Below are 144,179 nucleotides of genomic sequence, written 5' to 3'. Positions count from 1 at the left end.
AAGTGCTTTACTAATTATTTAATGTAACGTTAAAAATAAATACTTAATGCATCTTGATGCTTGTTTTTAAGACATTTTTAATCAGAAAATTATTTTTTATTAGTGTCATGGACATAAATGTCGATCAAATGTAAGTTATAATTTACATTTTGTATTGGTATCTCTTTATGGAACTGCAATATAGAGTTTAAGGTTTTCAAAATAAGTACTCAATCCACTATCCACATTTAATCACAATTAAAATGAAACGTCAAAAAGCGAAAACTGGAACTAGTATAGCTTTAAGTGTAAGACAATTTCTTACTGTCTGCCCGAGTAACAAGCCCCTATTATTATCTGTTTGCAATGAGCTATACTTTTAAGCAGTTGGTGGTTTAGTCGAATACTCACATGATAATAATTAATGAATATCTGATATTGGAGTAATTTATTCTGTTTGTTAACTTCGTTTTTTATTAAGGAAAGAGTTTTCATATAAAACAAGGATACCTTATTAATTTATTTGAAAGTTAATAATAATTCAGTATCATTATTAACAGTGCACCGGGGAGCAATGCCACGCCATGGTAAGGAGAGTATCAATAATTCATCTTAAGTACAGAAGTATAATAAAACCGAGAAAAAAATTATACCGAAGTCCATAAAGAAGCCTTACCTTTTTATTACCTACACCGTTACTACCTTAATATAACGCAAGAGCATCTTGTGTTTATTGAATTATTCCTTCATACGTAATTGAGTAAATGTGTATTATATGCCCTAGTAATGATGAACGTAGAAATATTCATCGCATTGGTAAAACAACGAAAAATGAAGGTTATATTAAGGAATTTATAATAACTAATACGAAATGTACCTGTAACTTATTTTATTGAGTTTCAATATTACGAATGATCTGAATAACAGTAAAATAATGTCATATTTTATTTTATTCTTATATTAGTGTTCTGGAACTGCATGCATAACAGAGGTTAGCTGTGATATGTAATGATTTAAAATTAATGCTCTTTTCAGTAATTTTATTACCTATATGTCCACTTTTATATACTGCTTACTAATATTGTATATGCAGAAAGTGTTTGTATTTCTTTCTATATAAGCATGATATGATTTTTGATGTGTGTAAGAGGCTAGCACATGCTCCTTTGACCGTGGTAAAACATCTCGTCCCAAAACCCATGAGAAATCCCAACGCGAACGAAGTCGCGGAAGAAAAGCTGGAAATAACCTAATAAAATCTGTTTCAACTTTCAACGTCATTCATAAGAGACTTTTTTACTGTGAAATGATGAAAATAAAATATTTATTACTGGCACACAGTATGACTTCATAACTAATGAATGGAGTGTTATAATTGTAAAAGTTTAATGTAGTGTTTTAAATATTACAGTGTCACGCAAAGAAGTGTATTTCGTCGGTAAGTATGAAAACATTTAAAACTCATTTAAAAGTGTTAATTAATTTTTTATAAATAAAATAGCTGTAATGTATATATGTGTTGAAGTTTATTAAATAAAGAGATATCTTGGGAATATCGTCGTGTTGCCACATGACATTAACATTGGTTGATATAATGATGTACTTAAAATATTACTGACCAAGGAATGAACAGTACTTTAAAGAATAACCCTTCGGGTTATTCAGGCCATAGCCTAATGAACTTATTTGTGCCATCCTTAATCAAACTAGGATATCTACTATATAAAAATGAGTCGGGTTTTCCTTCCTGACGCTATAACTCCAGATAGCACGAACTAATTTCCACGGTTTTGCATTCGTTGGAAAGGTCTCGGGCTCCGTGAGGTTTATAGCAAAGAAAATTCAGGAAAAATTTTAACAGAAAAGCGGGAAAAACGAAGCCATCTGGTGGCGAAACGGAGTTCGCCGCGTTTGCTAGTTAGGTATAAAATGTTATCCTACACAGTAAACATTAATAAGTATTGAACTTTTATATACCTTAACAAATTCAAATTCAAGCTTATACTTTGTATATTTGCAATCGTATTTAATTCTTTTTTTTTTCTTTATTTTAGTGTAGTGGAAAGTCTTGTGAATCGTTTGTGAGTAGAAAGTCATAAATAGCTTTTGCCAGCTCGCGATATTTTTCAAATAGCTATGTGTACTCTTATAAGGCCTTTTTTTAAATACAACTTTTATGCCACTAAATTACGGATTGTTTTTTTATGAACTGTTTAGCATTAAACGTATTTAAGCCAAACATTATGTAGGAAACAGTTCTTTAGTTTTCCAACAGATGGCGTGAGGACAAAAAAGTTGTATCTAATTGTGATTTATTCCACAATATGTATTTTTATTATGTTTATGACAGTATATTATTTTTGTTTTAAACAGTACACGAGAATGTAATTTTTAACTAATTCAGTTTTTCTGTAGTGTACAGATAAAAACTGCATATTCAATGCAAATTTATATATTGAAAACAAGCTTGATTAATAAATATTTCATGAACATATTCCAAGTTTTAAATTAAATTTTTATCGTTAAGCTAAATTCATATAATTTGCAGTGCAAGGGTCGCCGTTGTCAAATATATATGAGTGAGACATAGCCCGTAAAACCTGCACCCAGGGGAACCTCTACAAGTAAACCTGCTATAATGCGATATTGAATAAAATTCATGTTTCAAATTATTGTGAATTTTAATTGATCTCTTTAAATATAATTCTCTTTTAATTATTAGATTTCGTTTAATTTAAATATTCATTATTTAATTTTCTTTAGATTGATCTCAGAATTCTACATTTAAAAAAATAAGTCAAAACTGAAAATAGCTTCATACCATGGGACTAGACAACTGGCAAATATACAATTTCCACTTTCCCTTGTTGCATAAAATATATTAACACAACCTATATCATCACAATATATATAATTGCGGGCATCTAACCCACATCCTCTAAAACGAACCGGCTCAACGCTTCGTAAAATAGTCCAACTGACTTAAGTCCAACAAAGGCCCGCTCTTTTCCTCACCCTTGCCAGTCCATTCCTGCTTTCCAGTCGTTTATCCTTTCCTTATCCTTTTCCCCTTTAAAGTGGGGAGCGGAACCGCTCCTGAACATTTGCACTACCTCTGCGAATGCTCATGGGCGATGGTGATCGCTTACCATCAGGTGAACCACCAGCTCAGATACCCGCTTATGGCGTAAAAAAATGAATGTGAAATAATAAAACCTTTCAATTCAATGAAACTTTAATTTCCATTATAAATACAAACTTAAGATGAACACTCAGAGGCATTAAAGACAGAGCATTAAAGAGATTTACGGAAAGCCTCGGGAGCTTAGAAAGAGAAAGAAGATCGTAGTACGCCGACTGTGTCTCTTTCTCTCCAAAACTCAGATAAACGTTGAATCGTTTACGCTAACTCCTTAACATATTTAGAGCGAGATAAATAGATTAGGTTAGCTAGCTTCTCTTTCTTTCTAGCCGATCTTACTACCATTATGTATAATATGCTTGATAATGAACACAATATGAGTTTTACAAGTGTGAGGAAACTTTTCAATGCAACTCCTAAACGATTTTACCGTTAATTAAGTATATCATATAGGTGAATATAATATGTATGTATATTCCGTTATTACACTTAAGTGACCGATTTTGATGAACTGTAGCAGCCTACAAATAACTCCAAGATGGAGACAGAAAGCTAATCTATTATTTATGATATCATTTTAAATTCCTATTTGTTGGTATATTATAGCACGAATAATACGACATTTATTTATCGTAATGACGAAAATTATTTTCCGTAGAGACCTTACTTTGTAATTGTTCACTGCAGTTACCGCACTTACATGCGCGTAGTTTTCGTTCGCGTGAATTTTTTTTTGGTAAAAATATATTTTTGGTTCGATTCCACTTGACATAATGATTACTGCTTTTTATAATATAATACAGCTTATTTTACTCTGCGACGCTTGAGGTTCATAACGATAATATGTTTGTACTTTGTGAGTTTATTTGTTAAAAACTAAGAGAAAAACAAATCCTTAATGTAGATAATCTCATTACCGAGTATTTTATTATTAAGTAAAATATTATCAAGTTAAAATCCCTATAAAGAGTGTGCCAAAGAAATATACATACATACACAAAAAAACCTTACCCTCCTTATAGCGAAGTCGGATAACCAATGAGGAATTGCATTCTTTTTTACATGAATGATTATGTGTTACATAGCCACACTAACCTTATGTGACAAACTTACATACATTATTTCTTAGTCTTTTATTATTTACAAGTAAAACTATTATATGCGAAAAAGTGGATATTTTTAATTCCACAGTCAAACGCAAATTGCAATTAGTGATTATCGAAAGATTGTGTTTGGTGTAACTTTTAGTTCGCTAAGAGTCGCGCGTCGCTTCATGTGCTTAGTTTGAATAAGGAATTGCATTATTTTTTATTTTATTTCAACCAAAGGTTTGTGGTAACTGAACATTATATATTTTATTCCTAAATAGTAAATAAATATAAGATTCGTTGTTTCAACAAAAAAAAGAACAAATAAATGTATATTAATACATATTCCTGCAATTTTAATCATCTCTTTCAATCTTATCTCATGTATTTTCCTATTCCATAAGAGCAGGAGGGCCAACATGGACGACACGACATATCTCGCGCAAGAGAGAGAAGAGACAAGAGACATCGCGACGTTGCCGCACCGGTTTAGTTCATTAAATTCTTGACATTTATGACATCACAGCTAAAATTAAAATCATTAAACAAATTATAAATAAAAAAATATAAGTTGATAAATATAAAATTTCCTACACATAATGTATTGATTGATCATTGTAATTTAAACCGAAATATATTTTCTTTTTGTACAGATTCAGATGAAAAGCTTTCTCTTAAAATTGTATTATTTAAATTTCTATATAATTTTATAGAATTTATGCGGTTTAAATATTCTAAAGTGGTTGTAAAATCATTATAGTCATCAATTGCTCATTTTTATTCTTATTTATCCGTTAAAAACAATGATTACTCTTTAGTCGACATCGACAAGATATATTTTGCCCAAAATCATCAAAACTAGAAATAATATTGCCGCCATGTTAGGTTTTATAGGCAAAAAGATGTCGACTGTTTGTAAACGTCATAGATGTCTAGTTCTGAAGAGAGACGTGGAGGAGTAACCACCGCATGTTGGGGACGGTAGAGACATACACACAAGCGATCAAAGCGCGACAAAACGGCTCGCGGGAATTATGTGGTGGCGCGCATGTTGGGCCGGCAGGTGTGGTAGACCTTTTGTTATTATTACTTATAAACTGTTATTTAACGTCTGGTTGGGCGTCGTCAACCTTTTGCGAAATCGAGTTTTTATTCAGGTGTCGTCAACCTTATAAGCCGTGTTTACAATCCATTATTACATTTACATACAGGCGTCCACAAACAGTTGGCAAGTCGTATGTACAGTGAGGCGTCGTCAACCCCCTCGCTCCCAATCAGTTCTGTTGCGCGACGTTCTGCACGGTGTATGTGACCGGCAAGGGCGCGGTGCCCTCCGCGTAGTGGCCGTGCGCGCGCCGGTGGTTGTGGAGCGCTGTACCCTGGAACATTTAACAAATTTGTCAAATTTCGTATCAAGTTACCAATATTTTTAATTTCAGACGAGATTACGAGAGAACGGGTGCCGTTTCAGACTGAGTTCAAATAACTCCTCTTTGCGTACAGGCACCAGCCTCTGTCCAAGTGTGAAGGTACTTGTGAAATATGCATTGGTGGAGTATGCGTTACATTAATATAAGAACAAGGACGTGATACAACACGTGAGTAGAGTTTTCGATAGAAGTGTAGACATTCATCTGATGACATAGTTCACCATAGAATGTCTATGTCTTGTAATACTAGAGTAATTAATGTCTCTCCGACTACTTCTCAACTCCTTACACCTTCACAACATGACCAGTAGAGTTGACATGCACCTCATCGTGTACTTGGCCCACGTGTCTCGCATGTCCAATGGGGCATGTATATAACGTGTATTGTTGTGTGTGTGGTGGTGTGTGTGGTGGTGGTGTGTGGTGGTGCGTGTGGTGGTGTGTGTGGTGGTGTGTGTGGTGGTGTGTTGGCACACCTGTATGAACCGCTCGCCGCACAGCTCGCACACGTACGGCTTGTCGCCGGTGTGGCGGCGCACGTGCAGCGTCAGGTCGTTGCTCTGCGAGAAAGCCTTCTCGCAGTACACGCACTTGTACGGCTTCACGCCCGTGTGCACGCGCATGTGCCGCGACAGCTTGTTGCTGCGCGAGAAGCCTGCAATACAATACACAGCGCGCGTTGTCCTTCACTGCCTGCCATTGCCATTTAAGGTAAATCCTACTAGAGATTAAACAGAGCAGATAAAAAAGTCCCCTTTAGCATTTGTACGTAAATATAGCACAACAACGGCATGACGGGGGTTTGGCACGAATTGGACCAGCTGGCGACGGGAAGGTACCAGACCCCCACAAAAACCGGCTCGTTATGTGATAGTAGCTTGCTACTGTTTCGTACGCTGAGTGAAGAAGCTGAAGGCGTTTCCTTTTCCTCACTCTTCTCAGACCATTCCTTCTTTCCAGTCGTCAATCCTTTCCTTATCCGTTACGATATAAAGTACTACATATAAGGCACTACCTCTACGAATGTTCATGGGCGGTGATCGCTTACCATCAGACGAACCACCCAACGACTCAGTTGCCCACATATAGCATAAAGAAATGATCAAATAAGGACTGTACATTCACTTCTTAGTTTAAACGAAATGCTATAAAAGTTTACACTATAAACTCACCTTTTCCGCAAACTCCACATACACAAGGTTTTTCACCAGTGTGCGACCGCCTGTGACACTGCAAATCGGAAGATCGAGGGAATCCTGAAAATATAAATACAATGTAAATGACACGTTTATCTTAAGAAAATCTAGCATTTTCTCACCCAATTTTAGTTCTTTCCTTCTACACCAAGGGTTAGGCGTAGAGACCTAGCGGAGAGACCGCCCATTGCTTATTTTTTAAAAGTATTGTTTGTCTAATTTTTCCTTTTTACCACAATAAAGATTTTTCATTCATTCATCTATGCTCAACGCAAACGTAAAACCACAATAACTGATACTCAATTCAATGTGCACTTTGCTTTAACCGTAAGCACAACGAATGATTCCGAATAAAATATAATAAATACCCAAAACCCTCCCGAAATCCTGCCGAGATCCTGCCGAGATCCTGCCGAAATCCTGTGGAGATCGCGGTTGCAACTCACCCTTCCCGCAGAAGTCGCACTTGTAGGGCTTCTCGCCGGTGTGCCGGCGCATGTGCACGATCAGGTTGGACGAGTTGGAGAACCCGCGGCCGCAGTACAGGCACAGGCACGCGCTCGTGCTGCCGCCGCCCGCCTCGTGCACGCGCATGTGCGTGCTGGCACACGCATGCGCAGGCGCATTCATTATCTCATTACCCTTCTCGTCATTGACAATATAATAATACTTGGAATTGTTATTGTGAGTATTCACCGTTGTCATTATTATGCTAATAACCATAATTGTATTTAGATACATAATCATAGACGTATAATATGTAATCCTAATTGTACGAAACCTAAGGCTGGCTACAGTGAAAAACTTATGACGTTTTTGTACTTCATTGCAAGTACATCAATAGGTAATAAAAACAATTATATTTTCGCTATATATAGAACTAGCTGAGTTTACTCTATACAATACTAGTGCAGATGTGTCATGTACACAAGCATGCACCATATAAAGTTAAAAAATAATAAATTTCTTCACTGTGTGTCAGTACATACCGCAGGTTACTCCGCCGGTGGAATTTCTTCTTACACGTGTCACATTCGAACACTTTGTCCGTCGGCTTGTGGACATTCACGTGCCTCGCTAGTAAGTCTTTTCTGAAAAATTATTATTTATACGAATTAACGCAAAGTATAATGAATGGAAGTAAGTGAAGCGACGTGGTTTTGTGAGTCAACCGGTACTTTATTGTACACGCACACGATTCTAGCTTTGATAGCCATTAATTAAAAAATTTTCAGCCACAGAGTAAGCATTAAGCACAGATTAGCAATATACTATCTAATATTATAACGCGAATGTAGAGTTTGTTTGAGCTCGTTAATCTCAGGAAATGCTGGTCCGATTTGAAAAATTACTTCAGTGTTAGATAAGTTATATGGGCTATATATTGAGGAAAGCTATAGGCTATATATGTGCCACGGGCAAAGCCGTTTTATATTCTCAAACTGCAAATCGTATATAATAATATATGGTTTTCTACCAACAATAAGTAATTTGCTTACACTCAGTGTGTGTATGTGCATAAGTATCTCGTAACGATATAAATACTTAGTCGTGTGTAACGACACACGTTGTACATAATATTTTAGCGTGACACTGAAGACTAATGTTTGTGTATACGTGTGCGTGCTTGTGTTTTCGTGTACGGTATATGTTTATTGAATGTGTGTGTGTGTGCGTCACTAAAGTCTTATACGTCTGCACACCTATGTGCGTGCTTGTGTTTGCGTGCGTAGTACATGCTCGTTGAGTGTGCGTGCGCGTGTGTGTGTGTGTGTGGTGTGTCCGCTCACCTGCAGAACCTGGTGGCGCAGGTCTCGCAGCGGTAGGTGCGCGGGCGCTCGCCGAAGCGCACGCTGACGGTCTGGCCGCGGTGCGTGCGCAGTATGTGCTTGTTGAGCGACACCTCGTGCGCGAACCGCGCGCCGCACGTCTCGCACGAGAACGTGCGCTCGCGCTGCTTGCACGACGCGCGGTGACGCGCCGCCGACTTGAGCGACGCGAACACCTGTGCGCGACACATACACTTGCTATCTGCTTTAACTTCTCAAATAATGAATACCGTAGCAACTAAAGCTTGGACACATCAACACCGATAACATTGAGAATGTCAGTTCTTGGTGGATTCGTTATTAGTCGAAATTTGTGTTAATTTCATTAATACAAACGCCATACACATTGATCATTAAACGAAAAAGAATACTAGCATAGTGAAATCATTTTTATAATAATTTTATTGTCTACTAGCGGTCCGACCCGGCTTCGCCCGTGGTACATTTATAGCCTTATAGCCTTCCCCAATAAGTGGTCTATCTAACACTGAAAGAATTTTTCAAATCGGACCAGCAGTTCCTGAGATTAGATCGTTCAAACAAACAAACTCTTCAGCTTAATAACATTAGTATAGATATACATGAGCAGCACAGCAACCACCGGCACACGGATCGTACAACACACACACAACACACACACAACACACACACGCACACGCGCGCACACCTTGTAGCAGAGCTGGCAGCGCGGCGACAGCTCCGGGTGCTCGTCGTCCTTGTGCCGCGCGAGCTGCTCCTGCCCGGCGCACACGCAGCCGCAACACTCGCACGTGCATATGTCCGACACGCAGTCCTGAAATTATTTTCACAAATTTTTGAATACAGATTTCTTTCTTCTCAAATTAATTGGAAGGTTTTATTTTTTACAGTATTAAGAATACTTCCCCTCCAGGTTTAATAAAAAATTGCACTCTGTATATATTGATGAAACTATTGATATTATGAAAAGATTGTAATTTTTTAGTCTAGGAAATCTTACTAAGATACGGACATTTCTCTTCATACTGAGCATTTAACTCACCGTTTCAGGGATTTGTGATATAATCTCCTGCAGCACCACTTCACCGCTGAGCGCGTTCCTGTTAACATCTGCGTCTTCTGCCGCACCCTGAGAACAGCATATACAGAACATTATATTTTATCTTTGTAATTACAACAACTTAAATGAATTGATAAATTATGTAACAACGAATTATAGGACTTTTATCTACAGTTATCAAATATAATACACAAGATTAGTATCACCTCTGTCTTCTCACTCTCCTTATTGCACTGGCAGTTGTGTTTCTCGAAGTCCTCTTGTTTCAGGTACATCTTCTTGCACATGAGGCAATTCACTAGTTTCAGGTCTGGAAACATTGCATCCAAGTTTATTTAAACACAATAATAAATTTAACGATGTAACTTTTTACAAATTACTTTGGTAACATACATTTTTGTTACTGTTAATGATGAAAATTAATGAATGAAATATAATAATTTGTCCTAATTTCTAGAATCATGCCTTTTCATGTTCTTATACTAACTTAGAAATAATCCATATTTAACAAGAATTATTAATATCCAAACAAAAACCCTCATAGGAGGCCTGTGTCCCAGCAGTGGGAATGTATATGGGCTGATGATGATGATGAAACAAAAACTTCGACTGCTTACTAATATTATTAGTAATAGCCTATTTAAGATATGCCGTTTGATATCCTTATCTTAGGAAAAGATAAGAAAAAGAAAACAAAAATTGGTCAGCAGTCGAAGTTAGCTATACAGGGTTTAATCATATAGCTTTTACTTTTTTCCCCTTTTAAAATGAGTTTCTATCATAAATACCTTTATGAGAGTCAACAATGTGTGCAGCGAGATCATCTTTGGAGCGGAAGTGTTGAGTGCAAAAGTTGCAGTCAAACTTCATGTCCGTCACCCACTTCACATGGACTCCATTCTCTGATAGCTTATTTAGTATGGCCTGAAATTTCACAGTTTACGTTTCAAACTTTGAAATCTGCTTGGTAACAGGTATATAATAGGTGTTCTGCTTATAGGACACGTCAGTAAATAGCCACTATGAATGTATTAAAGAACTCAACTTATAGTAAAAATTTGCTTATCTTGCACTCTTTAGTGAAAAGAAAAATAAAAACTTGTTCCGGGGCAAAGCTTAGCTCTGCTGCCCCTGCTGTTAGAAAAATCAGATGTCTAACAGATTCAGATACAAAACTCAAAGTCAAACATTTATTTATTCAATTAGATTGATAGAAGCACTTTTGAATCATCACAACACAGATTTAACATTTACATCCTGTTCTGAAAACAGTTTCTAGAGAGAAGAGCAAGAAACTCTGTACTAGCATATGCTTCTTCTTAATTGTAACTTACTGTTGTCCCAAGCCTCTTAGGCCTGCCCCTCTTCTTAGGCCCCATGATATCGGCGTGGTGCTCCCACATGTGGCTGGTGAGACCCTCCGCATTGCCGTAACTCGTAGCACATAATGGACAGTATGTACCACTTGTGTCTCTTGGATCAACCGCTGAATCAGGCATTATAATGAATTAATGGTTTTTAAAATTTGAAATCACTTTCCACTACAGTACTTAAAATCTTTAATCTACTCAATTAAAGTTTTTTTTAATATTTAACTTTCAGTCCAACGGCTGTCCCTTTATATATATATATATATATATTATGTATATCACAACGGATTTTGATGGGGATTTTTAATAGACCAAGTGATTCAAAAGGAAGGCTTATATATGTATAATAACATCTATTTAACTACTCGGAAATTCACGCGTGCGTAGCTGCGGGTAAAAAGCTAGTAGCGATATATGAGCTTACTTCTCTCAATTGTATTAGGGAATTAAAATACATCTAATATTTTAAATGTGTGCTCACAACACAAGGAATCGTAATGTGGGAGCATGTGTTCTCAATATAATGTTGGGTTCTTTGATAATGTTGGGAATTTATTATTGTTATTTTGGAAATTTTAATACTTAATATACTAACCTAGAGAAGCTTTTTCTCGTACTGCTTGCTTTTTTTCATCTGGCCTTATTAATGATAAATCATCTTTTGAATTTATTTCTGCTTCATTTTTAACATCATCTGTAATAAAATTTGTCTTATTCATAAGCCTATCAAAGATTTCACTTTTAGCCATACTTCAGTAAAAGAGTTCTTTAAGTTTGTATAACTTTTGATAAAATTGTTCATACATAAACATTACTCATACATTCTGTAACTACAATTGTTTATGACGATCATGAATAATTTTGCGAGTTGATAACCATTTTAATGTCATAAAGTCACAAACTAAAAAATCACTTATTAAAATAAATAATAATATAAATAATCAGTTTTATTAAAGATTTATGCATTCAAAATCCTGTATAATCTAAAGAAAATTGAGTTTCGTAAGGTTTACATTAGAGTTATAGGAGCATGTAATATTTGTCACTAATATGATATCCTATTAATATTATAAATGTGAAAGTTTGTAAGTATGGATGTATGGATGTTTGTTACTCTTTCACGTAAAAACTACTGAACCAATTGCAATGAAATTTGGTATGTAGACAGCTGGATAACTGGAATAACATACAGGCAACTTTTTATTCCGATATTCCTACGGGATACGGACTTACCCGGGTGAAACCGCGGGGCACAGCTAGTATTTAGATAAAAATTTTATTTCAAGTGTGTACAAACATGCTTATGATTTCTTTATTATGGTATTATGAACAATGACTTATTGGCAGTGTCAAGTAAAAATCAATACTTCTGTAAATATATGTGAATACAAAAATAGTTTTTTTTATAGTCAGCGGATCAGTCGAGATATCACCATCTCTTCCTATATTGTTACTTGTGTATAAGGGATTAAGCCTCTATATCTTTATTATAACTTATAAAACATGATTTATTTTATAATGATTTTATGTTGAATAGTTATATATATTTTCAAGTCCTACAGCAAGCATTTTGATGTCCTATAAGTTTTCATGAATAGTCCAACTGTGAATGTCAGTCTCATAACATAGTCAATATTATAACTATTCAAATAGCAAGAACTATAGGAGTAAGAACGGAACTTACCAAAGGAATCAGAGCCATTTGCAAAATCTAAACCAAACTCAATATCCAAATAGTCATCCTGTTCCCCAATACTAAACTGTTCTGATTTAACACATTCATTGTTGATCTGGAATGGAAAAGCACCTTTAGTGCCCAATTATTGTAAATCAATTAGTCGTAATGATATTGTTGAAGAAATTTCTTACCGCTGCAGGCTCAATGGGTTCAAGTTTGCAATTTCTGTGTACTTTACGCAATTTAGCGTCAGATTGTATGGATTGTTGCCTGAAGTCATATGCGTTTGTAGCCCTGTCCTTACACACGAGACATACCGTCGAGGGCAGCCCATCTCCTGATTCTATCTACATTTGTGGGACATTAACTCAGTGAGGCAATACTATACATATTATTAACCGAAAAAAATTACATTTTCACAACATATTCAAGTAACAATCGCTTAAATAGCTATTAAAAATTGTGCATCACTTTCGCATTGCTCTGCTTGCAATTACAAAATAAGAATATATGTGGAAATACCTTAAGACCGGTCAATGTAGATATTATACTCTCTAATGTTACGGAGCCGGTGTAAATTTCATAAACAGATATCAACTCAATCTCCTTCGTAAGACAAGTTCGACATAGATCCTCCACTTTTACATTGTGTGTCATGATTTAAAAATTTATAAGTGCTCATTTACAATGTATGCACATACATTGACAAATTTAATTAAACTACTATTAAAAATTCAATCAATAATATCGACATTGCCCTCCGTCATGCGGTTTCTTTTCGGTGCTAGAAAATAAATATCGTAATATTTCTGATCAATCCACTTTTGACGTGAACGTCGACGGCTGACGCTCGTGGAATTTGACAGATAATAAACTAGCAGGATAGGACAGATAAATTATAATCACATGAGAAAAGGCTATAATAAACTGAAACATGAATGTAATAATATACATATCAACTTATTAATGTTTGTTCTTTGTCTCTAAATGGACAAAAACAAACCTGGCAGAATTAAATAATATTAAGTTTGCTATTTCTAGGGTAAAAAAATAATTATTTATCAGACGTCATTGAATTAACATTATATAGATTTTTTAAAATTAATGTTAAAAATAAGTAATCCATAGCTTTTCTTCAAAATATCTTTTGTAAATAAAGTACCTATCAATGTTTCTTATCTTAAAATGTTTTCGCACGATATTGAAAGAACTCAAATCTTGTGGCCCTAATATCAGATTAAAAATACAAACAAAAAGTTTGACTTTTTGAGTGACAAATGAGTTGAATGAATGCATGACACTCGTGAGCATATTATGAGCACACAGTACTTAAAAGTTTAGTCTTGAATGTTAGTCCGCTTGCTTTGCTTGTTGTGAATATCGTTGCCCTTGCGCGTGGTGTTTATTGGTGAGTCAATTACAAATAATAGTGCTGATAAAACGCAGTCCAACTTTGTGATAACGGTAGAGTTAATTTGAACACCAACAAGATGTAATATTTATGCTGAAAATTATTTAAAAAGAATTTTTTTTTGTAATAAGCTACAATAACTAAAATACTATATACCTATTAGTGAAATATATTTTAAGACATAAAAATATACGCTTATGTATGTCTACTGTAAATTATAGATAATTAAATAAGTGCTTGCAATTGTAGTAAAAGAGTGCAGACTCTTTTTGGCTAATGGCTAATGTTTTGCGAAGTTCTGTTTTTGTGTTAATTATAAAGTTAAGATCTAATACACTTTTACACCACTGTTTCTTGTATGTGTACCGTTAGAATGATAGTAATATTGAAGTTATTTACGTACAACAGCGAGAGCGCGGTGATATCATATCGCGATTTGCTGATGATGTTAAATCGTTCGTTATATTTTGATATAAGGTTTGATATATATATATATTTTATTTTGAATGTTTCATTGTAAGTACATACACATATTATATTAATATACACGATCTATTTGGCTAAAGTCAGAAATGCGAAATTTATTTAAAAACAATTGATAAGTTGACAAGGTAAGCACCAAAGTATTTAAATCTTTTGCGATAAATGCGAACTAATAGATATCCATTTGAAAATAACGCATAATTTCAAAATTTGACGATGTTTTATCGCTTAACTGTCGTTGGCGGAATCAAAATGGGGCATTGCATTTACTAACTATACTTTTCTAAAATTTTGTGTTTAAACGAATTTGTTTCACTTTAAAAAAATAACTTCTCAATTAAACCTTCGGTCGAATCGGCGGGGTGGGAGGCTACGGGGTTCATACCGTTACCCTCCAAATAATTTCTTATTAGAAGTGGTCTAAACATTAATAATTGATTTAACGCAACACGATGCACGAGCTTTAATTATCTACTTGAAATGATTTCAAATTAGTATTTTCTAGTGTTTGATTTTACGCGAGTATTATACATTTAGAAAGTAAAAACTTTTTAACGGATTTTTAACGCGATTTATTCATTATATTATTAACCCGACGTTTCGAACACTTTACAGTGTCTCCCCGTGACCACGCTCGCTCGAAACCGTTAAAAAGTTTTTTAATTTCTAAATGATTTCAAATTGTCAAAAAAACATCCATGTTATTTTAGGCACTTATTTTATAAATCCTACTTATAATATAAAGCTGAAGTATTTGTTTGTTAGAACGCTCTAATCTCATGAAGTATTGAACCGATATCAAAAAAATTTTTTCTCGTTAGATATGTTCGTGATCCCTCAGTGTTATTGCCTATTAATGAAGCACCGGTGAACCCGAATATAGTTTTATATTAAATAAACAGTACGTAATGTAAGATCTGAACTCGGGTATTTGATCACAATTAAACAATAATAAATCTAAAATACAATGTCTGAAACCGACAATCACCTGTATCATCCGCCCTCGCTATGTCTAAATTATTATTAGAAAGGTAGCAAAGGGACGTCAGTAAGTTTATTGCGTCACTAGCCAATTGATAAAAAAACCTTTTTATCTATTTAATTCGCATTTGGTAAATATATTCGCAAAGTCCATTTTTAAATGTTTCTATAAATATATTAGAATGTAAGAATGATTAATAAATAATTCAAACTTATGTTTACAGATGACCTTAATATAAATATAGTTGTTTGTTCACTTAAAAATACTAATCACATTATCATACCTAATATTAGATATCTTAGAACATATTGCATTGGTCAGTGTTGCATATACCTACCTAATATATAAAAAACGAAAGATTCGTTAATTTATCATAAGTAACGAGAGAGGTCCAAAAATTGATTTAATTTCATATGAAAAATCAGCGAACCTGCTCCGAGCGTCCTTGAAATAATGTTACATTGCCATTTAAGCCTACAAGCAAAAAAAAACTCTTTTTATACAGCTATTAATTGGCCGATAACCACAATGACTAAATTATTTACGAAATTCACCGGTGTCTGATATATTTATAATATAATGCGACTGAATGAAAGCAGTTTTTGATTTAAAAATAGTTTTCTTAAGATCGCATTATAAAACAAGTTAAACATTAAGTGGATTTTTTTCAACAAGTCAATTTTCCAAATTTAGCGTAAAATTTAAATGATCTTTGCCCAGACAAGTTTATGCATAAGTTTTGTGAACATTTTACCAAAATGAATACGAAGTAAGCCCTATAATAGAAATATACAATCAACCGATGGGGAGTCCCTTAACTTGCGCATTTCATTATCAGATCTAATGACAATCACAACGCTTCTAGATGAAAAGCCTTTAAAAAAAAGTCCGACATCTCGGAGACCTCGATAGAAAGATTATGTGACTAAGCCAATCCGTGAGTCTTTTGCCGAGACGCCCAACTTTTTCTATTGGAAAATTTATCGATTATGGTAGACTAGCTGCGCCCCGCAGTTTCACCCGCGTACCCGTATCCCGTACGAATATCGAGATAAAAAGTTGCTTATATATTATTCCAGTGGTCCACAGTTGTCCAGCTGTCTACGTACCAAATGTTATTGCAATCGGTGCAGTAGCTTTTGCGTGAAAGAGCAACAAACACACATACATCCTTACAAACTTTCGCATTTATAACATTAGTAGGATAAATAATAGAAATGTTTGAAATAAAAATGTCGATTTGGTGTTCGCATCAACCGTGGCTCAAACTCACTGTTTCTTTCGTTAAATGTCATGATAATCATAACTTGTTAATAATGAGGGTAGAATTTTCAATCCTCGGTTAAATTTATTTGTCGAATATCGACCGTATTTACACATTTAAAAAATGCGGTCTAATTATCCGTCTTGACATTTTACATGTGATATTTTATATTATTGTGTAATACTTTAGTGGACGGATAAATTTAACTTTTAACTAAAGATTGCAAAAAACGCTATGACAGTTTTATTTTGTTACTGTGACATAAAAATTAATTCCGACACATTTTTAACGTTGATAGCGGCCGTCCTGTAAAAGCAAAATTGTTTTAAATTTGGCGAGAATACATATTATTTCGTTACATTTCTCTAGAGAACGTTACACGCTAACAACGTATAGAAATAGTTATAACTTACTCTAATTATTATAAAAATAAGCGCTCCATTCATGGTCGTGCTGTAGAGTCCACAATCCAAATAAATTGAAGGCAACCTGATTTCGCATAAAGCAGTGCCTGTAGGTTCTGTACACCAAAAGAGTTTAGTAGTGCGGCGGTATCATTAGCCCTTATTTTTTCGGAGATGCACAAGAAGCAATGTCCACTGACAATGGTGACTGATACCGGATGATGATAACACATTATTTGTGGACTACAATCAATGATAAGGATGTCAGGAACATGTGGTACCATCAAGACATTTTGGGTTTTCTTTAAGATACCGAAAAATATTAAAGGAGATAATAGATTAGATTCATAATAATGATTAACGCGAAAAAACGATCATTTGTCGTACATCCGCACACCAAAGTCGTTTTTCTTGTCTCTTAGAACAAATAGAACATACGAACATCACTCATGTTTCTTTGGATTTTGAATTATTCTACATCCCCAGCCGAAACATCCACGCGACTATGAACGTGACCCATTAACATAGTATTTCTCGCTATTGATAAGTTTCAAATGTCGGCTTCATAAAGATTATTAAGAATTGACCCTGAGGCTATCGTAAACAAAGCAGCTTGTTAACCCTTTGCCCACAATAGCGTGTATGTGCATAGCGTTCCGAGATCGCAAAACAATTTAAACTGCTCATGTATTATATCATATCGCTAGTGAGTAGACTTCTGGAATTATTTTGGTAGATGGTAACACCTTACAGTCTCCCCGTGACCACGCTCGCTGTAAACTGTTCGAAACGTCGGGTTGATAATATAATGAATTATAATAAATCGCATTTAAAATCCGTTAAAAAGTTTTTAATTTCTAAATGTATAATACTCGCGTAAAATAAAACACAAGAAAATACTATAAATAATAAGATAAAATGTTGTATTGTTTCGCAATTTTTGGATATTTATTATGCAGTTATTTTTGCGTTGGATAGGGTATATGATAATTGCATTGAACGACCTTTACTAAACTTAAATCGTGATTCCAGATCTCCCTTGTTGTTGTAACTTGATTTGTAAGATAACCTGACTGTAGGCATGCATTCAGGCATAACGGTATAAATTCACAAGCCGTACCCTTGGGATACATATATAAACAGGTCTAACCTGAGATGTAGACCAGTCTGTCAGGAGATCTTTGCGAAAACGATACTTTTATGTTATTCCTATTAGACTTGACTGAATTAAATATTGGTTTTCTGAAAATCGACAATTTTTAAACTAACAATATAAAGTGGAGCGTGAAATCGAATTCCCAAATATACTGTATATGTTAGTTATATAATAAACATTTTGTATGTTTACTAAATCAGTATTGATATTATTTTAATACATCTTCACGTCTGACCGCAAACTTCCAGGTATGTTTATTCACTAAGTGCTTGCGGACTTTCTAGGCGGAAATTTTTTTGCAACACCCGAGACAGGTCTGACGACATTCTTTCGAATTCAGACGCGTTTACTGACGGACGTCTTAACTTATCGTCTAATTATTACGAAATACAATAAATATAGTGATCATTAATTATGTATGTTATAATTTTATTTCGATATGCACCATACATTATTCTAGAATTGTTGTATCAAAAAATATTAGTATCGAACTTAGAGCCTAGTCTACTGAAGTAGAAAAGTCATGTGAAATGTGAGCGTGATAGTGTACTTTACCACCTTCTGTATAGTTTCACTTATCACTTGAACTAAACGGTGAATGGCGACGAGCTGTAGTTCTGAGTAGTTTATATCCCGAATTTTAAACAAAAACATGAAAAGCATCATAACAACCCCCCTCCACTTTGTCTTTACTTTATATTATATTAATAGATGTCTTAGTATTTTGAGTGTTTTTATGATTATGGTAAAAAGCTCTTATTATAGTTTACATTATGTTTGAAGACATTAATCTAGTAGACATTGTTTTTGGATATAAATTCAGACCAACTAGCGCGGCTTACAGTAAAAGTAACCCTTTTTGTAATATATTTTATAGGGTAATTATGATTTTATAAATAACTTGCTAATCCTATCCGCTTAACTTGCTAATAATAAATCCGTGGAACCTATATAGCCTATGTCACTCAGTGAAGTTGCAGGTTATGGTGAAAGAATTTTGAAAATCGGTTTAGTAGTTTTTGAGTTTATTATCCATTACAAACAATCGTAAAAAAATACAAATTCTTCCTCTTTATGATATTAGTCTAGATACGCATATTCAAATAGAAGAAAAACATATGTTTCTTTTTCATAATGTGTTCATTAATTACATGTAATTTATCTATTTTTTGTTTGCTTCTGACCCGTGCAATAATTAAAATGACGGAAGAATTTTAAGAAATACTATTCATTATATACCTATATTTAAACACAAACCTATCACGAATGCGGAAGTTAGGCTTCTTGCATGTTATTTTGTTTTAAAAATAAATAGGTTTGCCGAACATGGTGTAATACCCGTCCAGTTCCAAAAATATCGAGTTATAGTAGTTCGTGTTTTCTTTTTTGTTAATTATTTCCTGAGTGTCTCGTCTTTTTTCTTTATGAATTACACTCACAAGGTATTCCATTAAATTGCCCATCGGTGTTTACCAGCGAATGCGTCAAACAACACATTAAACCTAGAGACATGAGCATGAGAACCTCGGATTTAAAATCGCAAAATTAATTAATATTTATATAGATGGACAGAAACACAGATTGATAATCTCATATTTTGCACCATGTGATCTGGGGTTGTGAAATACGCGACCACATGCAAACCTCCTTAGCCCGTACACCCACACACACACACGTATGGATATGTGATACGAGCCAACACGTGCTGGATAATGATAAAGTTAGACAACATAATGATGTTTCTATCTATGTATACATAGAAATCATCGTGTTACCGACACAAAAAAGCATAAAATCTGTTTTCTGTTCAAGAGCTACCTACTATGTCAGATACAGACACGTCAAACTTATGAGATCGTTTTTGTGTCGAGGGTTAAAGTATTTCATCTATTGAAAAGTACTCAAAAAAGTACGTAAATCTATACTAATATTATAAAGCTGAAGAGTTTGTTTCTTTATTTGTTTGAACGCACTAATCTCAGGAACTTCTTGTCCGATTTGAAAAATTCTTTCAGTGTTAGATAGGCCATTTATTGAAGAAGGCTATAGGCTATAAATATACCACGAGCGAAGCCGGGGCGAAGCGCTAATTATAGATATAGCTAGGCTATCGGTGGTCTGTCTAATATTTAATCGAATCGGGGTGAAAACTGGACCGTTTGCAAACCGCCCGTGCTTTGGCTTATATTAAGTAACTCATTACCAGTTACGATCCGTTATTCTCTAGGTACAAACTAATTTATTTAATGAATATCCTACGCTTGTATTGAAGCGAACATCCTCGTTATTTTCCGAACTAGCTAATTAATATCAATGATTATTTTTCGTAATCACTGGAGTGAAAAAAAACAAACGAAGTAGACTTATATATAAATTACGAGTAATATTTATTCCATAACATGTACCGTACATTCCGTAACATTACAAGTTTTTTAATATTATTTAAAAAAATTACATTAAGATTAGTTTGTCTCTTTCGGTTTATATGTAAAATCACCGATAACAACAGAACTTTACATGTTTGGATTATTTACTAACTAAGACAAAACCACGCTGAAAATCTTTAAATTCTTACATCAACCAACAACAAGGTGTTGATATTTAAGAAACAAAAATACTAAATAGTTTATTCATTTATCGTATCGATTAATACTATGTTTGATTACGGATCATCTGTTTGAATTGAAAACTTTATCAAAATCACATTTTTGTGTGACGCAGAGAAGCCAAGCGATCGCAAATAAATGTAACATACTAGAACATTCTATAACATAACAATGGAGCTGTTTTTATAACTCTACCATACATTTAACTCTCTTTACTTGTCGTATCTCTATGGTTTAATATCCAGCTATTTGCAAATTTTGATATCGATCGATATGATAGAGTACATAGTCATTGTTACTAAATAGCTTTCGGTGCTAATAACGCATTACGCAACAGGTTGTTTCACGCGGCGATGACTTGATTTATTGTTCAAAGGATTCATATTTCGTTCAAATACCCGTATTAAAACAAGGAGCAAAAGCTTTGTATCCCTCTTTTCGAAATTCTCGCAGAGGGAAATGTAATTTGGTATATTAATAGTTTGTGGAGAGAACGAGTGCAGAATGCTAATATTTTTTAAAGAAATGCATCAAAAGCATAACATACACACATATGCTTACCATGCATTATATTATGCTACACACATGCGTATATACTCTTTTTTATTCATGATCGAATTTCGATCACTGGGCGACCATAGAATCAAGACAGAAGGAGACTATAAAATACAGTATATAACTTATTAGAAGTTCATAATTATCGGAAAATCTTAAAGCCGTATAATCCCTGGAATCCTGAAATAAACAGGATTATCGGATGTTAAATGTGCGTTCTAAAGTTCATATAACAATCGTCACCACGTGACTGAGTATTAAGCATGCAGAGCCTAGTCAATTATATCATTAAATCTTGTTTATAAGTGTCAAAGCATATTGCATTTCCATTGTTCAGAGTATAGTGTTACGTGTTTTGAGATAAAGGGTCCGTACTCTGTGACGACGCTTACACGACATCTATAATCTGCACTTTTATAGTGATGAAAGTCTGAAGAGTTTGTTTGTTTGAACCCGTCAATTTTACGATTAGTTCGAATTGAAAATTATTTGTGTACCTCAGGGCACAATTAATTGTTCAAAATGGCATCTATTTCGATAACAACCGGGTAAATAACTTTCTAAAAGAAGTTTGCTTCGCATAAGGTGTAGTACATTACTTTCAATATAATTTTATCTCATTCCCTTCTTTTATAGATTTACTTACTCGGTTATATTGGCAACACTAATCTTTGTAAGAACTAAGAACCTTTGACTAAAAGACAAAAAAATTAACCTGTCATAGTCAGTGTATTTACCAACCTACGTACCTACCCCTACTCAGTGTTTATTTTACATTTTCTGTTTTTGTATATATGCTGTATATAGACAAAAATTTTAATAATTGTGTTTTACGTTAGAATACCATTTATTAAAACGGAACAAATTGTTACCGCGTTCTTTTAAAAGTAATAGGGCAGGCGTGCTTTTTATTCTGCTTTTGGGTGATATTCAAACATTTATATGAATAAGTACTTATGAATCTGGATTAGGCATTAATTAAGCTACTTGGCTATCCTAACAACGCATACATGTGATCCACCTACGCTGTGACCTTTCGAGACACCCACAGCAAAGCCGCGTATATTCAATAGTTGAAATATAACTGCGCAGTTAGGTTACCCGGATGACCTAGATAGAGCTAACGAAGGGATATGATCGATGTAGGGCTATCCAGGCTCCCGGGTGCAGGTGCAACGCGCATGTTCCTCTCCCCGCGGGGTGGGCCCCCACTCATTACAGATCCAGCTGTGTGTGTTACACGCATACATATTAACTTGCCGCGCCCACTTCATCCCCGGCCCGAGAATAATCTAGATTCTATTAAGGACCTGTCAGACAGTCATGGAATCATTAAATTGGAAATTTCTGATAGAAACTTTGAAGTACAAAAAATACAAAAATCTTTACTGTTACTCAAAAAAGTCAGAGCAAATAACAAACTGTGAACGTGACATTCACATTACTAAATAGATCACAATGGTTCAGGAACAGGAGATTGTATTTTTTTCATTGTTTGTTGAATACGCTGAACTTCTTAGGTAGTTAGTAGGCGCACGCGTGGCGTGTGCTCTAGGTCCAAAAGTGAAGAAACAAAATCGAACGTTCTGAAGAAGTAGTTTGGAAGTAGTTCTTCATGAATAATATTGCATATTATTTTCATACAAAAATGTAAATACTCCTTTATCGCTCGGTCCTGAATGAGGTCATAGAGCACCAATGACTGGACACCACGTTCACGATTGTATGGATTCAGATCTTGTAACCAATGGGTGGCTACGACGTCATCGATACAAAATATCCAGGTCAATAAATTTAGCGACAGCGGCCATTTTGCTTTTTATCAACTTTAATAAAAAATAAATCCAACTCCATATTACATTTTTACTTGCTTTCCGCGCTCGATCAAAGAAAAAGCCTGGTAGTTTTACCCAGATAGTCTCCCTTCCCGTAGGATTCCCGGCATAAACTAACCTACGAGTTTTCTCATATCTCCAACTGTATTTCTACTTATTTTCATCCAAACCGGTTCAGTAGTTTAGACGTGAAGAAGGGGACAGACAAACATACAATGTAAGCACACTGTTATCTAGAATTCAAGTGTTATACTCTTTATCAACTGTATGAGAAAAAAAAAATGTTTATCTATCATCCTTCCAGAAATCTTCACATTAGTACATAAAGACATCCAGGAAGACATACTTAATTTCCTGGCTGTGTTTCAATTAAAAACAAATGATGTTAATTATAAAGTGATGCAAACTATTCAGAAATAAATTAATAAAAAATATGAAATTATTTAATAATAAATTATATAATGACGTTGATATTCAAAGAATAAGCGGACAGATTGCGCCCCACTCCCGGCTTTTGGGATTTCAGGGGTCGTTGCAGACTAATTGATAAGCTCAACTCCATCCGGGATAGTTAGATCAGTGGGGTCTGAATGCGCTCTGATGAGATGTAACTAATCTAAACTTTGAATAGAATCTAGTGTCCGGCTTGGACATGCAATTAAGTTGGCTTGTGTTGAAATATGGTGCATGGAATTTTTAATACATAAAATTGTTAGACTTATTAGCTGGTTGTTGTTCATTGAAACTTGAACAAAATTGTGAATTTTAATGAGCAAGTTTTAATTATTAAATTAGTATAAATGGAATGAAGTTTTTTTTAACAATCAAAGGTTTCGTTTTTTATAATTAATCGAGCCTCCTTGGTTTTTATTTCTAACAAAATAAACCAAATTTCAGAATAGAAACTATTGCATATAGCGTAACAATAACATCCATCCCATCGAGGCGTCTCATGCTAACCGTGAAAACATCAGCATACGTTCCCACGACAATCGATGCGAAGTTTATGGGAGCCTGGGAACATAAGTGACAAATCCCATTTAACCCCCATTTCAGTGTCAATATCCGTTAGACTAATGGTCCATTTTACACGATCGGCTGCTGCCTATCGTTGACTGATTGCTTCAACGAGCCTGATTGATTTTAATGGGTCTGTTCGACTGCTATTTGAGATAAGTTGATTATCTTCACTGATGTGCTGTGTGATGCTATATTTTTCTGTTTTAATATCATCAAAAAAGTACATTCGTTGCGAACACCCGTTAAATAAAACGAATGTGCAGTGGAAATTTATTTTTATAAACAAAACATGAAAATATCTTATTAAATAATCGAAATAAAAACAAATGATTTTGTCATCTAGATGGTTTATCAAGAATAAGTTGTCTTTTATAAGCTATTAGTTGTGTTACAATAATATACGTTGGATGTTTGTTTGTATATACATTATTTTTATTTATATATGTGTTTGAGATTGTTAAGAAGTTTGTATTTGTAATTTTACTGCTTTTATTTGATTTAAGAGTTTAAATAGGCAAATACACTTATTGCACAATATTTACCACCGTTCATAGATAAAACACGCTGATTTAATGGATAATTATTTATGTCAAAATTCAAATCAACATATCCATTAGGCAAAAATATTTGAGACTTGACCTAGAACCAGTTTTACTGAACTTCTTTTTAAGCACATGTCGATTTGCATAATCAAATTATTGATTTTACCACACGAATACAATCAATTGTTACCGATACAACTTACACACATTTATCGAATATATCCTTGTGCAAGCCAATTACTGCCTCAATAACGCGGAAAGTTGTATTATATGAATACTAGCTGAGCCGGCGAACTTCGCAACGCCATAAAACATCATTTTTTCACAGATTTACCTTAATTTTTCTTTGAAACCGTCCCTGGTCTCTTACAAATACATGAATAACATAGTTGTCAACTTCAGCTTGGCCATTCGCGTCTGGTAGAGGTACGTGTACTTGACAATTATTGGACAGGGGAACGCTGAATTGCTTCTGTCGTTGAATCCATTTACTTTATTTTCGAAATACAGTTTCATATATGAGGCCATTGTGAGTGGAACTTCTTTTCATAATTAGCACCGCCGTTGCTTTACAGTGTATATCGGTGTAGGTTTTACACTGTAGGACTCCGACATCCCAACTTCAATATGGAAACGTTCAAATGATGCAATCACCATTTGAGAAATTGATATGACTCGATGTGGTAATATAATATTCTCGTTTCTATAATAATTTAGGATCTTAAATTATAAATGCAATTAATTCAAAGATTCCTCAGATCGATAATTTTTAAACTTTGAATAAATAGCACTGTATATTATTTGACCTTGATGCGCTTCGGGTGCATTAAAAGATGGTAGAAGATAAGCGAGACGGCCCCATTTGCGCTGCGTAGTAAACGCGCTTGGCAACCAAAAAACGTACGCATTGATTGAGCGAATGCAATGATAAGTGTTCCATATAATAATTTCTTCGTCCTTTCCCGAACTGAGCTTCGAGTATCCCGTGTGTCTAACCGTTTGAGTACTTTGAATGTTGTTGGACTTATTTATAAACACAATTGTAATCTGCCTACATTACTTTTTCTTGTCAGGTACAGCTACTTGGTTAGGGGTAAAAGTCTTATATTGTATACGCAATAATTTAGTATTGGCCATTTTAAAAGTTACCTCTACAGTCACTTGTTTCGGTCAGATATATCATCCTCTTAAATAGTAATGTTAATAATCATATAAGGAATGAACTCTATAAATGCCATAGTATTTTAAGATTGTTGCAGAATATTCAAAAAATTAGTTTTCAAACTGTAATTGCTTACGGTACGTCTGCGCGGACGCAGCGTGTCTATGCATATTTATTTAATGGTATCATTAAGATAGGTTTGAATCGGTCCGAAGCTCGAGAGCGCGCAGTGAAAGTCGCTGACCGCTTTCTCTGGTGCAAATATCCGTGCGGCTCACAAGTGAACCGTTGTTTATACTTTTATTTTGGTTTGTCTATGATTTTATGGGAAGTTCTTACGAGAACGAATGCTAGTGTCTCCGACGGTATAGTTTCAATAATCTAAATCGTGAATCAGGAGATCTTCGAACAGGCATCATTATTTGTCTTAAGAGTTTTTGTAAGAAAATTGAAAAAATACACACTAGAACATACAAGTAAGTAGATCCCGGATGAGGTGTTTAAAGCACACGGTCTTGTATAAGATGACGATAAAAATTCTTAACACTTAACAAGTAGGTATGTGCAATCGCAAATGGTATAGAATTAGCGAACATGCTTCGAGAGAATTATTAAGACGTAGGCACCTCTTAATAATACTTGATTGCAAGAAATTAACTTTATAGCCTGGCGTTTTCACAAGCAGCCGTAAATTTGGAAATGTGCCTATTGTATGTATTGATATATTACTACTATTAGATAGTAATACATTTGTAGTACGAGTTATTGAGTTATTAGGCACAATTCCAAATTTAGGGCTGCTATGATCAATATCGTGAAAACGCCATACAAAAATCCATGTCACCTCTATTCTATATGCAGCATTAAAATTCAATAGATGAACGATTAGCCACAATGCTTTAAGATGTCAAAGTTTAAAGCAAAGATTATCGGACTGCTTGTGCTGGCATCTTGCATGTATGTTTATTTGTTGTGCTTTAGTTCGAATAAATTTATGCGATCAGATAGCGTTATGTTGTAAATATTATCTTTGTATGTATATTATTGCTTGATAATATCGAACCCTGTAAGATATCGATCTATATTAGCTTTGAAAATTGTTGATAGGAAATGTTAATACGCTTACGCAATTATAAACAAATGTTTGATTATATATTAAATATTAATTCGATGATGCAATTTCAGTACGATTATTGAACCAATTCAAAAAAGGCATTCAGTCTTCACGGTATTTAAGATGAAATTTATCTTCACATTGCAGCTTAGAAGATAGAATTAGATTGCGAATTAGATTACGAATATGTCACATATTATAGAAATAAAAGTAATAGAATGCAAGTTCAACATCTATCGATTCCTATCACAAATAACAAGAAGGTTGTGGAAACTAGTGACGTAAATACGTAGCTATTGACAGCGGGTTTCTGAACAAAACTGTATATATATCTTCATGTGGGCTGTAAATGTCTGTAACTGACGTTCCTAGGAATATTCCAGTTTAAATGGACGATTTGAGTGTCAATCCAATAGACGGCCAGTGTTAGCGGATTTATCATTCTGTTCCGAACGATCGATAGGAAGTTGTATAAAATTGATCTTGTTGAATTTAAAATAACAGAGTTGAAAAGAGAGATATTTCTTCATTTATTTATTTATTTATTTATATTGCTTTTAACTCGGTGGTATTATATCCTGCTATATTTCTTGGAAAAGCATTAGTCGAGAAACTACTGTAGGCCTATTCACACCATCGCTTCGTAGCACAGTTCAGCTGCATACGCAATGGAATTATTTTCTCAGCAGATATTGAAACCATATTGTGTATTTGTTCTATATGATTTAAATGCTAGGGACTCGCTGATAAATCACTTTAAAGATAGCTTCAGGTATCCTTACCATCCAGCGCTACCTATATGAGGTACATTTAATAGAAATAAACAAACTAGACTAAATTTTAACGGCAGGCATCAGCTTTCGAATAAGACAAGAATCTTGAAAATCGGTCCACCCAGTCCAAAGTCTTAGGTTAACACATGAAAAAGAAGCAGTCGTTTATGTGTCACATACATAAAATATAATAGATATAAAATTTAAATGCCTGTTTTCTGGCAGTATTTAAGTAAAACATTCACTAATGGGTGGATCAAATATATAACTTTGCAATGTGAGGTTCGGGTTAAAAGGGCTAAATTTGAAAGTTTAAAAATGTGAAAAATGAAATTCAGAAAATATGCTTATTTTCTAAAATTAGACGATTCAAAACCGTTTCTAAAGGTTGTCTAGTTGAATGAATAAATGTTCTATTTTAAAGATAGCAACACACTAATGCTAATTCCCACAATGATTTCCGTAATTTCTCCATTTGTCTGGTGAGAGCGAGCGACGACTTCGTTCGGGAGATGAATGACACGTGTATCTGTAACGACACGTGCCGGTATGAGACTGCGAAACATCGTGCAGGAAGTGATACTTGTTTTCGTAGACACTTATAGATGCTTCCGCTCAGTCACTGAACTTAACAAGTGAGCAATCGCACTAATTGCGTGGACGTTTGTCCTCTCTTAATTGATGGTAATTATATGTCGTATCCAAAAAGGTTCCTTACTGTGAGGTTATTTTTTTTTTTATATGTCAGAGCGGGAAACTGAGTTGGTGGTTCCCCTGATGGTAAGTGATCATCACCGCACATGAACATTCGCAGAGACGTTTGTCAATGGGCTGCCCCCTTTTCAGAGGGTAAGTGATTGTCTAGGCCGACTGCGCTTTCTTATTCCTTTTGGAGTCCATTTCAAGGTTTGCCTGGGAATATTGTTTAGTTATTAGTATAAGTAAAAAGTGGACATTAATATAGTAGTCGCGATTTTATTAGTTATTCACATTTAACAATATTGAGATAAGCTTCACTGATAAAGAATTAATTTTATTATCCAATGCTAAGACTTACTCCCCTGGATTTCACTGTAGCCTTTAGTCTTATGACTTTAAATTATAAACGATACTAATACAATTAAATAAAAGGTGTATTTTTATTCGGTATTAACACAAATTACTTAGACCCTAAGTAACTAGTGCCTATCTATTGCTCTAAGTCTTACAGCAATAGATAGAGAAGTAGACATTTCAATGTTATAATTAATTATATTGTCAATACAAACAATAATTATTATTTTAATGAAGTATTTGTCGTAACTAAAAACGATGAAACGATGCCGTTAAAAATCTGAGACCGTAACAAGTTGATCAGCGTCAAGTGAAGTTGATTGCGAAAACAGATTTGACATTTATCTACCCGCAATAAATTTCTAGGCAAGGGCTATCACGTTCGCCTTTGCAAATAAATGTTTTAAACTCTAAGGACGTGTTCTCAAAGTAGTTGGGTATAGAAACGGAAGGCGCGGACTCGACTTTTCCCGTCAAAACTTTCTATGCAACGCGTCTACAGTGACAAAATAAAATAACCATGAAAACTGCTCGTTAACACTTGAGTGTTAGCCCTATTTAGCCAGCCAGCCAGCCCTAGTTAGATCATATTTTAAAATTAGTTTCGTAAAAGTCCATACTTTTACTGAAATATTTAAAAGAATAAGACGGTTATGGTTGTTTATCTTTAGGATATTGAATAAATGATCCCAACATACTCGTATATTGTTTTTTTATAACTTAAAAGCTTTTGTTTCTTCTTGATCTCTTGATAAAAACTCCCGATCGGTATAACTTTACAAATGAGCCTTAGAAGTAATTATCTAATACAGTACTTTAACATTTTTTCCTACAACGCTGCTTTCTCAATTCCCAAACGATTACTCAAAATAACATAGTATAACTAAGTAATAAATAAAATAATAACCACAAGATATAATACTATACTGTAACGAAGTGGCGACAACCCTATTTTCAGCCCCTGAGGTAAGGATTTCACATTTATTAACATTATGCAGTTTTGAGTTAATATAAATTGCTATCTTGATACAATTTACAACATTTTAGCATTTTATTAGCTTATAGAAGTTGTATTAAATGAAAGGATAAACAAAGACTGGTCATTTAATACGTATTTGGTAGGTGTTCAATACATATAATAGTAGAGTAAATTTATATATATTTACAAAATTTCTGCATGAGATTTATTATAAGACAAGTTTTAAGACAACTTTTGGCTAATCTAATGGATTTGTATTTACATAGCTTTTTAGTTAACATCGTGTTTTTATCTTTTTTATGGTTCCATTGGCACTTTCTTTCTAAGACTCCACTGTCTGTCTTTCCGTCAGTCTGTCACCTGGCTGTATCTCATGGATCGATATAGGCAGTTGACATTTTTATAGATGCTATTTCTGTTGCCATAGCGACAAAACAAATCAACAAATTTTAAAATTTGTTTTTACAATTACAATACCCAATATGGAAAGCATCATGCGCGAGCCCGACTCGCGCGTGACTGGTTCCTTTTTTGAAAATTTTAAAAATAAAGATATTGTACAAGCAATTCTTATGATTTAATGAAAATGTTATGTTTTATCGATGACTATAAAGTTTCCCTGCTTTGCCGGTGTTTTACTCAATAAAAAATGACTTTTGAACCATCTGAACAGACATTTTCAAACCGAAAAAACCGATTTTAAACGATAATCGCTTTTGCGTTATTAAATTACCAATATATAAAGAAATAAATTTATGTAAGTTAACATGAATATGGTCAATGGCACAAACTAGGATACATTAGTGAGGAGTAACTAATGCTATAAAATTTTATATTCTTTTGCGTCATTTATGGATATAATATGCAGTGGGAATAAAAAAAACATTTGAAAACGAATGTCCTTTGGTAACGTGACCCACTTTGCCGCGAATTTATGAGTCATTTGTATTCACTTATGATGCATACATTTATTTTAGAAAACAGTCAAAAATATTTCGAAATGTTATAGATATGCTTGATATTGAATTAATGAATCGCCTTGAAGTGTTAGCTTGTCTGACATGTTCTGATTTTTATGAATTATTTTATCTCGATACATAGAACCAGAATGTTTGTTGCATTTGGCAATAATTTTTTTTTTTCGCCAAGTGGGTAGAAGGAGTGCTTCATTTCACTGCTGTTATGAGAATATTTGTTTCGTTAAATTATAAGATTTCTCTAGAGCATTCTTACGGTGCAACGCAATACTAAGAAATCAAATTTTAGTTCGATATGTCTTGTTTCTATTTGTGGAGTTAGAATGTATATAATACACGTAAGTAAGTTTGATTATTTAAAAAATGACATTTGGTTAGTGTTGGAAAGAATCTTCCAATTGTGCGCTCATTTTTGGTTAAAAATCTTGTTTTGGAAATAATGGCGCAAATTAATATCTTATTTTTTTATAGCTTCAGCATGGCTTTCTGAAGCGATTTCAACTTTTTTTTGTATAGTATTTTTTCATTTTAAATGTGTAAAATATTCCTTTGTTTTGTGGGACACACCCACAGGGTAGTGGAGATGGAAAATTCCAAATCTAGGTGACCTATTTTAAAGCTGTATCTGGGAGATAATGAATTCAGCGTTAGCCCGCCCATATATCAAGCGATCGATCGGTTGCAACTGCGCCTGTTATTATTCAGTATTGAAATGTTAGGTAGGTTGGGTGGTGTCTATATTAAAACGGGGTGGCAGCATCCCTTCCTAGGGTCGAGCGGACAGGACTCATAGTTGGAGCGACATCGGGCCTAGGCAGACGTCTGCCTAGGTCCCCAAGCCCCACAATGGGGCGTTTATCTTGCTTTCACCGTAAAGTGAGGCGTAAACGTAAATTAAAACGGTTCTCGAAGGCGATCGAAGACATCATCAAGGTCTGTAACATTTTTACAATTTTTTTCTCTTGATTTGCGATCGAAAGTTCGGCTCGAGCTGGGCGGAGCGGTGCAGCGCGTGGGGCGATGCTTCTTCACTTTTCATTTTCTTATTTATATTTAATAGGATAGTGATATGATATTAAAGGAAATGTTTTATTCAATTTCGCGAGATTTTTTAGTTTTTTTTTTTTTGACTTAGCGTATTACTAAGAGGGAAGTTCTTTAAAATAGCACTACTTGGTCTGACGCCAGCGCATCCACGATCTGATTCGGCGAGCGGTTGGAGCAAAATTGAACCCGCGACCATTGCATCATTTTATATTTGTTAAAATCAATATGTTGTAAAGTATTATTATAGTTTTCATGCTATACAATTGCGCAATAATTGATGTTTGAAATTTAATTAACACCAATGACATATGTTTTTGCGAAAAAATTATGAGTGTGTTTTGTAAAGGTGTTTGCACAATGGTAGCGAATGCAATTGCAATGCGATTCTTTAATGCCGGCGAATTTTTTGTGATATTTTTTTTTTATTTCTATTAATAAATGACGCCGCCATTTTGTGGAGTTGTGAATCGATAACTCCCCCCACCCCTCCAGCTTCTATAAAATGGCCGCTTGGTGGGCGTTGTCATAAATATTTCTATTTATATTTCGCCTTCATTAACAAAAGGCTGCTACTGACTATTAACAATAAGTAGCACAGAAATAAAAAAGTATTACGTTAAATGAAGATAATATACCGATATTATGAACAATGAAATCAAGTGCCAACTTAATAATTATTTTTAATTTAATACTAAAAGAAATAAAATTTAATTTGTTATGAGAAATTACTAACTCATACAAAGAAATAATTATAATAGAATTGCAATGGCCGCCATTATTGGGTGTGGCCCGGCTCTCAGAGAGCCAGAGTTAAGCTCTAGAACAAAGAGCCCGGTACTTTTTTGTCTCAACAACCAACCCCCACTTGACATTTCCTTTAAAAAGCCGCACAAATAATAAATTAAACTCGCAATATGCACGGTCTTATTGCCAGTGCCATAAGTAACCGGTTTCGAATAGGTAATTTTTACCTTTTAGAAAGTTGCAAGAATCTAAGAGCAAAATATTAAATTTAAAAGAAAAGATTGTAAAATCTGACGGGTCGGTTATTGCTAAATTCATTTCCATTATTGAGTGCATATTCATTTTAATACGTTATTTATTCGATGGAAAGTTCTAGAACATTTTGTATTATAGTTATATTGTGACGTCCCACCACCCCGCGCCACCCCGCGCCGCATGCGCCGTTGCAAGGGCCCCGCCCCACCCGCTTCTGCGCAGCCATAGGGCGTTGTCACGTTGTTCCAGAACTGCATGGAATATTTCTGTCCTTTGTTATGTCATAAGCACATTATTGATTTTGTTATCAGAAGATTTTATAGATTATTTAACTGTGAGATTTGAATTGGGTCTCGGCATCCGGCACTCTGTCCTGAAATTTGTATTGGTTTTTTTAATATCTTCTAAATTTTTTTTATTTTAAATTTTGCATTAGGAACATATTTACACGGCTAATTATAATTTATTTGCTGTTTCTCGAAAATTAATTGGATTAATGAGCTTTTGCGTAGGCGTAGCCGGGGGGAGGGTTAGGGAGTTGAAACCCCCCACCCCTTCATCTCAAAATCGTTCGTAATAAGTAAAAATTTTTTTTCGTATCAACATTAGGTTTATTTTCTGTAATTTAGTTTTACCACAACCCCCCCTTGAAACTAAAATCTGATGACTCCTATTTCCAATTGATTATAATATTAACTTCTTTTCTGAATGCAAATTAATGTGTCTGTTTTATTTTCTACTTATCGTGTATAGACTTTTTAATTTTTCTTGCTTCACATATTTGCATCCCAACAAACAAAACTTAGTATAGTGGTGGTTAAATAACTTCATTGCACATTGTTTATAAATACTGCAGTCAACAATTTTCGCCTTCAATTTCTTCATTTTACTTCAAAGTTATGTCTACTCCGTTAGTCCTCACGGCCAATATATCGATTGCATATAAATATTAAATGCATAGGTAGTAGGTTAACTGCAACAAGGCTTTTTAAGTTTTAAACTGTCTGGCTTTCGATACCCGTTGGTCGGTCATGTGAATATAATTGCTCAATAGTTGCATGTAGTTTTTCTTTTTTTTTATGTCATAGCGGGCAGCTGAGCTGGTGGTTCGCCTGATGGTAAGCGATCACCACCGCCCATAAACATTCGCAAAGGTGTAAGTACCTCTGTGAATGCGCTGCCTGCTTTTATGGGGTAAGGGAAAAGGAAAGGATTAACGACTGGAAAGAAAGAATGGACTAGGACGGGTGAGGAAAAGGAAATGGGCCTCCGGCTCCCCCACTCACCGTACGAAACACAGTGGCATGCCACTATTTCACGCCGGTTTTCTGTGGGGGTGTGGTACTTCCCCGGTGCGAGCTGGCCCAATTCGTGCCGAAGCGTGCTCGACTCACACAATAAGTAGTTAAATAAAAGAAATGTCGAACTTATAAAAAAATAACATGCTACCAGCATGTTAGGTTAGGTTACCTGACTAATGAATCTTTAGCAATTAGAAATAAGACGCCGACTTACTACACACACTGTATATAAAATTTATTGAAAAAAATATCATATAGAATACCAGCACAGCAAAATCTGAAACGAAAGGGAAGTAGGGAGAGTAGGATATGTTGAGAATTGATTTCTTTTCAGCAACTGCCGCCCCCTTACCCTTTTTTTCATTTACTTTCGATAATTTCTCATAACTTGTGCCTTTATTATATAGGAGAAGACTGGCTTTTATTTTAATGAATTTTAAAACATAAGTTAAAAAAATTTATTATTTATTATAACGTACGCACCATGCAATAGAAAAATACTATGCACACTGGGCCATACACCACACAATCATGCTATTAGCTTTTAAATATTATAATATTTTATTTTCATAAAATGCAGAACGTCTCCTTTAAATATCTGACGAACTTACTTAAATGACAAGGCTGCAAATTATAAAGAACTTATCGTCACAGCTCTCAGATTTCCTCGTTAAAACTTCTCAGCGTATCTAACGAACACCGTTGACATGCGATCACAGGTGCGCCAGAGATCAAGAGCAAGTCCCTTTATGAAGTGTTAAGATTGCGGGCGGCTGACGCGCCAATTTGCGACGGTTAATCTGAATGGTTCTAATTGGATAATTGATTGACAATTTAATGCATATGAAATATTCTTGGTTGCGGTGTTATTTAAGCAATGTTTGGTGACTGGTTCTTGCGACTTTATATTGTTATAATGTGAGTGGAAGCTGTTGCTATTAGTTGGCAATAGAGTTGGGCCATCTGATGGTAAGCGCTACCGCAACCCATAAACATTAAGGATAAAGAAATGAATATGAAAGGGAAATTTGAATAAAATATGAATAATGGAATAAATAAAATAGAAAATTCCAAAAACCGATTTAAAATGAAATTCATTGATGAATAACGCGCTTTCGGAACCAGAATCAGTCTAATAATGACTGCAATTAGTGCAATAATTTTTGGGTCAATTTCTGCATATTTTAAACAAATTGACGAATAACGTGACATTAAAATAAGAAGTGGAATTTGTGAAATGATGCTTAATTAACAAATGCTATTAACATATGTTAATAGTTATAATAAAATTATATAGTTTCACTAAGAAATAATAAAATCAAAATAGAAAGTATATTTTAATATTTTAATAATTTTTTATCAATTTACATATTAGATAAAACAATAACTAAACTAGAACATTTTATTCGGAAAAAAATGGTTTAGTTTGACTATCCAAACATGTAACCAGGGAATATAACAAATATTCGCGAATATGTAATTAAATGAGAGGTCGTTGGATAGGTATTGAGGACGAAATGTAGTGCTGTATATAGGTTTTTGTTTCACCCATATTGTATCTATAACTATAGTTATTATTATTAACAATTAACTGTTGAACATTTGTTAATATTATCTGAAATATAAAATGATCCTGATACAGTGTTTATAGTTTCTATAAGTTTGATTTTTTGTAGACATTCTGTAGAGCTGAGAATATGATATAATATAATAGGTCGTAAACTATGCACTGAATACCATACTGCTAGATAATTAGGTGACGGTGGGAGAGTGTTTTTCGGTACATTCAGTATTAATGCATGATAGAGACTAGCTCCCAGTATGTCAGCGCCCTAACCTGACGCGTCTCCGCATAATGTACGAGCGAAAGCGATAACCTTAATTTTTACTACCTTTTTATGATATATTAACATTACTTACGTAGCAGTAACTATAGTACACGAGTAGCAGTAATAAAAGTAACTATATAATTATTTTCATACAAATAAAATAATGTAGAATTAGAAATAAATAAAAAATTATGATATGTAATATAAATTAGTAAAATTATAATATATATTATTAAAAATTATAAATTACAAATATATTGATGTAATTAAAAACCAGAATGGTGGAACAGACCATTTATTTATATGTTGGATTTTCTTGGATACGAGTGTCTTGGGTTAAAAATGAAAGTAGTAGAAAAAAATTACCTTACCCAGGTGGAGCCGGACGAGTTAAAATAACATATTTATAAAATATTTTTCAAAAGAGCTATTGCTATGCAATATGGTGCCCGAAACAAAGCGTTTTCCTTTTATTTATCTGCTCGAAGAATTTAAATAGAGACATGATTTCCGCTAGAAAACGTGAAAATTCTCTAACAAGAAAACTACCGGATGATACAATTTCTATCGCTTTTAAGTATTTAACATAATTAATATTTTGTCGAAATTAAAAACAAACATTGCGTCATAACATAAAAATAAAGAGTATTTAATAAATTAAGATATAAGTAGAAAAACACAGCAAATATGCAAATGTCTACACCTAATCTCTGCCCTCTACAAATGTCAAGGAAATATGCTATTGACAAAAAATTACTGTACCTCTTCTCATATCGAAAACTCTCATCTTGCCTTAACGAGATTTGTGGGAAATTTATATATCTATCACTAAAGCGTGGTTTTCTTTTTAACTGAGCACATTTTTTTCTCTTTGAATTGCGATCACTTTCAACAACATTCCAAAATGTACATTTTTATAGTTACATGTGCAACATTTATAAGTAAATTAATGAACTAAATACAAACAAGATTCAGTATCAGTATCGTATCTAAATCAATCAATATTACGTTGCAGAATATGATACCTGTAAAGCAGACCTGTGTGAACGTGGTGCACTTTCGGTTTATATGGCGGTTTATACGCACTTATCAACAAAAAACAATGCAAGTCTTAGCAATGTATATGTCGCTTAATAAAAAGCCTAGTCTCTTAATTAATCGGCCATATATTTAAGTAGTGCGCACCCCGCGCGTAGATCTTCATAACCTAATTCACTCAACAATCATTTAGCTTTATTAGTATTAGAACTTATTAATTACAAACAAACAAAAATATCTTTTCTCTTTCTATATCAGTGTGTATTTATTGACTATAAAATACATTTTATTCATTTTTCACGATTAAATTGAAGTATAAAAATTATTTGAATTGTAATAAACTCGATGACATTTTCAAGTAAAATTATTATAATGCAATAATTATACTCTTTGTTGTTTCTGCTTAAACTTCAATACACTAAATTGCATAAGTGCAACAGAGTTATGTCCGGGACCTTCCCCAGGATTATACTTTGGAAGCCCTACAACTAACGGTCTCTCATCCATTTACTATAATAGAATTTAGTTTAATCTATAATCCACACTATGAAAATTAGATTCTCATACGCATGTTTATATGTATTTGAGGTGCTTCCTTAGCAGTTTCTTTTCTCAAAATAACACGCTAACGTGTAATGCATTTATTGATTTTTTTTTACATTTCAGCCAATTTTAACTAACATAAAGCATTCGTCAAACGAAAGTTGTAAGTTAAATTATAATGCATAAGAACGTTTAATGCAGCTGTGACTGTTATGGGATAAATGTGGGGCTCGACATGGGATAGCATTCAATTATTATTAGTATCGAAATAAATGTATCAGCATAGGGTTCCTAGGTTGGGGTCAACCCCAAACGAGCTACATCCGGCCAATCCTGCTTTTAGCGGCTTGATGAGAGTACTGATTATATTTTTTATATTATGCTTATTTTATTAAAAAACTTCCGCTGGCGGCCTCACTGATGCGGTCAAGGGAAATTTCCAGGAGAAGATGTTTCAATATATAAAACTATAGCTGTTAAAAATAGCCTATAGCCCCCTTACTATCTTCAGACACATAAGCCATATCATATAATCGCTCATTTGTGTAAAAGACACAGACACAAACAAACACATTTTCGCGTTTATAATAATATCTAGTAAGGATTTGTATGCGAATTTTGGTTCGTTTTAAACTCTAATTTTATGGAAGCAGCGATCTTTATCATGATCGAGAGACATATTAATCTATGTATTTATGAATGAATGAATATAATCGATTCGATGTTTCCAGAGATGTGCGGCCTAGGCTTGGCCGCACTACGGTAGACAGACGCGGTTTTTGACCGCGTGATTTTGCGATTTAAGCTAACGAATGCAAGCGGCCCAATTGCGGTTTTATCCGCGACGGACTTTAAAAAAACACGGAATTTTACAAAAAAAAACACCATGAATTCGCACCGAAAATATATTTATATAAAACAGCATTGCCTGTGCATCTCAGCTAAACCTGTGCATCTCGGGTTTTGCTGTTTAACCGTTCACCGCTTGCGGGAACGAATGCAATGGGGCCTTAGCCTAACAATGAATGGATGTTGTGTTTTCAAAGAATAAATATTTAAATTTAGAAAAGGATAATAAGTACGTGTTGGTAGTTTAAGTAAGTTTTTCTCGTAGTTATCAAAGCACATATAAGCAGTGGTGGCTCAGTGGTGAGAACCTCGGACTTCAAAAATCTATATTTCGGGGTTCGAGACCGGACGAGCTGCAGGAAATAATTGATTTTTCAATTTATCTGCGCATGTAGATAACACCACCACTGCTTAAAACGGCGAAGGAAAACATCGTGAGGAAAGCGGCATGTCCAAGAATCAAATGTTCGACGATATGTGACATCTGCCAACCCGCACTTGGCCAGCGTGGTGGATTATGGCCTGAACCCTCATAGGAGGCCTGTGTCCCAACAGTGGGAACATATAAGGGCTGATGATGATGCTCATCAAAGCACATTTATCGCGCAAAATAACCTTTCCAAAGCTCTGATCCCAGGCAAATCTATAATATTCATTTCAATATATTCACGCCAAGTCAATATTTTTTCATGTGACCTTATTTTATAGGTTGTATTATTGCGAAAGTTGCGTACACCTATAATTAGTAAATATATAAAATTGATTTATGATAATGTCTTTAGTTTAAATGTGATATTTATTTGTTGTTGGTGTTCCATAAATTATATAAATAAACAAATAAGTGAATGTAAAAGTAGTTTTAGTACGGCTTCCGTTGCGCACCTAATTAATCAGTTCATATAAGTCGTAAATATATGCAGAATAAAATTTGAATATCTTATTACTAACTGTTTTACTCTGTAGTTTCAAATGATTTTAATTTGAGATTGTTATATTGTAAGATCGACCTATGTTAGAAGGAAGGAAAGGCACTGGTTCTTTTAAGACGACGGAACTTTCTCTTCCTACTTAATTCCCACCGTATGTGTATTCTTTTAAGATATTATAAGTTCATTGCATTTAGTTTAGATTTAGACTAAGACGTTTCGGTTTCTACATATTTAAATGTTTTAAGTATGTACATATAAAGAGAAATAATAACATGAAATTAAATGCTCAAAAATTGGTCGCATTTTTAATTTAGGTCTTTTTACGTTATAGTGCAATAAAAAAATTCGAAGGTTGACTGTTATTTTTTAAATAATATTGTCTTTTTTATTCTAAATGTTGCTGTTTTATAAAAAAGATTTAATAAAATAGCACATGACTTCTGAACATTGAGACACAATATTAATACATCTGAGCCATCGCGATATAAAATCATACAATAATTTATTGAGGGATCAGTGTGTTGAAGTTATATTTGTATTATATTTTTGTGTGCTTTTCGTTGTTTTAATACTCGCTTTGATGTCAACAGCGCCAAGCCATGGCGCTCCAGGAGGGGCCCCTGTCGCCGGCCCTCCCTCAGGCACCGCTTGCGCGCTCCGACTCGGCTGATTTCGATGATATTGTGAGTTGAGATTCTTTTTTTTCTTGCGGGCGATATCAAATTGTAATATATAACAGTACAGACACTAAATACATAATCAACAATATATTTTCATTCTTATGTAAGAATGAAAATATATTGTTGAATATCAATTACACACAAGGTTTCTCCTTATAAATGCTACAGGCGGGTGGGATTTTTTTTACTCATCATTATAATACATATACATAAAGCAGTATATGTTTCTTTTTATTTACATCAGATTTTATTTAAAATATGTTTTTTACAATCTGTTTAATTCAATAAAAACACTGATAAAAAATTTGTAATATATTTTAGACACTTACTATAAATTATTATTATGTTAATATAATTTATGCAACTTTTGTTTGTGCAGGAGGAATTTCAAGATGCATTGGAGCCAACGTAAGTTTATTTTTAAGTTACTATTTTATGAATTATAGTTAAAAACATAAATCGTTAATCAAAAGATTGAATTAAAGCGCCTGCGCATATGATACAGGATTGTTACAAATTATAATTTATCTTAATATAGTAATTAGCAGTGCGTATTCTATTGAATCAGCTAATATAATAATTATTCGAATTTATTTTTAACATAATCAGTATAATCCACATTTATTTTCGTAGGATGGACTTGAATAAGTCCCTAGAAGATTGCGAGCTCGCAATTGAAAAATTCTTCTCCAATAATGTGAAAGGTGCCGCGGACGTGATGAAACCATGGTGAGTAGATATGTATGTGCAGCGGTAGTTTATTTTCAAATAATGTGTGGGTGAATTTCTAAAAACTATGTTGCATGAAGTATTGAATTACTAGACACTCGTCCCGGCTCCGCCCGGTTTATCCCAGGGGAGCATTTAATCGAAATAAAAAGCATCCTATCACCCAAGTTAGCTCATACTAACCTGCCATTCGTCTTATTAGTTGCATGATGTAATAAAAATTAGAAAAGTTCTTGGCGGCCAAACTACAAGGGATATTTTGAAACCCATGAAGATACGGTATTCTATTTTATGTGTGCGGCTTACAAGGCAAATGGATGAATAATATTTATCACAATATTTTCATTATCACACTTCGATTGTTTGACTATACAAGCTCGAAAAGATTTTTTGGCTACATAAGCTCACTCAATCCTGTCGCTCTCACATAAAGGAATAACTGCCTTTTTAATGCATATACGTTCCTACAATATACAAAAAAAACGGCGTATCAGAAGGATACCTACGAGAACATTCATGGTCAATGTCCTGTCGCTACAGTAAACACAGTCTAAAGTCTCTCTTATAGGGATAAGTATCCCAGTCCCTTAAAGCTTGATCTCCCAGGTTTAACTCAGAAATACATCTTCACTGATATGTCACGACAGGAAAGAGAAGTCCCTCTACCATTGTCACGGCGCAGCCATCTTCGAGTTCATCCCGGCGATGCTGACGATGGACCCGCAGCAGATCCAGAAAGCGCTCGGCGCGGTCAAGGACACAATCTCACTGTGCAACCGCCTGCGCAAGTCCTACACCTTCGTGGAATCTCTGGGGAGCATCGTGAAGAAGGTAACTTCAAGGGATAAGGGTCACGAGTTTTAGACGTAATGAGAATTTTTAGGGAGAACATGGTTAATTGTGGCAAAAGAATCGGTAATAGATTTATTTTTGGGTGTTTAGTAATGTTTTCAATTTAAAAAGTTAACCATTAAAAGAGTTGACCACTCTATGGTGTCCGTTTTTCTGCCTGTTACTAAAAAATCTGTCCCTTTTTACATAAGAAGAAAAATTTTATAAAAGAAATACAATAAAGAAATTTTCATCGAACCAAATCGGATATTCCAAGCATTTCGAATTCCATTAGAAGACTACTCGTCTTTCAAAGACAAGCATCTTTATAGGAATTTGAGCGTAAACCTGATCGCAGCAAGTTATTTAAGGCAGTCTCGGTTTATGTCCAATCAAATTACATTCTTGCATCGATTTTGTTGCGATTATTCCACTTTTATGGCATCCTGAATTAATTTTGGATATAATAATAATACAATAAATTATTTTAAGTGCGTTAAATTTCTTTACAATTTGTTTGCTCTACGAGTAAATTTTAAATTAGTGCTATACGATGCATATCGGCTTTGGGATTAGCATAAGTCTTTTACAATTTCTTAGACGATTTACTCTTTAAAATAGTTTTTTTGACTGACAAATAATAATAAGAATCTCGTCTATACCAGCCAAACTTCGCCGCGTTCTCGGAGCTGGAGGCTCACGCGGAGCTGATAAACGCGGAGGCGCTGCTGGTGCACGCGTGCCTCGTCGCGCTCGAGGGGGAGGACCTCACTGGCCTCATCAAAGCCACCCTCAAAATCAAAAACAGTCACGACTCTTACAAGTAAGTAATGAATAACAGAACTCTCGATGTCCACGAACAGTTGAAGTCACGATTCAGTTTTTACTTCTAAATGACACCACCAGTTTATTATAGACATATTTTATTCTTATGTGGCTTCGAGAGCCATGTCTTCTCTATCGCCAGCCCATAATTTCTACAAGGGATGGCTCGCTAATAAGCGATTAACAAAAATTTCAGTGCTATAATTTATTTCAATATGGTACAGTAGATATTATAACAACCAATATGATAACAAATGAAATGTCCCAGGGACTGTGTCAAGATACTGGACAAAAAGTTGTGGGAGGATGAGACATCTCGTACGCACTTCGAGAGTGGAGTGCGCATGGGCGTGGCCACCTTCAACGTGATGATATCCCTGCTGCCGCCCAAGATCATCACCGTACTAGAGTTCGTGGGCTTCTCAGGGGATAAGGTTGGATTTAGTAATTTTTTTATATTGTAGCAGGCAATGGAGCTGGTGGTTCGCCGATCACCACCGCCCATGAATCGCCCGTTTTTAAGAGGATATAGATAAGGACTAGCGATTGAAAAGAGGAATGGTAAGGTAAAGGAAATGGGCTTCCGGCTCGCCCACTCCCCGAACGAAAAACAGTAGCATGCTTCCATTACTTACTTACGTACTTCCCCGGTGCGAGCTGACCCAGTTCGTGCCGAAGCGTGCTCGACTCTCACATACTCGAAAAGAAAATCTTTATAAAACCCAAACCTTAGCGTAACGAGACTCGCACTTGATATGTCTTCAATCACATATACATCATTTTGGAAGACATTTTTATTTCAGACCAAAGTAGAAATAAAAATATAAATTAGTACGAAAAGTTAAGCTACTTATAAAAAAACGAGGTATTATGTAAAGTGATTTTTTTCCTGTCATTTAATTTAAATCAAGTTTAAAAATATGAAAATGAATGGCGGTTCTCTATAAAATTCATCATTATCAGATCATCAGTAGATCTAAAAAATCTACGTTAGCTTTGAAACATAAAACCTAAAAATCTAGGTTCTCCTTAGAGTTATAAACTCTGCAGAAACTTGGTTGCAGTAATATGGCATCCCATAATATTCGAGGAGAAGTTTGTGAGGTCTCATAATGTAATTCAATATTAAAAAAGAAGAAAAGTGGAATTCGCTAAAGTAATATGTGTTTGCCGAAATAAGGGCCTGAAAGCAAATTAGCTTATGTTATTAGCTTATGTTATTAGCTTATGTTATTCTTATAGTATAGAAATAATTTCAACATTATAATACAATAGTTCTATCACAGCTTCTGGATATGTTCTGTTGAGCTTGTCTGACAGATAAAATTACAGATATGACATATTTCTGAAATCAATTGGATTATCAGTGATGTTAGTATATACACTTCTAATTGGTCTTTAAATGTTTGTCCAAAAAAAGAATCGAAAAGGCTGATCCATCCATGTAATACACGAATAATAAGATTTTGTAATTATACGTATTGTCTTTGTAGGTAACGTATACACTGGTAATCTTTTCTCAAATTATCCAAAAGGTCATTCAAAAATAACCCTCGGCTCATATATCTATATTATACCTTTAGCTCATAGTTTTGTTAAATAAGCATCATTCCCATTACCAGGAGTACGGTCTCACGGAGCTGCTGGTGGGCGCCAGGTCGCCGGGCCTCCGCTCCGTGCTGTGCTCCATGACCCTACTGGTGCATAACCTGGTCATTGGCCAGTTCGCAGCCATTCCGCCCAACTTTGAGCTCGCGGAGAAACTCATTAACGAAAACCTACAGGTTAGTTACAATATTCCTTTAGGAACAGAAGTAGAATGGTTAGCATGTGGTGTTTATAGGAAGATCAGGTCAAGTTGTTATCCTTTTCGACGACTCCGGCCGCACTCTTTCGAATTTTTTTGTAATTTTTTTATTGATTTATTAGGTGACTAAAAATAAAAATAAGAGGGCTATGTCAATTTGTATATTATTGTAGTGTAGATAGAAAGCAGAGGCTTGTTGTCACGCCCACAACACAGGTACCACAGGTAGCGACGCTCCCGAGTTCCGTGCGCTCCGTCTGTATTTGTTTTTTTATGTAAGAAATAGAAGAATTGAAATACTAGATATTAAATTTTTAAATATACAGAAAAAAAAACAAACGAGATTTTTATTTCTATAATGAATACCATTTTAGACATACCTTTAAGATCCTCATCAAAATTTAATTTGTCTGATTACGACATCTTGTTTCATCACGTGACATTAGCAGTGTTGCCACACGGCGACAATTTACCAAAAACCAACATCCAAATACGGAAAACTTTCCCCAGAAATACCCGGACAGTGCCTGGTTCCTCATGTTCAAGGGCAGAATGGAACTGCTCTTGGGGCAACCGGAAAAAGCTGTTTTAACTTACGAAAGGGCCTCAAGTACTAGCGGCCTTTGGCCCCAACTCGTCCACCTTGCTTATTGGGAAAGCATGTGGGCGCACGCGTAAGTACATTTACCTAGCTGGGTGGGGGGTTTATATGTCCCCCTTGAGGGTACAATATATTTTATATTATTATTGTCATCATTATGTTTTACGTTAAGCATCTTGTGTATGTTTGTCCCCACTGGGGAGAAAAAAGGTTACTTGGTAGATGTTTGAGTATTGTTATCATTTTAAATTTTATAACCACTTGCATGACGGTAATGTGTATGTCCCCGTATAAACTTTATGTTATGTACAAAAATTTTACAGTTATTGTCATAGAACATTTTCACATTTAGAACCACCTGTGTGATTCCATACCAACAGAGAAACATACGGACACACGTTCCCCTTCCGCCATGACACATCGCATGTCCCCCTTGTGGGGGAGAGTACATTACCATTGTTATAAATCATGTTTCACTCTAAATAGCGCCGTCCATAAATATGTCATTTTACCTCACATACACATTCGCATGAAACGAATACTGTCTCATTTACACTTATCATTAACACAATTAATACAAATAAAAGCAAAAAATGCAATGTGTGTAATATTTAAACATTTAAATTCAACATGGTAATTATAAAAACATAAAAAATGTTATCAGTTCTTTAACAAATCGTTATCACGACATGAATGCAAAAGCACAAAAAAGCTGTTAAATGCAAGATAAAAGAGATGTCAGTAACAGCATCCTTTACCGCGCTGGACAAATTGACAACTTGTTTACCATTAAATGTAAATAAATATCCAATCAAGGAACTGAATTCTGTACGAACAAATCATGTTTATTAAAAACATCCGCCCAAATACTAATAAAGTGCCAAATGTTACTTTTGTGTGAATATTGTCAATATTATTTTAACAATGGATACAAAAAAATCTATAAAAAAAGTACTAGTAAATTAAAAACACGAATTCATGGGTTTATACATACTACACAAATTAAATACACGTAATCATTATGAGAATAGTTTTGTTAAGTAATATTGATATTGTTAATATTTTCTTTCATCTCCCCAAACAGTAGCAATGTCCATAAAGTATAATATATACATTAATATTTCACGCTCGCGCGGTTTCGAACCCGCAACCTTCAGACGTAAGTTTTTTTAGTTCAAGCTCTTAGCTGCTCGGCCACCGTCGCGATGTTCCAAGTAAATACATTTTAATATTAAAACCAAAAAATTTACTATTTCTTAACCTCGTTTAATTAAAGATTGCTTCTAGCGAAAACCTTTAAAATTATAATCTACTATATAAAAATAAGTCGGGTTTTCCTTTCTGACGCTATAACTCCAGAACGCACGAACCGATTTCCACGGTTTTGCATTCGTTGGAAAGGTCTCGGGCGCCGTGAGGTTTATGGCAAAGAAAATTCAGGAAAAAATTCTGCAGAAAAGCGGGAAAGTCATTTTTCACATACAACCGCCTGGTGGCGAAACGGAGTTCGCCGGGTTTGCTAGTGAATTATAAATTATTATGTAACTGTAACCGTCAAACGACATTTGGCATGTAGGTAAGATCTGCCATGTTTTAAAAAGCAAAAAAAATTAATTACGTTTAAGTACTCGGCGATATGAATAAAGTATAAACACAAATATCACACAAAATTACAAGTCCTGTTTATCGACATGCCATGACTAATTGAAGGATTTAAATCGTAACTAACGCTCAGGCAACCGGCAACCACAACATTTAGCTTTATGAACATAACTATTTCACCAATTGTTCGTACAAAATATCCAATATCATTCATATCTGTATCATTGCCATGTTTGTATCAACATGTCTTCATACTCTTATATCATTATGAAAATCATTCGACTTAGTATACAATTTTCTGCATCATCATTTCACCTCATTGTGTACCTAATTATCTGGTTTTCTGAGATTCTGGTAATGTATGGGACAATTCTTTAGTCAAATGGAAAGACAAGAATTTTTTTTCTATACTATTCTCCAACTTGTAAATAAAAGCTATTGTGTTCATTTAATATTAGATACATACTTTTTATTTTGCATACAACTTTAGCGAAGATTACTTGATTACTAATTATTCTATCATATCGAGGCGATCCCTTCCCTTACCCTCCCTTACCCTTAGAAACGGGTAGCGCATTCGCCCATGAACATTGTGGTGGCGGTGGTGATCGTGTATTATCAGGCGAACCACCGGCTGAGTTGCCCGATTATGTTACTCTAATTTTTCTGTTAAATACATAATTCCTTAGTCCTCTGAATATAAATATGTTTCCTGTCAACACAGGATGATGGGCAACTGGAAACAGTCCTCGGAATTCGCGGCAAAGCTCTTAGAACAGAGCATGTGGTCCCGTACCGTATACGCGTACACTTGCATGGCGACTGCCCTGCACATTAACGAGCCCATCCCAGAGCAAAGCTGGGTTGATGGACTCATAGAGTGAGTATAAGTGAAAATTAATATTACGCACAAACACACGTGTAACATAGACATACGACCATGTAATGTATAGACATACTAAGAAGACATCAAGTCTTCGGGGGAGGCAACTGCCTCGTGCATTTTACTGATCGATTTATGAACAATAAGGTTATAATTGTCTTGTCATGTTAGTCCAGAACATTTTGTGTTGTCAGTTTCCACCAGGAATCGAACCTTAGCAGCACTCGGTTGTCAACCGCTATGCCAAAGAAGCGGTCATAAACTAATAAACGTAGCCGTTATTAATACATCTGCGAATACATGGTTATCCAAAATAACATATCGGGAGAAAGAATATTGGGAGTGGGTTAGTTAAATAGGTAGTTTAGCCTTTGAAATATCTACCATGGAAGCATGACATCCTTTTAAAACCGGTCCGTTGCGATTCTGTTCGAGCCTGGAAGTCAACGAGTAAAACTTGTAGGGTTTTATATTGATTTCTAATTCTAAATAGCAAGTATATTAATATGTTAATTAATAACTGTTGTAAGATAAGCAAACAAATGGGTTCTGTAAGAAGTCGATACGGCCTAACATTTAAAAAATGCAATGTTATATCTCTCATACTGCTCATTTTACAAAGGTTGATCACAATACACGTCGCATTAACGTCACCTGACCGTGCCTTCCCTATTACCCCTCAACATATTTTCCCAAAGTCTTATACTAATTTGACCGTAAATCTCAGGGCGGTTAACAACTACCGTCAACGTATCCTCGGACGTTCACTACCAATGGAGAAATTTGCACTGAAACGATGCGAAAGGTTCAAGGCGCGCGGCCGACTCGTTCTGCCAGCAGTTGAGCTTCTTTGCATCTGGAACATGTATCCATCGATTGCAAACAACAAGGATCTTGCTGACCAGATGCTGAAGGTGAGCGGGGGGTGAGATATATGGGGGGTAGTTGAGGGGGGAGGAGGTTCTCAGGGGAATATTAATTATGGTCAAACATTCAGATTTAATGTCGAATTATTATTCAAGCAACACATTAATTTCATAATGTTTTATTCTTTGGTACATTATTGATGCTGACATAACGAGCTGAAATAAAAAACACAATTGACAGTAAAAGGATTAATCTTGTTTAGCACATGATTTGCAGCTTTTCTTATTCTTCCATGCATATATATCTATCTATAGCTAAGTCACTGAGTTGCAAACAAGATAATGAAAATACTATCGTATTCGGTATTTAAAATAAGAAGTTCTTTTTATACAACAGTTCGATGTACATAAAAAATATGAAACTGGTTTCTAAGAAATCACTAATTGAGGCTTTTAGGCTGGTTCTCTCATCTCGAGAACATTTTATCATGTTTTTTACACATTTACTTGATGTAATTTGCATATTGAACACGATTAAACTGTATAAACTATTTAAAAATACCTGAATGCATGATAATAAAGATATAAATAAATTGTTTTATTTCTAAAATCACCTTAAAATATTAGCACCCGTAATTCTATATGAAGGTGATGAACGGCATAGTCCAACTGAATATAGCTTTTGAAAAACTTTGAGAAATAGAAAAAAAATCGATCATGAGCCGGGATTCGAACCTGCGCCTGTCGCCGTTCCGTGGCGACGCCTGACCGCAGCCACCATCACTTTAATATTGTCCCCACAACAGTACTCAATATCCAACCAACCCAATAACACCCAAATATGCCTCTCCCAGCAAATTGAAGAAATGTACGCCACAATAGAAGCCGGGCTAGAAGAACTAAAAGCCATAGAGGCGAACCTCAAAGAACTAGAAGAGACCAAGGATAAGAACATGCCGCGACCCTTCGACGCCGACGACCTGGCCCTCATCCGACACCTGCGGGGGTCCCTACTCTCCGCTATGAACTATCCGAGACTTGCGCTCAAATACTTAGAACTTATCTTAAGGTATATCAATGTGTAATTATCCCTATCTATATACATCCAAACTAATTCTGAACAGGGAGTTATACAGGTCTTAAATGGCCAAATGATATTAATTTTGTTTAATTATTATATTGTACTATCTATATGAACAAAGATGTTTTAAACGAGTAACTATTGAGTTTTTTGTCCACTCTTCTTGGTAGAAGCAAACTTAAAATCGGTAATATTTAAGAAAATGGTTATTCATAAACGCAAAACCTACCTACTACTACATTTTAATGCGGTTAAATCAGCCCATTCCCGTGGGAATTTTCTTTGAATACGCGAGCGGAGCCGCGAGCAGTAAACTAGTTTTATCTCAGTCAATTACATAAATAACTCTTTCGTAGATTTTCACGGAATCTCCTCTATTTCAGTTATTTAAATTCGAATTCTCCCGAACATCCTACAACAAGTACCTTACATTACCTACTTTATACAACAAGAAACCCTCCCACAGGCACAAGGAAGAAATTAAGGAGAACACGTTCCTGGTTCCGTACACGCTTGTAGAAGTGGCCATGTGCCACCACAAGCTCGGGGACCACCACCTCGCCATGAAGATACTCAACGACGCTAGGTGACCTCTTATAATAAAACTAACCATAAAATATTGGAATATCAAAATTCTCAGTGTTAATGAACGTAATCCTCGGAAATGTGGTAACCGATTTTATGATCTTTATATTTGTTACATTCAGTAGGTCTGAGGATAGAGCAGTACTGGTGTTTCCGGGTCCGCGAAGTATCTATAACCATACTGCGAGAATAAACGAGGGAAAATTTATGATATTTTAGTTCTTTGCTATGATGCAATTGAATTAAAATAATTTTTAAAGCTACAGCTTTGCCGAATGACATAGAACTTCCTTTTTGAAGACGTTTGATGACGCTTGTAAAAAGTAGTAAAATAGTAATATTCAATGGACTTTCTATTTTTTAAATGTACCAGCTCCCTAAAGAAGTATATTAGGAAAAACTAATTAGTATGATAACGATTGCAAACGTGAATTAAATTCTAACCAGTATCGAAATGTACTCAATTGTGTACACACGCATTGATCTTCCTTGAAAAATGGACGCAAAGGTATAGTATATGTAGGTTAATTACACAACCATTGGCACAAGAAAAGAAAGGAAAAAGATTATTAGTGTACACCATATACATATAAATAAAAAATGATATATCAAACTAACAGTAATAAAAGTTAAACAAGCAATTTTTTATCAAGAGTAAAATGTATGCAATTTAATCTAAATGGTTCCTGGCGCGATAACGACGTAATATAATTATGATAATTCATTTAAAATCACTCGTTCAATTAAATCATAAGATAAGGTCTTAATTTTGTGCCAATCTAATCACGCTTGTATTACTTTACAGGAAGAAATCGGGTTACTCCCTCGAGTCCCGGCTCCAATTCAGGATTCATTCAAAGATCGAGGCTATACGGAACTACCTCAAGGCCCCACCCCCGAGCGAGGCGACCTACGCCGGGCACCGCACCAGGCTAGACATGCCAGGTACCCTAGGCACCCAAGGAAACCTAGTCGTCACCACGCAACCCGTCAAAGCTCCAGAAGTCAACGGAAACAAGGACGATAAGAAAGCCAAGAAAGACAAAAAGGACAAGAAGGAAAAGAAAGAGAAAAAAGAAAAGAAGAAAGATAAATCGCCCAAGAAGGAGGAAAAGGTCGAGTCCCCTGTTCCGGGCACGTCCAAGGACTTTCCGGTGAAGAAGGACAGCATCATCACGGAGGACGGAGTGATTATCTCGCAGCCGAAGAAGGGAAAAGGAGTGCCCCTGAGCATGTTCCCGCCTAATAGGGGCGAATGACACAGGCCTTCCGGGAAGGGCTTAAAGTTCAACCGGATAACTGCACTGATATGGCGCTTCTTCATCTGCCCAGCCCTTCACCCGGCAATGGCGTTCCCGAACGTCGACACCATGAGATACTATGATATCTAAAGCGGATGCCACTAATTGGACAAAAACCGGATTTATTAACATGTATACGAGAAAACGACTCGTTCATAGACAACGAACTAATTTGGTCATTCCGGAAAAAACCCGGAATTGGCAACAATGGAAATTCACGATAATAATAAATTTCTTCGAGCTTTGACTTGATGAACTTTTTAAAATGATACGTGTTGAAACATTTTGTAAGATACGCTGAACGTTATTGCCAGTGACGAACTCCTGTCACTCTTGCCAATGTTATAATTAGATAGTTCAGTCTCCGCCGGCCCGCGTCCGCGTGTCTGTGAACTTTGGGGCAAGCGATGTTAAGTGTTGTGCCGAATTAATGTGTAGTTGTAGGAGTTTAATTATTGTAATAGTGTTATATATTAGAATATTCTTATTTAGTATTATACTAAATCCTCCTGACCAATCTATTGTTGAATTGAACTGAAATTTGTCCTGTGTAATTTTCAAACACCTCAGATGGTCAATGGAGTATTTTCTGAATAAAGAGGGCCTAATAAACTAATAATATAGGTATGCCATCTTGAACTTGCGTTAAAAATAACTCGTTGGCTTCTGCCCAACTCCTGTTTCTGTCAACATAGAGTTGTAAAGCGTTGGCGAACAAAAAAGCATGGAGTTGCAAGGAATTTATTGTTTTGTTTTATATATAAGGACTGGAGGGTATTTGACACCCGTACAGACCGAACGTATTTGCTAGTGGTATGAACTATATAATTATTCCTACGCATACATCGAATGTCATTATTTATTTCCTATAAGTGTATTAGTAAGTCACGAGAAATATTTTTTAAAAACAAAATTTAATGTTAGTGTGTTTTAACTGTTTGGAAATTTCAAATTTGAATGTTACAATAAAAATTTAAGTATTTTATTTATTGCAATGGATTTGGTGATTTAAGTAATGGTTAATGAGGCGCGAAGGTTGTGACTGTAGTTAGGTGTAGACTAGGCATAGGTCATAGGTTATACAAAAATGGTGACAGCCGTCCAGGCATATGCGCATATTATCGCGGCACCTGTACAGGTAAGGCATAGATAGGTATAAATAGGTGATAAGAATCGTAAAGACAACAGGTAGTTTTCAAAAGAGGGATGCCAAGCAGTTTTGTAAATAACAATTTTATAAATTTTTACAAATTTATAGCATTTTATATAGGCGATTTGAATTGTTACTTCATATTTGAAGATTTTTAGGTTCTTTTTATAGAAAATTAAGTCCAAATTAAATATAGTTCCTCCTAGCGGGTGGTAAATCAAAAGAGTGGCTTGTGATTAAGTTATAACAGATAATATAAAAGTTATGGTATTTCACCGTGTGCTCCAACGTCAATTACTTACGTCCGGTTTATATTTTCGATCGATCATTCATTACCATAATAATAAAGCTTTCAGTCTTCATAAAAGACAAATAACATCATTGTCCTGCAGTAATGGTAAATCGAACATACAAACCGTCGTTAATAATCACAGACCTTAATTAGATAACTTCTTATAAGGCGTGTTTCAAGTAGGCGCTAAGCTCTAACAACACTCCATTATGCAATCTCACCTCACCCGATGCAGACGTCACTGACACAACACGCTGTCCAGTTTAATATGTAGTATGTGAACTTAAGAACAATTTAGTCATACATATACACAGGCTACAGGCCGGCAACTGTTGAATATCTATAAATCAATAGTGTAATGGTGTTGACGCGTCTCAAACTCCATTATTTCAGACTTCGTCGAGTTAACAGGGATCTCGATTTCATGCGATCTTCATCAGAGCTCTCTTCATTTTCCTCCAGATTCACAACTTCTATTTGAATTATTTTACCATTAGTCCGTCACATAGTTGATTGAACTTTATGTAAGTTTACCTAGTTTGGATTTAGCGAAGTGCCGCTCTGAGATCGGCCCACGCGAAAGACAATAGCTATTACAAGCCTAATATCTTATGTTGGGCCCTATTCGCTTAGCGGCCAGTAGGGGTTCTTATCTTATTTTTAATTACTATTCTATGTTATGAGAAATAATTGTTAAACAATTGGTTTCTTTTTGTTGTTTAAATGCGTTGATATTATTTTGATATGCTTATCGTTACATACATTTAAATATCATTGTTCTTTACGAATAGTTGTTTCGAATAAATATTAATGTTACTAGTGCGTTGTCTCCGCGGCCTAACCGTGATGTATAAACATAACAACGTGTGTACATAATGATTTATCAGCTTCGGTTAATAAGCTTTGTATAATACTATCTGCAGTTCTGTCTCTTATAGATGAATATACTAATTTAAGCTCCTGCGGTCACCTTGTATGGACTTTATAATTTAACAACTGTTAGTAATTATTTTTGCGCAATCACTAATATTAATTAGCATTTAAATAACAGTTAATTAATGTAGCCTGTGCCATTGAAGGATAGAATTAAGAAAGAATGAGGTGGCCGATCGCGCCCCATCTCGCTTGTCCCTTGCACTTCGATTCTATCCTTTATTGAGACGGATAACCTAGTGTACTCATGTTATAAGGATAGTTGGGAAACACAAACATGTTGTGCTGTTTAGATTAAAAATGTATACGATTTTGATACGATATGGTGTCTATAGCCTATTGGAAATAAAGATATTGTCTCAAACACAAATAACACATAACATCGGGTGTTCTAGTGTACTTAATTGATGTAGACCTAGTTAGATTATTATCAATTAAAAGGATGTTGAAAATGCAGCGTTTTTTATTACCCTAAAAGAAACACGATGACGGTATATTCTAAATTTATAATTATAATCATTTAACCAATATTACAATTATAAATATTATTAAATAGTACAAAAAATACCAATATAGCAGCTTCCTTTCTCATGAGCAAAACATCCACACCCAGAGAAAGCCTTCTTTAGATATTTCTTACTTAATATTAGCTAGCTAATAGGGCTACTTAGGTACCTAGGCTGGGCTAATAGGCAGGCTCCTAGGAAACATTGAATATTGTATGCAGTTAATTCTTATCTAGAATGAAAACATCTGTATTCGCTGACACAAATATGAAATAGTAATCGAGCCAAACAGTTTTCACAGAATCGGAATTGTGGAACCTTACTAAGCAGTGAACCTATAACAGTTAACACAATACTAAATAGACTTGCATTGATTATTTAATGCCCATACATCACTCATTGTAAAGTATAATGGATGTATATCTTGTATATTACAATATAGAAGATAATTAGGCGGTAAACTTGTAGGTAAGCAACAGGTCGCTGCAACGACAAAACATGCCGCGATTAGCGACATGCCAAAATTTGCTCAATAAATACACAATCTTCAAATTAAACACATTATTGTTGGTAATTCTTTGAACAGAGAAACATGAACTATATGAACTGATAAAGTATTAGATGATGTAACTGATATAGCATTTGTTAATGTTACATAATGGGGATACAATTGATGTATTGGTCACTGCGTAGTAATGGTGTATGGTGTGTTGGTTTGGGAAATGCGATGTTAGCATAGAAATTAAAATTCGCAAATCTTTTTTATCATTTTTATTTTCTACTCTACTCGAACTCTTTTGCAGAGTACTCGCTAATCATGAACAAATACATTTAATTGGAAAACAACATCTAGAGCATCTGAATTGAAAACAATTGCCAATAAACATTTGCTAAGCGATAACTTGTGGGCACTGCACTGCTGCCGCTCTAGGCCCTGGCCCGCACGTTGCGCTTGAAGGGCTTGCCGCAGCGGGAGCACACCAGGTACGCGATCCTCCTCTGCTCCCGCACCTTCACCCTCACGCGAGTCTCGTTAATGCTGATCAGCACCTTCTTCAGGATGATCAGCTCGTTGTCGGCGAGCGACTCCACCAACCGAGTGTGGGACTTCTTCGGGTCCGGAGGGTCGATCGCGAAAAGGATCCTGATGTCTCGGATCTCCTCCTCGTTAAACTCGTACAAATTGGCGAAGAGATTTGCGTTGCGAGCCATTTCTGCGAAGTTCGGAGCCGCGGGTTTGATAACTGTTGCTCTTGTGCTGCGAAGACAACAAGTGCGTGTCCGAAGCAAGGATATCGATTTGGCAGATGAGTTGCCAGGTGCAAGGACGCTTGTAATTCCCCAAATTTTACAAATATTAAAATAAATTGCCCGAATGCACACTCGTTTTTTTTATTTTTGAAATAATTCGCAAAGGCTTATACACGTTTTAGCTAATTTATCATAACACGTAACTCGGTTAATAATTGATGCGGATGTTTTTGATACACCGAAACGCCAAAAATTACAATATATTGACGAAATGTGTGGAGAGCAGCAACCCTATGCCTTCGGGCCGGGTATCGACGATGCAACACTGCACTTGCGCCCTTCTGGGGCGCGGCGCCCTCCCGCCCGACCACTAGTTGCGCATTTCTGTATGCGTAATTTGTATGAGGGTGGCGTCTGAACCACGACCACTGATAGCTATGATTTGCAATCTTTCAATCTTAGTACACTTATTTAGTGACACATCTGTGATATAGATTCGATGGGAAGTAGATACGCCGATTGTGTATTATTATAAGAGTTCTTACTGACAATATCGTAAGAATTTTGTATAATGAGTACTTGACTAAACGTTAAAACTTGTATTTGGGGAATTAAAGGAACGTGTTCGGTAAATGTATTATTTTAAATATAACGAAGCTTTTAGGAACTACCGATACACACGAATGTACTATATATTTTAAGTTAGGTATCAAATGGACAACATTCCATCCATTTGAAATGTAATTACTTTTATATCTACTATATAAAAATAAGTCGGGTTTTCCTTCCTGACGCTATAACTCGAGAACGCACGAACCGATTTCCATGGTTTTGCATTCGTTGGAAAGGTCTCGGGCTCCGTGAGGTTTATAGCAAAGAAAATTCAGGAAAAATTTCAACAGAAAAGCGGGAAAATCATTTTTCACATACAGCCATCTGGTGGCGAAACGGAGTTCGCCGGGTTTGCTAGTTATTAAATAAAAAATGCAAATCTTTACGAAGTCTACCTAACTTTTAGATCTTTACTTTACTAAGTATACTAATTATTCGATCGAGCCCAGGAGGGTGGAGAAGTTATGCCTCCCTCGAATAAATCGCGACGTTCAACTTGTGTTACACTACAGTTTTTCCTGCATTGGTATAGAGTTATCTGATGTGGAGTTTTGTTCTTATTTATTATTATATTTTTGCAACAGCGCCATCTATATTTGATTTTATTTGATCCTGAGAGTAAAATATGGCTATCGTCACGTACAAAGTGTAAATCTGCTGTATTATCAAATTTATGTAATATTTTTTAAAAGCTACGTAAACTTATATTAATAAACCAATAATCAACCCCGGCTTCACCCGTGGTACGTTTTTTTTTCTTTCTGTAAAAACAATTCTTGTGCCTTAACAAAATCGTAACCGAAAAGGCCAAATTAGTGCAGCCGTTCTAGTTATATGATTAGCGTGTTAGTGAGAACAAATCGCGAGAACGGCTCGATTCCATTTGGCTTTTTATTTTTATTTATATAAATTCCAATCAATTTTACATTATCGTGCAACTTAGTCTTTTTAATTCTTTGTTACATTTCAGTTTTAAATATAGTTTGTACTAAGTATGCGGACACACCCCGTGTGTATACCTTTTATGAATTTATTTAACGAGATGAACAATTAAAAAATTTGTGATGGGAACAGTGGGAATCAAAACAAACAACATCTCAATACAATAATTTTAATATTTACAAATTAGACTTATCTATATAAACATGAACTCATATAATACAAAGTAGCTGCATTACAATGCGCTCGTTTTGTGCATAGGCATATAAATATAAAAAAATACAATCTATTATTAAATTAATAAAGACTTATACTAAATTATTAAATTAAACATTTTAGAATTCATTAGGTGCAACTGTTACAACATACGTCCAATGAATTCAACTATAGATGCACAATACACACACATACAAAAGAACCCTGTTTCAAATAATTATATTCAAGCTGATGATACAATAATTTCCCTAAAATTATAAATACTTGCGGTATAGCAAAAAAAAAAACGCAACAAAACATATTCGTAAAAGAGTTTCTGATGAGGCAATTGATATTTGTAGAATATGTAACCCTAGAATAAAATGAAATTGAAAATAAATTTTTTAAATATTAATTTATACAAAATATTTAAAATTTGAATAAGTTCTTATCCCTAAAAGTCCGAATACAATGAATCGAATCGAGCGCTGAGCAAACTTGCTTGCGACAGCAGGTATACTAACAGCTTATGGTAGTCTCTCACATCTGTCTGTACGCTTTTACAGCCAGTTTCATAGCTTCGGTATATGTTTTTGTTTAGCTTATCTATCAATTAATAATACCAAATTCATATAAAATGGATATCTACTTTCCTTTGTGACGTACATAAATTTATTTAGTTTTTGTGCTTGTATAAGAGCTCCTGACAATAAAAATAAAAAAAAAACATAAAAAACCTTTACGGTGAAGTGCTTAAAATTCACGCGTTTGACAGACGTTACAATTGAAAAAGAACGAATGCATTTTCCCTCTCCAAAATCCTTATCGTGAGGATATTATGTATATGTATTTCTAATATTAAACACATCAATAACTTATTATCTACCTTCCTACGTCAACTATTCTTGTAAATTTATAAAGTTTGAATTTACATTAATATTAAGTTTTGATTTAATATAAATAGCTAATATAAATATTGAAAATTAGTAAATTACTTAAAAAATATAAAATCATGATCACAGACAATTTATGACACAATCCAATACTTCTAACAAAATACATGAACACGACAATTATTTACAATTCTTGTCAATTTAACGTTGTTAACAATGTTTTTAATTATCTATGCTAATATTTAAACAATTTTATGAAAAGAATTGTCAAAATGTAAAAAAATAAATACTTTAACGAAAAAGTCAATTCTAAAATTAATTATCTATACACAGCACAATTCTAAAAAGTTAAATATAAGATTTGCTAACGAGACTGAGTCAAGTTCGATTTCAAATGCAATAATTAAATGTACGTGGCGTCTCCCTCGAATGTGGGGTTGGTGGTGCCTTTTAACTCGCTTATTTTCGTTATCTCTGGGGGAGGTCGTCTCTGTAAACAATTTGTAATGTAATATATATTTATTTTTGTATTATTTATGTGCATATAACACATGACAATTGTAAATACAACAAGCATCATACTGTCATTCTTTTTAGATTATTCTGTTATCGATGTTCAATTGAATAAACTTTAAAACAATTGAAGATATCGTTAACGAATGACCATTAAATGTAAATGTACTCATCGTTACGTGGTTTATTGTTAGATATGTCGTTACCTTAGAGCGGTACACTTTGTTCGCCAACTTGCTCAATCCCGCGAAGTGATTCTCGATATCATTCAGCTTTTTCCCCTCGGTCTCCGGCAGGATGAAGTAGAACACTACGCAGCCGCTGAGGCTGGAGAGATATAGTATTGTTTTAAACCTTATAGAAAATGTGAAAGGAGCATGTTTCAAGAGTTATTTATTTAGTGAAATTTTCTACAAGATAATATATCAGAGATTGGTATTTCAGTATCTGAGATATGCATATAATTTGCAAATAGTTTGTTCGACTATTTTCTTAATTATTTTATAATACTTTATTGTACAACATAGAAAGTGAAGTTTATAGAAAATAATGGCACAATGACATTTCGTACAAAAGGCGGCCTTCTTGCTAAACATCAATCTCTGCCAGACAACTGTATTATAGTATCTTACTTATAGAAAATACATTGTAGAAGGTTGACCAAAGTTCTAGTCATATATGCTATTTACACGCTATATAAACAAAACAAAACAATAAAATATTATAGCAAGCAAACACAAGTGCAGACTTTTCCTTTACTTTAACGGTCCACTGGGACCGATGCGACCGGAGAGATTATTACGCAGCAGTGATTTATCGTGCTTTCCGGGATTCCGTATCATTGCACTTTAATTATTAGTGATGTATCTATCGAATAGGGATGGTTCAAACGATTGAATTAATTATTTTTAACAATTCTAAATTTAGCTTTTATTCTTGCTTCTTTGCTATCTCTAAACTATATAATCTATACTATACATATAAATAATAAATACTATATTAAATCTCCAATATCCGCGAGAACATAGAATTTAACTATACTTACCAAATTATGTTATCATAATATTTTTTTTCTATCCGATCCGGGACGAAAATAAAAGGGGTAATGGTTTAGTCGCGAAAAAACCGCTAGCTTATACTCTATCATACTGCTTATAATTTAACGCATTATTGCAATGTAACTGTACACTAAACACAAAAACAATTGGCTAAGAGAATAGAACAGAGAAAGTAAAAAGGCCGCACCTCACAATACCATAAAGGCCGTACGTGCCCCAAATGGACAGAGTATCCACCATGCTGATGTACATCTTGTTGGTGAGGAAGCCGAAGATGTAGCCGACCGCGCTGGCCAGCCCCGCGCCGCCCGCCCTCGTGCGGGCGCTGAACACCTGCCAAACATTACCCATATACTAAACAATAAATACCATAAAGTAAGTAATTATTATTTTTTTCAAAAATTGCACCGACGTCCCTGGGAGGTACCTTTCCAAAACAGGACAATCCTATTAAACACAAAAGGTATTCCTCGATAGTTTGAAAACTCAAGAAGTCCTTACTTTCATTTTATATTATTTTATAGGATATTAAAAGAAAGTCAATAAATTATTTTCTGGTCACCAGTCCTTGATAAGAGTACAAAGAGTGAAATTAAAGCCGTTTAAACATAAATTCGTTCAAGTTTGAATTTAGTTCGTTTAAAATAGGTAAAAATCAAATCTATACGAATCGCTTACATAAAACATACAGGTGAAGAAATAAAACCGTGTTAATAACAAAGAATCTGTACAAGTAAGGACGCTATAATGTGTTTTGTGTGATTGGTTATTTCGTGCGTCAATTTCTATTCCACGTATCTCTGTTACGCAGCTATTGTTTTTTTTTTATTGGAATTTAATTGGTCTGGTAAAAAATACTATTATTCCGATCATTAAAGAAAAACAATGTGTAGATAGTAGATACTAATCTATCAGTTCATTTCCCTTCAACTCAAACTCTATTTTCATTCTATCATTTTTATTTAAAGTAAAAAAGCGTCATAATTTGTTTAAAATAATTCAAAATCAGTTTATAAATTAAATTATATACTTCTCCAATGAGGATCCAAGGCAGCAGTCTGATGCCGATGTGGGTAATCAGGGCTAACAGCATCAGAAGAGTTGTGGGAATCCATGCAGTCGGATTACTCTGCACAGAGAAAACATTTTAATTTCAATTTATTATTTATTTGCTACTCGTATCAGTGTAGGGCAGGAAGTTAAAAAAATACATAAATAACATAAAAGTCACATACTCGTGATATTTATATCAACGCCATCTGTGATTTTTTGTGCGTACTATAATAGTTACTTGTTTACAACAAACATGCTATGAAAGGCACTTACAATTTTCACATAAATGCACAAGGTGGCAGTAGTAGTGTGATATCTGGCAAACGCTTTTTTTTTAATTATGTTAGTTACAAATACATATAACAGACTTCGATCATTCAAACTACTCATCGCCTGATACACAATCCTATACAAAAAAGAAATTAAAATTCTCTTTTAATATGTTTATCTTAATTCTAGTGAAAAGTAGGAAACGTTAAGGCAAAACCGTCGACATACGGCGTTGTCAGTTTAAAAACGCTCGTAAGTCGTAATCGTATTATTCCAAGAATTCGGAATTAGATTTTTTTTCAAATAGATACAATCAAGAAACTCGAAACAAAGAATCAAGAAACAAAGAAGAACTTACCGAAGCCATAATGCCGCTGCTAGCTGTAGTAGTAAAGTTTACGATTTCTGGTACATCTTTATCGGCACTCTGAAAAAATATATATTAATGTCGGCTGTTTTAATAAATTTGGTAAAATACTATTTAGATACAGAATTAAATGAATGATGGTTTCTAATTATGGCTAATTATGGCTCTCTAATTATGTCATATAAACTATTTGCAAATTGTAATGAGAGCTTATAGAATGTATCTATAAATTAATAGATAATAATTAATGTTATTGGTGTAAAGTTGTGTTGTTGTTCCGTCTTAATGATAATTATAAATAAACAAATAACCACTTACCGTAATAATGTACGCGTCGTAGGATGCGACGAGCAGGCAGACGAGGCCGGCGCCGGCAGTGGACAGCAGCGTGAGCGGCCGCTTGCCGGTCCAGTGCACCAGCGAGACGGAGGCGCACGAGCCCGCGATCTGCAGCACGCCCAGGATCAGCGTCGCGTAGTACTTGTCGATCGGCGCCTCCAGCATTTGGAATATCGATACGGAGTACGTCTGGGGATTTTGTTGTGGTTTAAAGTTACCTTAGTCTCACATGACAATAAATCATTTTTGTTATTGGACGCGTTGTGATGCGCAACTATGTCCGTTGGTTGGTTTCACGTTGGATTTAAGATTATAGACATTTACGAAGTCGGTTTTGTTACGTATTTGTTATATATAAGTTCGTGTCACCGGGTTGTATAATACAATAAATAAATAGCATTCTAAATGCAACAATGCTTTTTGATGAAATCTTTAAGTGTGGTAGCTACTCATATTGAGATTCAACACAAGGAAGATTTTCTTCGGAATTTTTCGGAGCGAATTAAACAACGTTGGCAAATATAACATATCCATTATCCTGGTAACAAAATTCTACTTTTCATCCGGATGCAAATTCAAGATTCGTCTGGACCCACATAAATTACGTAGTCAAACTTTTTAGTTAACATAAAAAGCGGATATGTATTAAAAGTAAAAATTACCTGCAACGTGGTCATTCCGCTAAAGTGTCCCACGAAGAACGCGTAGGAGACCAAAAAGAAGGGCACCAGGAAACTCCTCTCGGTGTAGAGAGACATGCGCGCCAGCAGCGTCTCCTCGTCTCCTTCTGCCTCTGGAGGTTTATCCGAGGGTTAATATGGCTCATTCTCGATCTCTAATTCAAGAAGGCAACTCTTATCTCTATCCAAAAATCATAGATTAAAATCAATTCTTGAGTCATAACTCATAGGTGTTTCAACTAATACGATTTTCAGTCTACATTCAGTTTTATTATCATAGTACATGTTTTCATTACTTGGTCAAATAAACATAGTCAGCTTTTGTATTTATATTTTATGGAATTGTTTATAAAGTTTTTCAAATGGAATAACTGACGCAACATAATGATATCCATTAAAAAATCAAATTAGAAACGGCTAAAAGGACGTGGCGAAACGAAGAACTGACAATACCTTTCTTTTTCTTGTAAAGAGCCTCTATGTCCCTCAACTCAGCATCTACGTTGGCCGCGGCAGTCCAACCGCGGAGCCATTGCAAGCTCTGGAAGCAAAGTATGATATGTTATTGTATTACACCTTTGAGAAGAAGCAGTTCACTTTAATCAAGTCAAAAATATTAAATTAAAAGCTATGAATTAATAAATGAATTTGCGAGTGTAACTTATTGAAATTTTAATGATATAGATCGCAGAACTTTAATGTAATGTTTGTTAGAATTGATTATCTTCTCTCACCTGTCTCGCTTCGGAATATCGTTTCTTAGATACAAGCCAATGTGGAGACTCGGGCACGAAGCAAAGAGCGACTACTGCTAAAATCTGTCAAATTGTACACATTCAAAATATTTTATATTTACAGAACAATATACTTTCAGAAATTATATCTAAAAACACACCGTTATAGGTACCTATGTACTGCGTAATAAGTGTATCACAAGGGAGTTAGTAAGAAGTGCACGGCTAAAGCCATACACTTCTAACTACTAACAGACAACATATAAAAAGTTAAGGTTATTGACGTGTAGCCATGAGTGCACTTAAAAATTCTAAATCTAGCGCAACAAAAACAAAATTTGCTCAGTTCAATACAAAGAATCATGGACAAATGTGACATGCGTCTACCCAAACACGTGTTAAGCATCTGTCTGTGCAAGGTTCTTACCGTGAATACGATATTGACGAGGGCCACCGTCCGCCAGTACAGCAGCAGGCCGAAGAGGAACTGCGTGAACACGCCAATGATGATGCACATGGAGCTGGTGGCAGACAGCGCGCCGCGCAGGTGCGGCTGCGTGATCTCCGCTACATATGTCAGCACCTACACGGCATAGCCTTCACGTTATACATATTCGTAACATAATAATGTGATCAAAGGTGATTCACAATCAATTGCTAATACAGCAACATATCATAATGTATCCTCCCAATTGAATGAAATGTATTTACTGCGGAGAAAACCTCTACAGTGTGGTCAATAGCCCTATAACCTCATAACTATCTTCAGCTGCAAAACATTACGATTAAGTCGTTCCATGGCGTCATGAATGTAAAATAAACTAAAACAGCTTCGTAATTATGATATTTGTATAGTACTTAAGGATGAGGGCATGGTATTCTGATACATTTTAATTTGAGAACAATAGATGATGCATCATCACGATACTAGTTAGAAACAACCCACTGCTAATTGCTCGTTTATGTAGATGTCTTTATATCATTTTACCCAACGTTTCTGGGATGATTTTGCGTAGTCAAAAGCAGGCTATTGCATGTACCTAAGTAGATTTTATATGAAGTAGTCGAACATAATGAGGCTTCTGTACATCTCATCTAATATGTTAAAAGTGTGTTAATGTGTATTTTAAATTTATATTCAAATATATAATTTATGGTTAACTAGAGAGAGAAATAAGACATTCACGTAGATTGCGCAATCCGCTGGCTATTTAATGGCCACGTGACACAATGAGACCTGCCAAAGGTTGCGAGATACTAAATTTAGTATTAAATGCTGTGATGCTGATCGTTGCATAATGCTGTAGCGGATGTTACCTTTATCACGATGGCCTCGTTCAGCCATTTGTTTGTGTTTACTAAAATGTGCAAATTGCACAAGGTGATGCAGGGCCCAGATAAATTGTAGTTGTTAATAGCCCAACTGGACACAGGAATTTCATCAAAAAGAAGCACGAGGTCGCGTTCATATATTGTTTCACAAGAAACGGAATGTCACTTGAAGCGAGGCGGTTAAATTACTGTGCAATGATTCTTTAGCAGGCTCTGCTTCAACATTGTTGTAACAACATAACAAACTCGTTCAAAAACAAGCTTAGCAAAGCCGCTGCACTTATTTTTAACCCCCGACGCAAAATGACGTCGACGTATGTCTGTGAATATCTCAATGTGGCGTCGTAGCTCTCTAACGGATGGACCGATTTCGATGTGTTTTTTTTTCATTTCATGAACAATGAACATACGCAAAAGTTGAAGAAAAAAATGTCGTGTTAAGTATATTTCACAACTCCGTCAATGCGGGTATGTGATGAAAGCTTGAATAAATATATACATACACTATGTTAAATTGACAATTCAAGATGGCCGACAACACAAAATGGGGTCGGGAGCTATTTCAGCAGGGACTTTAGAGTTTTGATTCTTGTATGTTCTGAAGAAACGAAATTTAATTAATTTATTATTTACTAGCTGTGCCGTCCGTATCCCGTAGGAATATCGGAATAAAAAGTTGCCTATATGTTATTCCAGTTATCCAGCTGTCTACGTACCAAATTTCAAGGCAATTGGTTCAGTAGTTTTTACGTGAAAGAGTAACAAACATCCATACATCCATACAAACTTTCGCATTTATAATATTAATAGGATACTATTGCACTTGAAAAGTGGATTCTTTTATGAGAAATCCGTGCACGCTCATGTTTACAATAATTCTCCTGCTGAAGTATCTCCGGCAGAGATAGAATAGTGATAGAAACATACGGGCGCCTCCAGGAGACCACCCGCTAAGCCCGTCAAGATGAGCGCCGTGTACAAGTGCGAGGTGGTCTTGGAGAAGTGGAAGATCAGCCAGGCGATGAAGAAGGGCAGGTTGACCAGCTGCATCGCGCGCCTCCGCCCCAGCGGTGACGTCACTGATCCGGACAACGCACAGCCTATTGGCACCACTATGAGGTTTATGGAACCTGTAGAGGAAGACAATAGTATCAACCGACTTCAAAAACAGGAGAAGATACTCAATTCGACTGTATTTTTTAAGCTGGTGCCTTGATTTAAATTGGTAAAAAAAAAAGCTTTATTCTTAAAAATAAGTTATGACATTACAAGCTGACGAAAAGCTTATTTTAACCGGATTTCTAAATGTGTCCTTCGATACCTACATTTACGTTAAACCATGATATTATATAAGCATTGGGATAAAGATATGAGAAAATGAATTCTTTAACGTGCTGTGCACTACTAAAATACCTATATTACAAACATTATTTTTGCAATTATCAAAATATACCTATAGTAATGCATAATTTCAGAAATTATAGAGTATAGTAACTTACTTATCCATGATATTTCTGAATTTTGCAAGTGCAGTATCTCGCCTTCCATTGGATCCTTGACAGCCGGGATGAGAATGGTGGGGAAGCCCAGCGTCATTCCATATCCTGGTGATAAAATAAAACACATTTAAGTTACTTGAATACTTATTCGTAACATGACAAACACCGCGACCAACGCATTATATTTTAAATACTTAAACTAACAGTGATTATCTTATGTTAACAAGCCTATCTAGTAGAATATATATTTATTTGTAATCTTAATCATAATCACGCGTTGCGCTTGTGTCTGCTGCCTAATGAGACAGCGCCCTTCTTTTTGACAATAACACACAGAGCTGTGTTATATTATTATCATTGACACTAGGATAAGTAAGGAATTCCTTACTTATCCAAAATATATGAAGTATCTGCCACTTTCGAGGATATAATATATCATATTATTCTTCATACCGTCAATATGTTTACAGGTAAAAAAGTATATCCTTACTTCTAACTAATTTTTTTTGACGTGACAACGTCTTAAATTAGGTTGAGTCTCGGAGTCACTCATGAAAAAGTGTAACGCCCGGTAACGTTACGATGAGTCACCGAACTATGATCGGTCCGCCGCGCGCGCAGCACTAGAGAATTAGGCGCATTGAATCGGCGCGTGCTTGTGTCTCTGTCTCTGTCTTTCTCGAGCGTTCTTGGCGTTGGAAAAAAAGACGTTGTCACGTAAAATCTTCGCCCGTAAAACCGACTTTACAGGCAACCATATTTTTTGACATAATTTATTCTATTCGAATGTGTTCTAGTGTACCCATGAACATTCATTAATTTATGATGAAAAATATGTGATACGATTCAAAATATTTAAACAAGTATGTTTTTGTTTATTGTAATTATTATTTAATCTGTGGTCATTCGATTCACACAAAGTACTGCCTCGTATTATTATCTATTCTATAATAGTTGGACAAAAACATCCATTCATCCATTCATCCGCATGTCAACAACCTTCAGGGTCGCTTGTGATGAAATAGTATGAATCCAGCTTATTTCATTGTACTTGTAACTAATTGCTTCCAACACTTCTATGGGGGTACTCGTGGGGCATGCCACGGTCATTATTACAAAACAATGGTGGTTTTGACGTGTCAAATTTCGAACAAAGACACGAAATGCTTTATGTGTATAAATGTAAATTTATTTATTTGTACGATTTTTTAAAAATTGTGAATTTTCAAAAGTTAATTTCAATGTTGTACTTGATGGGGGAAATATAATTAATTACTCTTTTCACAATAACGTATATTAATCATGTCTGTCTGGCTGTCGGTACGTCTATCACTAACTGTATTAACCGTAATAGTTGGACTGTTGAAATTTTCAGAGATATTTTACTTGTTGCTATACAAATACAAATTTCTTGTGATTAAATCATTTGTGAATAAATTTAAAAGTGCATAGATGTGAAGCTATTGACCTGAAAGTTTTTATTTTGGAAATCTAAATAATATATGTTCGCAATTCTCAACTGAAACTTGAAATAATAATAATTCAAATTATATTATCATTTTGAACATTTATTTCGTAATAAATACCGTCTTTGTACATATAGGTTTGTTAATAAAGCGCGATATGTTGAGTTCATAAATTGAAAAATTACAGAATGGAGATAACAAATCGAGAAAAATAACAAAGAATTTATTCTCTATGTGTACAAAATTAAATGTTTTTGAAATTAATCCACATTAAACTGATTGATTTGTTTACTTTAACACAGAGGAAGTCGGTCAGGAAATAAATGTCAAGAGCGTTCGGAACCGGTCACTTTTGTAACATGTCTCCTTGCTATTTATACCACATTTAAAAAAAAGTGCAGATTCAAACTCAAACTGAAATATTTATTTATTTGATAAGACTTCTTATAGAAGCAGGTTTGAATCGTCATAACATAGTTAACATTTACCACCGGTTCGGAAAGCAGTTTCTACGGAGAAGATTCGCGTTCCATTTGTAATAAATTCATTGTGTCACCTTAGTCCTTACTAAGGAAATTGATTGTAATTTTTACATTGATAATTACTGGTCAAAGTTTTAATAGTCGTTAAAGTGAAATTAATCCAAATAATATACGTGTGGATTTTTACAAAAAAAAATAAACATAACAATTGAGCTGAGACAAAAGACAATACATAGGCCGTAAGAACTTTTAGTAATTTCACAATTTCCATGTACTCCATCGCAACATTGTAATAGTTTTATATTAAGTCAGTAGATAAGTTTACTGCTGTTAAGAATTTTACAAGATTCACACGTATTTATATCAAATAACCTACATTAATTGGACCATTTATATATTAGTAGGTAGGTAGTAACGTAAACAGACATACAAGTTCAGCTTCCTCGCCGGCCTGCCCTTCCGGTCGTTACTGAATAATTGATAGATTCCGGTTCTCAGCAATTATACCTAATGCCCGTGCCCTAAACAGTTTCTAGTTCTTTAAGTGGTCAGAGGCCGAGACATGTATAATTTATAAATTGCCACTTTCTGTTATAAATAAAGATATTTTGGCCTGGAATTTCAATTGTGTTGAGTAAGCCAATATGAAAATAAATAAAATCTTCATTTTACCAAAACATTATCTAAATTTATCTATTTTTCATTTTACAAACGTTTTCGTTGGAAAATATTCCCAAACAGTGTCCAGGAGTGTGACGCCTCTCGTGATTAATTATATAATTTTTATCGGCCTTTTTTGAATTGCTAACATCAAAATAAATCGATTCTACATATTAAAATCAATTGCAATTTGTTATGTAATACAGTGCTATAAAATATTGTGATTAATGAAAGAATGAAAAATACTTACTCTAGATACTGAAGGTTATTTAATTGTATAAAATATACTGTTCATAAGAAAAATAAAAGAAACCACTTTATAAGAAGGAAAAGGTACTTAACGAAAAATTAGGGATAAACACTGTAGAAGAGTTCCCTTGAAGGAAATCTTTGCAAGCACCCTGGTTGCAGCAGCCATGTCAAGATGGAGGTTATGGGAGCTCATTTATAGTTAAATCTATTTACCAATTTTCGTGTCTTTGCTGCTCACTGTTCAGAGAGTCCACTATCCACCTCCAGACTCTATTATCTGATCAGCCTATTACTACTAGATCATTGTATTTTTACTGAACTTACATAAGGAAGCAATTTATTGAATCGAAAACCGAGAAGTAGGTAAGTAATTGCTTAAAAGATTTTTTTATATTTGGTTACTTTTTCTCGATGTCCTTGAGATTCCATCATCAGATCCTGATTTCATCAAAATGGGATACCTCAGGTGTGTAGTTACCCTTTTGAACTAAAATCAATTTTTTTATCGGAAAACCCTTGCGAAAAAAAGATAAAATGTACTTAATGAATATTGTAAAAAAACGCACACACTTTAACAATAATTCAACGAAATTGTCTCACTTGCTCATAAACACAAGTACGTAAGGAAATTATTTAGTTCTGGCGGGAGGATCATAAGATAAAGTGATGAAATTCTAGTACTGTCAACGATCCTTGATAAGTATACAAAGTTTCAGTTATTAAATTTGTCATTAAAGTTTTTGCTTGTAAAATATGCAGGCAAAGCTAACAAAAGTGTGTTAAAAAAGTGTAAAGTGATTTTTTTCTTATAAGTAATAGACTGCATAAGAGAATGCAAAAGAGACATTTTATATGCTTTCAAACCGTAGGTTTCTAGAATTTGACAGAAACTTACAAGGTTTTTCAAGGACATGGTTATGTACTAAAGCACATTTCGGTCAATGCCTTTTCCTTTATAATGCTTTTTGTTTGGTACAGTTACGCACAATAGTTAATTTAATCACACTAATATAACTAATATAACAAATATGATAGCTTGTTTGTTTTGATATGTGTCCGTCAATCAACATACTGAACGAATTTTGCTGAAATTTGGTATACAGACTGGGTATGAGCTGACTTGGGTGGTAGGATACTTTTATTCCCGATTAAAAGCCCCCTTGGGATAATACAGGATTCTTGATATCCGGGCGGAGCCGGGACGAGCGACTAGTGAATAATATGTAAATGCAGTACCGTTAATTTTATGTTATTCTCTCATAAATAATTAGCTCGGTGAGCAAGGCTAAAGTAAACGATGTACAGTCGCGTACGAAGGGAGCGTACCCTTGAACCGGACACTTCACGTTCTCCTTCAAGCGTGTGCGTTCCGTTGGAACTGGTACACTCATCTTCAAAAGTTCATTGTTTAAATAAATAGAATTTGTCAAAGAATACTATTTTGGCAGACTAATTAGTAGCTCGTTCGTGAGATTAGGTCTAGTTTACCGAGCGTTTGTTTTGCCTCGGTCGTTTTCTTTCTATTCTAGATGACTCATTCGGATTTGGGTTGACTGATAAGGAATGAAGGATTCAAGGAGATATTTAAAAATAATTGGTGGCCTTTAAAAGTGACTTTGTGAGGTAATGTGAGGAGCCTTCCACCCTTCTCTACATAAATTACAAGTGTGCCAATGTTCACACTCCTCATTCAGCGCAATTTTCGTAAAAAGGGTTACCTATCTAAGGGGTACCTACCGACAAAGTTGTTGCTTCACGATTTAATATATGAACAACCGGCTTTTAGTATTTTTCAACATATGTCACCATATTAATGTATGCACCTTCTTTCAAATTTTCACTAAAAGTATAAAGAATAAATTAACGGGCCACAGTTGAGACATCGTAAGTCAGCCACCGGCCGTATGCCTCACCTAGGAATTGATTGTGTTAACGTTTTTATAAGATAGATTGAAGTGTTCTTCACCGTGTAATATTTTCTATAGGACAGTGTACCGAGATGCAATGTAATGATTGCACTATTAGCAGACATTCCGATTGCTCAAGGTACTGTCAACTTGGAACACGGAAATAAACAGTTTCCCGTTTTATCTAAGACATTAAGATCGAATTTCGCATATGACATTTTTTTTAAATCAACAATCCGCACATGCATTTATAATATCAAAGAAGAATATCTATCTATTTGTTTTTCCGATTTCAACTTTGGACGTTGTATTTGAGGCCAAGAGGATTTTTGAAATCAACCCTGAAATTACTGTGGTTAAGAAGGTCGAATCGCATGATAATATGCAGTGTATTTGTGAGAATCAGGGATGGTTCAACGTTCGTGCTGGTTCACTCTATACTGGAGGAAATTGGTGACGAAATTGATAATTGTAAGTAGATATGTAGTTTTGAAAAGCTTTTCATCACGACGTTACTGCGACGCTCATTGCTCTTGCGAAATGAGCATTGTTCCCGCCGCTACAAACCATGCGATAACAAGTAACAGCTTTACGCTTACAATATTTTAACAACGTGAACTCGTAGTATTTTAAATATTGTAGTAGTATGCATAATGTCCATACATAGTTTTACATTATTACAAAGTCAGTTTATCGATAAATCCGCACGACATAATAAGACGACAAAGTACGAGCGCGGTATATTTGGGTTTTCTATAGTATAGTTTATAAAATATATGGACGCTATTCTCTATACTTAAACGTCAAAACAAATAAACATGACGAAGTTTATATTGAGTATAACTGCACAATAGCCAAACACATGAATAAGAAACATGGAATATATGGAATATATGGATCTAGTAACCGACACATTTAAACATTATAATATTCAATCCATCCCATGGATTCTTAGTTCATTGAAAACCATGGTATTTTATGAAATAAAAAAACTGAGAAGTTTTTTATTCATGTAAGGGGATAGGAACAGGCATTTTTTTAAAACTACCACCCATTCGGAACATGGCATATATCGAGTAGAATTAGAAAAATACTTCATAGTTTGTGTTTTTAAACAGTTGTATTGTATTTTTAAAGATATGTATTGCATTTCATTCAAACATTACGAGCAGTTACAATGAATCAGAATTAAATTCATTGGCTGCTAAAAGGCTGCTAACAACTATCCTGATTTGGGCATAGTGCATTCCATGCACTTAAATCATCAAGATGTTCGTTTATTTTGTTAATAAGCTTTTTAATAAAAGTCAAGTTAACTAATTAAATGTTTTGAACACGACAATGTCGAGGAACAAGGATCAACGTATCATGACGAGGAATTTTGTTATTGTTATTGTTATTGTTGTATAAAAACGAATTTTATTGAGGCGAAAAGTTCGCATACTGATTTTATCTTTCCCACAAGTATCAGAGACATTTGCATCTCCTACAGTGGAATATAAAAGGCTGTTGTTGTATATAAATATAACTAGCTGTGACCCGCGGTTGAAACCGCGTAAGCGTGCTGCGTAACCGTATCCCGTAGGAATATCGGTATAAAAAGTGCCTATGTGTTATTTCAGTTGTCCAGCTATCTACGAAGCAAAATAGTATTATTATTCACCAATAGATGTCAGGAAAAAAAAACACGAATAAAACACGAATATGACATTATTTCAGTTGTCCACCTATCTACGAAGCAAAATAGTATTATTATTCACCAATAGATGTCAGGAAAAAAAAACACGAATAAAACACGAATATGAAATTTTCTAAAAAAAAATTCCTAGCTAGATCGATTTATCGCCCCCGAAACCCCCTGTATACTAAATTTCATGAAAATCGTTGGACCAGATTCCGAGATTCCAATTATATATATATATATACAAGAATTGCTCGTTTAAAGGTATAAGATATAACAACATATGTATTCTAATGCAGCTGTATGAATACCACCAGTCTAAAATGTCTATCTTTTTACTTCACGCCAAAACCACACAACCGGTTTGGATGTAATTTGATCGTTTGAGTGTCGAAAAAGTATGTTATCTCAAAAATCTCACGGGATCGGGATCAATGTGAGTAAAACCCGGGCCTGTATCATGTCCTTTTCCTTTCCCCGAGCGGAAAGCTGATGATATATATTTCCAAACTAACCGAAGCCTGGGCCATCGACTGACCAGACAAGGCATTAGGACAACTAACTTCACGTACTTAGTCCGACCGAGTCGTAGTTACTATATAATATGTAATAATTAATCATTATATGTTCCACACTTCACAAATTCCTTAAAGAAGTGAAATTTATAAGTGTGGCTTACTGACATATGATTCCATCTACCGCAACAATACAAGGTGCCGATAACAACGCAGGTAATGGATACCTCATAAAATCTAAAATATTTACATTTCAGTTCATTTCTAAATGCAACTGTAACAAATTGTAAAATCAAAGCGCTCTATTTTAATATCATAATAAAATTTATTAATTTATATGGAATTTAAAGCACTATCAGCATTGGCATGTACCGCGCTAGTACTCAAATGAATACAAATGTTTTAAAACTAAGTTGAATATAAGATTCATCTAGAATCACTATCCAAATATTCATCCGTTAAGTGAGGCCGGGAATACCACGACGCTGTTGACGCATTGTAATTCGAATAATTTATAATTTACTGTTAAAAATCATCTTACTATTATGTTTTGCAATGCTTCGCTAATTATAAATATACATAAAGATAATATATCGCCTATTCCTAGAACAATGGTTGGATTTCAAACATGGATATCTAATGTTGTAAAACAATTTACAGTGTACCGAGAATATTTATGAAAACTATCGTATCGAATAAAAATAACTTCAGAAATGTTTTTATACAGAAGTGAATTTTGCTTCTATTTTATCCTGATAAGAAAAATATCTTTGTCGTTTTTTCGAACATCGTCTAAACATGTTTTCAGTTTTTGTTAAGTAAATTTCATACTAAGTAGATATGTCCGCACCAAGGGTTGAAGGCTACCCAATGAGTTCTAGTCAACTCTTTGCAATTCATGAAAACTTAACTAAAACACTGTACAGGAAATCAGTTTTTGTTTCAATCGTATAATGATTCACAAAGCTTAAGATTGTTGGTCGTCTTTATGCTTGTAAAGATAACGTATGATGCGTTATAGACTGCGCATTAATTCCTTAGATACAGGGCAATAACATAATCTGTTTACATAATAAATATCAAAATATACCTTCAATAGTTTTGATTCGATTGCCATACGTAAAATTATTTTGTATTTACATAATATCTAAAAGATTGTTGGTTGACCACGTGGACTTTCACGGTCAATCTATTTGGCGCGACCACAAATGTATTAAGAGGCCGATTTTTGAATTTGCGTGTGTAATGTTTACCTAGATACATGCGCACACGTGAAATTCGAACTTACTAATATTATTCTACATTGCAAAAATATACAGTCAACTAACCAGTACTAACCAGTACCTAAAATACACAGTAAGTTTTGTTAGTACAGAAGAATAATTGATCCAATTGTTATTCTTCTATTTTTACGAAATTTTCTATCATGCTGGTAAGTATTAAGTACGTATTCATACCGAAGATACGTCGTGACATATATCGATTTAAGGTCAAAGCTTTATGCTTGATTATAATTCGTAACAGCAGGATTTACCACGAGTAAATAACGGGTGACCTTTAACCAGCGCTGATTGCATACAATCTTCTTTGTACGGCATGCTTCTATTTTCTTTCACTCAATATTTTCCATCTAATTCCTTATAAGGGTGTTCTAAGTTCGAAAATGATTGTTTTATTTATTGTAGGTGTATAAGATGTTACAATTCACATGGTATACAATAAAGTATAAAACTGAGGGATAAATTGTTAGCGGTCGCCCTAACCATCTTCGTTATCTAGTGAAACGTAGGTGAAAAGTAGGTGAGCGAACTTAGATATTAGAATAATGATCATTTACCTAGAAGCAGAAGGTTCTTAACACTGACAGCAAGCAGCTGCGGCAGCGCCGTTCGGAAGTCCTTCTTGTAGCTGTAGTGATACTTCTCATCTGGATCCATTGCCAGCACCATCTGAAAGTGGAGTCATCTTTTAATATACGCATACCAAAACAATTTTTGTCTTGACGTACTATAATCTATAAGTACAGAATGCAATGGAGTGCAATGCATAAATTTCAATCATATTTTACGACGCAATGTTCAGTGAAAGAATATTTCAATAAAATTTTAAGGTAAATAGTGGTAACCTTCCGTCGGTTCAGTGCTATTTAGCTTCCCGGCCGGTGGAGCTACAATTTAATTGACGTCACCTTGTTGGAAGTTATCTGCTTATAATTTATTACAACTTAGCGATAAACCGGCCTACTATAATTATAGGCCGGTTTTTCGGAAAGCAAGTAGTAGATTATGTTTACTATTTATAGAATGTCTCTCGTTAAAATTTCGAGACAAAACACAAACCCCAATTAAGAACTAAATAAAAAACGACTTGGTGAAGTACTTTAACCTTTTAATACTCGAAAATAAACAAAATTTATAACAAAATTGCCAAATCAGAAATGAAATCAGAACATGCATTATGTTATCAATCAGACTATCATATGACTACACTCCACTGGTATTCGAGATAAAAGAAGCCATTCCTATGTCTGACCATAATTTCTTTGTGCCAAAATTTATTATGTATATAGGTTCAGAGAAGAACAGGCAAGTAACAAATAATTAATTAAGTCAGATCCGATCATTTGAGTTTGAGTTTGAGTTATACGTAGAATACATCTTATTACCGATTACATAGGTGTTTTTGTTTTTTCTTTTCCTATGGATACCGCGACATTAATTATATGTTTTTGCAATTGCAGAGGTTGCGCCTTAACAAATTCGTTAACCGTTTTAAAGGTGCAAGGAAAGGGTTGAAAAGAGCAATAGAATGGGAAAGGTGAACGGTTGAATAAAGGATGACCGCATGAAACAAAGAATTTTATATTTTACGTCGATCGTCTGTGGGGTGTGGTACTTTCCCCACTGAACCATTTCTTTTCATGGCGGAGCGTGCTGGACTCCCCCAATTAGCAAGGAAAGTTTGTTTTATTTTCGTACGTAAATTGAATAGCCGCGAAAGAAGTTGGCAGAAGCACGTGCAGAAGATAACAAAACAGTTAGTAGACATTGCAGATAACTTGCAAGTGACGCTTGTGCTTGGCACGTATCTTAATCTACGAGGCTTACTTCGAGAGCTGTTTACGACAGGCGAGCGGCTACACGCGTCTGTCACGAGATAAAAGACAAATTTCAATTTATGTCATTGAGTGGTTGCAGTATCATTTAATTGGGATTGTGACCTTCTTACCAATATCATGTAAAATTCGAGTGATGACGACATTCATAAGGAGTGTATTAACTGTGTTCTTAGGATTTGTTTACACAAAGGATAAACGTCCGTCTGTTCATAAGTCTATGTGTCTATATATCTGATCATCTATCTGTCTATCCGTCAGTCATTAGGCTGTATTTCATGAATTGTTATAGTAAGTTGCTGAAATTTCGATCAATCTCTGGTATTTGGGTCGATTTTCTGAGACCAAATATAACGTCGAATTTAATAGAGCGTTCTCCAATAACCTGACATTAGAGCGGATAATCTTACATTATACTCGTAATTCTCGTAACTCATAAATATGTATTGAACAGAAAGATCAGAAATAAGTAGTTATGTATCTAACGAGAGCAAATTGTGATCTTGTGTCTTGATAGCAAAGAAATATAAAACAGTCTTACAGATACTCTCTCGTAAACAAAATAATAACATACAACATTGGACGCTTTTTATAAAGATTGAATAAAATCCAAAAAAATTATATATTTTATACAAAATTATAAATATATAGGTGATAAATTACGTATCAGTCACCGTATAATCTATCGAGTCCAATTTTTTTATTCATTGACGACATACCTTAAGTTTGGGTATTCTTATAAAGATTCCCAGGAGTAAATAAAATGTTACGATTTTATCTTTAATAAACATTTTCGCTAACTACGCGTTATGCAGTGTGTCTGCAAACTAAAGGAAATTGTAATTGTCTTAAAACAGCCTTCAGGAATAATTAAATGTACCTACTTGCTTATGAATTAATCAGCTGGAGAAATTAAATACGAAATTTCCAAGGACTAGGATTATACTTAATATCTTTAGCTTTTGAGATGTGTTTCTAAAACTTATAAAGAAACCTTTATTTTATTATATATAAATATATATAAATGCCAGTCAAATCGCACGTATTTTAGTTCGGTTGTAATTAAAACCCATTCAAATACAGGAAAGACGTTTCACGTTTAGTGTAGTAGCATCCTTATATTAATTCACAAAATATATTAAATACACAAAAAACAAAATATGTTTCCAAATGTTGCTAATAATACCCGTTCGCCTTCCGCAAAACCAGGTGACGATGTAGCATCCTGCACCGAATTACATTGGCCATTGATAAGCAAAGGTCTTCCGAGCACAGTTCATGGCCATCTAGATTCAGTATGTATCTGCTAATACGATGTTATATGTGTGTAGTTATCGCCTCATCAGCGCGGGGCCACGGACTCCTGCTGCTGTACCGACCCAGGGACATCAGTGACGCTTGTGTCTTTTCCAAACATTTGAGATACGATCTGTCGTTTGGGATGGGCATGTCCGATACTATCACTTTGGTAAGTATCCTCTGTTGGAAACTCTTATCGGGCATCTCTATAATGTGTGTGTTATAGAATATGATGTTATCAATTTCTTGCGAATTACGGCAAAGGTATAATTTGTTCTTCGGCATAATTTTTACTGTATCACATTAATATTATTGCGTACGTAAAGATTGTATGATTGTAATATAGCATTCAGTATGTATTTAGTTAGTTAGTGCATATTAATCTTAGAATTCCCATAAATAACTCAAGTGATATAATACAACATACATTTTCTGTTTACTCATAGTTGACTTATCATGATAAATTCGTAGGTATTTCGGACGCTGACAGAGATCGACTACGGCTGCACTATAGAAATAGTAACGGAATCGCCGAACGAGCACCTGCTGGTGGTGGTGCGCTATCCCACCAGCGTCAGCAGCAACTGCGAGATGAACCGGGACGCCTTCACCATGCTCAAGAAGTGGCGATGCATCCGCTTCTGTGACGTCACGGACGCTAACCACCAGACCCACTACTTCACCTTCCACGTCAAGGATCGACTGCGGTTCAGATTCGTCAGCAACAGTAGCATCAATGCTGATCTCAATGTCAGTAATATTTTTTTCTTGAAATGATATCAGCGTGCTAAAGTATTAACATTTGGCGATGAAAAAGTATTACTTGTTAAAAGGTTCATTAATCATGTCCAATATCCATTTAGGAATATTACTCTAAACCTTCTCTGAACAGAAATCTAATCTAATATATAAAATTCTCGTGTCACAGTTTTCGTTGCCATACTCCTCCGAAACGGCTTGACCTATTTTGATGAAATTTTTTGTGCTTATCCGGTATCTATGAGAATCGGCCAACATCTATTTTTCATACCCCTAAATGATAAGAGTAAGGCAGAACAGCGTTTGCCGGGTGCAGCTAGTATTATATAAAATCATAATATTGTTGGGAAAATTCTGTGAAACCTTTCCACTTCTTATAAAATTAACACAAAGCATAGATTTGTAAAAGGATATACTACCGAGTTGACCAAATGCAACGATCGACATGTTATTATTTATTGATATAAGATACCTACTGATAAATAAGACTTTACCGATTTGCACCACGTATGACAAGATTTTGAAATGAATCGAATTCTAATATCCAGGAAAATTATCGATGTAATTAACTACCTATCTATTACCCCAAACTCTAAACGTAATATTTTCCAATCTCTTCTAGTCCAGGATCCTCGTTTAACGAGTCTTCGTCACCTGGGTTTGCTAAATATAAACAGAATTATCACCTTAAGATTGACACAGAGCTGCAAATAGTCTCAGTCCATAATGAGTAATGAATTACAACATGTAAGCACCCATCATCCGCGTTGTTGAGAGACTCGATGTAGTTTTAATGACACATAATAATGTTATGATCAAATATAGTGTGTTTAGCCCCTACAGTGCATGCCTTCTTAGCTTTTATTATGTGCCCGTTCACAATTAATTCGGTGTTTATTCTTTGTCATTGTTTTTTTTTTTTTCGAAGTTGATTCAACCTTGATATTTAATAAAACAAAGTGGTTGTCGAGGATCTGTTAGGTAATTAAGGCATTATATTAAAAACGAATTTAAACTAATATATAATAATTGAAGATATTTACAACAAACGAAATGTTCAACGAAAATAGCAGGAGATGTCACTCGGGATTCTTGGCTTCGAGTTGCCAGTAGGCCATGAATATAAATTGCAATTATGTCAAATGCATATTGGAATACTCGCCAAGATAGGGGTTCTTTATCACGTCAAGCCAGGCGCATTCGGGTAAATTGGCTAGTCTACAATCCATGTGTTCAAGGCTCACTTCTACCAAGTGACGGTGACGTCAGCGCGGCTAAAGCCCCGCAGCGGGTGCCTACTTAAGAACGAAACCATCTGCACTGTTGGAGACGACGACTTCTGCTTCACCAGCGGCGTGGTGTGCGACGGGATAAAGAACTGCGGGGTGGATGACTGGTACCAACATTTTGTTGAATATGTGAACTTAAATCGTATAGTTTGTCCGCATCCCGCCTTATGAAGAGCATGTATTGTAAGTAGGCACGCTTGTCTGGAAAATACGTCTTCTTTCTGGATGTTATTTGGCAGAAACTTATTATGAAATTAGTTAGCAGCTATGCTCACTTATATATAAATTCCAAATATATATACATATTATTTGTATTAACGAATGTAGTCCGTTTTTTTTTTCAACAAAAAAACCTAATATTATGTAGTAGAAATGATATCGTATATGTGGAGTAAAGAAGAAAGCACGTGAGTGTCTCACAAACAAGTTACGCAACTCTTAGTTTGGTTAATTAACTTGTCGAAATTGATCGATTTTCACTAAAAATCGACTTGACGTCGCGATTATATAGTCATTACTCCAATTACTATGCTTTAACGTTTCTACATTGTTGCTATTACGATACTGTTCAGTTTGTAGCACTAACCAGCGGAGACATACTACGTATAAATCGGTGAAGAATAGGTTTTGCACCGAGTGTGTTATGGCTTGAAATTTGAATATTTCTTCTTTGTAACCTTCACTATGTTCACGGCGATGAGCTTAAATAAGTGTTTTTTAAATCATGAATTGAGATCTCCGATGGACTATTACAAATAATTTCAAATAGTTTATCAAATTTTTCTCACCAGTTTTGTGAACACAATATTAATTCTGAATATAGAATATTTTACGAGATTTATAGTAAAACTTTAATGTTATTAAGGATAGAAAACTCGACTTAGCTTTTTGTTGTCCTTTAAGGTCTCGTAATACGAGTACAGACAATTACCTTAGATTACGTCGTGTGTTGTGAACGGTGCGATTATTCAATCAATAAATGAAGCAACACCAACATCTCATGGCCAATGGCGGTTTCGTAAGACTCGCTTGAGGACGCGTGGTATGTTTTGTAGTTGTGCATCAATATCTTATCGGTGTAATGGGACGTTGGATAACACAAGAATATTATAAATTCATATGTTTTATTGATATCGCGTTGAATGATGTTTACACACAAACTATTGACGAGGTTTGGATTAAATTAGTGAGTTTGGATAATAAAAAGTAGCTACAGGCTATTTTTCTATCTGGGGAACTAATTTGTTAATGGCGGAATATAGCTACTTACTAGCTTTTTATTTCATGTTTTGATTTACGAATAAAAAGGAAACTTTAAAGCTTTCTAAAAGGTTTGTTTCGTAAATTAATGAATTCAAAGACGCTCGCTATTTATTTAAATAATATTTACGTTAATAATGATCTTTGTTTTACTAAACTGGTTCACACGTTATACACGTTTTAGGCACCTACTTAACTAATTAATTTTGCTTGTCTAAAGTTGTTTTATAAAAACAGAAACAATCATTCTCGAATATTCTAATGATGCTTTTACAACCATGTCGCAAAAACCAGACTTCCGGAGAACCTGTCACGATTTATACTTAAAATAAAATGCAGTTTATATTTTTACTTTAAACTAGGTTGATGTGAAGTCGATACACTTTTGTTATTTATTAATTACTAAATTATTACCTTCTATGTCCAATGGAAAAGCCACAGACATAACCTTATCAAATGAAATGGCATGTAAATTGGCTAAGAACCAGCTGTGTTTTGCAACACTCGAACTGTACTATACACTACACTGACAGTCGAACTGTAATTTATATTTGTATAGCGTCGAATAAAACATTGTTTATTATTTTATTATTGGTTTACGCCACATTTACTTCGAAATAAACTTTTAACGTCTTTCAAAGATTTCTTTGCAATGCATTTTTAAATGCGTTGTGTAGTAAGCATTTATTTGTCTGTGACGTATTTTTAAATGACTAATTAAATAAAAAGTTAAAAGTTTATTAAATTCTTTTCAATATAAAAACCAATTAAAGAAAATTATTAAACTGATTGAAAATGTGTACCGTATTAAATAGTATCATCTTGTAGGGCTGCAAAATGACAATATAAAAATCAATGAATTTCTAAGACTTAACAATAACGAAACCACAATAGTAAAACAAATGTTAAAGTGCACACGATAAAATCAACCTGTGACTAGCAAACTGTAAAATAACCAGTTAGATAACAACTTGTGATTACGTGTGTGTTTGTATTTGGGGAGATTTCTCATTGATGTTTCGCTAATCTTGGTGACATTTTTAAAGCTTTACTGCAAACGGCACGTCTGAATTCGGTGTAATTGCCCAGGTTCGACGAGCGCAAGTCGCAATGTTCGTTGCCAGTGGAGAGGTTGGGCTTCGCTCCGGTCGTGGCGGTCATGGCAGCCATCTTCTGCGCCCTGCTTGCGCTGGCCCACACTATCCAACGCTGCCTCCCACCCCTCGCGGACTCCTTCTTCATCTTCAACGCGAATGAGGATAACAGACTTTGTATAGACCCATTGCTGGTCCCCGGAGACACGGCTCCACCAGACATTCCCATAGCAAAACGGAATTCTATCATTCCGGTATGCTTTTGTTTATATACGCATGTGACAGTTTTCACCATTGATGACGTAGCAAGTTGTGAGGAAACTTTCCCACTTGTATAACAGCACGCAGTTCATTTATGTTAGACGAGTATTTTGTTTGTAGTTTCGTGGGAATGTTCATAAATCATAGATTTAATTAGATAATTGCCAGCACATTAGCTATGTCTATATCCGGCACGTATCGCTGTACCTACATAACAATAGCAAAAACGGTATGGAGATAATATTATGTAGGAGCAAAAAATAAATAGCTATTTCATAACTACTTGGCCACTTACAAATATCAACGTGGTGTAGCAGATTTTAAGCCAAACTTTTTATAAGCATTGCGAATAAACAGGTATTCTCGAGTTCGTCCTCTGAGGAGGAGAGAGGAAGCCGCTCGGAGTCTGGGCTGAATGTAACAGATGTGGAGATGCATCCCATCAGCATCAATAGTCAACAAGAGGAATTGTCATTCAATGAGGTTTGATTTATCTAAGACTATTCGAAATTTTGAGATATAGTTCAAACTGGCTAAATATGCACAGAATTACTTATAATTTTCGTTTATTAATTCTGGTAAAGTCAATGACGTAACCCTCTATCGAAAGTTATAAAATGTCCAACAACTTTTTTATTACTAAGATTGTAGAAACGGCTGTCGTGAGCTGCGGGGTCATAACAGTCTCTTCACACTTATTTAGCTTATTTTCACGAACTTAACGAAACGCACCACACATGCACATTGATGTATAATGTTAATGATATGAGACAGAACATTTATCTAGTGATTTTTGCGTTTCGACTTACTTCAGTACTTCGTAAGTTACTATTTCACATGTTTTCATTATTTTATTAGGATACGAAGGAACCAGAGTCTTCCACTCGCAAAAGCAATCTGAAGTCCCTAACTGATCGCCTGCAGGAAACCTTCAGGTCCTTTACCAGGAGACGGTCTAGCTTGCCTAAACCTAACATAGTATAGGTGTCTTACATTTTGAATACATATATTTGTTTTAATCTAAATTATATTCATATTTGGATGATTTATGTATTATTTGTAATAATTTAGCAAATCATTGACATACGCTGACAAATTTGCATAGCAGTAAAAATGGATTTTAGTCTTAGATTTGATTGGTCGTAGATATATAAAAATTTACAATGAATTTAAATTTATATGAAGTAATCAATTATGCCAAAAAATTGAAAATTATGGTTGCAAAACATTTAGCATAGACACTGATATTTAACAATAAAAGATAAATTTTAACAATACATAAATCCCTCCATCACTAGTAACGTAGCCCTTCATCTGGGTATATCGCCCTACTACTATAGGAACACCCTACAAACATGCTTCATTACAATGAGTTAGACGATGTTACCATTTTGGCATGTTCATTTTCCAATTCATATCTATTAATAGGTGCAGAATTAGTAAATAGAATTAGCACTATAATTACCTACTGTCTATATGATTTTGTAACCCGGAAGTTTCGCATGCCTCATATACAGGCGTAAGTGTATTAACACTAATAGCCTAAAGGCAATTATCCTCTTCATTATTTTTCTATTTACCGGACATCACAGCTTTAATTGTGCACCAACTCAACCACTTAGATTAACAACGTTTGTTATTTAATACTTCAAAAAGCAATTAACACGATTAGCTGATCAGTAAACACTAAACATGGTCAATTTTCCGCGCATTGCACTTTGCGATACAATTACTCGAGTTATACAAACAGGTAGGTATTAAGGAAAAAATGTTTTTTAAGTCTACCTAAAGTGAATGCTATCTGTAAGAGTAACTTTAACTTATGAGTACCTAAGTCAAACTCAAACATTGATTTATTTAACTAGACTTTTGAATTTAAAAGAGCAACTACAGAGTTTCTTGCCGTCTCTTCTCTGTAGAAACTGCCTACCGAACCGGTGGTAAATGTTATAACTGTGTAATATGATGACTCAAAAGTGCTTCTAAGAGAAGAGTTTGAGTTTGAGTTTGAATTGACAAAATATTTCCCGATCGTAAAGCAGTTTCTACAGAGAAGAGCTGGCAACAAAACTCTTTTGTTGCTCTCTTCAAATTATATGCTTATACCTAAACATTTTTTTATTTAAAATAACATTGATGCCAGAGAACAATCGTTATTATAAAAACGTGTATCTAAGAAATTTATTAATTACTTATGATTATTTACATATTTATGGACACATTTAAAAATAATCTTTATTGAAAAAAACAATCAACTTCAATTATATTTAATTCGTCTATCGTATGCGTATTCCTTGTAATTTAATGTATCTTTGCTAGTCCATCACAGGCTTTTAATAAAACTTCAAACTTGTTTTGAGCAACACGTAATATGACGAGGATTATATTTCAAACCCTGTTTCTGGGAATGCGAAAATACAATTAATTATTATTAATTATATGCCATTAATCAGAATACTTGTTTCAAGCTAAATAAACGTGAATGAATTTAGGAATTATACATTAAATGCTGGATGGTTGTATTATTATAATTACATTACAAAATAGGATCCTAAAGGTATAAAGAATTGACATTTTTGATATGATCCTTTTGTGCGACTGCTTGCACTGCGAACAACGTATTTTTTTTGTTTTAGGCGAGGAACAACGTGCCTCTCTCAACCCTCGCTCCTTTCTTAGCCATTAATTAGAGACTTCTAACCTCACCATAATAAGATTTGTTACTCAGTCATAATCAACATATAGGTACTCACAATGTTATAAGATATTCCTTATGAGTTTCCTAGAAATACCTTGGATGAGTTTAATATTATTCAAAAATATTCAAGTACTCCAGCGTGTTTTACTTGTTTACTTCTTAATAAACTGAATAATTACAAATTAACAGAAATGCAATTAAATATCGGCTTAGTGATTGTGTTTTTTATTATTAATTATAATTATACATTGATTTAATATTTATGATTTATATCATCAGGATCAGTTTGATGCATTCTAAATGTTATTACGTCCCGCAAACCGTCTTTTAGTTTAATCAAACCGAATTACCTCCAAATATCACACTCGAAACTTCCTATACATTGTAAACTTAAACAGTGCTGCAGCCAGATAAGCGTTATCAGCCAAAGAATGTTATTGACAAGAAATGCATACTTCAATCTTACCGATGCAACTCGTTAGATATGGTAATGTGATAGTAAAATGCATAATCTAAACCCAATAATAGATCCTTTACAAGCGTTGCATTACACGCCAATGCATTTAAATATAGACTTTACCGAACTATGTAATATAAACGGATACGGACACAAAGTGAACGGATTTACATTTACATGAAACATGAAGCTAGTTTATAATATATAATAACATCGTGTTGTCGATGTTTATTAAAACTCATACGCAATATAAGGTATATGATAACAGCATCCGTTTTTGGGAACGTCCATTAAAATGATCTCAGGTACCTCGAGATCCGGGAGTCAACAAAACAATCAGAGACTCAAAAGAATCGGCCTCCCCTTAATGTAATTAGCCGAAAATTGAGGTATCGAATGCGGAAAGGGATCCATTCACCCTTACTTAGCCTTCATATTGAGCACAGTTTTGTGATCACGGAAAATTGCTGAAAAGGCGTTACAAGCAGTGTTGCTCATTCTTTTATCTATATATATTATGTTAATGAAATACAAAAATAAATATAAAAAGTGACATCGAGTTTTGTCATTATTTACCAATGAACCGGCTGAAGCACCGACCGACGTACAGTCGAATTAAGTATATTTGTAATATAAATATACATGAACGCTTGTAAAAAGTAGTGAAGTCGCGAGAGAGACAAATACGTTATTAAAAAGTTTGTTTATAATTATATAAAAGAAATTACAATGTATTAATATTATGGTAGATGTAATACTGAATCAAATTATGCTATTCCATTCAACAAAGTTACCAATAGAGACGTTCACTAAGCTGTCTGAGATGCAACTGCATTTAAGCAGACTGTGCGTTCGAGTATATTTGAGGTGGCGTAACTACGTACACATTGGGTACAACAAAAACAGAATTAGGTAACTAATTCGGTTAACTCAATGTAAAGATCAGAAACTGGTTATATAAATATATTGTCATAATATGTATTTTGTTATTAATGTTGCTTCTTACAGAAACTAACACCCGAGTCGTTGAAAAACTACAGAATAGTTCACTGGCGTGATTATTATTTTAAATATAAAATAACTAGAGGGTTTCTTGCGGGCTCTTCTGTAGAAACTGCTCTCGCTAAGTTTATTTTGACGATACAAATGCGCTTCTAAAATTATTATTCGCCGTTTAAATAATAATTGATAATAGTTTTCTTTTAAGTCGGTTAACAAAGTGTGAAGGTTGTTAACAATTATTATTGGACGTACAATGCAAAGTGTATGAAAAGTAATTTAACGCAAGCACTTATGTTAAAAACAATACATGGTGGTACTTTTGTGGAAGTTGAAACGTTTAGTTCGCCGCTTTGATTTACATAATTGCCAACCAACTGTGGATAGGAATATTGAAAAGAAGGCAGCTTGGCCACATTAGCCAACCATGATGCATTGTCTTTTGTTGCGCACTCATCTAATCAAACAACAGTTTAAATTAAGTTTTAGATTACACAGCTTCAAGCAATTGAAAAAATCTATGTTTCACATTGTACCATATTTCTTTTACTTGAATTTATACGTATTGCGTTTTTACTATTGGTATTTTCAATTGTAATTTGATAAATTATTTATTTATTTATTTAATGAAATCAATCGAAATTGTATAACTCAATGAAATGATTTGTATCTATAGTACATGCATTATGACTTTTTTGTATTGTTTTATGTTTATGTATCGATGTACAAATAAATAATTATACTAGCTTTTAACATCATCATCAGCCCATATTAACTATTGATTTTGGTTTATTATATAACCATTATAGTGCAATGTGTTAGAGCAGCCCACAATAATATATTTTCACTCTTTATTTCATCCGATTTCATAAAACCGGGGGATAAAAAATATATTGGCGAATGACATTTAAAATTTGGACGGGCTTCTAAATGAATGGCAGATTTAGTTGTCGCGATAAACACATCTGATGTAGTAAAAAAAAACACGAAATATTTGATTTGTGGTACACATTTAAAGACATTGGACAATAATAGGTGCCATATCCATAGCGCATCCTGGTGAAATTGTAGTAGTTGCCTTTAGGCAAACAATTGTACAAATGTTTATATGTTTTCAACTATATTGTCTTAAACATACGTGAAAATCAGCCGTAATCACTAAGTAATGTTTTCATGTACCTACACTGATCACGTGACACCTGGTAAGTGGCCGATAGCCCAACCAGCAGGCAGATATACGATCGTACTACATACTAACGGTTAATACTACTCAATCGCCAAAAAAAAAACTAGTTTTACAATTATATAAAAATATCACAGGTCAAAAATCTAAGCTCTTTGGTGCTTCGCTGTGTTATCTTTTTAGTCGCATAATTTTTTATATTCTTTTGCTTAATTCAACAACAGGTTTTACTTCAGACAGGAACATTGAACTATACTCATGCAGCTCTTAGAACTTTTTTATCCAATCAAAAGTTAATATTAGAAGTTGATAATTTCACCACACAAACACCAATTTTTAGTTCTAATGTTACGTTCGGACGCCTGGGAACAGTCGATTGTCGGTAACACAAAACGACTATATTCTCGTATTATAATGTGAAGACAATCATTTTTATGCAAACGAATGTACGAATCACAATTTTAGACAGCTAATAATCTCGCCAGTTAGATGATATTCGAACGGTTTTTTAAATCTTACAGATCATATACCCATATAAATAAAAATTAATCGCCAAATGTATTTATACTTAAGCGTAACACTCGACAACGGTACGACCAATTCGGACAATTGTTTATAGTCTATGTTGTGCGACAAAGGTTCTAATGGGGAGAAAAAACGTACCACGGGTGAAGCCGGGGCGGAGCGCTAGTTTTATAATAAACAAAAGAGTTGTTGTTCTGTGCAAAGTTGAATGTTTACTTGTCACAGACAGATAACATAATACTGTACTAGTACCTTCGGTGATGTACTCCTTATGACGATTGAATCAATCAATTTGCGAATCTAGTTTAAAAATACTTTTATGGAAATCTCCATCAGAGCTAAAATGACACCTTTGTATGTCTCTGACACATTTATATAAACGGTCTTGCGGGCTCTGTCTGATGGTACAAAAATGATTGCTTGAAGAAAAATACTACATTTAACTATATTTTAACACAAGTAAAAAAAACCGTGTTTAATTTTAAGGGGAACCAGCATTTCATACAAAATCATCAAAATAGGTTCAGTTTCATCAGTTCAATTGAAAGGTTTGAGGTATCAAGTCCTCCTTTTTTTAAGTCGGTACTTACGCCTAGGTAACATAATTTTAAACAGTTGTTAATCGAGATTTGCAACCGCTAGTGTTTAATTACTCGATATCTAATATTAACATAAAACCCAAAAAACAGTTAACAACAACACTTTAATCAGGTGATTAACAACCCCCCTCCCTCCTTCCCACTACCTCGCTAGCCAGTGACTACACCACTTTTTCAAAAACCAAATAAAATATTGAAGTCGATTACAGCTTAACTAAGTAAACGATGTAATGAATCAAACTAAACTATCAGCTCGGGAAACGTTTCGAACGTTTGAAGAGAACAACTTCAAACTCCAATTACGAGTACTAATTGTAGTGCTTATTTATTCAATGAGTCGTCGAAGCCACTGGCCACTAAAGCTTTCCGCACGCCGCTCGAGAGAAACAAAAAGTAGCATGGGTCCATCACCCATTGTCAAATTGGTCGGAGCCGGTTTAGCGGATTTGGCGAGAAAAAATTATTAAACGTATATCTTTGTTGTGTTTTCTCGCCCAACCGCCATTATCTCGTGCATTGATCGATATAGACTGACGTGTCAGCGTGATTTTGAATCTATGAACTATCTTTCCAGGAGCAGATCTTTGAATAAGGAATCACATAGATATTTATATACGTAACATTGTGTAAATATTTTATAGATAAAAATGTAATTGTGATAAAATTCATTGATTGATAAGTCTCGAAATCAGACAAGCCTCTCGCCCTTGGCCTTGTCCTAATTTCCGAATTGTTGAAAAATAAATTAAATCATAGATTAGGCTAAATAAAACACTTAACGACTTGTGACCCCGAACTCAATAATTTACAGTTTACTCATTTCTTATATCTCTTTAAGCATCCTTACTACGATCACATTAAATGAATTTACAAACCTACATATCTGACAGTTTTTCGTTTTAGTAGGTTAGTATGTTTGAATCTTTTGCTTCGATAGCAGTGCGATATCAATTGTGTAAGACGTTCGACATCTTGTCGACACGAAATTATGAGTCTACCTACACTTCTTCATGTTGATAAAAAATTTAAATGAACTTTCTTTTTAATCTATTTAGCTGATATGCCAGTAAGCATTTATTACACAAAAACCTTTCGAACGGCGAACATTCTGAATAGCATTGAGAAAATCGTTAAAAAATATAATTTCATGTTTTATTTTTTTTTAAGTACATAGTAACTATGATGTTAAATAAACCACTCTTGTGATAAAATATAAAAGATAGCAATTGGGTTATATAAATTTACAAATAAATCGCTATTGCAATGCATTCGCAAGAATCATGCACATTCATAATTTAAATTTAAGTATCGAAACGTTATCAAAATGTGATTTACTGCTTTAGGGACTAAAAATGAATTGATTAAATTATTAAATTCATCTAATGATTTAACTATTGCTAAATGTCATATGTGATCAATGCATAATTAAATAATAAAACTGTTAACATACACTGGTGATATAAATGAAAAATCCTTAAAGTAATATTATGATAAAAATAATTAATTTCCACCCTAGTCAAAATATACGCATATAATCAAATCGCAGAAATGACTTACCTTTACACGATCACACAACGAGCACGGACAAAATTGTAGGCGAGCTCCTCGCGCGACACCGAGTCACCTCTCAGCGGCTGCAAACAACTAATGACTAGGCACTAGGCAGCGGCTGCGGCAGGAGGGACTAGCGAGGCGCTCACTCCGGCCGCAACCACCATACCTTTACTTTTAATCTCATTGTCTCCTCACAACTAATTATGTTCACTAATATACATAGTACATTTGTTGGACGGTCGTTTAAATATCGTTTTTATCTAATTATTGACTTAACGGTATGGAACGTTAACAATGTATCAATTAGGGATTGATTACGATTACAAATATTTGCGCCAGATTCGTGACAATTTACCTATCTAACCCTCAACCTCATTGTATAATTAAGAATTAATTAGATTTTCTACGTAAGAATTGCAAATGAAGAAAGTAAAACTACTAAGAGAAAGATACTAATTGAGTAGGTAATTATAGCATGTTTAGATTTCAATGCATTTTTGTCAGGACGCTTAAAAAATAAAAGCAAAAGAAAATATATATTGTAAACATACAAATAAGTTACCTACTCTTGTTGAGTGCTCAAACAACGCAATCGTTGCCTGGTTTTAAGCGCTTATAAATAATCATTAAATAAAAGTTTGATTGCACTAGAGGGTTATTATTTGCATGGTTTACGAGCGTATTAACATGAACTAGCTAGACATTGTCATACTTTGCAGCATCTTTGGTTCACTTTTTGCCAATGTATATTTAGTTGTAAGTATTGCAATTACGTTGCCTTCCAGTCAGGTAGCCCAAAACGTTCACGATTACGTGGTAACCTGAATCCTGAGCGCCAGCACCCCTTGTCTCTAAGGACCCCGGCCAGTGAAAATTCCGACTATGTTGTCGCCTGTCGAGTTAAATGAAAATTCTTACGAGGCTTACTAGAATATAGAATACAGCAGAGGAAACCGGTATATCGAATTCACAAAACTTCGACGACATGTGACACCCGCCTGGCCAATTCGCAATTAGCCAGCGTGGTGGATTTTGGCCTAATAGAAGTGCAGTGGAAAAAAGTAAAATATATACCATTTTTTCAGACTCATTTACCTATCGAACTATTAATGTGTTATTAGCAGAACATCAAAACCCGATTCCATATTCACCCATACACACAATATATTTAAATATATATTTTGGATATTTGAGTTTGAGTTTGAATTTATCTACTGCGTCATATACGATAAGCAATTAAGTACCAAATACCTCGGTACGTTCATTCATCATCATTCATCATCACGGGTATACTGCAAATGTACCTATAACTAATAAAGTGGTTGTGTAAAACCTTTATAAGACTAAAAGAAGACTACAAAAAATCCCTTATATTATATTCTGTCGTTGCTTACAAAACTCGGAGAAACGACTCTTTTATACATTTCGCTTTAAACAACGTTACGAAAATGAAACGATAAAACATTTTACTGCAAACAGTTTGAAATAACAAGAGAAACATAAATGTATAAATGAAATGGCATTAAACGCATGGGAGCTGGTGGCGTTGTTTGGCGTACTGGCTGCGGCCCGCAGCGGGGCGGCTTCGCAGGAAGCGGACCCTCTGCAGCAAGCCCTCTTACTCGTGGATCTCTTGAAGACTGGTGACTAGCTACTGATATTTTAAGAACTTTATATCTACATAAAATTATCATGTCTGTAACCAAAGTTTTCCGAACGGCTTGTCCGACTTTTTAAATTTGTGCATAGTCGGTAATAGTCGGTATGTCTTAGAAAAACATCTTAAGCATACTTTATACTGGAGAACAACTAGCTAATTGTAATACTCATAGTAAGCATTATGCCACTGTAGAGTGGCATAATGCTTGAAATAAATGCCTATCAATGATTGAATCGTCGAGCAAAAATAGGAAAGTAGAATATCTAGTTACTAATTATTGCCTAAACCAATCGTAATAAAAAAAATTAGAAGAACGGAAGAATTTATGTAATAATGAGGCTAGTTACACTGCTTTAATTTGATTACAAATCTGCTGTATGAATAAAGCTTTTTTTTTTAATTTTTGACGAATTATAAAATAATTATTTTACTTCACCAGAATATACCAGAGTCAAAGAAGAGAACATTATTCTTCGCAAGCGGGAGCTTATGTCCCGAAGCGCTGTCGACGACGAAACCTGCGCTACGACTGAGCCCAATGAAACAACGTGTATGTTTTAAGTGCCCAAAATAAAATATATTCGTTAGTATAAAATAGTGCCAAGGACTCGATGAATAGAAAAATACGTATTGTTAACGATATAAATGCGAAAAATCTACCTGTTTTGTTATCAAGCTTCACCATAGCGCTAATTTTAATTTTAGCAATAGCAATACAGGCTTGTTTTCTGTGCTGGCAAGTTAATAATGACATTATAAACATTAAAAGAACTGTCAAATCTATAGGTACTTATTATTTTAAATATATTAATTTTACGGGTAGGTCATGAAGTCGTTGTGTTTTACCACGTAATTTCGTAACGATACATTTTTCTAACTACAATTACCTTCACATCAAGTCTTGGTTGCATGCGTTCTCTAAAATTATTTGCCAGGTATAAAATGGATTTCCATTGTTGAAATAATCATTGAAATAATCATTTATTCATTAATTGAACTCCCCTGTTTTTGTCTGCACTTACATCAGCACTGAAATCCTTCCAAATCAAGGCTTTACATAATATTTAATTTTTTATGACCTAAGTAGCATAATTTTAATTTATAATTTTATACTTAGTAGCTAGGCGTCAAAATTCAATTTCGTTTTTATTTTTATAAAAGTTATTCTATAATATTAAGATTCACCTCAACCTATTATAGATATGTAATGAAAATTTAATATTTTACTACTCAGCGCCGATAATAGACGGCAGGAGATCTGGAGTACAGCTTGAATACTTATTGACTCCCATTCCTGCAGTGCCACAAAGAAACCTCTATAGTGAGTCACATCATACTTACTTTTGATTTGTATCTGTCGGCGACGCATAATATTGCCGGCATACTTATTCAAAATGGATTTGGTCAAAAACACATTGTATCAATTTTAAAGAAATGTATGTACTCCTATAACTAATAATGGCTTCGTGACAGTTTTTATTGCAAATTCCAGCTGTGGGTGTGGCGTGAGGTGTTCAGAAGAGGGCGTAATCATTCACTTCTCAGGGGGAGTTTCCGCCCAACTCGCTATCCAATGACCAATGATTCCATTTGCTCGCCATAATATTGCAATTGTTTCTATATCCTACTTATAAATCGCGTAGTTATACTGCTCTTGTCCTTACAGTCGATGAGATAATGCTATGAAATCATGTAAATAATTTATTGTACGTTAATTTAAGAAAGCAGAAGACAAGAATACGAAGATGCATTCGGTCCACATCCTGGCGGCGACAACCCCAGATCGACTATAACTTCGTCTGCATTGCCAATAACGGAAACAACAAAACAAACAAGCAACAAGCAAACATCTATGGCATTGACAAGTGTAAGTGCAAGTAAATCGACGACTGAAGAGCAGTCAACAGCTACAGGTACACATTCCAAGGTCGATGTGAAAATCATAAATCCGGTGAAAAACGAGGTACCGACGAAAGATTTTGGTAAGCTTATTTTTAACATTTACACACAGGTTAATTATTTCAATTTTATAGGAGGAAGCTATAATTTACTTTACCAATTTATTTTATTCTAAGGCAAATCATAGTTACCAATAATATGCTAAACAATTTCAACAGGATATAAAAAAATCCGATTAAGTCACAAAATGGCACCCTCAAAAACAACCAGAGACCCGGTCGTGGAGCAGGTAGCGTCGGAAATAATGAGCGAAATGAAAGATTATAAAAGACCAAAAGTTAAGAAATATGCATTTTATTCTGCGCCACTCCTCAGCCCTAAAACCGAGAGAATGACTAAGTTTGAGAACTTCACCAGAGGTACAATGAGGATCCACCAGGCAACGAGCAAGCGGTATCCTTTACCACTACCAGAGAATAATGCATTCTGTTTCTTCCATCCGGACAGCGCTCTATGTCGAACTTTAATTTAAGATTTTTTTGTAGCATAAAATAATGGGCAGAATGAATTTTTATCATGGCGTATTTTCGGTGTTAGTAATAAAACGGGCATCATAATGATCATCATCTCGTAGTTCTAATTTTTCCTTTATAATTTAAGCGTAAGACGTAACCTAACAAACTATAATAACCTATAGCCCAAGTCATAAAATTAAGTTCCTTTTTTCAGCGAGATACCTACTCTCCACCTGGTTACCCGCACCCCTATTGTTGGCACCCAAATCTATTCCATTTAACCATTTATTAAACCAGGCATTTCATTGATATATACCTAATGCGGCTTGAGCAGGTTTCTATTAAGCATTCAATTAACTTTTTAAATAGGTAGGTAATTAACAACTAAAAAGTAGCTACTAGCAAGAATACCTATATGATACAAATTACTTTAAAGTATTTGATTCAATCATGTGGTCGAGGTTATATACCTCATTATTATTTAGTTTACTGGCGCCCTCATTGGCGCTGTAAATGAAATTTATTTAGCTTTCAGTACCTAAACAGAAAAAAAACACGGTAATTTCTACTAAAAATATTTGATAAAGAAAAACAAAATTACAATTGTAGAAGATCCACACACTCATAAAATTAGGAAAGGTGAAAAAAAAAAGGTGGTGAAATGAAAGTACAGAATAATTTTCATCGTTTTATTACATTAAGAAACCTAAATTTGACAATATTTTCCGTTACGGTGAAAATAGCATTCTTATACTATATTGAAATTTCAGTTTAAATTCAGTTCCCAAAAACATGCACAAAGATAATTATCATATTCATTTAGTAATATTGAGGTAGTTATTAGTTTCAGAACTTATACCAATTACAAAAATGGCTCTAAAATAACAGAAAAGAAAATTTGTGTGGTACATGTGAATTGTCGTGAACGTGAACGTAAACAAACTTACATGTTGTACCTGCGACCTAACGATATGAGAAGCATCACGACGCCGCGCGCCAACTAATACATACCGTAAACATTTATTTATTATTCAATATTACACATATTACATGCCATCCGTGACGCGTGCATCACTCGGAATACGCCTGATCAAGCACGCACAATCAAATCGAAAACCATTCGATCACACGCCAAATACACAAAATTGATTACACACATTACAAATTAAAGTATAATTAATGTAACAGTACAATCAACCAAACAAGAACGATAAAGTAATTAGGGAAAATGACATGTAAGGGTAAAGGGTGTAAAGGGTATTAAGGATATAAAGGGTAAGGAAAAGGAGGGGGGGGGGGGGGGGGATAGGACTGGCGGAGCGCGAGCCGGGCGGCAGGTGTAGTTCAGTCTCGGGCCGCCCGCCCGCGCCCGCCACAACTTAACACTACTTCACAACGATACAATAAACTAAAAACTATTCATTTCTGCTTGCTAAACGAACAAATCATAATGAGGCTAGCATTACGACTCCTGCTTTACTTGGAAGGAATAACCACACGCCTATATGTACACTTGTCCTGCCGCGCGGCTGGCTCCGCGCTCAGTCCTAACTGCTTCTCATTGTTTGCGTCATCTCGATTGGTCATACCGCGCGGCGGCGGAATGCGCTGGCGCACCGCGCGCCCCACGCCTCGGGGCGGCGCTGGCGGCGCGCATTTCGCCGCCGCTTGTACGCCTACATAACCTCATGCCTCGATAAACGAAAACTCACCAAATCACTAAAATAAAATTAAAAACACCCTGCGAAATCGCATTCGGTGGTTGAAAAAACTATATCGCGGCTTTAGCGCTAGTGCTGATAATAATTAAATGTGTGAACGTTTCGGGTCTGGAGGCTATGTGTCCCATATTGTTTAAGTGGTGCAGTTTGGGTCCTGCCCGCTGACGACGCACTATCCCCCCTCGGGGTTAGTGACGCCATGACGAATATAAAAATACATTATGGAATGTGTGTCAAGTATTGAGCCGACATTTCGGCCAAACGGAACACTGTTGTTATAATTTAAGTACGCATCTTTGTACTAATACTAAAGGAGGAAAAACGAATACATGTTGTATGGAACGTAGTTACAATAATTTTGACCGGCGTGAAAGCGCTGGCTCGTCAGAATCAAACTCGGGAGTCCATTACACAGTGTATTGTCGCAACTTTATACAAACCATTTAAAATATACTTTATTGTCAATATTTGGAACATATACTTGTTCCGTTGATTTGCCATATAGGGATCACAACAAAGCTTAGTTGATCATTTGAAATAATTAAAAAATAGGCGTGTACCAAGTACTCGATTACGAAAAATGATTTAAATGAATATTTAATAGTCATACCATAATTTTGTTCCATAGAAATAAACTTTGATGATTGATATTAAATTTATATGATGAATGAGCCAGCGAAATCAAACAGAATCTCATCAAAACGTGCACATCACAGAAGGGAATGCGCGCGTCAAACGACCAAAGCTTATCACCATAAGCTCGCCGGGACTTCCAATAAGAACTGACGGCCACCCCCTTCTTACAACTTATATTCGTTATTCCACAACGCGTGCCCGCGCATACGCAATTTAATGTAGTAATGTAGTAAAAGCAAAAATCATAAAAAAAGAATTGACGGGCAACGCGTTGCATAATTTATGATTTGTACCGATCTTTATCCAATTCCGATTTTATATAAATTTCATTCATAATGTAGTACATACAAAAAAATATTATATTACATAGCAAAGTCTAATTCAAATAATTCAAACAAGTGTGCGAAGATTTTTTTGATCAATATCATGGGTAGTCATTATCTTTCATTTCATTAGTTTTGATTTCATTTCATTTCATTTTATTTTATGTCAACATTGCGTTCGATCAACACGGAAAATATAACAAATAAACATCATATTCATCATGATTTGGATGCTATTTCAAATTTTATATAAATTTCACTGATAATGTAATACATACAAAATTATTATTATTTCATAGCTAATATCTACTTCAAACAAGTGTGCAAAGTTTTATAGATCAATAAGTTTGCGTAGTTAAGTTTAATTTATAGACAACATTGCGTTCGATCAACGCAGAATATAATATGACAAATAAACTGCATAATTATCATGATTTGGATGTTCTTTTCGTACAGGGTATACATAGCAACGTTGACCGGCACTAAGAGGGCGTACATAATCGCCGAGAAGTGGATTTGTACTAGTATGTAAGTACAAGTTGTTGTGAGCAGGCGCGCGCCTTCCGTCAACATGTCCGGTTTGAGTTGTGACTGACAAACTGATCGATCACGTTTTTACATAGCACTGCCGCGCCTGGGAACACAGTGGGATGCGATACACTTTATACAATAATTGAACTGAAATATTTATCTCTCAGTCACATCGAGTTTATTTTGCAATTATTTAAATATGTTCGATTACAAATTGTTCAATCCCACTTTATTACCCAAGCGCAGTGCAACGGTAATTTTCGAAGTCCAATTGCGAGATTTATTAATAATATCTGGAAGTGGTTTGATACAGCGAGATCGGCGCTTCAGAGTGATTTTTACATTTCACAGAGATACTCATTAAATATATTATGATAAATTGAACATTAAATAATCAAAATAAGAACTACTAACATAAATAGTTTATTTCTAGAATAAGCTATTTATTTATGTAATAATATTATAAAAAAATAAAATTGGTATGTTTTCCTTATTGTATAGGAATACAAAGAGACTCTGTGAAACGCAAACGCCACAAGTAGGTGTAGTGGAGCGGGCAAGTCCTGTAACTACTCGGATAGCTGGTTTTTGTGTTCGGAGCTTGCTGCCACCTAACTAATATACACTAACTTACATAAGATGACAAGATCGAAACTAGCACGTGAAACATCCAGTTCCACAACTTCCATATATTATTATCACATTCATAAATATAAACATCTAAGCTTTCCAATTTTGATATCATTCACTTAAATCTTAATCTCACAATATATCTCCCTTGGCACAATAATAACACAAATACTACACTCGCATCAAGCGGCGCCGCGCTCGCTCGCCGGCGGGCCGCGGCGCGCCTGCAGCGGTCGAGTCGCGCGTTCCAAACGCGTCTTTTATTTCTTTTATCGCCCAATTGGCGGTTGTTGGGTGGGAATCGGTACTTGAGTGAAACTCGCTTCTCATGTTGACTTATCATTCGAGGAATCGTTAATTCGCGGTCAAATCGCAAACACTAGTATCAAATAACAGCTGCAAGCGCGCGGCGCGGGCGAGTACCCTAGAAACGCGACGACACAAAAAAAACCGTTATAAAGCTAACAAAATTATAAAGAAAACGATCAACAAATGTCACTTACAAATTAATCGTAAACCAGCAGTCAACGTCCAACAATCACTAGACGGTATTAACAATACCAATATCGTGTGGAACGTATAATGTGGCGGGCGCGGCCGTCGGCGCGGGCCGAGGGCCGCGGCAGGCCTTCAGGTCCAGGTAAAGCGAAAACAGTAGAGCATCATCGCCATAATCCATTAACGAGCCTCAGTAATGCAACTAATCCATCCCGAGTTGTTAAAACCCACACACCGTATGTATCTTATGTAACAGATTAATCTATCTCAATAACGAAACAAAATACACGTCTGTATAATTGCATTGTCTACTTAACACTTGTATAAGAACTTAATATGGATAACTATTGCAATGTAACCATCGGATATATATATATTAACGGTAAGAAAACAATCTAACAATTATATATCTCATTGGGTCAACTGTTTATATGAAAAATAATTGTATATGAAAAGTATATATAGTTATATATAATAGTCTTCAACATGTATAATTGCGGAAAGATTAATATTTATTTACTACTAGTTTAATAGTTAATACATCGATCAACAACGAGCGAGAGGACTCCTTGCTATTTACAAGCGCGCGCTCCGGTCTTAATATCGTCAGTTATAGAATTCACAACTTCTAAACAGATATATGTATAATATAGACATATAATGTAAAGGTGTGTCCCCACCGGCGTTTGAGACGCATAGGCGAATACAAAAATATCAACACGGTAGGGACATAGCTTTACGATATTAAAAAGTTATTAGTAGGGCCGACGTATCCGAAGTTACGTGCGATTTTTAATCCTAACTAGATTTTACGCAAGATACCTATACAATTATATTCTACACTTAGAATAACATCTGTTTATATCTGAAAGCTTTATAAATGCAAGTCGAGCCGGTGCGTTCAACAGCTGAAAAGCGCGTCAGCGCGTAAGGTAGGTATGAAAATTCTAACAATTTCAATTCTGGTCGGTTCCGCGACAATTAATAATCGCACTAGACAATTCTAGCAAACCACGAACATGTATTGGAGGTGGCAACTTGTTATACTGCGCGCCAAATAACTAGAACCTTCGCAGTGATCGATTTTTTAATCCCGAATATATTCGAAATTGTGGTTGAAACAGAGTTATGTAATTTTCCAAGTATACATTGCAACTAAAAAAAAGATGAAATTTATACAATACTGTTCTCAAGTCTGAGGAAATACTTCACATCAACCGTTTTAAATAAATTTGTACACTTTCGTGTATTTATAATACCAAATGATTACACGTAAACTCAGTTCCAACTTTGACATCAACCCATTCTGCTTATGAATAATGTTAAATATTAACCTTAGAAGTTAATACATCAAAATAATTCATAATCAAATTGAGTTGGTGCATATGTGAAAACTAAGCAAATACCAATCTTTTTATTCAATCTATCTAACAATCAATACAATCAACATAACTGGCCAACATTGGAAATATTATTGACTTATGGATAATTGTAAATAGATTGAATTACAAAGTTTGGTAAAAGACTGGTCTATAATATCTATCTTTAATTACTTAAGATACTCCAATAGATAGGTTATAAATAAATTATAGATACATTTTATAGTTACCAATCATTAACACAAATTCACACCTACCAATAACCAGTATATAAACCCAATTGAGAATTCGTGTGAAATTGTATGAGACGGGTCAATTGATTGAGAGTGCATTGAAACCATTGATAACATGCATATGCTTTTAAGATAGGCGAAACACTACTGGTTATGGAGGGTGCTATTGAAAATAGTTGAATACAATCCATCCGCAATCACTGCATAGGTTATCCTGCAACGTGTGAAGGGAGGGGTTGCGCGAGGAGCGCGTGCTGAGCGTGGGGTCGGCGCTACAACGGATACGGCGGTCCCCGGCGAGTGTGCGGGCTGGCGGGCGTCTACTGTGGCGGCGGCTGAGCGGCGCGGCGGTGGCGGCCCGGCGCGCTCGCTTGCGCCACCATCGCGCGGATGCGGCGCTGCGCCGACTGCAACACACACGCACGCGTCAGCGAGCGGGCTCCGCCGACAACGCGCAACGCCGGCGGGCCTCGACCCTCACGCACCGAACAACCCAATTGTTAAGATTCACATTATATTGTTTTACGTTAAACAATATTAAGCTTCTTCGTTACAATATTAAATTATAAAGAACAATCGTATGTACGAAAAACAAACAGCAGTAAATTAAAACAATTTTAGGTTGCTCTGTGCAAGAGGGGTTCATATAATAATTATTCTGTCGACGTCACGAGTGTAAGACATCCATCATGTCTAAATATGAATATGTTTAGTACAGAAATTATCTTAACAAAGTAAGGACACTAGTTTCGCAAGCAAATTAATGTGTGCACTATGTATTGTAGAATTTCGTGACGCGGCCATAAACATGTTTTACATATAAGTGAAAACGACTTTTTTTTCGCACTGCATTTCAAATTAATATTATAATTCTTTTTACACAGTATTAATTCACTTATATTTAAAACAGTCTAAAATACAAAAAGCGCGCTAGCCAATATTCCTAACAATTAATACAAGATTACACTGTAGTGTATTGTATACAGGAATCACAAATACGATTATCGTAGGATTTTCAGTAGCTGTATCGTGTAATGTCATTGATGAAGAGTATCTGGTCAAAAGAAAAACCTTTCCGAACGCAACCCATTCTATTCTAATACAACATACCACACAATTCACTTATTAACATACTACCACATCCATCCACACGCGTAGTAACCAAGTCCACGGTCGATAAACACTTAAAATACAACAATAAAAACATTCGCCGATTTCGCTGAATACAATGGAACGGAAACTTACCTAATGCGACGTCCTAAATGGAATTTCATTGTCAACCGTGGTCAAATCGGATGCCAATGGAGGCCAAGCGCGTTCACCCGCCATCTGGTGGCTGCTACAAAACGTAAAAATTATTATGCCACAGTGAGTCGCCGGTAACATAACACTTCGCAACGCCAGCAGTCCCTTAATTACTTATTTTATACTTATCTTAACGCCTCCGTCTTCTATCTTCTCAGTTGGACTTGGCACTAGCTACATTCTCTCTCTTTCATACTGCATAAATTACACTTGCCTTCATACTCTTAGCATTCATTCATCGCATATGTCAATATAAGACAATCAACGCGACTTGTGACAATAAAATTCATGCAGTCCTCAATACATAATAAAATGAAAAAAGAACAGAAAATTGCAAAAATTATTATTAATCGAAAGTCGTTCAGTGTGGACAAGAGTACTTAGTAGTAAGTGTAGTTTGCAGTTGTGTTGATGTACAAACAAATGTGACTTGGTAAACTGTTATTATAAACTTATTAAGTTTTCAGAATTATTTTAGTCGATTTTTTTTATAAAATCGCGAAAATACGAGTTTCGTGTTACACGAAATAAATAATATGTACATAATTTTGATTAATTGGTAAAGCTTACAGTGAACAAAAAATCTTCACTACCGATTGGCTAGGTTACACACAAGGCTAGTTTTTCAAGGAAGGAAGCTAACCAGTCTTCATATCTGAGGTAGTAAAGCTAGTTTACAACGCAGGATAGTATTAGTAGTAAATTAGTATAATTTCTTTTTTTTTTTGGATAATATTGGCCCCCACTTTATGTCCCTTAAGCCACCGCCGAAGCTAGTTCTCAGTTGGCTACATGTGTGAGCAGGAACCATGCAGTGTTTATTTAATCGTGACGCTCCTTCGAGGGCAAAAACTTTACAATACTAAGGAGTAACAATAGTAAGGAGATAGAAGGGCCAGGTGAAGGACAGTTACAGTTAGTAGTGTTGTATGACAATCACGTTTATCCATTTAAACACTTTTTCTGTCAAATATACATAGATATCTATATTTTTTTCGAATGTTGTTCATTTTGAATGTTTTGTCGCAAGATTGCATTTAAGTCGATGGATTAGTACTAACTTAAATATAATTCACTAACCATCACAAACAAAACTTGACTAGACAAAGGTCAGCCAGCCTAGGCAAATAGAATTAAAAACTAAACTAACTAACTAAACTAGCCTGGTGTCTGGGCTTTCAAAACTAGCTTTATATATACCGGACTGACATAACGTATTTGAGTTACCAATTAAGTAGTTTCTAATTGATACCATCAAGATTTTATATTTATAAAAAAGTAACGAAACCTATGATAAGCTATGCTAACAATTCACGACTACAAACATACAGATGTGTCGAATATTTAATATTGCTATTTATGCATGTAATGCAATAGACAGGAAATTCAATAGATGGGCGTGTATAGTGTACACGTCGGAGATTAAATATTAATAGTCGGAACGAAATAAATGCAATAGATGAATGAAATTAACTAGTATTATGTGATATCTAATAAATACGAAAAATTCTTTCTTCTCTTTCTTTTTTTCTATCTTTAAAGGGAAACTCATTCGTCGCATAAAGCGTCATGTCCGCAACGCAATCGCAAATGGCGGCGGGCCATACCTGCACGCTGTAGAAGGGTCCGACGATGTGCACGGTGGTCTCGTGGTCGTGCGCCGCGTTGGCTGGCTGCGGCTGCTCCGGCAGCTTGATCAGCGAGCCGGTGACGCGCTGCAGCTCGCGCACGTTCTGTCCACCCTTGCCGATGATGCGCCCCACCTGCGACGAAGCCACCACGATTTCCACTGTCAGCCGCACGTCGTCCGAGCCGGACATGAAACCCTCCTCGCGCATCTTCTCGAAAATCAGGTACTGCGCCTGAAATGTTTAAGAGATGCATTAGATTAAATGACGCAGTCTTATTTTAAGTACATGTTGGTCTTTGTATAAAATTAGATACTTTAGAAATTTTATTACGCTGCTTTTAAATTCATGAAGTTATAAATAATTTAATAACTATATAGCAAGGTTTACAGTTGGAAAACTTCCAGTCGGTACCTTCCACTGCGCCTCTGGGCTGCCAACAATGGTGACCTTCCTCTCCTGTTGAGCGGCGGCGGCACCCGCACCTGCACCAGCGCCAGCGCCTTCGCCCTTGTCCTGCTCCAAGGGTGCGATTTTCACGGACGCATTGCTGAAGCGAATTATGTTGCGAATGTGCGAGCCCTTAGTGCCGATGATCGCGCCTACCGCGTTATTTGGGATGTACAGATATGTGGTTTCCTGTCGACAAATAATTCTCAATTTTATGATTTTCCATTCTCTTAAGATCGTCTTTCGTTAACGTTTTAAATTGTAGGGATATGATAACTGTACAAAGAGAATCAACAATCAACAACAACAATCAACTCATTATTTTGCTCATTTTCAAATTCAGTAGCAATTATAAAATTGTACATAATAATTTTCTATTGTCAGTGTGTGTCGTGTCGTCGTCGTCGAGTAGTGAGTCATCAAATTCGCAGTATAACTCATGGATGTAACTATACTCGGAATGAATCACACCATAATGATATTCAAGTATGCATAAAGCATATGTGCAGGCGGAAAGGGTTTTGATCACTTTCTAAATATTCGATCGCAAACAATAATGAAGTTGTAATAAATAAAATAAAACACCAAAATAAAACAGTATGACTGCATAGTTAGGTTATTTTGAATAGAAAAGCACTAAATAAAAGTTGCGGTGGTGTCACCTGCGAGTCGCCGGCGCCTTGCTGCGCACCGCCCTGGCCGGAAAGCGGAGCGTAGATCGGAGGCGGGAACGGCGGTGGTGCGCCGCAATAGCCGCGCGTCGACATCATCGCCATAGGATGCAGCCCAGGGAACATTATGCTCTGCGGTGCCAGCACCTGAACACACACGCGTTACATTTGTATTATTCCCATAATTATTTCATATTACATTATCTTTTTGCATAAGAGAGCTAACCGCCAAATTAAAAAGTAACAAATAGACTTTAAATTAAATTAAACCCTACCTGCAGATCATTCTCGTAACTTTGACGCAGCTTAGCAGAAATCTGCGACTCGGCCTTAGCCATGTTCTCGATGGTGCCCTTGACGGTGATGATGCGCTCCAGGTTGAAGCTGTTGATGTCGTTAATGGACGACACAGTGATCTTGGTGTCAGTCTCTTGCATGATGCGCTTGATTGTGTTGCCGCCTTTGCCAATGATGCGGCCAATCAAGTTGTTATGCGCAAGAATCTTCAGGCATATCTCACTGCAAACCGGACAAGTGCCAATTTAATAACCCCCATAATCCATACTAATATTACGTATATCGTAAGCTTGCGATATTTATTTATACGAAATTATTTATTTTGGCTTTGTTTGGGCCACCGCTGCGTGTCGGTCGATAAGTGTCATCCGTTGCTAAATAATTCAGTGGAACTTTCAAGTAATGAAACCTCACCTTGGGCGTAATAGGCTACGGAGGGGCGACAGCGTCCAAGTGCCAATACCACATAATTGTCAGTCATAAAATCAATGGGAAGAATGAGGTTATCATATTTCATGGTAACAAGTACTAACGTCGAAATATATTTAACATCAGTTACCTGAAATAAAAATAGTAAGTATAATAAATGTACAAACCCCTTATTAGTGTTGTTGGCCTCCTGCTGCATTACTTCGAGAATGCGCTTGCATGCATTTGTGCAGTTCTCTGGGTTGCCGTAGATAGTAATCGCCTTCTCCGAGGAGCCGACGTTATCCTTGCGGTGCACATCGACGCGGGCGCGGCTCTGCTGTGTGATGAGGCGAATGGTACTGCCCTGGCGGCCAATGATGGCGCCCACCATGTCGCTCTGCACCAACAGACGCAGCGGGAAATCGGTAGGACGCGAGCCGGTGCCTGGCACGCCGCCGCCGCGGCCGCCACCGGGCCTGCCGCGCCTTCCGCCCCGCGCGGGCCCCTCGGCCGGCTCCACCTTCATCCGGCTGCCCTCCAGCTCGAATCCGTTCAAGAGATTAATAGCCCTGCAAATACACACGTGCCAATATCTGATCTAGACGCCGCATAACACGACTACTCGAGTACATCTCACGCAACTCTAGACGTAATACTAATTTTGATTCTCTTTGGTTCTAAAAACATCTATATACTATTTTAAATATTGATTTAATTTTCCAATATCCCATTACATTAGTTAATACTTATTTTGTATGAATTTTTTACAGGTCAATTTAACATACAACAACACATGTATAATGATTTTTATCCCGAGCGCGGTGAGCGAAATCCGAAAAAACTAAAATAAGGTGCCAGTCGATTTCGATCAAAACTAGAACTGCAAATATAGTTAACTTAGTAAGTTTGTGAAGTTATGTTATTTGACTTAAGAGGATTTGTACCCTAATAGAGACACCTTCGCTAGCTTTATTGTACAATTACTTGTTTTATTTTTTAAAATTAACAGACAAAAAATGAATCTTACAATATTGATCATACAAAAATATGATTACGCAGTTTTAGTTTTCATTATCAAAGTCGGCATCGTGACTTGTTTTCAGCGTTTTTCTACATTTTTCGGATTTCGCCTATCTCACCCATTGAAATTTTTATCCTCTATACTTGTTACTTAATTTATTTCATAATATAATTCGACAAAACATCAAATAGCATGCGGTTTTATGAAAAAGTAAAGACAACACTGGGGACAATTAAAAAAAGTAAAAATTCACAACATGCACATTAATTTTTAATCAACTTCTTAAAAAGGAGGAGGTTCAATGCTCGTCCGCACCTTTTTTTTTTCCTATTTATCTCTTCATTTAAATAAAAGTTACCCTCATGAAGTATTACAACTTCAGTTCACATACATTTTCATCCAAACACAAATACACAAACGTCGCCAAAAACTTAAATTCAAAAACTATCAATATAATATATCATAATCCGTAAGGGATTACCATGACCATGATCCAACACCACATTTCCCATCACCAAGTCATGCAATTGATAGCGCAAAAGAGCGCAGTTATAAAGCACAGAGTTGAAGATAGCAGTGTACATAAGCACAGAAAGTGGAAGAGAAATTCATGCAGTGTCAAGCGGGGCCTATACTCACTGCTGTGCCTGTTCAGGGGTTTCAAAGGTGATGTACACCGCTTGGGTGTTCGCATCGCGCGAGATGGCTTTGTCGCAGTGCTGCACGTTGCCGTACTGTAAGAGCAGTGGCTCGATGTTGTCGAACCGAACGTGCAGGGGCAGCCCACTGATCAGCACTTTTGACGACCGGCTGTGACAAGCGACATGACCATTGATAAATATGCACTTTGCATATGAGGTCGGCGGCGGCGCGTATCGCCCACGCGTACAATGCCAAATCACTCAATTACTTAAACAAAATACTGATAACTCGAGTATGAATGGAAACATTAATTAACTCAAGTGCATACACAGTAGTTTATCATTCAATTAATCACTTAGTTGTTATGTCGTAAACGTTATGAAATGTGGAAATTTGACCTCGGTTCAAGATATGCAAGTCGTGTGGACATTGATTGTGAACACAAATTTCAATCCAATGTGTGTGAAAAGCGCAATCATCATATGCTCGTATCGTGTACGCACATCAGAATGCGGCGGGTGTGCGGCAAGGGGGGCGCGGGCGGCGGACTGCAAGCGAGCGATACGCGACCCTACTCACAAAATGGCGGAGCCGGAGATGACATCACCGAGCGCCGGCCCCTGCTCGCCCCGCGCCTTCACCCCGCCCGCCATTCACAAGTCGTAGTGGGTCGCCCGCGACAAGTGACCCCTCGTAGTGCGTTTACCTACATTCTCTTACTATGTATGTCTACGATCATCGCATCCACACGCCTTATCACTTTAACATATCTAGTTACACCGCGTTGACTAATACTTCGATACAGATCCAATATGCATACGACCTAATGCAAATACTTTTAACAACTAGAACCATCGGAGACTTTACTTAGCAACAAGCTGTCACAAAACGTATGCGAAATATAATACCGTTTACAAGCGGCCGCGTCCGGTACAGTTACGCGCGATCCTGATGGATTGTTTTTCGTTAAGGACGTTGAAAAACTTAGCAATTGGCAAGGAATTTGTTGGTATGTCAAGGTATCGATATTTCAAACCTGTGCACGAAGGAATGTACGTGTCTGTACCTAAAATGTACATAGAGCAAGTTCAGCACTAATATACTACGATTCCGCCCATTCAACACAATAGCGCGTGTTCCCCAAGAGCACTGCGAATGGTCCACGAGGGGCGGAGCACTATTTAACCCTAACTATTCAGTACAATGCGCTGTTAAGATCGCTTTTCACATAACCGATGTAGGTCATGTGATGTTAGTTTTATTTACCTAGAACATACAAAGAACTCCACACAAGAATTATGCGAGACGTAAAAATCCTCTCGGTTGGTGTAATTTTTAACTCGCTCGCTATTTGAAATTCCGACTTGCTAAAGTTCGTTTCAGCATAGTTCTAATTACAATTTTCAGGAAAGGAACATTCATTTTGATAATTTAATAAGTAGTAACTAATAAGTACATAGGATATTTGCGTTAACATGTATGTGTGTATGTATTGTCCATTTCTAGTCTGGGGAGGTTTCTAACAATATAATCAGTAAAATAAATGGGTTTATTTTCATAGTCTTTCTTTACCTTAATTAACAACTTCCAAAACGTTTCATATCATAAGATATTTGGCAGCCACGCAAATTACATCACTATTTAACTCTTGAAAACTTAATAAACAAAGAACCAAATAAGGTATCGAACGCTGTCTGGGGACCTGTTCTTTACTTTTTGGTTGGAAAGTTACAATTGCGTCGACCTCTAACCGCAACCGGTTTCCATTAAAGGATCGCAATATTACAGTCCCGTACTTGATGTGTTAAACGGGGAAGTTTGTTATTCAAAACATGGATTAATATAAGCAGTCTCGGAAACGCAAATAGTCATTCCACGTTTACCTACATCTAGCCGAGCACGACAACCGCCGACCGGTTCCGGCGACCAATGCTCGGTGAGCCTTCGCCGCACACGCAAGACTCACCGCGCTGGCTCATGCAACACTTGCACATTCGATTGCAACGTACGTTCTAATATTATTCAAGCAGCATTATTTTGTGTTACCGTTGTTGCTGTATTTGTGAAATGTTCGTAAAAACATTCGGTTATGTTTTTCAAATACAGTAAGTCTTCACACCAAATTTCTGAATATTGCTATTAAATACCGATACTTCTATGATTATTGAGAATCACTACAAAGTATAAAGCAAAGTCGCTTCACGCGTCTTGTCCCTATGTATGTATGTATGTATGTATGTATGTATGTATGTATGTATGTATGTATGTATGTATGCATGATAAAATTTTAAAAACTATACAACGAATTTTAATAGGGATTTTTATTAGATAGTGATTCAAAAAGAAGCTTCATATGTATAACAACATCTACTCAGAATTTAACGCATGCGAAAGCATGGGCACAAGTTAGTTTACTTGTAATATTAAAACGAAACATCACAAAATTTTTGAAGCCTTAAACTTACGTTATATAGTTATAGGCTAAGACTAAGAATAGTTCTTATTCATAAAATTTTATGACATATGACAAGAAGTTACTGGGCAGTAGTTACATATATGAAATTAGATTCATATATAGCGGTTTAAAGACATTCTTGCTGTTTGCGATCCAACAAAGAATAGGAACGTAAATGACCTTATTGTCAAAATGTCAAAATGTACATTTCAAAAATTACGATTTACTTAGAAATCAATTACTGCTTACGCATATATGTCTAACTGGCATCAAAATACAACGATTATTGTCCATCTTAGATTTTGAATTTGTTTGATTCAACTGCTATGACGTCACAATATCGATGCTTTTTATTTATATTGCATAGTATTCAGTTAATTGAGGCTTTTACGAACCGAAAGTCAAGTCAAGTTCGTAAGTGCCTGGACGGGCCTATACAACGCAATTTTATCAGTTAAAACACTTGGCGTTTGGCGCGGTGACTCAAGTCCAATCGCGCCGTCGCCGGCGCCGCCATTTTATTCACTTCCACCACGTGCTCGTGTATGCGCTATTGCAATCCAGTAGGTACTAGATTGTCAAATCCCTTCATACGCTACATTCACCAAATCCCAATAGAAAATAATTCGATAATTCTAGAAAAATAACACGCTCAGTGCGCCGACTACATATGATAGTCAATCGAAATAGTAGTACCTGCGGTGTTTCATTCTGTGCATCTAGTTTCCGAAACCGGCAATGATAGCGTCTGACGAGGAAGAACTCGAGTCGGCAATCACGCGTACAAACAGTTGCAACAAAAACGACCTGTGGTAAAACGGTACGCGCAGCGTGCCAGCGCGAGCGTATCCGATTGACTGAGTGCGGTGCGGACTGCGGCCGCAGAGGGCGCGAAGCGGTGTCACAACGGCTTGCAGTGCCCCCCCGCGTCTCGCCCCTCACTCGGCCCACACCGCGTGTTGATAAAAACCAACAATCATTCACCCCACTCGATACTAATTACTTACTCCACTCGCCGATTCTCAAGGACAAAACTATCTTCTCATTACAACTTAATGCGAGATATCAAAACAACGTAAAAAATAAACAACTGTCGTTAAACAATAATCGGATCATCAGCAGACGGATTGTATATATACCTCTAAAAACGTATCTTTACAGTATTGGTCAGAGTCACAGTTAAAAGTAAATGTTATTACAACTATCATCATCAGTGGTAGTTTACATATAATGGTAAATGATGAAATGAGATTCATATATGTGCATTTCTTTTTTCTTAAAATATGCGGAAGTTGGGATGATGCGATATTTTTAGTTAAATAATAACTATCGCCGATCGTTGATATTGGATATTAATTAAATTTTGGCCATAATGTAAGTAATCATAAAATAAAAAATTTCGGTCGAGTGGGACCTAGGTATTGGTGTACATAGTTCAGAAATTCAATGAAAATTTGGTATCTATCGGTACGAGCCGTTAACTCAATTGTATTTTTTTAATATTAAAATTAATCCTGATAAGTATGTCGTATCTAATTATTCCTGTGCGTTATTCGACATAGTTTCTGGCCTTATGCACCGAATTCGCGATCCTAAAAGTTTCTCTAATCTGCAAATATTAGACACTAATTTTATTTGATACTATTTGTGACAAATATAAATTTTATGTAATATACAATTGAATAATAATATTGCTTTCAATAAAACCGTGACGATAATCTTTGAGGAAGGCCTTTGTCCAGCAGTGAAATAAAAAGAACAAACTTTTTCAATAAATCTTAGAACTTACACTGCTTTGCTGACGGGGAGTCTTACTATTATATTACTGTGTTTATTTTTTAAGATGTTATTTTTGTTTTTAAAAAGTTTTTCTATTTCTCATATCCGACAAACAATGTTTTCACTAGGTTCCTATGGAAACAAAAAAGTACATGGGTGAAGCCGGGGCAAAACGATACTATATAAATTAAAATCGTACCTTATTTTATTAAAATGTAATTTTTTTGTATTCTTTTAAGAAAAACGAGCTATTAACGAAAAAATAAAGCCTCATAAAATCGGTTAAAACAGCTTCACATGCTTAACGTCAGAAAACATCCACAGGCAAACTTGTGGGACACGAGTATACTGGAACTTGAAATGATTTCCGACTGCATTGACCGAACTATGCTCTATTTTGTCATGTTTAGCTTTATTTTTATTTTAACAACAATAATACAACCCTAACCCTCAGCTAACTAAGTAAAACAGGTATCATTCTATTCTGGCTGGCTGTCCAACTAAACGTGCGAGGCCTACAGATGCAAATAGTGTTGCTGTTAAAGCTTGAACACTGTATCAACAAATGACAAATCAATCCTAACACATCGACAACCGGTAAACGCGTTAATTTCAACAGAAACAACAGATGTTCAATGTGAAAATTATATTCCGAATGACATATGAAACGGCTCCTTCCATCTAAACAGCTGTTACTTTGTTAGCGAACGCGCACATCTTAGAAATGGCGCATAACTACCGGTAACATCACAAAGACCAACGAAGCGTATTATTTGGTTACACAATACACATTATGCAACTACTGTCACACGTTCCCCAAATATAAGTTGTCACAGTACTTGACAAGTGGGTATTTTGACATGCATGGCAAAAAAATGATTTCATGGTCAAACGACATTTGGCAAGGGTCTGCCAAGGGGTGAGTTCTCTTTATATAAATAAGGCACTTAACAAACGCAACCATTTATCAAGTCGACCTTACAAGATCTCATGTGTAATGACGACGAAAAAATCGCTATTAATATATTTATTTTACACTATTTGGGCACATCGGTAACGAAAATTAGAAGAAAAAAAAAATAATATGTTTGTTTAGGGAATTATATGAGCTAAATGTGTGTATTATAAGGACTTAAAATTTAAAACACACAAAAATGCATATGGTTCAGTGTCTTCATGCACTAATTTGATAGTGTGTTCAAAATTAATTTGACTATGTTGTACCATGACCACTTACGAACAGTTAGTGAATACGAGCGAGCAAGCGCCCGCCTAGAACAAGGCAGGCAAGCAAGCACGAGCGCAAACAGGTGGCAATGTATAATAAGTGCCGCAAACTCGTAAATAGGAGGTCTAGAATTGCCCACAATCTTATATTGAAAATAGCGAGCACGCGCGAGGCGCTACGCCGGTGCATCTGGGTGCACCTGCGTGCATGCGTGCGTCTCACTCATCACGACATATTCACGTTGAAGTAGGTATAATATGGCGTTTCTTCAACGACTCAAAAAGTCAAAAATTATCTTCAAAAGTAAAGTATGAAACGAGTAAAGAATCGAGTCTCAATAATGTCATAAAAAAATAATAATGTTTTTTGTTTAATAATCTATGAAGGACCGTATTATTAACTTCAGTATTTCCAATAATAATTTCTTCAAATACATGAATCCAACGTGCAGGCAATGCACAAAAATTCTGCCATGGTCGTTAAAGAAAAAATTTCAATTATGCTTAGGCCGCAGAAATAGGGCCGTACAAACGCAACGTGCGCCCCGCAGGTGTACGTACACTGCACAAACCCACGTAGTGCAGCGTGCACCGTGCTCATATCTTAATTCTTAGCGGCGAGGGTCTCGCTCAAAGCCATTGTTTCCAACCGCTCTAGATCAACTGATTATTCATTTTATGCTTCTATAGCACACACATTCGCAGTGTTTCAATAGATCGATTTGCAGCCATTCGTGGCGTTTGCGACGCGATTCTTACATGACATTGAAATACGCAAGAATAATGGTAGTTTGAGAATTTTGTCAACGGCATACAAAGAACAGGCGGCGGTGATACGCGTATGTATCGTTTTACACGATTAATTGTCATGTCTTGTCTTCTAGTCGGTACTAAAAATTGTAAAAGTAAAAGCCGAAAACGTCGTTTGGTCTACTTTCAGACGTATTCATTATATTTATGAATTAATTAAGAAATACATTGAAAAAAAAAAAGGACAAAAATTAATTGTTTGTTAGAAACACTAATAGAATCAAAATTTTATTTAGTGCTAGCTTGTGCCCGCCATTTCGTTCCGACCGGTCGGCGTTGCTGACCCCCGAAAAAGCAACATTAAGTTGGCCGTGAGGAAAACAGCCGGCTGTGACTTATTTATTGTTATGGTAAAGCATATTGTCAGAGGAAACTGTGTGCGCTTAAACTGGTGGAGTCAATTGTAGGGGATGAGTAGTAAGTAGGAGTGGTATACGCGGTATCACAGACTCATCGGCACCACGCCCGATGAGGTACAGTGTAAAGTCACGAACATAAATACAAATGCAAAAGGCATATTAAATTATTCAATGTACACTCAGGGAATTTTTTATTATGTATATATGAGAATAGGCCAACATCTATTTTCCATAACCCTAAATCATAAAAGAGTATAAATACTTATATTATTGTATTGTCGACCGCGCCAACTCATATCACAGATTTCAAGTGTATTCTTATAAGAATGAAATGTTATCAGTCATGTGAACGTTCAGACACACTTTAACGAATAATAAAAATAAATATAAAGTGGCCGTGGTGGCGGCAACGACGGGAGTCAATCACACGTAGAAATTTTCAATTCGAAAGCCGTCTGGACAAGAAAAAGGAACATCCGTTGGCGATATTTCTCTGGACAAAAACGATCGATTTAAATCGTATTAAGAAGTATGACGGGTACAAAAGGCTGCGTGCAATCTGGTGGAGGCGATTGTTGGCTCGTGCGCGGGCGCCACCTGCCGACAGGTGCAGCCGGCCCACCCCGCGCTCTGCATACTGATAGATAACCATTGACACAACAAGTTCTATTTCGCTTTACACCTCTAATATAGGAAAAAGTCTGTATTCATTCTATATATAACGTATAATAATTGCTTTACCACAGCGCAGTGAACTTTTCCAATTGGATACCTTCTTACGTTAACAAGCATAAAAACAATTTTGATGCAGAAAACGTTCACAGGTATAATTTATCCAAAATATTGACTCATAATTCTATATCCATAAAGTAACCAAGACCGAACGACCCGTTACTGACTCGCAAGGAGGTTAGTAAGTTAGGTTAGGTGAGGAATTCTCTGGAGCTAAATTAACTAGCAGTTTAACAACTGTTTGGCAGATCAATTGATATACGAGGTTACTCAAATTCTGCTGATAGTTCATTTAAACATATTTTTTTTTTATTTACAATTTAATTTTGGTAATTCTTCTCTAGATTTTGGGGCAAAGTGCCATTATGTTAGTGACAAGAATATCAAGTTAACATTTTATGGTCATAACAACAACCTAGCCAACATTTGTTTTGTAACTAAATTAATTAGCAAATTAATTATATGTTCGACGATAACGCCATACGCATGTTTGTAATAGAGTACATTACAAACTAACATTATATAGCATATATTTCATGCTCAGTGTTTTGTCTTTTTTGTTAATTGTTGTGTGTGTATTTGATTGTAAATAAATGTATGTCTATGACTATGTCATATGAGTAACAGAAGTATCTCGAAAAGGGGTAATAAATACAAGTATATATAACTACCTGCACCCGGCAAACGCTGTTCTGCCTTACTCTTACCATTAGGGGTATGAAAAATAGATGTTGGCCGGTTCTCATAGATACCGGATAAGCACAAAAAACTTTATCAAAATCGGTCAAAGCCGTTTCGGAGGAGTATGACACGAGAATTTTATATATTAGAATGAATCCCTATTTCTTTTGGTCACGGCATTGATTCGATTCCGAAAAAATAAGGAGATAACGCAGTAATATATTATGTGGCAATTATTCTGATTAAATTTAATGTTTAAAATTCTACTAAGGGGTCGACCATTAAACACGTGAGGCTCGAAAGGGGGGAGAGGGGTTCGGAGAAAATCAAAAAATATCATAAGGGGGGTAGGGGTGTGCAGTAACATATCACGTGTATTTATTTTTTCGTCAAACGCGCGATTTTTAAACAGAAAAGCGACGTGTAGTGTGGGTTTGACTTGCCGTTGCTAGGTAATATATATTTTTCGCATGATTACACTATTCCTTAAATATTATGTTTGCCAGTCAAAAAAATGCTAAAAAAAATCAAATATAATATAAGTGATTAATGGACGGCCCCTAATTAGAAGAGTTCATCGCAGATTTAATCTTTAGTTTTTCCCACTTTATACAGATAATTACTTCTGTACGGTTTTCGTACATCACGTTGCGCGCTGTCAGCATTTTACGCCGATACGCGACATTTTAGTATTACATTCCGTTCGCATTCGATCACCATACAAATCGCGCGTTCTCATAACCATTAACCAAACCATATAGAATTAAGACAATAAACGGATTATTGTACTTAATTCTTTTATTTACCTAACATTCCAAAATACTCTGTACGGGCCCTACAACCCGGTACAACTTCAGTTTCTCACATATGTATTACGATAAAGATTTTTGTCTTTCAATTTTAAAATTAAATAATCTTGCACATAAATTACAAAAATAACCTAAAATTGAAGGTCATTAAGGCCTAATATTAGTTGTGTGCCATTTTTAGATACGCGTAAGAATAAAAGTAACTTAACGAAACAAAATTATGTTATCTTAGTTACAGAGGTTAATGACTATACTTATGACTACAAAATCGACAGAATGTCACAATGGCCTTGACTCTGTAGGAGGCGGTTCCGACAGACGGAATTATTATATTGAACTCGGCACACGACCTCAATCGATGAAACGTTATTTCAAATTTACTCTACAAATGTAAATGCAATGTAAGTAGCAATGAGAGTTTTGTATGAAAATAGAATAACGGGTTAGCTTCCCGCTTGGCAAATCCCTTCGCAGTAATTGGTTTGATAAACTTTGCGTCCTTTAATATTTTGAAACTCCAACCTTACCCTTCTCTTATTTTCACATATTGTTCAAAACAGGGCAGCGGACCCTAGGAATTATGAAATTATTAAGTCAATATATTCTATAAATGAACTATTGGCAAAATTTGACGTTCGCTTACACGTTACTAATTGCAAATAAAGCACTATGCAAACCGATATTCGATTACTATTAAAACAACCGGCATCATTCCAAAATTATTACTACATATACACTACTTAGTACTTTATATTATTGAGCTTAAAACTTACAAGAATTAATTATTACATACAAAGGCAAATTAATTAACGAAACCTGTGTAAATTCACAGAAAGATATTATTCAACATTTCCTAGTAACCTCAATAGTGTCGACTGTCGAGACAAAAAGAGCTATACTGAATATCGTATCACACGCAGCTATTTTCAACGAACAAAGAAAGGATTAAGAATAACAAAACCTCCCCCTGCTTCTGAGAAAAGCGGTCGAGGGGAGAGGGACCGAGCGAGGAATTTGGGACGCCGGCGGGCAAACAATCATTTATTATTTTATAACACACAGCATGCCGCATCGTCGCTCGCATTCAGACGTATCTCTGTTTACTAGCCTATAGATATATTAGCGTTTCCCAGCTTACAATGCAGCCAAAAATTTTCCGATTCTACTTTCAAATTCAATTAAAAATTATTGATTTTATAAGCCTGCCCTTAAATAAGAGATCATAAAACAAAAACAATTTGTTGTGGCAAGACCGCAGGACTCGTTACAGAATAGCCCGATCTGACCCAGTCGTGCAGGGTATACCTACACCTAGGATTCATCGTAACGAATACGAAAAGACTTTCAAATTATCACAAGAATTATAAATAACAGTTTGTCATATCTTGTTAAGTGTCAGTTCTGTTCAATTTAGTCCCATATTCAAAAAGGGTGGTATTCACATATAGTCGTTAATATCAAAAACATGTATGAAATATAAATGTTAACTATGACTAGTTCGTAACAATTAAAAACAAAATAAATGTTATTAATATATATTTCCGTTTCTTATAAATATAATAGCAAATATTAAGAACTTATGTATGTAACAAAATATGTCGTTTCTGGTAAACACAATATTTAACCAACTTTAACGTAAACGTTACAAAATTTTTCAATTTCAATTTCAATTCAATTTATTTCATACATACATACATTTTTGACATTTTTAAAATTACAATTTATAGCAATTACAATTTAGTTTATATAAACGGTTTGTCTTACATATATTTTTAAAGTTTAGGAGAAACAGCTTGCTTCTAAAGTAGATTCACAATTTGAGCCATTTGACAGCATTATTATTATAAATTTTGGATATTTAGTGTGATGGAACCGCTTTAATTACTAAGGCTGTAGAATATCAAGTGCTCGTATGAATTAAGATTTTTGTGTATAATCAGCTCTACAGCTGTCGGTCATATTTTTTCCTTATAGCAGTATTATCGTAGGGCGAGAGGATCTTTAAACAGAAGTTTTTTTAAGGCTATTATGAATGCATTTAATACAAACCTCACATAGAAAAACTAATTGTGCTTTTAATGAATGAAACCGTTAGTTATAGTGGCGTCATTTGGCAACCATTACATTTTAAAATAATATGAATTGTCGTAAGGATGAATGAAAACTTCAATATTTTTAAAAAGTCAAATATGTAGATACTGCCAATTTTGATCTAGTTTTGATCAAAGTAAAAAAAAAACAAATCAATAATTTGTTGTTAATTAGTAATTCCGCCGCCTCGTATTGATCAAGCTTCTTAGTAAACAATTTTGACATCAGGTGTATTAGATTGTGACACCGTTGAAGAGTCACTAGTCATCGATTATAAAACCTTCTGATCTTCAGTCTTAACAAGTCGCTTATAACAAAGATATGCAAGAGAAAATAGTCTAGTCACAGCTACATACTGTGAAAATGAATGACGAGGTAGGTATGTACAATTAACAATTACTAATAAGAGAAAGAATGAACATGGCGCCCAAATTTTGGCATCTCTCTCTAACACAAGCACGCACGACGTGCAGCGTGCTGCTCTGGAGAGCCGGTTCGATGCCGATACAAATTATTAAAATTAAATTGCATAAACTGTTAATCGTCAATATTTAATTATTTCTAATTATAGAGGTTTAATAGAGATCAAGTATGATAAGATTATAGTAAGAAATTTATATTACCAACTAGCCTAAGGTGTACGTGGATGGGTGACCCATCAACCTAGACAAGATGGCGATACGATATTGAAGTAAATTACAATAATTACAATCACGGTGTGTTGACTAAACAGCTTGGTATAAATAAAATTTGTTATTAATATATTATAACAGAATAATTAATTACCAAGATAACCTTTCAACGCGAAATATATATTTCAAGATGTCTATACTACAAGTATGTATTACGTGTAGCGTCTTGAAGAATGAACGTTCGTCCCTATTCGACACGGCGGGTGCGAAAGAGACAGACATTGTAATCTTGGAACGGGGAGCCATGAATACGCATTGAGTAGTGATGTGTAAAATTTATATGAAACGCGGCATTCTATATCGATGAATACTTGCTGGATTTAAAAAGTTTACATAATATTATAATTTGACCGAACCTGTCCTGGTGATCTTCCTGTTCGTACATTTGATCATGCTCGTCTTGCGACAGACTAAGCTCGCCAAACTGTTGCTCCAAAGAGTTGGACATTTCACTTGATTACACACAACACAAAAAACACCACTAAGCCGAATAAAAGATCCGAATAATTCACAGGTACAGATTACGATGCACTCAACTGAGCTAATTGAGAATCTCTAGCGAATCGTCGGGTAATTGATGCGATGTGGTTTTGTAGATAGAGTTGAGAACGATTGATGCTCGATAGTCGGTTGAATGTTGGATGGATGGACGGCGACGTACGACAGCCGGTGCGCACACGTGCTCGCTTACTAAGAGTCGCAGTTTATTTTTGTATTACATAATATGGGAAGCGGGCAAAGGCACCGAGAGCAGAGCGGCGTGGTTTACTGTACGGGCACGTGTGCGCCGCGCGTACGGTTCGCAAGAGAGATCGCTACCCGACTGGCTGACGTGCGTGACTGAACCGAACGGGCGTCGCGACGCCGATCCGACTCGATTCTCCTTTCATCAATTTCGTGTAGATTTTGTTTGAGAATGCGCGCGCTGGGCGTGGCTGACGCGGGGCCCGCGGGGAGCTCACAAAGCGTCCTAGTGATGTGACTATGTCGATTTACTTTATCGATTAAACACAACAAAGTTTTTTTGTTTTGCCTTGGTCGTCTTTATTCCGAATTGCTTTATCGTCATAAAATATATACCTGCTCTTTTTCTTCTTTATATTCATAAAACAAAGGAGGACTGATATAATTCACTAAATAATTTGTTTATAAGTGTTCTAGTTTGTGCATAACAGCTGGTGACCCTCATTAATTTTTCAGTAATTTGGCTTTGACTACACTACGATGACATTATAAGTATATAACAATATACAGTCTATAAATGACTATTTTAACAGATCAAACTAGGTTCATGACAAATAGAGACGTGCCTTTACAACATACAATATAATAAAATTGTGCATGGAAATATGAATACCACTTACATACATACTTATACAACTTTTTGAAGGTGGTTTAATTGCTGTGTAAAATAATTAGAGATACTTTTCTAAACAAAAATTATAATTGCAACTTAAAAAACAGAAAATAGGACTGTTCGTGTTTGTCGACAAGTTTCTATTATAGTGCTGTAAACCGCCATTATGAATTTTACAACAAACCGAATAATACAATACACCATAATAAAATTCGAGCTTAAACTAAAAAAAACTATCGATAATCGAAATATCACGGCAAAGCCCTACTTAGAAGTTCGTGAAGTATATTCGTTATTGAATCCGCGTGCCGGCGCCCCGCGCCCATGCCTTTTCTACGGTGATTGTCCGGGGCCCGTGGAGGGCGGTCGCCCGACACCGCCTACTTCGTCCGGTACAGGCGTCACCCACTTCGTGTCCCGCTTCGCTATCCAAATCTACATCGGCCCGGGCACAATGATCCGTCTCTACCTTTTGCTCCAACCTGCGCCCTTCAAAGGTCCTCAATAATATTCTAGTTCAACTTACTAGGTCCATGAAATGTCATGAAAAGTTGAGCCGCAAGCTCCAATTATGCTTCATACAATTTACCATTTCGGTGGGTTGTATAGAATGCCAACAATATATTTTTTAAATAAGCGCATTAGCGATGTGAAGACACGACGTAGAGGTGATGTCGGGAGGTAAGAGCCGTTCGAGCGCAGCGAGCGAGGGCCGGCGAGTGAGCGTGCGCCACCAGCCGCCACCAGCCGCGCTGCGTCACCGCTGATTCATACGTCGCTCTCACTATCGGGACCATTGCATATGCGGGTCATACACGTACAGTATTCTCGTGTAACGTCCCAATCAGCACGATTGTTGTCATCATTTTTATTCAATTTCAAATACTCTAACTCTAATATATAGTATATTTATTAATTACTCTGATTCTAATAATATCTTGTACCTGACTACCTACCTCTACAACAAATTATAAAATAGGTACCGTACACATCTTGAAATGATTAAATTCAGCTATATTTATGCATTACGACATTCTTGCACAAAGCAAGCTTTGTATTCGATGTACCGACTACCTACATCCTTTAGAGTTGCTGCTGCCTCCCCAACATTAGTACCGACCTTGAGAACTCGATGTTAGGATTAGTCCTCAGATGAACGACCCTGTATGAGCGCACTCGACCCTAAAATTGCCACTTCTAAATACATTGAATGTTCGTTTGGTTAGAACTTCAGAAGGACCTCTTGTCATTAAAATGAAACTCAATTTTTAATTTCCTTTTAAATTGCGATCTTTTGGCCCTTTAGCGATGTTTATTTCTCTACGATTCCTTCACTGCGCTATTTAAAAATAGAAAAATAGGTGCTTAAGGCAGTTTATTATATAGGAAAAATATGTTATCTTTGTTTGTTTATGATTTACATTTTTTTTTACCAAACATCGAACTATACCAACGCAAATCTGAAGTGAACTAAAATTCTAACAAATTTGAGGTACATGTTATAGTGTGCGAATCATGACCTGTATGAGAAACGAATTAAAAGATAAGTTCAAAGTTGCGTAATTGTTATACCCACTCGAAAATCAATTGTATTTTAAGTACATTCCATGTACATATAGTCAGCACTTACAATCTCAACAGTTGATTTCTCTCAGGCCTCGGGTAACTGTTAAAGGGGTAAAATGTATCAAAACGTGTTTGAAGTTATGTTAACGACTTAGGTCTGCTTAAAAGTTATCCAAAAGCTATATATATCTAAACAACACCACAACTTACCCTCGGAATGATCTAAAACCCATAACTAAAAGCATCCATCATGTCAAAAGGAGCAAGCCGGCCCCATTCGTATAGCGACAAGGTGGTGAATTTTATTTATAATAATAATCGGTATGCGGTACCCAAACAAGCGTGAAGCTCTTTCCCGCGCAAAAATCAGCTTTACAAATAATATTCTAATGACGCAGTTACACGGACGATGTAATAATAACCGTTACGTTCGTTACACCAACCCTCTTTCAATTTATTTGAATCGAATTCTCGAGCTGGTTTTATCAGATACATTGATGATTGAACCGGCTCGTGAGCCCACTGCAAGGCTAAAGTACAAAGACTTAGCAGCAATCCATCAAGTTTCGGGCCATTCCTTGACACGTGCTGGTCCAGGCAGCACAACACAGCTACATTAGCTTTTGCACCCGATACGAGCTGTATTGCTGCTTGCCTTTCCGATTCTAACGTTTAATAAATTTGGAACTTGAAAATCTGATTAGATAGTTCTTTTTATTCAATCTTTTTAGAAGGGATAGTGTCTCCATTAGGTACTTCAGCCAAAATTAATTGTTAAAAGCGCAAGGTCCCAGGGCCGCCAGACGTCACCTATTGTCTGACGGACGAATACACACATTAAATTAATCATCAGACAAATCAAATCTTCTAAAATAAGTGTTAAAACAATTGATGTTTTTAGAAATATAGGAACTTTTTAGTTTAAAACAAATATGTGTGAAACGGACACATGTGTGTAACATCTTGCACAAGTTCCTATATTTCCAAAACTATCTATATGTTTTCACATTTAAGACGCCTGTCAAGTAATATGGCCCACGGCCGGTGTGTTTGGCAAGTAATGACGTCTTATATAGAAAATATGTTTTACGTATCTTCACACACACACACAGGCGGGATTCAACGTGCTCAGAGGTTACCCCTTCGAACAATAATAACAATAAGTAAGTTAAATCTTATCAATTTTTCCCCGCCTAGACAACTCCATAAAAATTTATATTTACATCTACAATCTACTACTACAATATTTACATCAACAAATAAAAACGATCTGATGCTATAATAAATAATTGTAACTTTCTAACCTAACATTTCAAACAACAAATGGGTATCTATATTTTCCATACCATAGAACTAAAACCTCACCGGCTACTACAACTCTTTTCTCACGGCGTTAAGTGTACTGGCAGTTTTGTCCAACAAGGGCCGCTATTTGTGAGAAAACGATAAAATTCTGATGTCTAACTGTACATGAATCGAGTCGTTGCTTACGATCGTTTCCCTTCTAAAAGCACTACAACCAAATAGCGTATTAAAATGTCTTTACAGGCTCCCCGCTTTCGGCTCAACTGCAAATGCTCTTTGCATATAAGTGCTAAAGTGTTTACAATATAAATATTAAAAAGACATGCAGATATCAATTATTCAAACTAAACAGCGACAACATGACATAGACACGATTTACATGCTGAGTAATTTTTTTCAACATCTAACATCCAATTAACATAACAAGGACTTCCAGTGCAATAAATGTACTTAACTATTCAATAGAATTAAAGAATCGTTGAAGATATGAATAACTTTTTTTCGCTATTTTTTTTTGTTTTGTATCGGGTGCTTCGTATGAAACAACAATAAAGGTATGGAATCATGTTAATCATAAGACCATTAACATCAAACAAGGACACTAATCTAATGAAGATCCACCAATTACCCTCACCTGAGAAGACGATTAGCCATATATCCCGGTGCCGCGCCTACACCACACACATCTGTCCCGAACGCGTTACCTACAGTTAGTACTTGTATCAATGAATAAAGCCGTAATTATCATGCACCTGTCACCAGCTAAGCTACGTGGCGAGACAGATCGGGTTTCCAGCAGCCTCTCAGGGCGCTGTCGTATAACTTAAATGGATTCTGCGCGTAGGGTGTGAGGCAGCTGGGCGGAGTGCATACAGCCTTCGCTGCACCCTGCGCGCCGCCGCATCCAATCGGGTGGGTGGCCCCTCCCGCCACTCAGGCACGCCAACTATTAGGCTCCACGATTGGAGCGACCACGTACGATGACCCCTGACCCCGGCTAAGCCTGAATTTCATACGCGAAGCCGTGAATATAATAACGTCATTCGCAATTAGCCAATTACTTGTACCGAAATCTTGTTATCTTATTTACTCGTACCTTACAGTTTTTTATTAAAGCAATAATTTTATCTTCTAGCGATAAAAAAAAAACACTTAAAAATAATAATAGAGTTATAAAATATAATAGTCAAATTACCATTAATAAATTATTTGTTTTGGTCAACGGATAAAAGATTCTTTCCTCGAAGGATAACCGACCTTGATCAGTCCTTACTCCCTATTTATTTTGCATTTATGAATCTCATTCTTTATTTGTTTACAAGAACGAGGAGACTATCTATTGCAGGTTTACCATTTGTAGGGAAAGGCAAAGTACTAAGAGGTTATCGAAATTTGACCTTTCCATTAAAACGACTGTCACCTGCGTTCCACTGCACTGCGTTTATATTGTATTTACCCGACAAAAACACATTGTCGTAATATTAGTATTCGTAATAGTATTTTTCGCATCGCTTTGCGATAAAGCCTTCCAAAAATACATTAAAAAATACGATCGCTTCACAGAGCTAAAGCTTTCTAAATTACATACGAGGGGATGGAATGGGTCGTGACCCACTACGTTAAATGGAATGCAATCCGAAAAAATTACGACTATTTGAAAATGAATTATTATGCCAAATAATGGTTATATCGGTTTTAATTATTATGCAATGAAAGCTGTTGAACAAAAAAGGAAACCGCGAAGCACACACCAACAGGTGGTACAGCACGCTACATGCACGCAGGCCGCAGCACTGTCAGCTGGGCTGTCGAGCCGAGCGTGACCTCTGACTAACCCTTACTGGATATCCCTGATCGACTCGTTGCTGAACATTCATCTGCATTTGTCAACAATGCAGAATTCCTTATTATTTTTTACAACTAATTTAGACCCCTGTAGCGTATTGTAGTAAGATAATAGAGTAAATTTCTGTAAAAAGTGAAAAGTAGAGCAAATATAAACACGAATATTTCTCAGTTAAAATAATTTTTCTGAAGTAGTTTTTAAATACATTTGTACTGCACTTACAGCTGTACTAATAAGTTTGTTCGTTACGGCGTAGTCCCCAATGCGTCGACTTTACTTACTATAATTAACCATTGATCGTAGTGCTCGCTCGAGCTTCATTTCCCGTTTCATTAAAATACAAATTGCATGCTGTAAATATATGTACTATATAGTCTACGGGTATATTTTCAAGCGTATTCAATTAAAACTTTCCAAGATCGTTATTTTCTTACTCTCGCTTCTCCATTCAAGTGCATTAAATATTTTTTCTTGTATTTAACCAACGCAGGAAAATGTATACTATACAACATAGATAAAATGAATAAAATCTTTTAATTCCAAAACGAAGTTACATTGTTTTGTTCATATTGTAATTTTAAGAATTCAAATAAATACATCCTTCTTTCTTTCAAATCAATTCCTACTGGGCGAAAGCGATCCATTAGCCATAAAAATAAAGGCAATAGAAACACACAAATGTCTTCTAAAGCATTCGCAACACTGGGCGCAGTGCACACGCAAACCTCCGTGTACCATTTAAGTATAAAAGATAAATATTGCCTATTCATTGTCAAACAGTAAAATTGAAGTTAAATCCCGACTGGCTCATATTCCCTATTTACATATTTGAGGTTTTTTATAGATTCATCATCTATACACGAGCAGACTAGAACCTCAATCAACGTGAACTCAAAAAAGGACCAACTAAATGGGCTATGGCATTAACCAAGAGCGCAACACTTGTCGTTTACCTTGTAATTAAAATAAACTCCTCAACAAAAGGGGGCATTTTGCTGGCAGACAGTTCGCTACACGCCGAACGTCTATTTTTTTGTGCTGAAAAACCAAATTGCGACTCTATCCGGATGAGCATAGGAATGATATTCGCAAGAAGCATTAGCGTTCAGTGATGAACAGTTTAAGTCGTAGCTTCTAGCACCGGGTCTTGGTTTTGTTTGAGCAGAAATCTAAGCCAATGTTGTGGAGTGCGTGCTGCGTCCGCGGGCATGCCCCGGAGTCAATGAACGCAGAGGAAATGCTCGTCTGGAGCGCGCCACTTGCTTCAATTAATTCGCGTGGAGAGCACGCAAATGACCGTCATTTTTATTTATTTTGCACGTGACACATAGATAACTTTTTGGAATCGACTCTTTATATGCACATAAAAAAGAGATCATTTAATCTATATATATAAAATTCTCGTGTCACAGTTTTCGTTGCCATACTCCTCCGAAACGGCTTGACCGATTCCTCTGAAATTTGGTAAGCATATTGGGTAGGTCTGAGAATCGGCCAACATCTATTTTTTATCCCGATATTCCTACGGGATACGGACTTACGCGGGTGAAACCGCGGGGCGCAGCTAGTAATTTCATAAAAATAGCATATTCCGTTTAAGATGGTGATTTTTAAAAGAATTTAATGACTCATTTTTTGTTAACAAATGAATAACAATTCCTTTTCAATTAGTGGTTTACCGGATTTACTATCACTTCCACCAACGGACGTACGGATGCAGTAACCCCAACACAGAAAATGAATTTATAACTTCAGAAATTTTGTAGCTTTAGAACATAGTAATTATTATGATGCTATTATGCATAGTCAAATATGCTGTTCTCATAAAATCTTTTCGATATACAATTGGATATCGCTAGGCCGCGCATAGCAGGTGGTCGACGGGCGGTGGTATCAGTCGCGATATAAGCCATTGCTCAGATGTGCAATCTGACACCGAGCATATCACAGAATGCTATAACGAGTATTCTGGTGGTCAAGTGGCTGCCTGGATTAATGTTTTTATAGGAAGCATAAGCTCCTATTTATCTCCTAAAGTTCCAATATGCTGGAAAAAGTTATAGATATATTATTGTAATAAATGTATAGCTTATAGACTTTAAGCTCTGTTCCTATTACTTTTAGCGGTAAAATAGAAGAAAATTAGGGGTGAATTCTAATTTGCGGAAACTGGTTGGAACAACAGATATATTGGCAGGCAAGCAGGCGAGTCACAAACAAGAACGAGCGAGTATATTAGTTAAGACTAGACGTCAAACTTTTTTCTCTGACTTGATACCGGAAATTATCGTAAACTTTCAGACTCCCGTCGTGAATGCGCTCCACATTCAGTGAATCGATTAATTTACATCCGTACTGGATATTAACAATATATTGAAATGCAATATTGATATAGAGTGTATCGCACATATTCGTCTGGTATATTTATTTATAACACGATTTATTAATAAAAAAAAGTATATTATTATTTTGTATTATCCAAAAACGTAATTATTGTTATACAACTTTAATTCTATGAATCTAGCAGGCGATTAGCGTATCCCCTTTGTAAAGTTAAATCGTAATCCAAGTAATTAAGGAAAAAATAACCTCACTGGATTACAACCTTAATCAAAAGTCTTTCAGCGGCTTCAAACAGCGGTTAGCACTTTCTACATTTCCGAATCCCCATTCCGTATTATTTAATATGTATTAACTTACTGTAAGGAAGTCCACGCTTGTACTAGTGTTTTTTTTATTTTATTTTTGACGATTCAAAAGCACTTCTAAGCGTAGTCTAGCTGGATAAATAAATATTTTAGTTTGAGTTACATTATCTAGGTTACCTATAACTAAGAATTAGGCAAGTCAAGAATTTTTATTCTTTCTTAAATGACAGACAAAGTTAAGCGATGTGTTACGGCTTACGCTAGGACGTTTCGCTCCAGTTTGCCTATAAACTGTGCCAAAGTATTTGGAAAATCGCCAAATAGCGGATTATTAAAATGCACCGTTCTGTTTGGAGCTAAGCGGACGAGTTCACGGTCAGGGTCGGGACTAGGGACTTCTACCTAGCTCATGGGTAGAGATGAACGAAACAAAGACAAAAAATTCGTACAACCGCGAGAATTGGTTGCACTACTACAATGACGCGAGTCGCTACGCATGTGTGTGTGATCACTGGCCGCTTTTTGTGTTATTTCAACAGGTAATTACAATATTGTATCGATTGAACCCGGCCTTTGTTGAATTTAAATTTCAAATAACAGAAAAAAGGCCGCGGGCTCTAATGCCGTCTCAATTCTCATGATCGAACTGTTTTAAAATTTAAGAGAAGAATTTTTTTATATCTTAAGGGTTGTCAAGCGATTAGCGCGCGAAGATTCGTGTGAAGTGTATGCCCCCCCGCCCCCCGCGATGTTTTTGGCTACATTAGACGACTGGTACAACCAAATTGGATATTCCTTCATTTAATGTTCCGCTTGTCCGCTATCGCTGGTTCAAGAGCTGGGAACGTTCCGCGTCACAGGGTGGCGGGCGACGGACACCGTCTCGTTTATTTAGCGTTCATGGATTTATTGCGTATTGTCACTTTGTCGCACGCCTGTCACCCGAGCCCCGCACAGCCGTGTTGTGACTACCGCCTCTAAGCCGTTATGACCGTTGCCACGTAATAATGATCGTCGCTATAGCTGCCGTGGGCTGCACTTCCCATCTGAGCTCTCTATAAAGTTCAGTAAAATAAGCGTTGAGAATTATTGAGTCTGTTAAATAAAATGCATTGTAATTTTTTTCCACATTTTTGTTGTGCCGAGTGTTTAAGTTTGGGAAATATTTTTTAACGACACTGAACAATTTTTTAATCTATACCAAAAGATCCAAAACTGGCCTCGACATAATATGTTCCCCAGTGACTAAAATTCTGAAGGAACAGTGGACAATGCTAAAATTTCACTGATAAATTATATTAAAAAAGATGACAGCTTTCATAACTCCGCAAAGGTATGTATATAAAAAAAAACAACGGCCAAGTACATGGACTAAATTCTTTTAAACCTTTACGTTATATTACTACGACGGTTGTCGGTAAGTTCATTTAGCCCCTCTTCCTGTCGATAAAATCTGAAGGGACCTAACCCTACATCAGAATACTTAATGAGCAGAAAACAACTGTAGAGACAAAATTATATTAATATTTCTTTACCTTAAAAGATTACTCTTTAGTACGATATCCCTGCGATTCTCACCCCTTTACATAACGTCGTTTCGTAAATAAACTGTTCAAATATTTACAGTGGTGCCGAGGGGCGGTGATTCAGGCAGTCACGCTAGGCATTTTAGACATCAATTCTTAATTCTAAATCAAACCGAGTCAAACGACAAGACAGCAGTACAACCTAGCTAGATAATAATGGAAATTATCATCGTTGAAATAAAAGTAGCCGTGTACGAAGCACAAAAAAGCTCGACCGGAGCCGTCCACGTAAACATTTCGATTCGAGCAGCGCGTGCTCGTGTATAGGGCGATAGGACAAAGCCTCCGCAATAATTCAATCGTAAATAAAGGGTGCACTCCCCGATCAGGAGAAAGTGCACAACGGAAGAAAGTTGTGTTTGTTCGTCTCAAAGCGCTCGCCACGCGGGCCGGGCGGGCCGGGCGGCACGCGCCCGCTGCTCCCACACCTTACACCTGGCCACCCCTTTCACCGCTCACTGACAAAAGATGCGCTCACATACACTCGCATGACGCGTCCAGTAATCCGTTATGTTTTCTTACACGTCGTCGGGCCAAACCTTTCGGAAAGACGCCTAACTGTACAAATCGATGTTAAAGCACATCGCACACCGTTCGTACTAGTGCTCCGAGTTTTCTTACCAAGTTTTTATCTAGAATCGCTACTAGTGCCTACAACACAAAAGGCGATGGGTCTTGAAAATATTACTGGTTCCCGTTGTTTCAAATTATTTAAATTTCGCTCCATCGAAATTCAGCTGGACTACGATATAAATTTTAATTATAAAAATTTTATGTGACCGGGTATTGAGTAAAATTGCACAAAACTAGAACTAATTTTAAAATATCTAAAAAAGCCTATATATAATACGCGCACATTCAAACAGTCCTTGCTTAGTTTGTTTCGACTTCAATGGGAAACAGCCTAGCGTCGATTCTGGCGCGGCGGTTCCTGACTGTCAAACTAACAACTACAACAACTTGCTCGCTCACCTATTTTTTTTTTATACAAAAATCTTCAAAGGTACTATATTATGTGTTGTGTAGTAGACAACAATTATGCATGGCGTGCTGTCGACGGTGGTCTGTAATTAAGCCACGACGTACCTTGTTACAAATATAGTTACGAAGACTCGGAAAATGAACAAATGCTTTCCGAGTCGCCGGCAGCAAACAATGAATTGTAAATGCAATAGACGACACTCGCCAGTGACAAGTATCACCGACCGGCACATGCAAATTGTCCGCTTTACGATTCAGCCGGCACCGACCTAACCGATATCATATGCTCATGGTTCCACGCCCATCTTGAGGCTTCTCTACTCATACTCATCACCTACCTAACCATTTTTCTACTAGCACACAATGTTCTCACTTTTGATAACATCAAAAAATTGAATTAAATCCTATCAAACAAACAAGTTTCATACAAATAAAAAATGAATCACCCATACATACAAGTCACGTTCAGCCTCGTCTATTAAAAATGAATGTACCGGCATTGCGGTAATCAGAGGGTAAGAAAATTGGGGAGGGTATACTTTATAATAATGAAGTATGTATAATGTATGTAACAGGTCCCCATAATCAGCCACGAGGGCCGCGATAGTGTACACTAGTTACCACAGTTTCTCCTTTATTTTGACAACATCCAAAAAGCTCGATAATTTACAATTAAATATTTGCTAGGTACGTTTAGGATATTTAAAAGCAAGTTTTAATAAGATACAAGAAAAGATAAATAAAAACTTGGTTATTTGAGGAACTGTAAAAAAAGCGTTATAGTGTATAAAAGTTTTAATTACCTATAACTTATATAATATATATAATTCACAGAGCTTTTTTCGGTAGAACTTTTAAACAACCTCCCTCAACTTTTACGCGACCTCAGATAGACCATGATTAATTTTTCCTTTTTGCATTTTTTTTCACTTTTTCTGTTGTATAATCTATTTTTCGCAATCGCTCATTCATTCTAATATAAATTAATCATACTCCAAAAGCTATTTGAACTAGTCTTAAAGCTATAAAGGCAACTATTTTGATAATAAACGAATATTAATTAGACTTCCTCAAACAATAGAATACGAGTTAGATAAAGGGCAAAGCACAGACAGAGAGTTAAATTTTTTGGAATTCCTGGAAAAAAAAGAGCACCAGACAAGGGGTTAAATAATTATCAATATGCCAACAACTCACTCCCCTCGATCAGTCAAAGGAAGTATTTTTTTATTAAGCGTAATGCGTAATATTGCAATTGCACATTTTTCAGATGCTAAAAAAAGAGAAGAAAAATGAGATTGATTGGTTTTTCACCAGATTTAATTAAACTCGAAAATTATTAACTACACAAAGAGGGCAGGAAATATCAAAAGAATAAAAAAACCATATGGGGAGACAACACGTATTTAGTCAAAGGTCTAATAACGTATAACGCCGATTCTTTGTCGTCCTAACAATTCCGTTTTTAATTTAATTTTTTAATGAAAGAGGACAAAGGCTCACATAGACGATAGGACCATGACAACGTACGTCCATAGAATTTATGAAATATTAATATGATTATTATCATAGATTGAGTAGTTTGCAATCTTTGTAATTTGAAATGTATTCCTCATTCATTGAGTTATACCACAGTTATTCCCATCACTGTACTATTATTATACACAACACTGTAGTTTTACTATAACTAAATAATAAATGATGATGATGATGATGATGAAATAAAATATAAGCCGCCGCCGAGAAGATTGAATTGCAACTCACAGAAACATTCGTATGTTTATTGCTCTAACTAGCCTTCAGTTGCGGCGGCGTCTCCGCTGGCTCGCTCTGTTTTAACTTCAGATCGAGCTGTCACCCAGACCATGTATCGGGCGGACAGCTTCGTAACTTGTTCAGCGACAGTAAATGATTAATTTTTAATTAAACCTACAGCGACAATAATTAATAGCGTCTGTTTGAACACGCTAATCTTAGCAAACACTGAACTGATTTGAATAATTCTTTCACCCTTACAACGGTTCGTGATTGCGACTGCTATAGGCTAATATGTAGAAAGGGGCCACGCTGGGCCTTAGTAAGAACCATTGACGTCATTAATCTATTAAAATGACGAATTAGTGTTCGGGTAAGAAAGAAGATTCGAATTTTTACGTATTTGTAATGCAGACTCGATATTTGCTTTACAATTACGTGTATGAACCAACACTCATTCCTGATAACACATTTCTACGGGGAACTAACCAGCGAAAAGAAACCAAGCGATAACATTTTCAACCAAACATTGAAATGTTGATTCACTTAATGAACGACAAATAAAGTTATCGCATAAGGCAAAGGTTAAATATTCCACACTACCAGTGTCGCGGGTGATACAGCGCTTTACGTTGTTGTGTCTTGAGTATCGGAATGCTTCTTATCTACAGCTCTATTTAAAATTAAAAATATTGAAGATTAATGAATGAATGTGACGATTTCTACAGTTCTTCAACATTGCCCATACAATGAATGAGATATTTCAATCGAATTTTTTATTGAGAAATGGGAACAGACAAAAAGTTCTAATCAGTTTCATGCAATACGTATACATATAATATACATGATGATTTTTGTATTTTGTTGTGTCGGGTACTAAATGCTATTTGCATTTAAAACCTATCGTATTCGGTCGGATCGGACATGGTCTGTCAAATAGACCACCCATCTTGCTAAAGCTGTCAGAAGAACGTTAGTATATGTAGTTCAATTCAATGACTGACTAACTGAGCATACGAACAATAATCAAAATCCGTTTGTCTTTGGTTATTTATTTTATTATGATTTACACTCATACATTAAGTACAGAAGAAGTTCTGGAAGTTTAATTCAAAACACCTCATTAGGCACTTCGTACAAAAACTACTGAAATTTTCAAAACTCAACGGTTCTAGCCCTCCAGCAACTACCGCAGTACAAATTCATTGAGGTCCGTACACAAGCCGCGTCGCGACTGTCGCACGCTACCAGCTACACAAGTCTCAGCGGCTTCCAAGAAGGCGAAGCAATGATTGAATATTAAATTTGTTTCTGAGGCGGAGTGGAATACTTTTTTAAATATTATTATAGCTTTAGGGAATATTCTGATAAGAAGATTACAGGTAGTATAAAATTATAGGTTAATCGTCACTTGTTTCACACGTTTTGTAAAAACGTGATCTGTTTAACCGCTTATTCAAATAATACCTCTCTTTGTGACTAAATAGGCAATAAGCATCTTGCGATTCAGAGTCGTGTGTACGGACCGTGCGCTACTCGACGCTCGCGACTTGATACTTGCAGCATACAATAAAGTATCGGAGATTGGCGTAGCATGGTGTACGAAGGGGCTTACTTCAATAGTTCAATTTAACCTTATTTGGTGTCCACGTCCTGCACAGTTATATTCATGAATTTCAATTGAAACAGTAAATTAAATGCAAAAAGCTAGGTAGAGCCAAGTTGGATAATTAATTTTGTCCTTTATATTGCGAGTTAAAACCGAGCAGCTAGCACTTTGAGCATTCGCTGTAAACGCCAGTACATGAGAATCTAGAATTGAATCTATCTATGTCATCGTTTTAAGGCTTCATTTTATTTAATCTTCCGAGTTTTTTTCGATATCGAACTAACTGTTCACATCTTGTTCATTTTTTACCTCGTAAAAATAAACCAATTGTCAAACAATTTTGCCGTAGAGTCCTTCGTCGCAAAATCCGTTCTTAATTGTAGTTTGCGTGTAGAACCTTGGCACACCATAATATAACCATATAATGATTCTCTATACGGATGAGGTGACCGGTGACATTAAATTGCTGCAATAATATTGCTGATTACTAGACCTCATACGCAGGGGCTTCGCTCGTACAAAGTATGTATTCTATTTGTATAACCTTATTTGATGAAACAATTTTTTCGATAAATGTTAAAGGTCATTTGGGCATTTGGCTCTGGTAATTGTGACCCACGGCGTGCATGCAGGGAGTCATAAAAAATACGTTCAATATCGTTGAGCCATACTTGAAATGTAGGACTAATCTCTATGGCGAAAATAGAAAGCTCTATCTCCTTTTATTATTTTGTTTTTAAACGGAGATAGGAAAAACCCATCGCTGCAAATACATTTTCATTTCGCTCGATGAAATGCAACAGTTAAACGAATTGTTATAAAGAAGCCTGGCATTATACCTACTGAAGTAATCGTTATACGAAATCATTCATTCAGCTCTACAATTCTGTTTTTTTGTGTCGCCCGGGATATTTTTGAAAACATTTATGTTTTTAAGTGCCTAAATCACGAAAGTACTGATGTGCTGTTTTTCTTGTATCTCGTATTTTGAACAATTATATTACTGCTGTTCTTTAAAAAGAGATTTGTCCTCTGAAAAATTATAAAAGAAAAGCTTTAAAAAGGTGTTTATGGAAATGTAACATGTTTTCCTCTCTATTTACTTCGATATATTATTTTCTCCGAAAAAACCTGATATAAATATATATGTTATTTGGTTTCGTGTTTGGGCAAATCTTACAAAACCATTAATAATTTTATGAATTGTGAGTATAAATACATAAAAAATCAATCTCATATCTTAATCATAACAAAATGACAGTAGACGAGTGTTATTCTACGTATCTTATATCTTTTCGCATAAAAGAAAATGTCTTAGATATTGAGTGAAAAGTGAGACAAAGTTCAATTATATAAAACTACATATGGTTCTTGTATGCAGCTTGTATTTATGTTTGGCACAAACAGCCATGATGACTGTGATGCCAAATTCTGTATGGGGCTTATTAGTAATAAAAATGGAGGCAAACATTTGTGAGTCACCGATGTGTTGGAGCTATTATTATTTAAGTAATAAAAGTGGGTTCAGGTTGGGCAAAGGAAACGGATTTCCGATACTTACTGGATCATATTCGAAACAGCTTTGTGGTAAAAATCCAAAACATTTTTGGTTCTGAACGTAATCGATACGATTTTTATGATACCGAAAGAGAAGTGAACGTCTCCTGAAGTTTTCAAATACATTTAACAAAAACGCTAATAGGTTTTTCAAAATATCATTTGAATTATAAAATAGTTCATAGGGTCAGTTAGTATTAACTCGTTTATTCTACATATATTAATTTTAAAACCTATAAAAAGACCAACACTATACTTATTATTGACGTAGTGCTTCTGATTGATTATTTTTATTAAATAAATTATGATATAGGTGGGAAAACGCCCATTCTTTTGACTTCTAAAAGCAAGCATTCATAATCCCCTATTTTCTACAAATATGTAGTTAAGTTAATCGAAATATGACTACAAGAAGCTTATGCTCTGATTTAGTAAATATTATAATAGTAGGGGAGCCCAAGATGCTAAATGTGCATTTAGTCGAGCGTCTCATAGTCGTCATAGTCCTATAGTGTGATTTGAGAGATGGAGAAACGCTTTTTTTTCCTGAAATAAGATATACAGTATTCTTACGATTCATGTAGCAATTTCGAGGCTATGAAGAGAGGGTAAATATTTTTTACGATTAATGATACGAGCGCGTCAGATAAAGATATTATGGGTTAACTACAACACAAAAAGTGCAAATTTCGCTAATCTGACGATTTGAGCTTATACTTAGAGAATTATCGATTTTTTAATTTCCTGCGGCACCAGTGAGCGCTCCCACCCACAATATTAACTGTTCATACTTTCACGAGGTACTTAGCAATAGGTAAGGAATCTATTGCTAATTACTTCGACCCCGTATAAAGATCTGACGCGCTCGAGTAAAGCCCAAATCCCCTCTAAGGCTCCCCTACTAAAACTACGTTACTAGGCGTTCGGGTAGTTTATAAAAATTGTGCGTTGGTTCATAATTTGTAAAGACGAAATTATCACGGAGAATTCGATCACATACATTATTCTCCCGGCCTTGGCGGGCGCTATTCAGGGGAAGCAAATTTATTTTTTATGTACAGGAGAGGCTTAGTAAAAGCTTAACACCGGTTTTTAACCATATTGCTTACTGCAGCCATAATTTATTCTAGTTAATTTGTCTATTTCTCTTTAATTATAAATTATAAAGTCGGAGCGGAATTGGAGAGCTAGTTGGTTCTTTTATAAAATTTCTTAGTAATTTTGTTTTTGTTTCTGTTTTTTTTTTAGACTAGAGAGAAGGAATGGACTGGGACGGGTGAGGAAAAGGAAACAGGCCTCCGGCTCCCCCACACACCATACGAAACACAGTGGCATGCCACTATTTCACGCCGGTTTTCTGTGGGGGTGTGGTACTTCCCCAGTGCGAGCTGGCCCAATTCGTGCCGAAGCGTGCTCGACTCCCACAATAAATAGTTTTTCGTTTCTTTTCATAGTTGGACAGAATTGTACGTTTTATATACTTTTGAATATTGTATTTGTGACTGTTTAGAGGTGAACGCACACTTATCCGAGCCGAACGCGTCAAACGAATGGACCGCCGCATCAAAGAAATCTTTTCTATTTTCTTTTCGCTTGTCGCACTGTTATTACGTGTGAATTGTGATGGATCTTGACAAGGTTTGCAGAAAACTAGGATAAGTGTGCGTTCACCTTGAGAGTTGGTCTGTCAATGTGAAGGCACACTCATCCTAGCCGAACGCGTCGGAGCGTGTCGACCGAAACGAATTATGGGCTTCTGGTATATGAAATCACATGAAACGCGCAAGTACTATTTCTGCAAACCTCGTCAAGTTCCGTCACGACTCGCATGTAATAACAGTGCGACACGCGTAAACAAAATAGAAGCGATTTTTTTCGATGTAGCCGATTCTTGATATTATGCGAGGCATACCGACTTCGATTCGTTGTCGGATAAGTGTGCGTTCACCATCATTTCTGCGGTTCTTCTCGCATCAAGGCTCGCACTTCATGACATTACATATACAGAATCCTATTCGTTTGGTTCGACTAAGATTAGTGTGCGTTCACCTTAAACCAGCGTTAAAAGCGGGTAACGCATTCGCAGAGGCACAATATTTGATACGACCTAAATAAAACCTCAGTTAATTCTTGTCATTTTCCTAGTAATAACACGTTTTAATAGAGGAAACGTGATGTAACTGCCATATAAACAATGTTTCTATGTTATAGCTAAAACCCGTTCTCCCTAAATAGAACTAGTTGTTTCTATCTAAACGCCATTGTTAATTTAAGTAGAATTAGTCGACAGACGTTTCATTTTTCTCCATATTGGTTTTTATTTGAGCGGGAAACACTGTAAGGCCTAAATGGTTCCTAAGTCAATCTAACGCGCTGGTTACCTAAGTCTTTTATAACCTATTTCTTATGTATGCATAGTAATTTAGACAGATTTTTATGACAAATACTGATCGAAACAAGAAACATATGTCTAAATAGTAGTGTTAAAGACAGTCTTGTCTAGAAAACAAAGTATATTCTACTTTTTAACGCCCTACCCCTGGTTAGAACTAGTTGTAACAAAGTTGCAAAGAAAAACGGGTTTCACGGTTTACCGTATTGTTTTAACAATATAAGAGTAATTTTATAAATGCGCTTTTTTTCGTCAATGTTAAAAATTGTTTGTTTTCCGTTGACGTCGCAACGGTGTAATTTATGGTAAGATATTATATCTGGGGATTGGACGTTTGAGTGACTTCAAGTGAGTGAATGGGATCTTTTAACGGCGCGGCAACATAAAATACTCATAGAAATACGTTTCTACGAGGGCGAAGCCGCGTGCAACACAGCTAGTACATAATTTGAGTCTCGTAATTGGCTCCAACGATTTTCGTCTAGCTAGGATTCATAAAAAAATACAAAGTAAAGCTAAAGCTCAGTCATTTATGTTCTTCAACTTTGAATGTGTTATATGAGCTGTAAAATATAGATGAACATTATATACTTAGCTACGAAAACAATACTTGAAAATTTAAAACCCGTTGATGTCCTCGTGAGAACTGCGGCACATTGGCGCCACGATTCTTTGATGTGCCGACGAAAAACCGACATTTGTTGGATCGACCGTGTTATTACATTTATTTCGCGATTCATCCATCCAAAGCATACTCCTTTATTTGGTTTAATATTGACTGTAGTCTCGATTGTTGTATAACGCAAACCCACACTTGACCGTTAACATTTCTCGGTGCAGTTCTAGGCCGGCCTGTGACCGGCCCGAGTTCCCTGACCCATCAGCTTTATTCTCAACGTGCATACGTCATACACAACGCCCGTGCCAATTTTAAAACTTGTCTACAAGTGAAAAACAATCCACGGGAAAAACCCTAGCCATAATTACCGGAATAAGACATATTTGCCGTGTGACTCATCCGTATTTTCGTCGGCCGGCGCCTCGCGGCACTGCCATTTCAACCACAGATTTCATCATTTCACAAATAGCGAACCATTCGCCGTCACACTGATACGCCGTGGCCTATTTTTAAAACTCATTACAGTCCGATAACGTTACGTTACGCTTGCACTGCGATAGCGTCCCTATGACGTAATTTCGTTCGTGGGAATGGTCGCTTGGAATGTGGATGCGACATGATCCGTGCTGAAAATGCTCACCTGTCCTCGTAGGTTGGGGAAGCGTCTCCGGAAGGACCTTGGGACGCGTCACCGTCCATGGCTTGTTTTGGTGGGTTAGTCGGGTCGGGTAGTGAAACGAGAAAAGCGCGCGCCGACAACGGGTGCGGCTGAGTGCAATGATGCGGGAGCGCAGTCGTACGCTCACGGACCGATCACAAGTCGCGACTGACGAGCGGCAACCAGCCAGCTCCAGCGGGGCGGGGAGCGCGGGTGGAGGCGTGGGAACGAAGCCCCGCGCGTCGCCTAGCAACGCACCGCACGTGGCCGTTCACTACTACACAGAACACTACCGAGCGGCGAGTACGAGTCCATCGAGAAAAGCCTAGAGCCGGCTTTTCTTGGCCGTAGAAACTCGTGCCAGCTCATGGTAAACATTTAAACAATGGCTGACGAATATAAGCAACAGAACATGTTCACTTTCCTGTGACTTATGCGAGAGAACGACGAGAAAAAAGCAGGAAATGCGAATATTTAGAGAACTGACCTTTAAAATTTACGATATATATTTAATTAGCATGATTTTTAATTATTTAATTATTCATTAAAAAGTGTAATGACTAAACGTGCATAAAATAACCATCATATTTAGATATCATTTACATTATTTTACACATTAATAAGTAGCTGTAACCCCGCGGTTTCACTCACGGGGTACCCGGGTAAAAACTAGACTATAAACTATCTCTGAACTAAATTTCATACAGATACGTTAAGCTGTTTTCGCGTTAAAGAGTAAATTAACATCTATACATCTATGCTTACTAACTTTCGTGTAATAATAAGGATAATATGATTTTAAATGTAAGAAACTACTCGATAAGAATATTGTCGGATAGTAAACCAGCACTTATGGCTATCAAAAGCCATGTTATCTCTTCAGGACTAATCCTAAAATGTCATCTAGCTCTGTCCAGAGTATGTGAAATGAGGAATTCCCTAATATTGCAGTGGATAAAAGAACATAATATCAATTAACGAGGTAACGATGCTGCTGACATGTACATAGTTTTCTGATACATCGGTTATGGGACCGCTACCCATTATTCCGATACCTTCAAGCTGGACCCAGCTCACTTTAAACACCGTACAGGGAGCAGAATGGACGAGCAGATTAGACAGCAAGCAGGCCAAAGTAGCCCTACCTACCATAGATTCTAGACTTTCAAGTCGGATTTTAAACTTGTGAAGAATGCAACTACGCTTAATTACAGGGGTTCTCACAGGGTATGGTCCCTTTAACAAGTATCTCTTTAACTTAGGGATCACTGACAGCCCGTTATGTAGAGCGTGCATAACGACTGAAGAAACGGCAACCCACGTCAACATGGAATGCACGGCGGTAACGGAGTACAGGGCAAGGCTCTTGGGTTCAACTATGTTTTTGGCAGCTTTGACAAGCTGCTTCATGGAGGGATCTGGGATGGTTTGCAAAATAGGCGCGCGTCGAGTTGCGGAAAACATGCCCGTATGCCCGCAGAGCACCTTTTAGCGAGGTGTCGAGGAGCAGCGACCCTGTGGACCGGTATACTCCCGGGGAAAGCCCCGTCCTCATCTCCGGCTTGCCTTAACCGGACGGTTGGAGTGAAGCCTGACGAGGACAGGATCCCCACCTCTGACTTGCCTAAACCGGCCAGATCGGAGTCGCGAGAGCTTGTAGTTCGAAGGGTGGATGCGAAGCGCAAGTGAACTCGCCACTCTGTGACTGGGCACTGGGCAAATGACGCAGGTCTCTCAAGAAGCGCGTGATCGTCATTTAAAGTCCAGCGACGCCTCTCGACCCTTAGAAGCTCACGATATGTTGCCACCTTGTCGTGTCATTGCAGCGGCTCATTTCGGGGGCCATACAGGAAGTGGGTGAGTCACCGCCTGCCAACGAAGTTTTGCTTTCTTACGTATTCTTACGTATATATATCATAATCATGATAATAAGATTATCTCATGAAATTACTGTATTGAGACTGCGGGAGTCTAACTGCAAATAATCATAGATTGCTACTACCATCGGGCATGGAGAGTAAATGTAAATTTTAAATTGCTTGTGAAAAATTGCTCTATCGGCTGAAACCGCTGTCTCGAGTGATGAACCAAGTACCTACCTATTATAATAAGTACTGCATACAATAAATATACGATATATAAATTCATTTTAGACAAATTCAAGAGATACTACTAATAAATAATATTTTATAATAAAAATCTACATTTCTACTGCATTTCATTAATGTATATTAATATTAACATATATTTTATTTAATTTATTCAAGTAACACAAGACTCAATTTGTTAGTAACAATTCTTAAAAACTATGTTAGTATATTGTGCCTTAAATAAAATAATTGTGACTACTAGGTATGCCAGCCACTATTACAATGCTATAATGGAAGCAGAAGGTTTGCAGCAGTGGTGCACATACCAGCAGTCAAGCCGGCTCGCTATACAGCGCATTATCTTATTGGTATGCACTTATGCAGCGCATGATAGTAACAGACTGTATTAAAATATTCCTCAATTTACCGTAAAAACCAAATAAAAAACAAATTTTAAAATATGTCATATGCGTTTTGAACGTTTTGTATAAATTGATATTTTTAAGGTAAATATGAAGTCCCGTGTCCCCTAAGTGAGGTATGGGTCAGTTGATATACCTACACACACACTTTTTTTGTGAGTCCCCGCCGGGATTTGGACCCATGAAACACTCGGTTCTACGGTCACGCGTTAACCATTATACCAACGAGCCAAATTCTTGTCAATAAGTAATTCTAAGAAAAGTATATCAAAGCATTTTAAATTTTATACAATTTTAAAACTATTACTTAGCCTAGCCCCTAATTTCTGGTAAGCCACTAAACGATAACCAATATTTTATAACCGACAATCTTTTCTTTCAACCAAATGAAGCGCTCTACTATGTAAGCACTGGTTAGATAGCTATAGTATTAATTAAAAATACAATACATTTAACTGGACATTTCTTACTTGTAATCTGTATATACTTATAGAATAGGACTGCACGTTTGACTTAACAAATCAAATTTTAAATTTAAAAAATGCATTGCTTTCCTGTTTTTATTAGTTACTAGCTGCGCCCCACGGTTTCACCCGCGCAAGTCTGTATCCCGTAGGAATATGGGGATAAAAAATTGCCCATGTGTTATTCCAGTTGTCCAGCTATCTATGTATTAAATTTTATTGCAATCGGTTCGGTAGTTTTTGCGTGAGAGAGTAACCCATCCATCCTCACAAACACGCATTTATAATATTAGTAAGATAGGATAGGATAGGATATTTTGGTTGCCGCTGGTAAACGTGAACGAAACGATTTTCATAATTCTATTATAGGGCAACAAATGCTTGTGATAATTAACTCAAAATAAAAGACAGTAATAATATTCCACACGCCTTTAAGTAAGTACACTAATTCATTCAATGTACTGAAGTACAAGTTTCTGCTGATGAAATGTTGAAAAATCTATACTTGAGTAGGTAGCTAATTTGTTCGAGCGAAATTACTATAAAATATCAAGAAAACTATTTCTAATTAACGACTCCCGAGGCGCAAAAGAAATACAATATGAGACCCTTTGTTTCCAGTGTAACGTGCTTTCCTTTTAAGTTAATGTTTCAAAGAGATTTAATTACATAGCAAGCAGATCCGGACAACATCATTTATTAGTTGCTCGCTAACGCTAAGCGTGTGTTGCATTTAGTTTTATTGGCTGTCCAGTTATTTTTTTTTCAAATTGACTAAATCAAAGTACATCATGCACTCTTTACATCTTATACATATAGTGAATGTCCTAATGTTACAAATGTGTGTCTATTCATTAAATACATAAAAAGTACGTCTGAAACACTGAATTGATTCGACTTAATTATAATTTTGGCGAAACTTTGGAGGTACTTAACTATTTTTAAAAACAAAACTTAACAAAGGAGTGAAATATGGAGTGGAAATGTAAGTGTAAGCAAGCCAACTGACAACTCGTGAGCCTAGAGTTGCTATGTGTGGCCTAGGGTTGCCAAGGCGGAGAAAACACCAGCAAATTAATGTAATATTATGCAGCACTAATTAAAATTCAAAAAAATGTTCTTTTGTTCTCTTGTAGTGACTATTAGTTAATAAAGTAAATGAAGCTGTGAACATTTCTTCTTAGATACTCCACATTATAAGTAATCATTCCGAAACACAAAGATGTCATTTCAGAAACTAGGTATTTGTTACTATTAGTTCGACAATAATTAATTAGCCGCGTAGCACTGAAGAGAGCAACATTTGAAATTCACGTAGAAGCCTCTAGAATGAGGCCAGGCTGCGAGCAGTATGCGGCAAGCGCTCAGTAATCACGTATACAGCACGTGCAAGGATGCCGTATGCGGCTTACCTATATCACAAGGAGTCAGCCCCTCGTGGGGCAAGGGGACGTAATGTTTGCTCCCCCTCATCGATTCCTCTTTGTGTCTCCTACGGAAATTAAACCCGGGACTCGACTGCCGTAGCGGATTGACAATCGGATGATGAGTTTTTTTTTTAAATATATTTAATATTCAACTCGCTTTCTTTCGTGATAACGACACCTACATAAAAAATAAAAATATCCACATATAAAAATGTATCAATAACATAACCGAAACAAAGTTAACGCTGATGTTCCCATGAGCATGTTTTTGGCCGCGTTGCAACGTGCCCATTGCTATAAAACAAAAAAGAACGAAGTGTCGTAGTTTAGAGCTTCCTTTCTACCGTCCGCAACCTCGGTTACAATTAACTAAAGAGAGTGAAAAACAAAAAGTAGGGTTCGTAATACCGATTTAGTTAAAGTAAATATTTAAACACTTTAAAGGGTAGAAAACCATAGCAAAACGTAGATGGACAATTAGAGGCACTCGCAATCATAAATAAATAACTTGAATTCGACGGGCGCGTCGCGAATTCTGCACGTTATTTCCTTCCGTCTAGAGGGGATCCGGTCCTAGTTGTTTTTTGACACACAAACCTTGATTGATGCCTAACACAAATTATGTATATATTATAATTTATAATAATTGCAAGTATCTCTTTATACCAAATAGTACAAATCCGCAAGTGTAAAATAAATATTATCCAGAGTTGACTATAATAGCATACATCAACATTGACTTTGTTGCAAAAAGTAATGCTACTTTGTGTTTCGTGCTGTAAAAACAAAGGCACGTGAGCGAAGTCGTGGGAGGAAACTAGTTAATATTAATATAAAGGTATTAAGATAATGAAGTGAAACACAGACCGGAAATAAATTATAACTATTTCCCGTTAGTTAAGAAATGCGAAAAATAATATCAGGCCGATGGGGAAAGGAAGTGAAGATACAGGTATCGATAAATTTATCCAACAATATCAAATGTTATTTTTTTATTAGCGGCAAGGATCAGTATTCATGCTTCGTTTATGTTGTTTCTTTTTAGCAAAAATTGAAAAATGTTCAATTGTTAGCCATTGTTATTGTCAATTGTTAATAGGCCACTGGTTTAATATAAGCTTATCAAAGCAATTGAAACGAAGGGACGTTCTACATGATATGATTACACTTTTACCGGATAAGAAGGGTGGTAAAGATTGACAAAGTGACGAAGCAATTGTTTCGGATCGCTTATTCACGACCATGTAAACCGTATAGTACATTCAGTGTATGCTGCACACGATTCACTTTTCCATCAGATAAACAGCCCGTGAGAAGACGCTTGTTTCAAAAAGCCCCCCAACTGTCGCAATGTTTTCGATACATTCAAGGCCTTGTGTAATAAACATTATGAATTGTAACTGTAGTTATATTACAGACGACTAATCTACAAGACGTTTCTGTGTAATATAGAGATTCATATAACAAGTTTACTAGTCTTATGATTTTTTGCTTTTGATAGTCTGTCTACAGTTGCCAGTTAAATAATTAAAATTATAGGTACTTTCGGAAAAATTAGAATCAGCAGTGTGATGTTTGATCCTTTTATATTCGTAGAACATCAATAGTTTTTTCAATAATAATTTAAATTTAATGTGAGTAATTTAGAAAGTACATTATTTTATCATTTTCACTTACACACTTAAATTGGCGTTTTTCTCAAATGTAAGAGTTTATTGTGTCATACTAATCAGCAATTAAAATCACTT

The 144,179-nt window shown here is 35.7% G+C and overlaps 5 protein-coding genes and 1 long non-coding RNA gene across 11 annotated transcripts; 3 read left to right on the top strand and 3 right to left on the bottom strand.

Annotated features, from left to right (window-relative positions):
* Positions 1-3,196: 3,196 nt before the first annotated feature.
* LOC119835672 (zinc finger protein 2 homolog) lies at positions 3,197-13,593 on the bottom strand. The gene is made up of 15 exons (XM_038360640.1): positions 13,274-13,593; positions 12,943-13,098; positions 12,758-12,863; positions 11,669-11,767; positions 11,038-11,189; positions 10,492-10,627; positions 9,910-10,013; positions 9,686-9,772; positions 9,332-9,457; positions 8,626-8,840; positions 7,825-7,926; positions 7,282-7,436; positions 6,812-6,895; positions 6,116-6,294; positions 3,197-5,588 (listed from the first exon to the last, which is right to left on the bottom strand). The coding sequence occupies exons 1-15, from the start codon at positions 13,406-13,408 to the stop codon at positions 5,484-5,486; spliced, it is 1,941 nt and encodes a 646-aa protein (XP_038216568.1). The 5' UTR covers positions 13,409-13,593; the 3' UTR covers positions 3,197-5,483.
* Positions 13,594-14,049: 456 nt separating this feature from the next.
* On the top strand, positions 14,050-54,220 carry LOC119835891 (tetratricopeptide repeat protein 39B-like). Of its 2 annotated transcripts, none has more exons than XM_038360991.1 (14): positions 14,050-14,159; positions 40,193-40,285; positions 40,662-40,690; positions 40,916-41,011; positions 41,659-41,842; positions 42,508-42,665; positions 42,936-43,101; positions 44,290-44,451; positions 44,985-45,148; positions 47,402-47,557; positions 48,288-48,474; positions 49,281-49,495; positions 49,974-50,093; positions 50,898-54,220. In XM_038360991.1, exons 2-14 carry the CDS (start codon positions 40,202-40,204, stop codon positions 51,349-51,351), a joined length of 2,175 nt encoding a protein of 724 aa, XP_038216919.1. In that variant the 5' UTR covers positions 14,050-14,159; positions 40,193-40,201; the 3' UTR covers positions 51,352-54,220. The 2 variants fall into 2 exon arrangements, with proteins under 2 accessions (XP_038216919.1, XP_038216918.1); XM_038360990.1 differs by lacking the exon at positions 14,050-14,159 and adding an exon at positions 31,832-32,000.
* A 3,014-nt stretch (positions 54,221-57,234) lies between these two features.
* Positions 57,235-90,208, bottom strand: LOC119835892 (facilitated trehalose transporter Tret1-like). The gene is made up of 14 exons (XM_038360992.1): positions 90,068-90,208; positions 74,810-74,921; positions 66,010-66,114; positions 65,438-65,640; positions 63,606-63,761; positions 63,179-63,262; positions 62,898-62,985; positions 62,427-62,557; positions 61,744-61,953; positions 61,417-61,485; positions 60,766-60,864; positions 59,923-60,068; positions 58,884-59,004; positions 57,235-58,654 (listed from the first exon to the last, which is right to left on the bottom strand). The coding sequence occupies exons 2-14, from the start codon at positions 74,919-74,921 to the stop codon at positions 58,568-58,570; spliced, it is 1,611 nt and encodes a 536-aa protein (XP_038216920.1). The 5' UTR covers positions 90,068-90,208; the 3' UTR covers positions 57,235-58,567.
* Positions 77,409-83,033, top strand: LOC119835854. The gene is made up of 6 exons (XM_038360891.1): positions 77,409-77,555; positions 77,858-78,136; positions 79,384-79,541; positions 81,784-82,042; positions 82,407-82,532; positions 82,908-83,033. The coding sequence occupies exons 1-6, from the start codon at positions 77,409-77,411 to the stop codon at positions 83,031-83,033; spliced, it is 1,095 nt and encodes a 364-aa protein (XP_038216819.1).
* A 2,332-nt stretch (positions 90,209-92,540) lies between the features above and the next one.
* LOC119835777 lies at positions 92,541-93,632 on the top strand. The gene is made up of 3 exons (XR_005288068.1): positions 92,541-92,659; positions 92,959-93,045; positions 93,446-93,632. It is a non-coding gene; the product is annotated as an uncharacterized LOC119835777 (long non-coding RNA).
* A 1,181-nt stretch (positions 93,633-94,813) lies between these two features.
* Positions 94,814-138,195, bottom strand: LOC119835616 (insulin-like growth factor 2 mRNA-binding protein 1). Of its 5 annotated transcripts, XR_005288065.1 has the most exons (9): positions 118,506-118,597; positions 106,512-106,682; positions 105,037-105,420; positions 104,419-104,662; positions 104,135-104,290; positions 103,437-103,661; positions 103,002-103,256; positions 101,335-101,428; positions 94,814-100,496 (listed from the first exon to the last, which is right to left on the bottom strand). XR_005288065.1 is itself a non-coding variant. In XM_038360546.1 (8 exons), exons 1-8 carry the CDS (start codon positions 138,067-138,069, stop codon positions 100,410-100,412), a joined length of 1,581 nt encoding a protein of 526 aa, XP_038216474.1. In that variant the 5' UTR covers positions 138,070-138,195; the 3' UTR covers positions 94,814-100,409. The 5 variants fall into 5 exon arrangements, 4 of the variants coding, with proteins under 4 accessions (XP_038216474.1, XP_038216473.1, XP_038216475.1 ...); XM_038360546.1 differs by lacking the exons at positions 101,335-101,428; positions 118,506-118,597 and adding an exon at positions 138,011-138,195; XM_038360545.1 differs by lacking the exon at positions 101,335-101,428 and having other exon boundaries at positions 118,506-119,009.
* Between the last annotated feature and the right edge of the window lie 5,984 nt (positions 138,196-144,179).

The sequence above is a fragment of the Zerene cesonia genome, chromosome Z, assembly GCF_012273895.1.
Source record: "Zerene cesonia ecotype Mississippi chromosome Z, Zerene_cesonia_1.1, whole genome shotgun sequence".
NCBI lineage: Eukaryota > Metazoa > Arthropoda > Insecta > Lepidoptera > Pieridae > Zerene > Zerene cesonia.
The sequence above is the reverse complement of the archived record's forward strand: the minus strand, read 5'-3'. Positions and strand labels throughout refer to the sequence as shown.

Bases quoted from the DNA above. Each gene is read 5' to 3' on its own strand.
- LOC119835672 (XM_038360640.1), bottom strand. From the start codon at position 13,408: ATGACACACAATGTAAAAGTGGAGGATCTATGTCGAACTTGTCTTACG. The intron at 6,295-6,811 runs GTGAGTTTATAG...ATTGTATTGCAG, and splicing joins ATGTGGAGTTTGCGGAAAAG to GCTTCTCGCGCAGCAACAAG. The intron at 5,589-6,115 runs GTGTGCCAACAC...TAAATGTTCCAG, and splicing joins GCGGCGAGCGGTTCATACAG to GGTACAGCGCTCCACAACCA.
- LOC119835891 (XM_038360990.1), top strand. From the start codon at position 31,914: ATGGGGCGTTTATCTTGCTTTCACCGTAAAGTGAGGCGTAAACGTAAA. The intron at 40,691-40,915 runs GTAAGTTTATTT...TTATTTTCGTAG, and splicing joins CAAGATGCATTGGAGCCAAC to GATGGACTTGAATAAGTCCC. The intron at 50,094-50,897 runs GTGACCTCTTAT...ATTACTTTACAG, and splicing joins AAGATACTCAACGACGCTAG to GAAGAAATCGGGTTACTCCC.
- LOC119835892 (XM_038360992.1), bottom strand. From the start codon at position 74,921: ATGGTGCTGGCAATGGATCCAGATGAGAAGTATCACTACAGCTACAAG. The intron at 60,865-61,416 runs GTAAGTTCTTCT...TTCTCTGTGCAG, and splicing joins GCAGCGGCATTATGGCTTCG to AGTAATCCGACTGCATGGAT. The intron at 59,005-59,922 runs GTGCGGCCTTTT...ATATCTCTCCAG, and splicing joins GGCCTTTATGGTATTGTGAG to CCTCAGCGGCTGCGTAGTGT.
- LOC119835854 (XM_038360891.1), top strand. From the start codon at position 77,409: ATGTGTGTAGTTATCGCCTCATCAGCGCGGGGCCACGGACTCCTGCTG. The intron at 77,556-77,857 runs GTAAGTATCCTC...ATAAATTCGTAG, and splicing joins TGTCCGATACTATCACTTTG to GTATTTCGGACGCTGACAGA. The intron at 78,137-79,383 runs GTCAGTAATATT...CATGTGTTCAAG, and splicing joins GCATCAATGCTGATCTCAAT to GCTCACTTCTACCAAGTGAC.
- LOC119835616 (XM_038360545.1), bottom strand. From the start codon at position 118,597: ATGTCCAACTCTTTGGAGCAACAGTTTGGCGAGCTTAGTCTGTCGCAA. The intron at 104,291-104,418 runs GTAGGGTTTAAT...GTGTGTGTTCAG, and splicing joins GTTACGAGAATGATCTGCAG to GTGCTGGCACCGCAGAGCAT. The intron at 100,497-103,001 runs GTATGGCCCGCC...TGTGTGTTGCAG, and splicing joins GACCCTTCTACAGCGTGCAG to TCGGCGCAGCGCCGCATCCG.